Below are 144,179 nucleotides of genomic sequence, written 5' to 3'. Positions count from 1 at the left end.
GATGGAGTGAATCTTGTGAGGGTAGATGTCAGAGGGAGTGCGTTCAGGTTGCTACTACTGAGGTACCCGCAGATCTTTCCTCTCTCCCCAAGCACTATTGGCCCTATGTGAACATGTTCTCCAATAGGGCTGCGAAGACCCTTCCGCCTCACCGCCCCTATGACTGTCCTATTGACCTCTTGCCTGGTGCTGCGCCTCCCCGGGGTCGAGTCTATCCATTATCTCTCCCTGAGATGGAGGCAATGTCTCAGTACATCCAGGAGAATCTGGCAAGAAGATTCATTAGGAAGTCAGTGTCACCCGCAGGGGCTGGGTTCTTCTTCGTGCAGAAGAAGAACGGAGAACTACGTCCATGCATAGACTACAGGGGTCTTAATGGCATCACCGTTAAGAATAAGTACCCACTGCCCCTGATATCTAAGCTCTTTGATAGGCTTTGGAAGTGATGGTATTTACTAAATTAGATCTGCGGGGTGCTTACAACCTGATTCGCATCCGTGAGGGGGACGAATGGAAGACGGCTTTTAACACCAGGGATGGGCACTATGAATACCTGGTGATGCGCTTCGGGCTCTGTATGCCCCAGCCGTTTTCCAAAACTTTGTGAACTTTATCTTCCGGGATATGCTCTCCTCCTCGGTTGTAGTCTATCTGGATGATATTCTCATCTACTCTCCAGATATAGACCACGCAGAGAGATGTTTGCAAAGTCTTTAACCTCCTACGGACAAACTCCCTTTATGCCAAGTTGGAGAAGTGTGCATTTGAACAGGAGTCTTTGCCTTTCCTGGGCTATATCATCTCGGACCAAGGATTGGCTATGGACCCCGCCAAGCTATAGGCTTGGCGGGGTCCATAGCCTGTGATAGGCTATGATAGGCTGTGATAGACTGGCAGGATCTCCATTCTCTCAAAGCGGTGCAGCACTTTATGGGGTTCATCAACTCCAGTTCATTCCCTACTTCTCAACTTTGGTAGCTCCCCTGGTTGCCCTCACCAAGAAGGGAGCTAATCCCAAATTGTGGTCGGAGGAGGTCTCCAAGGCCTTTCTCTCTATCAAGTCACACTTCTCTGGTGCTCCCATTTTACATTGCCCCGATGTTGATAAACCATTAATCATGGAGGTGGATGCCTCTTCCATCACTGCTGGAGCAGTCCTCTTCCAGAAGGATGCTTAAGGTCGGAAGCATCCTTGCTTCTTCTTCTCCAAGACCTTCACACCGGCAGAGAGGAATTATTCCATCGGGGATAGGGAGTTGCTAGCCATGAAGTTGGCCTTTTTGGAGTGGAGACACCTCCTAGAGGGGCTCGCTATCCCTTTGAAGTTTTCACCGACCACCAAAATTTGGTGCATTTGCCAACCGCCCAGCGGCTAAACTCTCGCCAGGCCAGATGGTCCCTGTTCTTCTCCCGTTTCCACTTTACCCTCCATTTTCTCTCCAGGGAGAAGAACACTTGTGCCAAAGCTCTCTCCCGCTCCTTAGCATCATCATCATCATCAGAGGAGGAGCCTCGGCTTATTGTCCCTTCAGAGAGCCTGAGAACTGTGACTCCGGTTTCGCTAGAGTCTGTGCCCCAAGGCAAGACTTTCGTTTCATCTAATTTGCGACTGGAGGTTCTCTCTTGGGCTCACTTGTCCAGGGTGGGTGGACATTTTGGGACCAAGAGGACATCTGAGCTTCTGGCGAGGATGTACTGGTGGCCACATATGGCCCGTGACGTCAGGGACTATATTCGGGCGTGTGTCTCCTGCGCCAAGAATCGGTCTCCTCGGCAATGGCCTGCTGGGCTACCTTACCCCCTGCCGGTGGCAGACAGGGCCTGGGAGATGGTCGGGATGGACTTCGTGGTGGGCTTACCCAAGTCTGTAGCTGCACCATTATCTGGTAGTCACCGACCATTTTTCTAAAATGATGCACTTGGTTCCGCTTCCACGGTTACCTTCTGCACGGGTCTTGGCGGCGTTGTTCATTAAACATGTTTTCCGTCTACATGGCATGCATGACAAAATTGTCAGTGACCGGGGTCCCCAGTTTGCCTCTCGGTTCTGGAGAGAGCTCGGTCATTTACTCAGCATTGAGCTGTATCTCTCTTCTCTGTACAATCCCGAGACAAATGGGTTGTTAGAGAGGGCCAACCAGACTCTGGTCACATACCTGTGACATTTTGTCTCCGCTAGGCAGGATGACTGGGCATCTTTGCTATCATGGGCGGAATTTGCTTTGAACAACGCCATAGCCGACTCCACCGGGCAGACCCCTTTCCTCCTTAATTACGGCCAGCATCCGCGTGTCCCTGTGCCCATGCCCGTGTCATCCACCGATTCTAGGGAGGCAGTCTGGGCGGTGGAGGCACATGACATTTGGGACCGCACACAGGATGCCATCCGGGCCTCCAAGGAGAGAATGAGGGTTTCTGCCGATGCACACCGGTGCCCCGCTCTGACCTTTGCTCCTGGCGACTTAGTGTGGCTCTCCGCCCATAACATCAGGCTGCGAGTTGAGTCCACTAAGTTTGCACCACGCTACACAGGCCCTTTCAAGGTTCTAGAACAGGTTAACCCTGTGGTCTACCGTTTGGCTCTTCCTCCACGCCTAGGTATCACCAACACTTTTCATGTATCCCTCTTAAGCCCGTCTATATGTCCCGGTTTTCCGAGTCATCTGCCGGGACATCGGGTTCCTCCACGGATGAGTACGAGGTGAACTCTATCTTGGGGTGCAAGGTGGTACATGGCAAAAAATATTATCTGGTGGACTGCAAGGGTCATTGCCCAGAGGACAGAACCTGGGAACCTGTGGAGCACATTCGGGCTCTGCTGCTCATTGAAGCCTTTGAACGTAGTGAGGCACAGGGAGGAGGGGGCCATGTTAGGTGTTAAGTTCCTGCCACTGCACAGGGGGAATCCGAACCATGTACGCTGCGGTCTCACATTCTCCTCCAGCTGCCGTGGAACATGCTCAGCGGAGACGTCAGTCCCAGCGTTTGGCTCAAGCTGATACTGTGCGAATGGTTACTGCTGCCTTTCCAGGCTCTGCCTTTGTAGCTAGCACTGATCAGCAGCAAGCAGGCCTTTCTGGGACTAAGTCCTGCTTTTCCCATACTGAGCAAGCCCACGGGACGACCTGCAGTTAGACAGGCTGACTGCAGACTTATTGGTTTTGATTGGACAACCCCTTTAAAGAGTAGGACTCCTAGACTGATAAAGCCTATTCACAAAGTGCAAAACTGCCAAAAATTAGAAGGAAGAGGGACTCTGATACATCCTGTATTAGACATAAAGGAGAGAGCCTCATATATTTAGCAGAAGGGTCTGTATTAGAAATCTAAAATATAACTTTTAATAGATAAATTAATTTTAATCAATCAAAATGCTGAGCTCACAGCATACACCATATATTAACACACACAAATATGTACATAATAAAGTGCTCAATAATACCAGTGCCCTGAAAGAAAGATTTTGTCACGATCCATTTTTGGATCTGTGGTAGATCTGGCCTCTCGGATTAAAACTTTTTTCCTTTCAGACTATCGGGGGTTAATGCAGTTTTTTTCCCAGTGACCATCTGGTGTAATTGCATTGCTGCTGGTTCAGCTGATGTGGGTGGTGACCACTCCCACCACCCTTCAAGAGGTCACCTGATGCATCAGCTGACAGTCGGTGTTAGAAAACATTCTACAGTGACAAAGTTGGAGAAAGGAGATCGCTGGGTCCAGTTGTGCTTTTGCTGAGTTTGCTTTCCTGGTGCCTTAGCTCTGCTGTTCAGTGCTTTGCAGCAGAACAAAGGCCTCTCTGACCTTTCCCAGCGCCTGCGCACTGCAGTACTTTGCTCTGCCCTCAACAGGGCAGAAAAAGTACGCCTGCGCCGTAGCCGCAGCGTGAATACAAGAAGAGGACGTCATCGTAAGAAGATAGGAGGCCTCGAACCAGACCGCGATGCCCATCGGACCGGACCGCAGCGGGACCACCCCTGGGTGAGTATAAGGCTACTTTCACACTTCCGTCGGTACGGGGCCATCGCAAATCGTCGGCCCGACGGACGTTGTGAAAATAACTGCACAACGTGGGCAGCGAATGCAGTTTTTCATCGCATCCGCTGCCCATTCTGCAGTTCGGGGAGGAGGGGGCGGAGTTTCAGCTGCACATGCACAGTAAAAATGGCGGACGCGAAGCACAAAAAAGTTACATGGAACTTTTTTTGTGCCGACAGTCCGCCAAAACACGACGCATCCGTTGCACGACGGATGCGACGTGTGGCCATATGTCGCAATGTGTCGCTAATACAAGTCTATGGAGAAAAAAACGCATCCTGCGGGCAACTTTGCAGGATGCGTTTTTTCTCCAAAACGACGCATTGCGACGTTGCCCAAATGACGGAAGTGTGAAAGTAGCCTAATATAACCTCTTTTTCTCATCTTTCAGGATACATCGGGGGCTTATCTACAGGTCCTAGCCTCCACAAGGTTCACCTAGTGTGCTGTCAGCATTCTGTAATGCTGTAGATAAGCCCCTGATGCTGGTGGGCTTAGCTCATCTTCGATTTTGGGGTGACAGGTTCCCTTTAACCCCTTCCCGACCTGTGACACAGCGTATGCGTCATGAAAGTCGGTGCCAATCCGACCTGTGACGCATATGCTGTGTCACAGAAAGATCGCGTCCCTGCAGGCCGGGTGAAAGGGTTAACTCCAATTTCACCCGGCCTGCAGGGACAGGGGGAGTGGTAGTTTAGCCCAGGGGGGGTGGCTTCACCCCCCCCCGTGGCTACGATCGCTCTGATTGGCTGTTGAAAGTGAAACTGCCAATCAGAGCGATTTGTAATATTTCACCTAAAAAACTGGTGAAATATTACAATCCAGCCATGGCCGATGCTGCAATATCATCGGCCATGGCTGGAAACACTTATGTGCACCCACCCCACCCCACTGATCGCCCCCCAGCCCCCCGATCTGTGGTCCGCTCCCCTCCGTCCTGTGCTCCGCTCCCCCGTCCTCCTGTCCGCTCCCCCCGTGCTCCAATCCCACCCCCCGTGCTCCAATCAAACCCCCCCGCACTCCGATCACCCCCCCCCCCGCACAGCGATCCCCCCCCCCCGTGCTCCGATCCCCCCCGTGCTCCGATCCAACCCCCTGCACAGCGATCCCCCACATATGAGTTATCAGCGTACTCAGGACAAATTGGACAACAACTTTCGTGGTTCAGTTTCTCCTTTTACCATTGGGAAAATAAAAAAATTGTTGCTGAAAAATCATTTTTGTGACTAAAAAGTTAAATGTTCATTTTTTCCTTCCATGTTGCTTCTGCTGCTGTGAAGCACCTGAAGGGTTAATAAACTTCTTGAATGTGGTTTCGTGCACCTTGAGGGGTGCAGTTTTTAGAATGGTGTCACTTTTGGGTATTTTCAGCCATATAGACCCCTCAAACTGACTTCAAATGTGAGGTGGTCCCTAAAAAAAATGGTTTTGTAAATTTCGTTGTAAAAATGAGAAATCGCTGGTCAAATTTTAAGGCCGGCGTCACACACAGCGTAAAACAATACGGTCCGTATATTACGGCCGTAATACGCTGAAAAGTCCCGAAAAAAGTGGTCCGTAGCTCCTCCGTAGGCAGGGTGTGTCAGCGTTTTTTGCGCATGGCATCCTCCGTATGTAATCCGTATGGCATCCGTACTGCGTGGTTTTCTCGCAGGCTAGCAAAACCAACATACCGCTATAGAAGTGATCCATGTGTCCCAAAAAGAAAAGAAAATATATATATACTGTCTATATATATATATATATATATATATATATGTCAGTAGACACATATATGTATATATATTCATATTTATTCCAGCGCTATACAGCTTGAAAGCCGGTAATTCAATTACCGGCTTTTTCTTTCTCCTTCCTAAAACCCGACATGATTTGAGACATGGTTTACATACAGTAAACCATGTCTTCTCTCCATTTTTTTTGCAGATTCCACACTACTAATGTCAGTAGTGTGTATCTGCAAAATTTGGCCGTTCTAGCTCTTAAAATAAAGGGTTAAATGGCGGAAAAAATTGGTGTGGGCTCCCGCGCAATTTTCTCCGCCAGAGTAGTAAAGCCAGTGACTGAGGGCAGATATTAATAGCCTGGAGAGGGTCCACGGTTATTGGCCCCCCCCTGGCTAAAAATATCTGCCCCCAGCCACCCCAGAAAAGGCACATCTGGAAGATGCGCCTGTTCTGGCACTTGGCCACTCTCTTCCCATTCCCGTGTAGCGGTGGGATATGGGGTAATGAAGGGTTAATGCCACCTTGCTATTGTAAGGTGACACTAAGCTTGATTAATAATGGAGAGGCGTCAATTATGACACCTATCCATTATTAATCCAATTGTAGTGAAGGGTTAAATAAAACACAAACACATTATTTAAAATTATTTTAATGAAATAAAAACAATGGTTGTTGGAGTATTTTATTCAACGCCCAATCCAGTCACTGAAGACCCTCGTTCTGTGAGTAAAAAAACATAATAAACCAACAATATACTTACCCTCCGCAGATCTGTAACGTCCAACGATGTAAATCCTTCTGAAGGGGTTAAAACATTTTGCAGAAAGGAGCTGTGCTAATGCAGGCTGCTCCTCGCTGCAAAACCCCAGGGAATGAGGCTAAAAATAGATCAATGATCTATATTTAGCTTCATTTGCGGTGAGGCTCCCTCTGCTGGCTGTTCATAGATCGTGGGAACTTGCCTAGAAAGCTCCCAGGCTTTCTAGGCAAGTTCCCACGATCTATGAACATCCAGCAGAGGGCGCCTCACCGCAAATGAAGCTAAATATAGCTCATTGATCTATTTTTAGCCTCATTCCCTGGGGTTTTGCAGCGAGGAGCAGCCTGCATTAGCACAGCTCCTTTCTGCAAAATGTTTTAACCCCTTCAGAAGGATTTACATCGTTGGACGTTACAGATCTGCGGAGGGTAAGTATATTGTTGGTTTATTATGTTTTTTTACTCACAGAACGAGGGTCTTCAGTGACTGGATTGGGCGTTGAATAAAATACTCCAACAACCATTGTTATTATTTCATTAAAATAATTTTAAATAATGTGTTTGTGTTTTATTTAACCCTTCACTACAATTGGATTAATAATGGATAGGTGTCATAATTGACGCCTCTCCATTATTAATCAGGCTTAATGTCACCTTACAATAGCAAGGTGGCATTAACCCTTCATTACCCCATATCCCACCGCTACACGGGAATGGGAAGAGAGTGGCCAAGTGCCAGAACAGGCGCATCTTCCAGATGTGCCTTTTCTGGGGTGGCTGGGGGCAGATATTTTTAGCCAGGGGGGGGCCAATAACCGTGGACCCTCTCCAGGCTATTAATATCTGCCCTCAGTCACTGGCTTTACTACTCTGGCGGAGAAAATTGCGCGGGAGCCCACGCCAATTTTTTCCGCCATTTAACCCTTTATTTTAAGAGCTAGAACGGCCAAATTTTGCAGATACACACTACTGACATTAGTAGTGTGGAATCTGCAAAAAAAATGGAGAGAAGACATGGTTTACTGTATGTAAACCATGTCTCAAATCATGTCGGGTTTTAGGAAGGAGAAAGAAAAAGCCGGTAATTGAATTACAGGCTTTCAAGCTGTATAGCGCTGGAATAAATATTAATATATATACATATATGTGTCTCACTGACATATATATATATATATATATATATATATATATATATATATATACCTATTCTATGTGTACACATTTATTCTACCTATTCTACTGTAAGCTGTCAGTGTGATTTTACTGTACACCGCACTGAATTACCGGCTTTTCTCTCTAACAGCGCTGCGTATTTCTCGCAAGTCACACTGCTTGTCCGTGTGTAATCCGTATTTTTCACGCTTCCATAGACTTTCATTGGCGTATTTCTTGCGCAGTATGGTGACAAACGCAGCATGCTGCGATTTTGTACGGCCGTAGAAAGCCGTATAATACTGATCAGTAAAATACGGCAAATAGGAGCAGGGGCATAGAGAATAATTGTGCCGTATTTTTTGCGAGTTTTACGGACGTAGATTCTGCGCTCTTACGTCCGTAAAACTCGCATGTGTGACGGCGGCCTAACCCTTATAACTTCCTAGCAAAAAAAAATTTTGTTTCCAAAATTGTGCTGATGTAAAGTAGACATGTGGGAAATGTTATTTATTAACTATTTTGTGTCACATAACTCTGGTTTAACAGAATAAAAATTCAAAATGTGAAAATTGCGAAATCTTCAAAATTTTCGCCAAATTTCCGTTTTTATCACAAATAAACACAGAATTTATTGACCTAAATTTACCACTAACATGAAGCCCAATATGTCATGAAAAAACAGTCTCAGAACCGCTAGGATCCATTGAAGCGTTCCTGAGTTATTACCTCATAAAGGGAAACTGGTCAGAATTGCAAAAAACGGCAAGGTCTTTAAGGTCAAAATAGGCTGGGTCATGAAGGGGTTAAGGGTGATCCCCAATCCTAGGCCTTCTCCCTGCCGACCAGTTCTCCATCTTTATGGTCAGTGGACGAGTTTTTTGCGGCTCTGGTGTATGGTGATCCTGATCCCGACTCCGTAAAATCAAGTTGGGGGGCCGGACGACTGAGGAGTACTGCTTGGAGTTCAGGAGGTGGCCATTGACACTCAGTGGAATGACCCTGCCGTTAGGAGCCATTTTATGCAGGGTCTGTCTCCAAGGTTGTCGTGCCCAACATAGCTCCTACCCTTACAAGGGCAGTACCCAAGTGTATCGGCTATAGCTGAAAAAATATCCCAATAGAAAAATCCCTCTCAATGCTTTTCTGCCTCAGTCTTGAGGTCTCATCAGGGAAGTGTATTTGCAAGAGGCAAAGAAAGGAACTATAAAATGTCACTATAAAGAAATCCGGGTATAAAAGGGCCTGCAGTGTCAGTATAATCCCCAACAAAAAATATGTCTGAAGCAGAAGTGCTGCACTGCTTCTAAGATAAAGGAGGGCCTCATACACATTCTGTTGAAATTGTTAGGTACTGGGACTTAGAGACTAGTAAAGCCTATGCACTAAGTGCAAGAACTGCCAAAGATTAGAAGGAAGAGGGACTCCAATACACCCTGTATTAGACATAAAGGAGGGCCTCATACACATTCTGTTAAAATTGCTAGGTAGTGGGACTCCTAGACTCATAAAGCCTATGCACTAAGTGCAAGGGCTAACAAAAATTAGAGGGACTGCTCGAGGTCCGCCTGACATACCTCTAAACATTTTGAGTGAGAACCGCCTGTTTAACCTCTAAAAATTGAGTGAGTTTTGCCTGATTAACTTCTAAAAATTTTGAAGGAGGGCCACCTGTTTACAGTCTAAAAATTATAAGTAAAGGCTGCTTGATGAACCTCTAAAAATTTGGAGCGAGGCCACATGATGATCCTGTAAAACTTTGGGCCAAGAGCCGCATGATGACCCTTTTGATATGGATGAGGAGGAGGAGGTGGTGCAGGAACCAGTAGGAGGTGGAGAAAACCCTGATGGAACTAGGGCCCGCAATCCTCGGCTTTGGTAGCATGTGTGCCATCCCAGGGACCAACTTTGTCCTAGCCTCCACAACGTTCACCCAGTGTGCTGTCAGGGAAATGTAGCATCCCTGGCAACAAGCACTTGTCCACGTTTGTCGTTAAGTGGACCTTCAAAGTAACTGCATTGGTCAGGGCATGGGTAATGTTATGGAACAAGCGCTCGTGTAAGATGGGGATGATATGTTGGGAAAAATAGCAGTGGCTGGGGACCGAGAACTGAAGGACAGCCGCCTCCATGAGGTTGGGAAAGCCTCAGTGTCATGCCTCATGCCTAAACAGAACCATTCTAGGGCAAGCAGTCTTGAAATGTGTCCGTTTAGTGTTTGGGCCTGTGTCTGACTGGGTACTTTTGTTTGCGTTACAAGGATCCGGGTTCCTCGCATGAAGAAACTGCTCTTTAGAAGAGAAGGAGAAAGACCGCCTATTGTGGGAGTGGATGGCTTCAGAGAGTGCGAATATGTGTTCAGCTCACAGGGATGTCAACCCAAAGGAAGGAGTGACCTATAGCCAGGATCTGGCCCAGAGTGGGAGATGTATATGAGGGCGTGGCGCAGTGTGAGGAGCAGCCCTTAAGGTGGAAGGCAAGAGGCATGGCCAAAAGCAGAGTCACCGGGATTGGCGAGTGACACGGTGACTGTATTAGAAGTACGGCCACCGGGAGGGTGGGGCAAATGGAAAAAAAACGCGCAGCAGCCGGTGCCATTCTGCTGTGAGAAAAAGAGCAGTAAGCAGCAGCGTGAGCACGAGAGTGGCAGAGCAGGTAAGCAAGCATTAGCCAGTGCTGGAGGACGTGATCCCAGTGTTGCGGCGGTGACAAAGACTGGGCTGAGAAGGTAACACGAGGCTGTGGAGAGAGCATGCGGTTTTACTTGTAGTTTGCGAATATCGCGTCTACTGCTAGGGTGACCAGAGTGATCTGGAAGAGGCCTGGATGGCGGTGAAGGTGGACAAACCATGCTGTTTAGAATCTGTAGGTGCCCCATTTCCTGAGACCAAAAAGGATCAAAAGAAAAAAAGTGGAGAACTGGGAGGCCCATGAGGGGGGAAGCTGAGGCCTGTGAGGAGAGAGTGGTGATTTGAGAGTCCCATGAGGGGGAAGCTGATATCCAAGTCCTGGGAGGAGGACCCCTGCCCCTTACAGGCACATCGGTGGTGGTTCGGTGATGAGCCAGAGCTTCCGGCCCACCTAGCCCTGAAACCATCATCATTCAAGGTCACCTACCCCCCCAGCCTCAAGTTGTCCCACACCAGACAGGCACCACTCAAGGCCTGGCTGTAACCGCTTCCTACTCAGGGAGAAGGCAGAGCGAGGTTGCGTATTATAGCGTCACTGGGGCGTATATGAAACCCGATGACATGATGCGGAAGGTTAATCACATTAATGCCAGTAGCCAGCATGGCTACGCCATTACTGTATATATCAGGCAATCTGCATGTTACAGAACCCCCCAGCACCAAGAATGTTATGCAGTATATGTATGTATAATAGTTTCCGGAGACAACGCCAGATTACTGCGGTGGAGTTTAGCCCTACAACCTCTGGACTGCACCATCCACTACCGAACCGGCAAACAAAACGGTAATGCCGATGGACTAAGTCGACAAACGGAACTCGTACCAACCCCATAAACTTCGGTCATCCCCAAACCGATCCGTCGCTGAAAAGGGGAGCCGTGTTACAGAACCCCCCAGCACCAAGAATGTTATGCAGTATATGTATGTATAATAGTTTCCATGTGAAATGCATCAGTCCACAGGCTGCGCCCCTGGACAAGATATTCTCTTTCTGACCTCCCCCCACCTTTGTAATTCCTACAGTAAATATTGGCAGGCTCCGGACCCCTGCGGCTATTGTAATGTAGGTCTGGCCTGCTGTGTTCCTATTGGCCTGCCCTGTGTATCTGTGTTATATATTCTGTGTGCTGTAAACAGTGGCGTAGGAAGGGGGGTGCGGGGGGGCACACTGCGGGGGGCGGGTCACCGGGCCGCGGCCGGCGCTGCAGGAGGAGTGAAAAAAAAAAAAAAGATGTGTGCCCTTTAAATCTTCGGGCGCAACCCCGCCCCCCCCCCGTGCCAGCGCTAATACTCACCTCTTCTGGTTCCTGCGGCTGCGCGGTAGCTCCAGCGCCTTCAGCGCTCTCTGACTCTGCGACGTCTCAGGGCAGAGGGCGCGATGACGTCATCACTGCGCGCTCAGCCTCTCTGTCCTGAGCGTTGCAAGCCGGAGAGACGCTGAGTGCACCGGACCTGCGCTGGGAACGGGAGAGGTGAGCATTTTACTTTTTTTTTTTTCTTTTTCTGACTGTCTGTCTGGGGGCAATGCTGGAAACCCTTGGGCAGATTTCTGGACAGACTGGGGCAGATTTCTGGACAGACTGGGGCAGATTTCTGGACAGACTGGGGCAGATTTCTGGACACTGGGGCAATGCTGGACACTGGGGCAGATCGCTGGACACACTGGGGGCATGTTATGTTTGCTAATGACAGGTGTTATGAAGGCAATCCAGAAACACAGTGTGCTTAGCGATCAGAGCGCACACAGTGATCTGACAAATACCCAAAAATACAAGAACGAGCTCTGAGACGTGGAAACTCTGTAGACTGCACACCTGATCCTATCCTAAACACAACTAAAAGCGGCTGTGGATTGCGCCTAACAACTACCTAGGCAACTCGGCACAGCCTAAGAAACTAGCTAGCCTGAAGATAGAAAAATAGGCCTGACTTGCCCCAGAGAAATTCCCCAAAGGAAAAGGCAGCCCCCCACATATAATGACTGTGAGTAAGATGAAAAGACAAAACGTAGGGATGAAATAGATTCAGCAAAGTGGGGCCCGATATTCTAGGACAGAGCGAGGACAGTAAAGCGAACTTTGCAGTCTACAAAAAACCCTAAAGCAAAACCACGCAAAGGGGGCAAAAAAAACCCACCGTGCCGAACTAACGGCACGGCGGTACACCCTTTGCGTCTCAGAGCTTCCAGCAAAACAAAAGACAAGCTGGACAGAAAAAAAGCAACAAAAAAGCAAAAAGCACTTAGCTATACAGAGCAGCAGGTCACAGGAACAATCAGGAGAAGCTCAGATCCAACACTGAAACATTGACAAGGAGCAAGGATAGCAGCATCAGGCGGAGTTAAGTAATGAAGCAGTTAACGAGCTCACCAGAACACCTGAGGGAGGAAGCTCAGAAGCTGCAGTACCACTTGTGACCACAGGAGTGAATTCAGCCACAGAATTCACAACAGTACCCCCCCTTGAGGAGGGGTCACCGAACCCTCACCAGATCCCCCAGGCCGACCAGGATGAGCCGCATGAAAGGCACGAACAAGATCGGAAGCATGAACATCAGAGGCAAAAACCCAGGAATTATCTTCCTGAGCATAACCCTTCCATTTAACCAGATACTGGAGTTTCCGTCTAGAAACACGAGAATCCAAAATCTTCTCCACAATATACTCCAATTCCCCCTCCACCAAAACCGGGGCAGGAGGCTCAACAGATGGAACCATAGGTGCCACGTATCTCCGCAACAACGACCTATGGAATACATTATGTATGGAAAAGGAGTCTCGGAGGGTCAAACGAAAAGACACAGGATTGAGAACCTCAGAAATCCTATACGGACCAATAAAACGAGGTTTAAATTTAGGAGAGGAAACCTTCATAGGAATATGACGAGAAGATAACCAAACCAGATCCCCAACACGAAGTCGGGGACCCACACGGCGTCTGCGATTAGCGAAAAGTTGAGCTTTCTCCTGGGACAAGATCAAATTGTCCACTACCTGAGTCCAGATCTGCTGCAACCTATCCACCACAGAATCCACACCAGGACAGTCCGAAGACTCAACCTGTCCTGAAGAGAAATGAGGATGGAACCCAGAATTGCAAAAAAATGGAGAAACCAAAGTAGCCGAGCTGGCCCGATTATTAAGGGCGAACTCAGCCAACGGCAAAAAGGACACCCAATCATCCTGGTCTGCAGAAACAAAACATCTCAGATATGTTTCCAAGGTCTGATTGGTTCGTTCGGTCTGGCCATTAGTCTGAGGATGGAAAGCCGAGGAAAAGGATAGGTCAATGCCCATCCTACCACAAAAGGCTCGCCAAAACCTTGAAACAAACTGGGAACCTCTGTCAGAAACAATATTCTCAGGAATGCCATGCAACCGAACCACATGCTGAAAGAACAAAGGTACCAAATCAGAGGAGGAAGGCAATTTAGCCAAGGGCACCAGATGGACCATTTTAGAAAAGCGATCACAGACCACCCAAATGACTGACATCTTTTGAGAAACGGGAAGGTCAGAAATGAAATCCATCGAAATATGTGTCCAAGGCCTCTTTGGGACCGGCAAGGGCAAAAGCAACCCACTGGCACGAGAACAGCAGGGCTTAGCCCTAGCACAAATCCCACAGGACTGCACAAAAGTACGTACATCCCGTGACAGAGATGGCCACCAGAAGGATCTAGCCACTAACTCTCTGGTACCAAAGATTCCAGGATGACCAGCCAACACCGAACAATGAAGTTCAGAGATAAGTTTATTAGTCCACCTATCAGGGACGAACAGTTTCTCTGCTGGACAACGATCAGGTTTATTCGCCTGAAATTTTTGCAGCACCCGCCGCAAATCAGGGGAGATGGCAGACACAATGACTCCTTCCTTGAGGATACCCGCTGGCTCAGATAAACCCGGAGAGTCGGGCACAAAACTCCTAGACAGAGCATCCGCCTTCACATTTTTAGAGCCCGGAAGGTACGAAATCACAAAGTCGAAGCGGGCAAAAAATAACGACCAACGGGCCTGTCTAGGATTCAAGCGCTTGGCAGACTCGAGATAAGTCAAGTTCTTATGATCAGTCAATACCACCACGCGATGCTTAGCTCCTTCAAGCCAATGACGCCACTCCTCGAATGCCCACTTGATGGCCAGCAACTCTCGATTGCCCACATCATAATTACGCTCAGCGGGCGAAAACTTCCTGGAAAAGAAAGCACATGGTTTCATCACTGAGCAATCAGAACCTCTCTGTGACAAAACCGCCCCTGCTCCAATCTCAGAAGCATCAACCTCGACCTGGAACGGAAGAGAAACATCTGGCTGACACAACACAGGGGCAGAACAAAAACGACGCTTCAACTCCTGAAAAGCTTCCACAGCAGCAGAAGACCAATTAACCAAATCAGCACCCTTCTTGGTCAAATCGGTCAATGGTTTGGCAATGCTAGAAAAATTACAGATGAAGCGACGATAAAAATTAGCAAAGCCCAGGAACTTTTGCAGACTTTTCAGAGATGTCGGCTGAATCCAATCCTGGATGGCTTGGACCTTAACTGGATCCATCTCGATAGTAGAAGGGGTAAAGATGAACCCCAAAAATGAAACTTTCTGCACACCGAAGAGACACTTTGATCCCTTCACAAACAAAGAGTTAGCACGCAGGACCTGAAAAACCATTCTGACCTGCTTCACATGAGACTCCCAATCATCTGAGAAGATCAAAATGTCATCCAAGTAAACAATCAGGAATTTATCCAGATACTCACGGAAGATGTCATGCATAAAAGACTGAAACACAAATGGAGCATTGGCAAGTCCGAACGGCATCACTAGATACTCAAAATGACCCTCGGGCGTATTGAATGCAGTTTTCCATTCATCTCCTTGCCTGATTCTCACCAGATTATACGCACCACGAAGATCTATCTTAGTGAACCAACTAGCCCCCTTAATCCGAGCAAACAAGTCAGATAACAATGGCAAGGGATACTGAAATTTAACAGTGATCTTATTAAGAAGGCGGTAATCAATACACGGTCTCAGCGAACCATCCTTCTTGGCTACAAAGAAGAACCCTGCTCCCAGTGGTGATGACGATGGGCGAATATGTCCCTTCTCCAGGGATTCCTTCACATAACTGCGCATAGCGGCGTGTTCGGGCACGGATAAATTAAATAATCGACCTTTAGGGAATTTACTACCAGGAATCAAATTGATAGCACAATCACAATCCCTATGCGGAGGTAGAGTATCGGACTTGGGCTCTTCAAATACATCCTGATAATCAGACAAGAACTCTGGGACCTCAGAAGGGGTGGATGACGAAATCGACAAAAATGGAACATCACCATGTACCCCCTGACAACCCCAGCTGGATACCGACATGGAATTCCAATCCAATACTGGATTATGGGTTTGTAGCCATGGCAACCCCAACACGACCACATCATGCAGATTATGCAACACCAGAAAGCGAATAACTTCCTGATGTGCAGGAGCCATGCACATGGTCAACTGGGCCCAGTATTGAGGTTTATTCTTGGCCAAAGGTGTAGCATCAATTCCTCTCAATGGAATAGGACACCGCAAAGGCTCCAAGAAAAACCCACAACGTTTAGCATAATCCAAATCCATCAGATTCAGGGCAGCGCCCGAATCCACAAACGCCATGACAGAAAACGACGACAAAGAGCATATCAAGGTAATGGACAGAAGGAATTTGGACTGTACAGTACCAATGACGGCAGACCTAGCGGACCGCTTAGTGCGCTTAGGACAATCAGAAATAGCATGAGTGGAATCACCACAGTAGAAACACAGACCATTCAGACGTCTGTATTCCTGCCGTTCAACTCTAGTCATAGTCCTATCGCACTGCATAGGCTCAGGTTTAACCTCAGGCAGTACCGCCAAATGGTGCACAGATTTACGCTCGCGCAAGCGTCGACCGATCTGAATGGCCAAAGACAAAGACTCATTCAAACCAGCAGGCATAGGAAATCCCACCATGACATCCTTAAGAGCCTCAGAGAGACCCTTTCTGAACAAAGCTGCCAGCGCAGATTCATTCCACTGAGTGAGTACTGACCATTTCCTAAATTTCTGACAATATACTTCTATATCATCTTGACCCTGGCACAAAGCCAGCAAATTTTTCTCAGCCTGATCCACTGAATTAGGCTCATCGTACAGCAATCCGAGCGCCAGGAAAAACGCATCGACACTACTCAATGCAGGGTCTCCTGGCGCAAGAGAAAATGCCCAGTCTTGAGGGTCGCCGCGCAAAAAAGAAATAATAATCAAAACCTGTTGAATAGGATTACCAGAAGAATGAGGTTTCAAGGCCAGAAATAGCTTACAATTATTTTTGAAACTTAGAAACTTAGTTCTATCTCCAAAAAACAAATCAGGAATAGGAATTCTTGGTTCTAACATAGATTTCTGATCAATAGTATCTTGAATTTTTTGTACATTTATAACGAGATTATCCATTGAAGAGCACAGACCCTGAATATCCATGTCCACACCTGTGTCCAGAATCACCCAAATGTCTAGGGGAAAAAAAAAAAGTGAACACAGAGCAGAAAAAAAAAATGATGTCAGAACTTTTTCTTTCCCTCTATTGAGAATCATTAGTGGGCTCCTTGTACTGTTATGTTTGCTAATGACAGGTGTTATGAAGGCAATCCAGAAACACAGTGTGCTTAGCGATCAGAGCGCACACAGTGATCTGACAAATACCCAAAAATACAAGAACGAGCTCTGAGACGTGGAAACTCTGTAGACTGCACACCTGATCCTATCCTAAACACAACTAAAAGCGGCTGTGGATTGCGCCTAACAACTACCTAGGCAACTCGGCACAGCCTAAGAAACTAGCTAGCCTGAAGATAGAAAAATAGGCCTGACTTGCCCCAGAGAAATTCCCCAAAGGAAAAGGCAGCCCCCCACATATAATGACTGTGAGTAAGATGAAAAGACAAAACGTAGGGATGAAATAGATTCAGCAAAGTGGGGCCCGATATTCTAGGACAGAGCGAGGACAGTAAAGCGAACTTTGCAGTCTACAAAAAACCCTAAAGCAAAACCACGCAAAGGGGGCAAAAAAAACCCACCGTGCCGAACTAACGGCACGGCGGTACACCCTTTGCGTCTCAGAGCTTCCAGCAAAACAAAAGACAAGCTGGACAGAAAAAAAGCAACAAAAAAGCAAAAAGCACTTAGCTATACAGAGCAGCAGGTCACAGGAACAATCAGGAGAAGCTCAGATCCAACACTGAAACATTGACAAGGAGCAAGGATAGCAGCATCAGGCGGAGTTAAGTAATGAAGCAGTTAACGAGCTCACCAGAACACCTGAGGGAGGAAGCTCAGAAGCTGCAGTACCACTTGTGACCACAGGAGTGAATTCAGCCACAGAATTCACAACAGGGGCAATGCTGGACGCACTGGGGCAATGCTGGAGACCCTGGGGCAGATTTCTGGACACACTGGGGGCAATGCTGGACACACTGGGGGCAATGCAGGACACACTGGGGCAGATTGCTGGACATACTGGGGCAGATTGCTGGACACACTGGGGGTAATATGCTGGACGCACTGGGGCAATGCTGGAGACCCTGGGACAGATTTCTGGACACACTGGGGGCAATGCTGGACACACTGGGGGCAATGCAGGACACACTGGGGCAGATTGCTGGACACACTGGGGGTAATATGCTGGACACACTGGGGCAATGCTTGAGACCCTGGGGCAGATTTCTGGACACACTGGGGGCAATGCTGGACACACTGGGGGCAATGCAGGACATATTGGGGCAGATTGCTGGACACACTGGGGGTAATATGCTGGACACACTGGGGCAGATTGCTGGACACACTGGGGGTAATATGCTGGACACACTGGGGCAGATTGCTGGACACACTGGGGGCAGGACTGGAGGCATGGGCAGCACCACTGATACTCGATCGAGTAACAAACGTACAAGCACCCTCGCTCATCACTAGTATTTACCCAATACACTTTTTCATAATCACAAATTACATCCTTTTAATATATTTCAGTCATCATATTAATTAGCAAAGTGTACTTACAATTGCTCATTTTGCCTTTCTACCCAGATAATTCTACCCAATTGTAAGTACACAGTGCCATGTACAGCAATATAATGATTTTGTTATATTAAGAGGATAAAAGCTTTGATGGTAGGAGGAGTACTTTTTTAACCAGATATATACCTTTACCATGTAACTTATTTGGAGTTCTCAGCGCACCACTAGTACAAGCTACAGTATATACAAGCAATCTTTATTAATGATATGTAGTCCAAATTTCCAACTATGTGCTTACCCACTCCTTCTTTCTTTACCAATTTCCTTCCTTTGGCATCAATAAAATAAAAAAAATATGATTTTCTTGAAATAATTTATTTTTTCCTCCTGTAAATTTTTAGACGTATAACACAAAACTATAAATAAGCTGTATGAGCATACTGTAAGACAGTCGCTGTCATATCCATATTTCAGCACAAAGTTGGGTGAAACTCTGCGGTGGGAGAAAGATGTTGTTTGCAATTTGATAGATTTCTCCTATTTCACCGACATCAATATATTGGGCTGTACTGCAGACATATGCTATATAGTAAGGTTTCTACCGGAATATAGAGAAAATGTGTCAGAAACTTATGAATAAAGGGTAGTGCAAAACCTATTGAGGTGGTGGGCAGTCAATGTTAGCGTCTCCTACTAAAACAAGGAAAAAGTAAAATGTATCAACTAAAAGGACAAAAAGTAGATGTTTATTATCAGATAAGTACAGACATCACAGATGTAGATGATGCTTTTCATAGTTGGGGGTCACAGCCACTAGTGACAATATATAGCCTATATTTTATTATATTTATTCTGACCTGATAAGTGTAAGGCCATGTTCACACGATCCTTTTTTTCATGCGGAATTGCCGCGATTTTCCCGCTGCGGGTCCGCAGCTGTTTTCCATGCAGGGTACATTACATTGTACCCTATGGAAAACAGGAACTGCTGTGCCCACAATGCGGAAAATAAAAAAAAAAGTCGCGCTGAATAGCTGCGGGAAAAAAGAAGTACCATGTCACTTCTTTTTTCGGAGCCGCAGCGGTTCTGCACCCATTGACCTCCATTGTGAGGTCAAACCCGCAGTAAAACCCGCAGATGAAAAAAATATCTGCGGGTTTTACTGCGGTTTGTGGTGCAGAACCGCTGCAGCAGGAAGTGCGGGGAAGCGGGCGGAAGTGCGTGGGCGGAGTGTGGCTGCCCCCCGTGCTCCGATCCCGCCACCCCGTGCTCCAATCCCACCGCCCCGTGCTCCGATGCCCCCCCCCAGTGCTCCGATGCCCCCCCGTGCCCTAATCTCCCCCCCTTATACTTACCCGGCGTCCCGGTGTCCGTCCGGCCGTCTTCTCCCTGGGCGCCGCCATCTTGCAAAATGGCGGGCGCATGCGCAGTGCGCCCGCCGAATCTGCCGGCCGGCAGATTCGTTCCAAAGTGCATTTTGATCACTGAGATATAACCTATCTCAGTGATCAAAATTAAAAAAAATAGTAAATGACACCCCTCCCCTTTGTCACCCCCATAGGTAGGGACAATAAAAAAAAATTAAGAATTTTTTTTTTTCCACTAAGGTTAGAATAGGGTTAGGGGTAGGGTTAGGGGTAGGGTTAGGGGTAGGGTTAGAGTTAGGGGTAGGGTTAGGGTTAGGGGTAGGGTTAGGGTTAGGGGTAGGGTTAGGGTTAGGGTTAGGGTATTTTCAGCCATTTTAACCCTAAAAAACTTCCTAGAAAACACACAGACTCTGCATAGAAAACTGCATAAAAAAAAGGATCAAAAAAAGGATCAAAAAACGCATCAAAAAAGGACAAAAAAAGGACCAAAAAAAGGACCTGCGTTTTCTGCCAAGAGCTGCAGTTTTTTAAAAAACAGTCCTGAAAAAAAAAGGATGGAAATCAGGAACGTGTGAACATACCCTAAGAGTATGTTCACAGTTTTTTTTTTTTTTTTTTGCAGCACTCTTTTCGGCATGATAAACGCAGTGTTGTCAGGAAAAAGCATTGCAAACATTTACTTGTGCTTTTGGTGCATTTTTCAACCTGTTTTTTATTTCTTTTTTTATACATTTATTCAAATAAATGGGTAAAAACTCTGAACTGACATGCTGTGGTTTTAAAAATATGCACTGCAACACATGAACAGAAGGGAAAAAAACGTGAATGAGATTTTAGAAATTATTTATTTTGTTAAGGCTGATGGACAGGTCTAGTCACAGGCTTCCATTTTGTGGACAGGAGAGCAGTGCAAACTTTAAAAGAGTATTCTCATGTTATCAAATGGCTTTAGTTAGGGTACTGTCACACTAAAATGACGCTGCAGCGATACGACAACGATGTCGATCGCTGCAGCGTCGCTGTGTGGTCGCTGGAGAGCTGTCACACAGACAGCTCTCCAGCGACCAACGATCCCGAAGTCCCCTGGTAACCAGGGTAAACATCGGGTTACTAAGCGCAGGGCCGCGCTTAGTAACCCGATGTTTACCCTGGTTACCAGCGTAAACGTAAAAAAAACCAAACACTACATACTTACATTCCTGTCGCGTCCCTCGGCGCTGTGCTTCTCTGCACTGACTGTTAGCGCCGGACAGCCGGAAAGCACAGCGGTGACATCACCGCTGTACTTTACGGCTGGCCGGCGCTCACCAGTCAGTGCGGGAAGCTGAAGGCGAGGGACATGGCCAGACACCGGGAATGTAAGTATGTAGTGGTTTGTTTTTTTTCACATTTACACTGGTAACCAGGGTAAATATCGGGTTACTAAGCGCGACCCTGCGCTTAGTAACCCGATGTTTACCCTGGTTACCAGTGAAGACATCGCTGAATTGGCGTCACACACGCCGATTCAGCGATGTAAGTGGGAGATCCAGCGACGAAATAAAGTTTCAAACGATCTGCTACGACGTACGATTCTCAGCGGGGTCCCTGATCGCAGTAGCGTGTCAGACACAGCGAGATCGTAAGGATATCGCTGGAACGTCACGGATCGTGCCGTCCTAGCGATCAAAGTGCCACTGTGTGACGGTACCCTTAGACAAGCATATAGATAAGCAAGTTTGCAGTTGATTTGCTTTTTTCTATCTGCTGTCATTCTCCTACAATGAGAGCTTTTATCTTGCATAGGGTACAGCTTTCTGCCAAGGAGATTGACCACCAGAGCCTGGTGAGCATGTGCAGCAGCTACAATCCAGGCTGATGAGTTAACGCCTGAGATGCCAGACACTTATCTCCAGCTTATTGATTTCTATAGAGCACTTAGTTGCTCACCTTCGCCCCCTTTAAGCTCCTGGCATATTATTACTCTTGCATAATATCTTGCTGCCCCCAATCCACCAACATCATCATTTTCCAGACCCTTAATGTGACACAGTAGCATAAGCTCAGCAAAACGAAACTGACCAGAACTGTCAATCAAGGAGGAGTGCCTGCATTCTCAGCAACAAGGAGGGAATGAGACTGCAGAGCTGTGCGCTGCTTAAGACCCAACTTGAGAATACCCCTGTAAAAGAAGTTTGGAATAACAAGCACAAAAGGAGAATCTGTAATACTTATATATTAGTAAGGGCCACAAAATCGTAATCCTGACACATTTGTTAAAACAAAGTGGCCGATCCCTTTAGGAATTAATGCGAAACTTGATTTTTTGGCAATGCATTTCCATTAATCAGTAACTGTCACTGCTTTGAGCTAACACAAGGAAACTTCACACATATCAGACAATAGTAACATAGTAACATAGTTAGTAAGGCCGAAAAAAGACATTTGTCCATCCAGTTCAGCCTATATTCCATCATAATAAATACCCAGATCTACGTCCTTCTACAGAACCTAATAATTGTATGATACAATATTGTTCTGCTCCAGGAAGACATCCAGGCCTCTCTTGAACCCCTCGACTGAGTTCGCCATCACCACCTCCTCAGGCAAGCAATTCCAGATTCTCACTGCCCTAACAGTAAAGAATCCTCTTCTATGTTGGTGGAAAAACCTTCTCTCCTCCAGACGCAAAGAATGCCCCCTTGTGCCCGTCACCTTCCTTGGTATAAACAGATCCTCAGCGAGATATTTGTATTGTCCCCTTATATACTTATACATGGTTATTAGATCGCCCCTCAGTCGTCTTTTTTCTAGACTAAATAATCCTAATTTCGCTAATCTATCTGGGTATTGTAGTTCTCCCATCCCCTTTATTAATTTTGTTGCTCTCCTTTGTACTCTCTCTAGTTCCATTATATCCTTCCTGAGCACCGGTGCCCAAAACTGGACACAGTACTCCATGTGCGGTCTAACTAGGGATTTGTACAGAGGCAGTATAATGCTCTCATCATGTGTATCCAGACCTCTTTTAATGCACCCCATGATCCTGTTTGCCTTGGCAGCTGCTGCCTGGCACTGGCTGCTCCAGGTAAGTTTATCATTAACTAGGATCCCCAAGTCCTTCTCCCTGTCAGATTTACCCAGTGGTTTCCCGTTCAGTGTGTAATGGTGATATTGATTCCCTCTTCCCATGTGTATAACCTTACATTTATCATTGTTAAACCTCATCTGCCACCTTTCAGCCCAAGTTTCCAACTTATCCAGATCCATCTGTAGCAGAATACTATCTTCTCTTGTATTAACTGCTTTACATAGTTTTGTATCATCTGCAAATATCGATATTTTACTGTGTAAACCTTCTACCAGATCATTAATGAATATGTTGAAGAGAACAGGTCCCAATACTGACCCCTGCGGTACCCCACTGGTCACAGCGACCCAGTTAGAGACTATACCATTTATAACCACCCTCTGCTTTCTATCACTAAGCCAGTTACTAACCCATTTACACACTGAAGATCTATATCCATTCAACTATGTTTAATGCTTTTCATGGACAGTTCATCAAGCATTTCATGATGGCTTTTCTATGAAAAACCTTCTCCTCTGTAAAACTCTGAGAAAGCTGCACAGTTTTTCTTCAAAATACAATATGCAGCATAGATTTACAATTTACAGTGACCACAAGCTGCCATCTACCTGTGCATTAAACATTGATCATGAAATTACAGATAATATCACATCTGTACAAGCGATCGTGTCTCTGCCCCTTATATCATCTGTATCTGGATATGATTCTGGTTCTCAGAGTTTTTTAAGGTAAGATCCAGGCACAAGACCAGTCTGTCCATTTCTCTCCACAGTCCACCAGCCATCTTCTCCTTCTTCTATCACCAGTACCACGTCTCCAGCACTAATCTCCAGCTCCTCAGTGTTCTGAAAGAATCAGACATTGTCAGGCCAACATCATATAATTGTATTTTTGTTCCGAGTGTTGTCTGTGAAAAAAAATGACATCACACGGAAAGCACTAGTTATTCATTTGAACTGTTCAGATAACAGTTTTTTTCACACGAATCTGCAGGTGAAAAAAATTGCAGCATGCAGTAGTTTCTTCCATGTTTTAGATAAGATTTAAGTATATGGGCTTGCAAAAAAATCAGATCCCATACTGATGAACCCTATAGAATCTGATTTGTATGGAAACATTGCAATTTTTTTTACCATGAAAGACTGTATTTCGTGTTATAAATTATAACAGATGGAAATGTACAGTGGTGTGAAATAGTGTCCGACCCCTTCCTGATCTCCTTTTCTTTTGAATGTTTGTCACGCTTAAAATGTTTCATATCATAAAACAAATTTAAATATTAGACAAAGATAACAGAAGTAATCACAAAATGCAGCTTTTAACCCCTTATTGACAGCCAATTTTGTCTTTAATGACCAAGCCAATTTTTACAATTCTGACCACTGTCACTTTATGAGGTTATAGCTCTGAAATGCTTCAACGGATCCCACTGATTCTGAGATTGTTTTTTCGTGACATATTGTACTTCGTGATAGTGGTAAAATTTCTTTGATATTACTTGCGTTTTTAAATGAAAAAGACAGAAATTTGGCAAAAATGTTAAAAATTTTACAATTTTCAAAATTTTTATTTTTGTGCCCTTAAAACAGAGAGCCATATCGCACAAAATAGTTAATAAATAACATTTCCCACATGTCTACTTTACATCAGCACAATTTTGGAAGCATGATTTTTTATCGGTCGTCCATGACAGCACTACGGAGAGAGGGGATCCGCCCTTCAGGAACAGGAAACCTACAGATACATAAGGGGGGCACCTCTCCCACGCATCAGTTGGTTTCCTGTTCCTGGAGGACAAGATTCCCTTCAGATACGATGACTTCGTTCACCTATCAACACCCAGGCCGGCTGTCCGACCCAGGTAGCGAGGGGGTCTCCTACCTCGGGCAGTGCGGGTCCCTGGAAGCGCCACGGTGGGTCCGGGTAGGACTCCATGACAGTGAGCGGTGCAGGCTGGAGCGGCGTCCGGCGGCGATGGTATAGTGGCGGGCGGCTGGGGGGTCCGGCGATGCCGTCCCCGGCTTCCGGACTTGTCCCTGAGCGCACTGCCCGATACCGGAACTGACGCGCAGGGGGGCGGGGCCGGGACCGGAAATCAAATGCCGGCTGGCTTTTTGCTAAGAATGCCGCTGTCCTGCATGTGGCGGTGGCGGGGGCAGGGGGGGGGGCGATTGGAGGCGGAGGGGGGTGGAGCAGTGTCCTGCACGTGGGGGGGTGGATTGGCCACGCACCTGCACATGTTCCAGATCCGGGGGAAGGGCTATTTATAGCCGAACAGAACGCTGCAGGGCTGCTTGTGTGCCCATCTGCAGCTATGGATGACCCGGAAGCTGCCGTCGGTCTGCTGGAGCAGGAGCAGGACAGAGCCTCAGAGAGGTCCCATGCGAACCCCCAGCCGAAGACCCGCGGATGCAGTGATCAGCCCAGTCGCAGATCTAAACACAAGGATCTGGACTGACCCCCCAGTAATCCGGTACCTACCGCTACTGCCTAGGTAAGAGATCTTCGTGAACGTACCCTGATGCAGTCTTTTCCTATGTTTATTTCCTTAGGGGAAAAAATGCGCTGGTAAGGTAAAAAACAAGGAGTGCGCACTATGCGCTTGCCCTTTGCCAGACGCCTACCCTAAAAGACTTTGTCAGTCGTGTGTGCGGCAGACGGTAGCGAATAGATTGATGGGAACACTGTATAGCGGTAGCACCGGATGAATTACATAGCCTTTTTCTCCGCTCCCATAGGTGGCGAAAGTCTCCTGATTTTACGTCAAACCTTAGGGAGATTATCAGGAAGGAGGTGAAAGATTCCCTGAAATCTCTGTCCCGGGGGGAGCCTTCCAAGAGAAGAAGGGAGCCTAGCGCCTCAGATTCGGATTCGTCCGCTGGCCCTAGAAGGGAGAATGATTCAGACACCTCTGTCTCCTCGGCGTCCTCTTCAGAAGAGGATTCTAATTGTTTCTGTTTCCCGCTGGACCAGATGGACAAGCTGATCAAATCAGTTAGATCCACCTGGGGGGTGGCTGACGAAAGGCCAGAACTTTCAGCGCATGACCTAATATTTGGCGGTCTAGACCCAAAAAAGCATAGCTCATTTCCACTTAATGACACGGTTCAGAACCTTATCAAAAGGGAATGGAAAAAGTCAGAGAAAAAAGGTTCCTTTCCACCGGCCTTTAAACGTAGATATCCCTTTGAGGACCCCCTGGTGAACACATGGGATAAGGCACCAAAATTGGATGCAGCGGTGGCTAAGGCGTCTGAAAAATCATCTATTCCCTTTGACGACATGGCTTCCCTAAAGGATCCTCTCGATAAGAAGGCTGACTAATTTCTTAAAGGGACATGGGAGATGTCGGCAGGTGCCCTAAGGCCTGCAGTAGGTGCGACATGTGCAGCCAGATCAATGATGGTCTGGCTGGATCAACTAGGGTCCAAATTGGAAGAGGGAGTCTCCAGAGAATCCATGTTAAAATTCCTGCCAACAATTCAGAATGCCGCTGCCTTTCTCGCGGACGCATCTGCAGATTCTGCAAGAATGGCGGCTAGAGCGGCAGGATTATCAAATGCAGCACGCAGGGCACTATGGCTGAAATATTGGCCGGGTGACCTTCAATCCAGATCACGTCTATGCTCTATCCCATGCGAAGGGGAATACCTGTTCGGTCCAGTCCTAGACGAACTGCTGGAGAAAGCCGGAGACGAGAAGAAGAAATTTCCCAGTCTACGACCACTTCTTACAGGCGTCCCTTCGCAGGGAAAAGGTTCTTTCGAAGGAGACCAGCTAGAGACCAGAGCAGATGGGACGATAAAAAGAAGAAAGGTACTGGATTTATGTTTGGAGGTGGGGGACGTCAGGAGCCTTTCCGTGAGGTCAAAAAACCACCCCAATGACTGGTCGCCCCGGTGGGAGGTAGACTTTCTGCCTTCTACCCGGCCTGGTCCAAAATCTCCAGTAGCGATTGGATTTTGGGAATAATAGCTACGGGCCTGCGGCTAGAGTTCTCCTCTATCCCTCAGAATTTTTTCAGAATTACGCCACTCAGGTCCTCTCCAGCGGAACAGGCGGCCCTAGAAACGGAAGTTCACGACCTGCTCGATAAGAATGTCCTTTCGGAGATTCCAGAAGGAGAACAGGGTAGAGGATTCTACTCTCCTCTATTCCTGATACGTAAACATGACGGCTCCTTCAGAACAATTATTAACCTTAGTTACATAGTTATTATTATTAAGGTTGAAGGAAGACTTTAAGTCCATCTAGTTCAACCCATAGCCTAACCTAACATGCCTTAGGGCGCTTAACAATTTCCTGACCGTACAGTCATTTAAAATGGAGACTATTAACACCGCAATAAAGCTACTGTTTAAAAACTGCTTTATGGTAGTATTGGATTTAAAGGACGCCTATTACCATATCCTCATTTATGCAGGACACCAACGATTCCTGAGGGTGGCGGTGCGATTGGATGGGGTAGTCAGACACTTCCAGTATAGGGCCTTCCCATTTTGGTATATCGGTCGCCCCTCGGGTGTTTACCAAGGTAATGGCTGAAGTTATGGCCCACCTACACGAGTCTGACATTCTAATAAACCCCTACCTGGACGATCTCCTTATCGTAGGTAAAACGGCGTATCACTGTCTGGAACAGTTACATAAAGTAATGTCGGCCCTGGAGCGTCTGGGGTGGATGCTAAACGTTAAAAAATCACGGTTACAGCCCATGACGGTGCAGTGATTTTTAGGCCTGACCCTGGATTCCTAGGTTCAGGAATGCCGTTTGCCTCACGAGAAAATCGATCGCCTGCAACTTCAGGTGCTGAATGCCTCAAAAAACCCCACCATGTCCCTTAGAAGAGCCATGTCTCTGTTAGGCTCTCTCTCGTCCTGTATTCCAGCGGTCCGATGGGCCCAGTATTATACGAGGATACTTCAGGACGAGGTGCTGTTACAACAAAAAAGGTTGGGGGATGTCTGGAGAGCCTGCTGACCCTATCCCAAGACGCTATTGTATCCCTTGAGTGGTGGCTAGACCGAGAGAACCTGTCCACGGGGGTCCCCTGGGAATATAATGTAACTCGTATAGTCACCTCAGACGCTAGCCCTTCTGGGTGGGGGGCTCACATGGGGGATATATTGGTCCAGGGGCTTTGGGATCAGTGTCAGATGGAAATGTCCTCCAACCGGAAGGAGTTAACGGCAGTGGAACAGGCAGTTAAAACACTCCTTGTCTATCTACAGGGCCACCACGTGCGGGTATTCTCGGATAATCGGGTCACCATGGCATATATAAACCACCAAGGCGGGACCCGTTCCAAACCCCTAATGTGCGTAGCAGATCGTCTGTTCCAGCTAGCAGAGCAACATCTTCTCTCATTGACGGCTCTTCACATAAGAGGAGCAGAAAACACTATGGTGGATTTCTTAAGCCGCAACACATTGAGGCAGGGAGAGTGGTCCCTGAACGGCTCCATCTTCGACTTCATCGTGCAAAGGTGGGGTCAACCGGAGGTAGATCTGTTTGCCACAAAAGAAAACAGAAAAGTGACACAATTCTGCTCTCTGAACCCCAGAGAAAATCCTCTGTCAGTAGACGCCCTCCTCATAGACTGGAACTTCAGGCTAGCTTACGCCTTTCCTCCCCTGTCTCTACTTCCTCCGGTGGTGAGGAAAATCAGGAAGGACAAGGCCACAGTGATAGTAATTACCCCCTTCTGGCCCAGAAGGACGTGGTTTCCATGCCTAAGGGCTATGTCAATGTCCGACCCACGGGTCTTGCCAGACATCCCGGATCTCCTATCCCAGGGCCCAGTCTACCATCCTCGGGCGGTTGGCCTTTATCTGACGGCTTGGATTTTGAGTGGGCACTGTTAAAGGATAGGGGGTTCTCTCCAGGCCTCATTAACACTCTGCTGAAGAGCAGAAAAATAATCACCACAAAAATTTATGTCAGGATCTGGAAGAGATTTCTTCAGAACTCGGGGGTAATAGCTGGTCAGTCAATACCAATAGACCAGATTTTGGAATTCTTACAGAAGGGGTTAGATATGGGGTTATCCCCAAATACTCTTAAAGTGCAGGTATCAGCCTTAGGGGCCCTCTTTGGCTGCAACATTGCTGAGAATTACTGGGTCAGCAGATTCATCAGGGCGACAAAACGGTCTAGGCCAATGGTAAAGAATAGGGTCATGCCATGGGACCTGAACCTAGTCCTCTCAGCCATGACAGAGGCCCCATTTGAGCCAATTTCTTCAGCCTCTATTAAAAATCTATCTCTTAAAGTAGCCTTCCTGGTGGTTCTAACATCGGCACGTAGGATAGGCGACATCCAGGCATTATCCAGGGTTCCCCCTTACATGCAGCTTAGGGATGATAGAGTAATACTGTCCCCTGATCCAGCATATCTTCCTAAAGTAGTGTCCAGATTCCACAGAACACAGGAAATAGTTCTTCCAGCTTTTCTCCACAATCCTACTAACGATAAGGAAAGGAAGCTACACACTTTAGATGTAAAAAGATGTATCCTGGAATATCTAGCAGTAACCGATCCCTGGAAGATAGATAACCCCCTATTCGTGTCCTATCAGGGTAGTAGGAAAGGTCATAGAGCATCAAAATCTACTTTAGCTAGATGGATCAGGGAGGCTACCTCGCTGGCATACATCTCAAAGGGCAAGCCGGCGCCTGAAGGGCTAAAAGCGCATTCCACTAGAGCTATGGCGGCCTCGTGGGCGGAAAGGTTGGAGGTGTCGATCGACCAACCAAATGTGTAAGGCTGCTACTTGGTCTTCTCCAAACACATTCTATAACCACTATAGATTGAACCTGGGTGCCTCTTCTGACCTCTCTTTTGGTGTAAGGGTGCTGCAAGCTGTAGTCCCTCCCTAGTTAGTTACTCTCTGTAATTTTCTCCGTAGTGCTGTCATGGACTACTGATAAAGTCTTAGTTACTCACCGGTTAACGGTGTTTCTCGGAGTCCATGACAGCACCTGTACATACCCTCCCACCTTCTTAAGTTCTGGGTGTACACCTCTTCCTTTATTTATATTATTCACGGGTAGTGAATAGTTTATTATTGTATCATGGTTTATTATGTATGCTATTAACCTTCGTGGTCCTCTTGTGCTCTGTAAACCAACTGATGCGTGGGAGAGGTGCCGCCCTTATGTATCTGTAGGTTTCCTGTTACTGAAGGGCGGATCCCCTCTCTCCGTAGTGCTGTCATGGACTCCGAGAAACACCGTTAACCAGTGAGTAACTAAGACTTTTTTGTTAGGAAGTTATAAGGGTTAAAATTTGACCAGCAATTTCTCATTTTTCCAACAAAATTTACAAAACCATTTTTTTAGGGACTAGCTCACATTTGAAGTGAGTTTGAGGGGTCAATATGACAGAAAATATTCCAAAATGACACCATTCTAAAAACTGCACCCCTCAAGGTGCTCAAAACCACATTTAAGAAGTTTATTAACCCTTCAGGTGCTTCACGAGAACTAAAGCAATGTGGAAGGAAAAAAATGAACATTTTACTTTTTTCACAAAAAATTTATTTTAGACCCAAACGTTTTTATTTTTACGAGGGAATCAGGATTAAATGGACCACAAAATTTGTTGTGCAATTCCTCCAGAGTAGGCCAATACCCCATATGTGGGGGACAGCAACTGTTTGGGCGCATAGCAGGACTCTGAAGAGAGGGAGCACCGTTTGACTTTTTGAACGCAAAATTGGCTGCAATCAAAGGCCCACACCATGTCACGTTTGGAGACTCCCTAATGTACGTAAACAGTGAAACCCCCCAATTCTAACCCCTGACCCTAAACCCAACCTTAACCACAACTCTAACCCCAACACCACCCTAACCCCAACACCCCAACTGAACCCCAACACAACCGTATCCCCAACACAACCGTATCCCCAACACCACAACTGCAACCCCAACACCACAACCGTAACTCCAACACAACCCCAACCCTAGCTCTAGCCCCAACCCTAACCCTAGCTGCAAAGAATGGAAAAAAAATTTTTTCAAACTTTATTATAATTAAAGGGGGGTCTGATTTACTATTTTTTTTATTTTGATCACAGTGATAGGGTCTATCAAAATGAACCAATAGGAAAAATCTCCTATTGTTGCCGGCCGGCAGATCTGCCATTTTCTTCCAGGAAGAAGTCGCCATTTTCTTCCAGGAAGAAGTCGCCGAAGGCTGGGGGACAGAGCCGGAGGGTCCAGGGATACTGGAGGTACCGGGGGTGGGTGCTCAGAGGACCCCATTTCTCTCTCCTCTGGTATGCTAGATCTATCAGAAGAGAGAGAAATGAATGAGAAATCTGACTTTTTTTTGTGATCGCCATTATTCCGTGAATAACGGTGATCATGAGACTGGGGATGGTAAAAACCAAACCGAATCATGTTCTCCGGGGTCTCAGTTACCCCTGGTAGATGAGACTGGGAGATTTTCCGACGCTGTGCGTGCTATAACCTTATTTCTCCATTAAAAAGCGGTGCTGAGGAATAAGTACCCTTTACTGCCGCCATAAAAAGGCATATTGACAGTAATTAAGGGGTTAAAATGTAGGTCTTTATTATTAAGGAAAAAATAAAGCCAAACCTACAGGGCTTTGTGTGAAAAAGTGAAACCCACCCGCTTATCTCTTAAAACATAAATAAATTAATTGTGGTTTATCACATCTTTGGGAAGCTAAGTTCAAATTCCCCAAGCCACACCCAGCGCTGATTACTGCCACACCTGTTCGCAAACAAGAAATCACTTAAATAGAACCTGCCTAAGTGAATTAGACCAAAAGTTCCTCAAAAGCTAGACATCATGCAGTGATCCAAAGAAATTCTGGAGCAAATGAGAAACAAAGTAATTGAGAAGTATCAGCATGGAAAAGGTTATAAAGCCATTTCTAAAGCTTTGGGACTCCAGTGAACCACAGTTAGAGCCATTATCCACAAAAGGCAAAAAAATAGAACAGTGGTGAATCTTCCCAGGAGTTGCCGACCGACCAAAATTACCCCATGAGTGATGACTCATCCAATGGGTCACAAAAGACCCCACAACAACATCCAAAGAACTGCAGGCCGAACATGCCTCAGGTAAGGTCAGTGTTCATGACTCCACCATAAGAAAGAGACTGGGCAAAAATGGCCTGCATGGCAGAGTTCCAAGACAAAAGCCACTGCTGAGCAATAACAGCATAAAGGCTCTTCTCAGTTTTGCCAGAAAACATGTTGATGATCCCCAAGACTTTTGGGGAGAATACTCTGTGGATTGACGAGACAAAAGTTGAACTTTTTGGAAGGTGTATATTTCATTACATCTGGTGTAGAAGTAATACAGCATTTCAGAAAAGGAACATCATACCAACAGTAAGGCTGCTTTCACATATCATTTTTTTGCCAGCAGTCGCAATCCGTTGGATTTAAAAAAAAAGCGGATCCAGAGTCTGATGCTGCTGGACCCGTTTTTTTAATCAAACACTTGTATCTTGTATTAGTGACGGATTGTGATGGATGGTGTCACAGGGTCCTACTCCGGTATCACATAATCAACAGAGCTAGAGTATAGTAAACAATCCCAAGACCTTTATTTAGGCAAAAATACGAAGGTCCATATACGATCCACCACACAAAGGATAAAATAATTCAGAACATGAATGCAGTTCAGTAACAGGATAAAAGTCCAACAATCCAGCAGACAGAGGATAGCATAGTCCATATACTCTTCTTTCTCTCTGAGATGCTGTGAACACATCATCATTCTACACAGGACTGATCTGTGTCTCACCTCCTCATTCACAGATCAGGAGGGGGCTGATATCAGATGGCAGCAACAGCCATTCATCAATTAGCAAATAACTCCTACAAGAGAACACCATGAAAATAAGTAAAACAGAAATCTACACAAAAATGATACCCACATAGCTTATCACACCATCACAACCTCTCCCCCCTCATAATAAGTGAGCATGCTATGAGGTCTACACAGACCTCTGGCCTGCTCACTTTAGTCCACATTGCTCAATAGTTTATAGTTCCTTGTACAGTGGCAGGGGTTGCAATAATCATGACCACTTGTCCATAAATTCCCGGGTCCTGGCTTTATGGTCATACCAGGCTTTTTGACTGGACTGGGCCGTTCACTGATGTTCATTAGCCAAGGTAGCTAGCTGGGCGAGACAGTCTCTGAACTCTAGAACGTAGGGAATGATGGGCGTTCCGGTATCTGCGATATCTCCCTCCAATTGTTCTTTCAGAAGAGTGAGAGGCCCACGGACCTTCTGCTCCCACAAAATGACTTTGTTACTCCCCAATGTCATTTCCAAGGAGGATATCTGCAGGAAGTCCTCCCATAACTCCAATCCAACACAGTTTTTCTCCAAAACCATAATCCAAATGTACCAAAGCTCGCTGTATATATTTGCGGACACCCCCCGACAGGACAATGGGAATTCCCGGGCCCTGGTGAACTGCCTCAGGTCGAACCACACGGGGGTCAGCGATAGTCAGGAATGCCCTCATGTCTCTAAATCCCAACACTTTGTATCCATCAATTAAGACATCCTGCAGGTGGCAATACCGTTGCTCTGTATTTCTGATGGACAATGGCCGAAGTCCGTATACTCCAGGAGGGGTATCTATGGTGCCGAGGTCGGTGGTCCACTCTGATGGGGTGGTGGTAGCTCTTCCTCAGGCTGGATGGAGTGCACAAGATGTACTGGACGACGTGGGGCTGCGTGGGGCTCCCTCTGAATCCTTGAGGGACAGCCAGACTGCAAATGTCTAGGTTGCCCACTGTTATGATTAGGTGGCCTTGGAGCAGCATGAAAACCTTCACTGGAGTAGGTGGTAACTATACTGACCGCAAACCCTGATCTTATCACCGCATTTAGAAGTAGCCGTGGGGTGTGCCTAACAAAACCTAGACACCTCGACACAGCCGGAGGACTAAATACCCCTAAAGATGGAAATAGGAAAACTATCTTGCCTCAGAGTAGACCCCCAAAGGATAGGCAGCCCCCCACAAATAATGACTGTGAGTTGGAGAGGAAAAGACACACGCAGGCAGAAAACAGGCTTAGCAAAGGAGGCCACTTCTAGCTAAATAGGAAAGGATAGGACAGGACACTAAGCGGTCAGCATTAAAATCCTTCCAAAAAATCCATAGCAGAAAATACAAAAATAAACTCCACCACCTAACTAAAGGTGTGGAGCGTATATCTGCAACTCCAGAGAATCCAACCAGACTGAGAAAACACAGACACAGTCTAAGCTGGACAAAAGAAAAACAAACGAGCAGCACTGAAAATAAGCACACTGCATGTGTGCCACAGGAAAAGAAACAGACACTTATCTTTGCTGAACTGGCAGATAAGCAGGAGAGGCCAGGCAGAGATCCAACACTTCCAAAGAAACATTGACAACTGGCCAGGACTAATGAGGCCTGCAAAGCTAAATAGCCCAGTCAGAATTGCAATTAGCGGATACACCTGTCCAAGACTGCAGCCCAGAGACAACTGCATTACCATCTACAAACACCGGAGGGAGCCCAAAAGCAGAATTCACAACAGTACCCCCCCCTTGAGGAGGGCTCACCGAACCCTCACCAGAGCCCCCAGGCCGATCAGGATGAGCCAGATGAAAGGCACGAACCAAATCAGCGGCATGGACATCAGAGGCAAAAACCCAAGAATTATCCTCCTGGCCATAACCCTTCCATTTGACAAGATACTGAAGCTTCCGCCTCGAAAAACGGAAATCCAAAATCTTCTCAACAACATATTCCAACTCCCCATCAACCAACACAGGGGCCGGATGATCAACAGAGGGAACAACGGGCTCCACATATTTCCGCAATAAAGATCTATGGAAGACATTATGGATAGCAAAAGAGGCCGGAAGCGCCAAACGAAAAGACACCGGATTAATAATCTCAGAAATCCTATAAGGACCAATAAACCGAGGCTTAAACTTAGGAGAAGAAACCTTCATAGGAACATGACGGGAAGACAACCAGACCAGATCCCCAACCCGAAGCCGGGAACCAACACACCGACGACGGTTAGCAAAACGTTGAGCCTCCTCCTGAGACAACACCAAATTGTCCACCACATGAGCCCAAATCTGCTGCAACCTGTCAACCACAGAATCCACACCAGAACAGTCAGAAGGTTCAACCTGCCCAGAAGAAAAACGAGGATGAAAACCAAAATTACAAAAGAAAGGCGAAACCAAAGTAGCCGAACTAGCCCGATTATTAAGGGCAAACTCGGCCAATGGCAAAAAATCTACCCAATCATCCTGATCAGCAGACACAAAGCATCTCAAATAAGTCTCCAAAGTCTGATTAGTTCGCTCAGCGTGGCCGTTTGTCTGAGGATGAAATGCAGAAGAAAAAGACAAATCAATGCCCAGCTTGGCACAAAAGGCCCGCCAAAACCTAGAAACAAACTGGGAACCTCTGTCGGACACAATATTCTCCGGAATACCATGCAAACGGACCACATGCTGAAAAAACAACGGAACCAAATCAGAAGAAGAAGGCAATTTAGGCAAAGGCACCAAATGAACCATCTTAGAGAATAGGTCACAAACAACCCAGATAACAGACATCCTCTGGGAAACAGGAAGATCGGAAATAAAATCCATAGAAATATGCGTCCAGGGCCTCTCAGGGATCGGCAAAGGCAAAAGCAACCCACTAGCACGGGAGCAACAAGGCTTGGCCCGCGCACAAGTCCCACAGGACTGCACAAAAGAACGCACATCACGCGACAAAGAAGGCCACCAAAAGGACCTACCAACCAAGTCTCTGGTACCAAAAATGCCAGGATGACCAGCCAACACGGAACAGTGAACCTCAGAAATCACTCTACTAGTCCATCTGTCAGGAACAAACAGTTTCCCCTTCTTTCAGAATACCGACCGGTTCCAAGACCTCAGGAGAATCAGGCAAAAAACTCCTAGAGAGGGCATCAGCCTTAATATTCTTAGAACCCGGAAGGTACGAGACCACGAAATCAAAACGAGAAAAAAACAAGGACCATCGAGCCTGTCTAGGATTCAACCGTTTGGCAGACTCGAGGTAAATCAGATTCTTATGATCGGTCAAGACCACAATACGGCGCTTAGCACCCTCAAGACAATGTCGCCACTCCTCAAACGCCCACTTCATAGCTAACAACTCCCGATTGCCGACATCATAATTGCGTTCAGCAGGCGAAAACTTACGGGAAAAGAAGGCACACGGTTTCATTAAGGAACCAACAGGAACCCTCTGAGACAAAACAGCCCCTGCCCCAATCTCAGAAACGTCAACCTTAACCTGAAACGGAAGAGAAACATCCGGTTGATGCAACACTGGAGCAGAAGTAAAACGACGTTTAAGTTCCTGAAAGGCAGAGACAGCTGCAGGGGACCAATTCGCCACATCAGCCCCCTTCTTCGTCAAATCAGTCAAGGGTTTAACCACGCTGGAAAAATTAGCAATGAAACGGCGATAAAAATTAGCAAAACCCAAAAATTTTTGAAGGCTCTTCCCGGATGTGGGCTGAATCCAGTCATGAATGGCCTGAACCATAACCGGATCCATCTCTATAGACGAGGGAGAAAAAATAAAGCCCAAAAAGGAGACCTTCTGCACCCCAAAAAGACACTTAGACCCTTTCACAAACAAGGCATTGTCACAAAGGATCTGAAATACCATCCTGACCTGCTGCACATGAGACTCCCAATCATCGGAAAAAATCAAAATATCGTCCAAATATACAATCAAGAATTTATCAAGATAATTCCGGAAGATATCATGCATGAAGGACTGAAAAACAGATGGAGCATTAGAGAGTCCGAATGGCATCACAAGGTATTCAAAATGGCCTTCGGGCGTGTTAAACGCAGTTTTCCATTCATCACCCTGCTTAATACGAACAAGATTATAAGCCCCCCGAAGGTCAATCTTAGTAAACCAACTAGCTCCCTTAATCCCAGCAAACAAATCGGAAAGCAAAGGTAACGGGTATTGAAACTTGACCGTAATCTTATTCAAGAGGCGATAATCAATACAGGGTCTTAAGGAACCATCTTTTTTAGCAACAAAAAAGAACCCCGCTCCCAACGGTGAAGAAGATGCCCTTTCTCCAAAGACTCCTTAATATAGCTCCGCATGGCGGCATGTTCAGGTACAGACAGGTTGAAAAGTCGGCCCTTAGGAAACTTACAGCCTGGAATCAAGTCAATAGCACAATCGCAGTCCCTGTGCGGTGGAAGGAAACTGGACTTGGGCTCATCGAATACATCCTGAAAATCAGACAAAAACTCCGGAATTTCAGAAGAGGAAGAAGGGGTGATAGACATCAGAGGAACATCATTATGAACCCCCTGACAACCCGAACTAGTCACAGACATGGACTTACAATCCAAAACAGGATTATGTACCTGTAACCACGGAAAACCCAGCCCGATAGCATCATGCAAATTATGCAACACCAGAAATCGACAATCTTCCTGATGGGCTGGCGCCATGCGCATGGTCACCTGTGTCCAAAACTGGGGCTTATTTTTAGCCAAGGGTGTAGCATCAATGCCCCTTAAAGGAATAGGGTTCTGCAAAGGCTGCAAGGGAAAACCACAACGCCTAGCAAAGTCAAAGTCCATTAAGTTCAAGGCGGCGCCTGAATCCACAAACGCCATGACAGAAAATGATGACAATGAACAGATTAAGGACACAGATAACAGAAATTTAGGTTGTACAGTACTGATGGTAAATGAACTGGCGATCCTCTTTGTCCGCTTAGGGCAGACAGAAATGACATGGGAAGCGTCGCCACAATAATAACACAACCTATTGAGACGTCTGAAACCTTGTCGTTCTGTTTTAGACAGAATCCTATCACACTGCATAGGCTCAGGAATTTGGTCTGAGGATAACGCCATAGCGCGCAAAGTTCTGCGCTCCCGCAGGCGTCGGTCAATCTGAATGCCCAGAGACATAGAATCACTCAGATTGGAGGGTGTGGGAAACCCCACCATAACATCTTTAATGGATTCAGAAAGACCCTTTCTGAAAATTGCCGCCAAAGCATCATTATTCCATTTAGTCAACACAGACCATTTTCTGAATTTCTGACAATACAATTCAGCCGCCTCTTGCCCCTGAGACAGGGCCAACAAGGTCTTCTCAGCTTGATCCACTGAATTAGGTTCATCATACAGTAATCCTAACGCCTGAAATAAGGAGTCTACATTAAGCAAAGCAGGATCCCCAGATTCCAGGAAAAATGCCCAATCCTGTGGATCACCATGCAGCAGGGAGATGATGATTTTAACCCATTGAATGGAATCACCGGAGGATTGAGGTTTCAATGCAAAAAACAGTTTACAGTTGTTTTTAAAACTCAAAAATTTGGACCTGTCACCAAAAAACAAATCAGGAGTAGGAATCTTCGGTTCTTAAGCCGGAGTCTGAACAATGTAATCAGAAATACCCTGTACCCTAGCAGCAAGCTGGTCTACACGAGAAACTAATTCCTGAACATTCATGCTAGCACAAGGCTCTTCAGCCACCCAGAGATTAAGAGGGAGGAGAAGACAAAGTAGACTGAAGAAAAAAAATGGCTCAAGACCTTTCCTCCCTTATTCTGAGATGCATTTAACTCATTGTTGGCCAGTTGTACTGTTATGATTAGGTGGCCTTGGAGCAGCATGAAAACCTTCACTGGAGTAGGTGGTAACTATACTTACCGCAAACCCTGATCTTATCACCGCATTTAGAAGTAGCCGTGGGGTGTGCCTAACAAACCCTAGACACCTCGACACAGCCGGAGGACTAAATACCCCTAAAGATGGAAATAGGAAAACTATCTTGCCTCAGAGTAGACCCCCAAAGGATAGGCAGCCCCCCACAAATAATGACTGTGAGTTGGAGAGGAAAAGACACACGCAGGCAGAAAACAGGCTTAGCAAAGGATGCCACTTCTAGCTAAATAGGAAAGGATAGGACAGGACATTAAGCGGTCAGCATTAAAATCCTTCCAAAAAATCCACAGCAGAAAATACAAAAATAAACTCCACCACCTAACTAAAGGTGTGGAGCGTATATCTGCAACTCCAGAGAATCCAACCAGACTGAGAAAACACAGACACAGTCTAAGCTGGACAAAAGAAAAACAAACGAACAGCACTGAAAATAAGCACACTGCATGTGTGCCACAGGAAAAGAAACAGACACTTATCTTTGCTGAACTGGCAGGAGAGGCCAGGCAAAGATCCAACACTTCCAAAGAAACATTGACAACTGGCCAGGACTAATGAGTCCTGCAAAGCTAAATAGCCCAGTCAGAATTGCAATTAGCGGATACACCTGTCCAAGACTGCAGCCCAGAGACAACTGCATTACCATCTACAACCACCGGAGGGAGCCCAAAAGCAGAATTCACAACAGCCCACACCTATAACATCTCCTCTCTGTGATACCCCCAAGTCGTGGTCAGAACTGTTGGGGCCCAGGATTGTGAGGTTTGATTGTCATCGGCTTGCGACTAGGTGGAAGGGCAGATATAATCGGAGGGGGACGGGGTGCAGGAGAAGGCCGTGGTTCATTGTCCAGAAGCCTCCTCCATTGCGGTCGGATAGTAAGGGCTTCATTGGCCAGGGCTGCAGCTCTATCCACCGTGCACGGCGTGCACTCCCGGACCCATTCCCGTACCTCTGCAGGGCACTTGGCAAGAAATTGTTCTATAAGGAACGCCTGTATAACATCTTCCACAGTAAAGGGGTTTTCTGCTTCCAGCCATCTCCGACATATCTGATACATCTTATGTGCATACATCCTAAACAATCCCCCCATAGTGCATGGGAGGTCTCGAAACTTGGCCCTATATGAGTATGAGGTGATAGCATGGTAATCCAGGATAGTCTGCTTTACGATGTGAGTCAATGGTTCGGTAAGCCTCCGCCAGGCTACTGTTCAGGAGTCCCACTAACAAACGCATCCAGCCAGAGTGAGGCACCTCCATCACAGCACACTGCTGCTCAAAGTCCTTGAAGAACCCCTCCACATCTCCGGAAGCCTCATCAAATGGCTTAAACTCTGTCCGGGTGATCCGTACAGGCTTCCGCATCATTGGGTTTACATTCCACATTGCGTTACTCCCTCTTTCAAGCTCCATTGCTTCTTGTCTCCGCTGTGCCCGGTGGGCAGCCTCCTTCTTGTACTCCTGAGAGACGCCTGGGCCCAGAACCACCATCTCTTCAACGTACCACACCACCCGCTGGCTTTTTGGGGTGGGGGTCCTCATCTCCAGTGCTCGTCCTTCAGACATATGGGAGGAGGTGGCCGGGCTGGCACCCACCAGTAGGTCAATTAAGGCCTCTTTAGTCAGTCCCTGGTAGTTCAGGCCAAGGTCCATATACGATCCACCACACAAAGGATAAAATAGTCCAGAACACGAAGGCAGTTCAGTAACAGGATAAAAGTCCAACAATCCAGCAGACAGAGGATAGCATAGTCCATATACTCTTCTTTCTCTCTGAGATGCTGTGAACACATCATCATTCCACACAGGACTGATCTGTGTCTCACCTCCTCATTCACAGGTCAGGAGGGGCTGATATCAGATGGCAGCAACAGCCATTCATCAATTAGCTAATAACTCCTTCTACAAGAGAACACCATGAAAATAGGTAAAACAGAAATATATACAAAAATGATACCCACATAGCATATCATACCATCACAGATGGCCTCACGTTTCATCCGTCGAAAATTGTCTGTCTGGCGGCCGGAGACAACGGACAGAGTAACGTTTTTTGTCTCCGTCGAAAAAACGTAAAGTGACGGATCCGTCATTTGTTAGTATGGAAGCCCATGGGCGTTGGATCCATCAAATGACGGAATCCGGCAATGGATCCCATTCTTTTTTAACTGAGCATGTTCAGATTTCTTTAGGATCCTTTAGCCAGCCCCCCTAGTCAGATCCGTCGAAAAAACGGATCCGTTGCATTAGTTTTTCACAATCTGCGATGGATAACATTTTTTTCAAAATATGACGGATTGCGACTGATGGCACAAAAACTGATGTGTGAAAGCAGCCTGAAATATGATGGTAGTAATGTGATGTCTGGGGCTGTTTTGCTGCCTCAGGACCTGGAAGACTTGCTGTGATAAATGGAACCATGAATTCTGCTCTACCAAAAAATCATAAAGGAGATTGTCCGGCCATCTGTTCGTGACCTTAAGCTGAAGCGTACTTGGGTTATGCAGCAGGACAATGATCCAAAACACACCAGCAAGTCCACGTCTGAATAGATTAAGAAAAACAACAATAAAGGGAACCTGTCACCCCGTTTTTTCAAGAAGAGCTAACAATAGCGTTAAATAGGGGCAGAGCTGGGCTTTACATTAGTGTATTTTGGAGCCTTTATTCCCCACCTATGCTGCCGAAATACCTTTGTAAAGTCGCCGTTTTGGGCTGTCACGCTGGTCAGGTCATATGGGCGTGGTGACAGCGATCTCGACGGCCATTTTCCTGAAGCCGAGTTCGCCTCTCGGCTGCAGGAAAATGGCCGCCGCGATCTCCATCTGCGCATGTGCGGCATCCCGCGGCCATTTTCCCGAAGCCCCGGGAAACCGAGAAGAACCATCTGCGCACGCGCGGCCTCACAAAGATGGCCGCGCCCACGATAAATGGCTGAATAGCGCAGATCCCGCTATTTTCCTTGAAGCTGCGCAGTGGATTCGCCACTTGGACATGCGCACACCACTACGCCACCAACGGAGATCTGGGGGAGAAACAGCGCTGTCACCACGCCCATATGACCTGACCAGCGTGAGTGACAGCCCAAAACGGCGACTTTACAAAGGTATTTCGGCAGCATAGGTGGGGAATAAAGGCTCCAAAATACACTAATGTAAAGCCCAGCTCTGCCCCTATTTAACGCTATTTTTAGCTCTTGAAAAAATGGGGTGACAGGTTCCCTTCAAGACTTTAAAGGGGCGTAGTCAAAGTCCTGACCTTAATCTGATTGAGATGCTGTGGCATGACCTTAAAAAAGCTGTTCATGCTTATGCTTGGAAACCTTCCAATATTAATGTATATAACCTTGAATAGATTGCCAGTCTGCTGATGTTTTTTAGTCCGACTAGAGGCATCCTGTCACAATCCATTTTTGGATTTGTGGCAGCTCTGGTTCCACTATAAGTGTAGCTTTTTTTCTTTACAGTCCAGCAGGGGTTAATGTCAGTTTCCCTTGCTGGCAGCATGCTGCAGTTGCTGAGTTTCTAGGTCAGCTGATATGGGTGGTGACCACCCCCACCATACTTTAAATAGTCACCTGATGCATCAGCTGACTAGTTATTCTATGGAGACCAGCCGTGCAGTTGCAGCTCTCTGGTGTCAGCTACTTCTGGAGTTTGGAGTCCTTTTTCTGTGTCCTCTGCGGTGTGGATCTTGGCAGCGGGGTCAGGAAGCTAAGTGTGTTTTTTTTACCTTGTCTATCTCATGCTTGTCACCACCCCCTGTGTTGTACTATCTGCAGTGGTGAGGCTAGCGCCCTTGCCGGCCAGTGCACTAGCCAGGGCAGTGCAAGGTGACAGCGAGGGACGAGGTTTGTGACGGTGGAGGGGGAAAGGACCAGCTTAGGGCATTAGGAGAGTCCAGGGACAGGCTCAGGTTGGAGCTCAGGAGGTGTCCCGTCCATCATTCCCTATATCGGTAGGGCCTTCCTCTCATTATTTCCATCCTGTTGTGTGTGTGTTGTGCTGTCCTTTGACCAACACCCTGGTGGGATCATGACATTATTACCAACCCGTATTTTTTTCCGGTGAACCTATGGCTCAAGCACAGGCTTTTGCTCACCTGATCCAGACCCTCACGGATGAGGTTAAGGAGCTGCAGTGCCAGGTGGTACAGCAGCTTCAGCAGGTGTCGAGGTTCTTGTTCTCGGCTCATGTCCAGGCTCAACCAGAACCCAAGATATCTCTCCCTAACAGGTTCTCTGGAGGGAGAGATACATTTTTGTTTTTTAAGGAGGATTGTAAGCTATATTTCAGGCTTCGCCCTCGTTCTTCAGGAAGTGAGGAACAGCATGTGGGGATTATAGTCTCCCTTCTCAATGGTGATCCCCAATCTCCTGGGCCTTTTCCCTGCCGACCGTTTCACCATCTTTGCGGTCGGTGGACAAGTTTTTGTCAGCATTGGTGCTTCTGTATAGGATCCTGATGGCATCTTCCTGGCTGAGTCTAGACTCCGTAAAATCAAGCAGGGGGGCTGGCCGGCTGGGGAGTACTGAGGAGATGGGCCACTGACATGCAGTGGAATGATCCTACTATCCAGGTGGATAGACACCTCAGGGAGAGACATACACCAAATCTATCCCTTGCTGTTCCTTCTATGGAGGAGGACACACTGGTGCAGATGGATACACCTATGCAGGTGGGAGGAGTCTCTTCACAAACTGGGTTGCCTGCAGTTTGCTGTGGGATGGGGGCATGTTTCTACTGTGGTCTTATGGGTCATTACATTAATGTCTGCCCCGCTGGCACCAAAGTTGTTACTTCATCTCTTTCCCTGGTGATGTGGAGGGAGGCGACCAGGGTGTGTCTATTTCCTCCACCTTTATGTCTCAGTTTTCCATTTCTGCTGAAGTGGAGGTTGGTGGGGAGACTAAGATGGTACCGGTTCTTGTGGATAGTGGAGCTGGGGTCAATCTTGTGGATTTTCGCTTTGTTCAGACCCACGGTCTGATCAGTTGGACACTGGAGAGACCCATTTTCATCCAAGCAATTGACTCTGTTCCTCTCAGCCAGTGGAGTGTGACCCAAGACATACATAATGTTAACCTGCGTATAGGGACTCTTCACAAAGAGTCCCTGTCATGCTACGTCTTGGAGGGTTTGGCAACTCCCATTGTCTTAGGCCTTCCCTGGCTGAAAAGACACAAATCGGTCATACATTGGTGGTCTAGGGAAGTGGTGAGTTGGGACCAGTCTTGTAAGGATTGTTACCTGAGAGCTACTGTCTCTGCCGTCCTTCTTAAACCTACCCCTTCTTCTCCATTGGAGGCAGCTAAGGAGCTCCCTGGGAGTAGGGGCAGGTTTTAACCCTCACCACAAGTAAACCCTGAGTCTCGATGTCCTCCCAGGAGGAGAGATCAGGGGAGGGTGGTGGTTCCCTCTGTATGTAGTGAGGGTATGAGTTTGGTGACACAGGGGGACACCTCTGTTGTCAGTTCCTCAAAGAGTTCACCATCCTTTGGCAAACGCATGCGAGGAAATAAGTGTGCAGGTCCGGACCTTTTTTGTGAATGAGTACGTGTGGGTGTCCACAAAAAAACATCATGTAGAAGTACGCATCTGGGACCTGGAGTTCTACGGTGATTGGGCCATATGGGGTGTCAGCCATTCTCAGCCCGGGGACTTTCCAGCTGGAGTTACCCCCAGTAATGCACGTACACAACGTATTCCACAGGTCAGCACTCTAGAGATTTGTTGCGCCTCCTGAGCCTATGTTATTGCCATTTCCATTGGGTTGCGTTTGTCGTAAACATGATTAGGTGACTGCGGAGGTGAATCTTAGTTGGTCGATGCGTCCTCACTGTACGTCGTTTCTGGGGAGGCCCCCCGTTGAAAGGGGGTACTGTTACAATCCATTTTTGGATTTGTGGCATCTCTGTTTCCACTATAATTTAAATGTAGCTTTTTTTCCTTTCAGTCCAGCAGGGGTTAATGTCAGTTTCCCTTGCAGGTAGAGTGCTGCAGTTGCTGAGTTTCTAGGTCAGCTGATGTGTGTGGTGTCCACTCCCACCAACCTTTAAATATTCACCTGATGCATCAGCTGACTGTTGATGATAGAGTTATTCTATGGAGACCAACCGTGCAGTTGCAGCTCTCTGGTGTCAGCTATTTCTGGAGTTTGAAGTCCTGTTTCTGTGTCCTTTGTGGTGTGGATCTTGACAGCGGAGTGTGGTGTTTTTACCTTGTCTGTCTCATGCTTGTCACCACCTTCTGTGTTCTACCATCTGCAGTGGTGAGGATAGCGCCCTTGCCGGCCAGTGCACTAGCCAGGGCAGTGTGAGGTGTCAACGAGGGATGAGGTTCGTGACAAAGGCAGGAGGAAGGACCCGCTTAGGGTGTTAGAGGAGTGCAAGGACAGGCTCAGGTTGGAGCTCAGGAGGTGTCTTCCCCCTCCCCATTTCCATCCCGTTGTGTGTGTTTTGTGCTGTCTGCTGACCCACCCCCTAGTGGGTTTGTGACACATCCCGTTGTATACTTTGAAATATTTTTTTATGTGGATACATTAATAAAAAATGTTGCTATTTTTTCTATACATTTCTTGTTTCCTGTGTTTTGGGTTCTGGTCAATGAATACAAATATTATGTAGACCAGTGGCCCATGGTCCCTTAGCAGTCTAATAGCTAATCGTAATGAACTATTCAACCAACTTTAAAGGTGAAAGGGGGCTCCATTACCTCCTAGGCCCTTACGCGCAGGTTGCACCGATGGCATATCCACCCCTAATGTAGACATATATTCCTCTATTCTGGATCTATGCCATAGGTTAAAAAGAAGGGGGTATCCACCAACAGTGCTGCAGGATGCTATGAAAAGAACTCTTATGGATAGTGGAGTACGAGAAGTCAGTAATTCCAGCGAAAAACGGTTTACGTTTTGTTTTCAGTATAGCCCCATGGATCAGCAAATACGGTCCGCAATTAGGAAAAATTGGCATCTCCTAGAGAAGGATAGAGATTTAGGAGAAATAGTAACTAGAGGTCCGTTAATATCTAATAAACGTAGCACAAGACTGAGAGATATATTGGTTCGTAACCGGGAATCCACAGATAAGAATAACTAGCTGGAACAAAGCGCCCCTAAGGGTAATCACCGATGTGGACATTGTTCATATTGTGGATACCATATTACAGGACAAAGTTTGAATATAGGCCCTATCAAGCACACGGTCAATTAATTTATATCTTGTAAGACGAAATACGTAGTGTATGTAGTATACTGTCCATGCGGGATGTTCTACATAGGCAAAACCATACGGTGCCTATATGTGCGGTTTCGTGTACATTTTAAATCAGTTGCTACAGGTAAGGGAGTACCCAGACTGATTAGCCACATTCGAAATACCCATGGAGGAGACCCTAAGGTTATGAGATTTGCAGGGATTGAGAAAGTGACCTTGCTGAGTCAGGGGGGTGACCTGCACAACACGTTGTTAAAAAAGGAGGCAAGATGGATCATGCAGACAAGAGCTATGGGCCCGTTGGGGTTCAACGATCGGGTCGACATGTCCATTTTTCTTTGAGGCAGTTGTTGTACTGTCGGTAAGTTTGCCTGAAATATCGTTATTCCAAGTTCGTCAGGTTTTGGTTTCATCATACGTGCGCTCCGTAGTGGGAAGATATCGGATGGAGAGTTGACCCCGCCTTCTCCCTATCAGATGCACTTAAGGGGAGAGGTTTCCAAATAATAGGATTTGGCCCGTTGGCTTTAAGACCTGTTTGTATAAGAAAGATTCGAGTTTGGGGAATGTTTAGTAGCATAAGTCGGATTATTATGGTTTAGTGCACTAGTTGTTATAGCGATTTGTGTATGTTGTTGTTTTTAACTTGATTTTATGCATTTTGACTATGAGTGGGGCGTTCTGCAGGACGTGAGAGGTGGGTGAGAGGAGGGGCTTCACCTCCGTGCATCTACTTCCCCCGTCACTTTGAGCGCTCACTCACTGACCCGTAGAAGCGCCAGTCAGGCGCGAAACGGCTGTCGTCAGGCTTGCCACACTCTGTACGTCTGCACCCCTGGCCGTGAAGATTTTATTGTGAGAAAATAAAGATACCTGTCTCGGAAGGATCGGTGAGTGCTGCCTCTTCTTTTCTTCGTTGTTGGATTCATAGACATATATCCCTGCCTATATTTGATCGCCCATGTATCAGGGACAGCCTCTTAGAACCTAGTCACTGTCAGTACCTTTTTGCTGTATTCAATGAATAGGCATCTGAGTACTGTATGTAATATGTAGTTATCTGGACAATATGCCAATGAACATCTAAATATAATACAGTACATACAAAACCATTACTGTGTATATAGCAGTTTTTTCATCTTCCATACCTGGGGTGTATAATCATACATGACAGTGTAGTCTGGCGATTCTGCGTCCGTCTCAATGGCGTTAGTTTCTCTAGGAACTATGGGTATGCTGGCATATTCCGAGTCCCCAGTCACTAGAAATGACAGTTACATAGATAAATGTCTTGTACAATAAATGTCTATCTACAATGAGCTCTCTATTATTCTCTTACCTTTGGGCTGATTATTCTCTTCTGAGAGGTTCTTGATACTTCCACCACATCCATGCAAGAGGTTAGAAATTCTACACATAATAACAGTGAGTTTTGTTCTATGAGTTTGCATTGCTAAAAAAGATGTGCAGAATTCACACAATTGTTTCATGCAAAAATGGTCATTTTAGGGTATATGCACACAACACCTTTTTCAGGTGGGTGGTCCAGCTGGATTTTTCAAGAAGACACTTGAGAAAAATTGAAAGTGTTTTTTTTCCCTGAAACATATGTTTTAGTAGCTTTTAGTAGTTTTCCAAGAGCTTTTTTGACATTTTTGATCAGCAGCGGTTTCATTGAACACTTTTTTTGTGCTTTAATGGAGTCTGTATTTACGTTCGTTGTTCTTTGAATCTACATGCAGCTTGTATCAGACATTGGTTGCATGATTTCAGCCACATATGCATATTTAACTCTGAAACACTGTGGTTGTCAGAGAAAAGTATAGTTTAGTAGTCACTGGCGACTGAGATACATAGGAAACTAATATGAGAGCAAGGTCCCTGGCAGCTTCTCCACACCTGATCTTGAGTGATAAGTCTCTGTCTACACACATGTAAAGTGACCAAGAGAGTGGTAGCCATGGTCAAACTGCTTTTTCATAACGCCCTGGCACTTTACAGGAAAAGATAGGTTTTGCTGTGTTGGTTTAGCCGATGGTATTGACTGGCAAGGACCACAAATTGCACAGATTAATAAAGTAGACTTCAGTTCAAACATGTAGACATTACTGAAATTGATAAGGGTTATGTACAAGGGATAGCACGTTTCCTTCACAATGTAATGCATTTTCACATATATCGTTTCCTTCCACCGCAGTCTACTCCAGGGCCGGTGCAACACACTTTTTCACCCTACTTCTTCACAACTCAGTTTCCTGGTCACAGTCCTGATCAGTGAGTTTCTCTCTACTCGCTCAGAGGTTCCGCGTCCTAATACTATGGTCACCTTGCATCTACATCTCGGGACCCCTACTAGTCCCAGGCTCTCAGTCCCCTTTAGGTCCATTACCTTCAGCCCTAGCAAGCTCTCGGGTTTTTCATGGCACGTTGTCCTATCCAAGGACCCCATTAAGGTGGAAGGCCACTCTGTCTTGTCAGTAATTCTCTTCAGGATCTTACTATCCCTGTCCATATGTCACCTTAAGCTGTTGATCACCCCTTATTACTTCTTCAGACTCAAACTCCTATCTGGCTCTAACCAGGAAACATAGTCCTTTCCTTATCACTAAGCACTCCCCCTGTGGGTTAGTGCCAACATTAACTCTCTCTCTGACCCTGCAGTCTTTGCTGGTCAGACGTAACCTTTCACCTACATTTTATGCAAGCACTATCTCTATCATGCATTACATCACTATACATTATTATAATACCTTACATCATCACATCCTACGTTATACAATACCAACATTACCTATAACAATGCTATGGATTATATTATATAATCAATACTTTTCACACTGTATATACCGTATTTTTTGTATTATAAGACACACTTTTCCCCCCAAATTTGGGGGTAAAATGGGATCTTATAATATAATCTTATAATCAGAATGTAGCTTACCAGGGGGTGGCTGCAGTAGAGCAGGGTCCAAAGAGACAGGGTCTATGCTGCAGGAAGCTGGATGTGGAGGAGGCAGGAGTGGGGCGATGCTGCGGGCCTTGGGCTTGGAAGAGGGAGTATTCGACAGTGCAAGGCTGCAGCGTGACCTGGACTTTTACAAAATGTCGGGAGTCCCCACATTTCCCATCCTTTTCACAGCTGTGTACTTCTGGAAAATGGGTCACCAGAGGCATTTGCCACCTCTGGCAGCCATTTTCAAAAAGTCCACTGCAGTGAAAAGGATGGGAAGTGTGGGGGCTCACAACATTTCATAAAAGCCTGGGTCCCGGCGCAGCCTTGCACCGCCAAACAACACCCTCACCCCAGCCCCCGCAACATCGGCCCACTCCTACCACCACTGCCAGCGATTCATGTCTTCAGGGATAGGAACTCGACACCTCTTACACACACACACACACGCAGGGTGAGACCTGTCACTCCAGGACAGCGGGCAGGGAGAAGCCATTAGGGAACCATCTGTCCAACTTACCTCCCGTGCGGATTGATCCCCGTGAGCATTAAACGATCTTTTTTCCTGAAACACTTATCAGAGTTAAAAATATATGACTGATATCATGCTGACACTGTCTTGTCTGACACATACTGCAGTGGATTGGGCTACATGTATCAGCCATCAGATTCCCTCTAAACATCTATGTGCGGTTTGTATGGAAAACAGCATAATAAACATACTGAAAAAAAAATTGCATTTTTTATCCCAAAAAGTAAACACTGTAGAAAATTAGAAAACCCAAAGACAAAAAACACAAAATAGTTGTTTTTTTTTTGTTAATTCCCTCTGTAAAAAATACTGTATAAGAAAGTTATTGATTAGTCACCAATGAGAACAACAAGATATTTGGCAAAAAAACTAGTGTCCACCCACAAAATTTGAATGAAACGAAGCAAAAAATTAATTATTCTCAAATAAAATAGTTTTAAAATGGTGCAAAACAATAAAATCATTTAAAAATATGTAAATTTGATATTTAATTATATCGATAGGTAGTAAAAAATTTGTTTTGTCCTTTGTACTATGCAGTGAAAAATATACAAAAAAGTTATGGATTTTGAAAATAAAAAATAAATGCTAAATGAATACATTCCCTTTAAAGGGTTAAGGCATTCTATAACTTAGCGCTATAAACTTAAAGTGTAATAATAATATAATAAAAGTAATATTACCTTTTTATCATTTTACTGCTGTTGCCATGTGGGTTAAGTCCATTGCCAGTTCCTGAAATAATCTCACTACTATAACTCTCATATAACACAGGGCCTGAAGATAGATAATACAGGAAAGATGTGTTTTGCGAAAATACAATTTTGTATTTTAAATATAAAAGAGGACCTGTCACCAGTACAAAGCACAGCTGCTCTTATTTTATTCCCGCTGCTTGCTTGAGTAAGCCGTTTTTTTAAATCCGTCAAACGGTTCAAGAGATATTAGCCTTTTTTTTTATTTAGTGTGGCCAATAATTTTTAGGTTCAGGATAGAAGCATGAATAAAATAAGAACAAAAACTAGCAACCCTTTGACCTGGTGATAAATTTAAAAAAAAAGCACTTGGCAAGCATTACTTAACCCATTACCTGCCAAATTAAAATTTTTACAAGTACGGATTTTTCAGAAAAGGGCTTCCCAATATTCGTTTAAAAATGACAGTGACATGATTTCCTATTTTGAAAACATTCATTTTACAAACACAACACAAAAAATTGGACCTAATTATAAAAATGATAAAATCTTAGTTGCTAGAAGCTAAACATTAGGCGTCCCAAAAAAAAGACCTTGGTAGATAATGGGTTAACAAACGTACCCCTACCATCTCTAAACACACCCAAATTCTAATCTTATTTTTATACCTAGCGGCCAAGCAAACTATAGTGTTGGCCTGGAAAAAAATCAGGTCTAGATTTGTCAGAAGTCAAGAGACGCCTTTCTTGGTATATGATCAATGAAAAATTATCTGCCATACTTATGAATAAAATCTGTAAATTTGAGAAAATTTTGCTTCCTTGGGCAGAATATGCCAACCACACTCCCTTCACCGCACCTTCACTTTGTTTACGTGCTCCTGACTCCCAAGATTCATCGTAATTTCTATATATTAAATTTAGACTCGACTAACCCCCCTCGGGCTCCTGTTCCCCCTCCTTTACCCTCTACTCTTTCCCATCAGTTACGTTACCCCCTCACTTGTACTCCACCAAACAAAATGTTTCTTTTCTTTTGATCACTGCAATGTACCTGTTTGTTATTTGAATAATTCTTTAATAAAAATGTATTGTTGAAATAGTTAAAGTATCTGTATGCTTCAGTATGTGAGTGACTTTTGCCTGATAAGCTTCTTTTTATCACTGGAGGTTTATAGACAGAGGCCAATCTGAGGACACATAGGAAAAGCCACAAAAACCTTCATAAGAAATAGCGAGGTCTTACTATTGTTATACACCAAAAAAAAAAACATAGACCTCTAAAAATGAACCTTTATTTGAAATATTTAAAACGGCTCTGTGCATAGAGACTGGAGACTGTAACCACGCCCCCCCGACACTGACTGACAGCAGCTCAGCATTAGGACCAGCTGTCAGTCAGTGCTGAGGGCATGGTTACAGTGGTGACTAAACCTGTGCCGGCGTCGTCCCTATGACTGAAACCCACGTGCTACCAGAAGGAATAAACTTCTTTTTCTGGAACAATTTCAAAATTGCAGGTTGCAGTATTTCTGTTCTGTGGCAGGCCGTGTCCAACTCTACTGCTAATTTTGTATGGTTACTATGCTATGGAATATGTTGGCGCCATACCAGTAAAGGTTAATATAATTACCAGGTGGGATCCGCCCTGTGGTTTTGTCTTGAATGAAGGAATTGAGTTCGGCTTCCACATCACATTGTTCCAGGCTCTGTCTGACAACTTCCAGCATCTACAATGACAGCAGTCAATGGACTGTAAAGATCAGGATGTTGGTTAAATGCACCGTAACCCCACTCTTCTTGGAGGGAATGTAAGGGATAGAAGGTAGAGGCATCTAATTGAAATAGAGGAATGTATAGGCTGGTCATCACTTTATTCCTGCCCTTATGCAGGGTACAGATGGTTCCTATGGAGTTTTTTTTTGATCATTTATTGTGTTTCTGCCATGATTTCATTTATCTGTATACATTGCGATAAGTCGTCTAAGGATCTAGTGCTGTCCCCAGGCATGTCACCAAACCTGTAGAACTCACTTAACCAAATGATATAAGCCCTATGGTCAGATGACCATAAATCAGACAGTTATAGTATATCAAATTAACATGCTGTAAATATTATTCAGCAAAAGCACTTAAAGGGGGCAGCATGTATCAGACATTGGCTGTATCACCTCAGCCATGTGTATTTGACTGTGAAACTCTGCACTGTTTCAGATTGTAACATAGTTTCATAACCTCCGGAGACAGTGCTATAGGCTAGTCGGACAGGTGGGTCAAAAATCAACGGCTCAGATCATACAGGTGGATTGGGCAGCATGCATCAACTGACAGGTTCCTTTTAAAGGGAATCTGTCAAAAGGTTTTTGCTATGTAATCTGAGATCACTATGATGTAGTGGAAGAGCGCCTGTTCACAGCCATGTGTCACTTACTAGGCTGTGTTTTGCTGTTTCAATACAAACAGTGTTTTATCACTGTAGGACAACTGGCCTCATGCCTCCTAGTCCAAACACCACCCAGCACTGATTAGCAGCTCTCTGTCACTATATAATGTACGCAGAAAGCTGATGTGTAGATGGGATTATACACAGATCAACAACTGCTAGATCTGCAGAAAAGAAAACTGTGATTATATCATAACTGCTGCTCCCAGTAAACTAAAGGTACCTTCACACTGAGCAACTTTACAACAAGAATGATAGCGATCCGTGACGTTGCAGCATCCTGGATAGCGATCTCGTTGTGTTTGACACGCAGCAGCGATCAGGATCCTGCTGTGACATCACTGGTCGGAGCAGAAAGGCCAGAACTTTATTTCGTCGCTGGATCACCCGCTGTCATCGCTGGATCGGCGTGTGTGATGCCGATCCAGCGATGTGTTCACTGGTAACCAGGGTAAATATCGGGTTACTAAGCGCAGGGCCGCGCTTAGTAACCCGATATTTACCCTGGTTACCTAAAAAAAAAAAAACACTACATACTCACATTCTGGTGTTTGTCACGTCCCTCGCCGTCAGCTTCCCGCACTGACTGTGAGCGCCGGCCGTAAAGCACAGCGGTGACGTCACCGCTGTGCTCTGCTTTACGGCCGGCCCTCACAGTCAGTGCGGGAAGCTGACGGCGAGGGACGTGACAAACACCGGAATGTGAGTATGTGGAATGCGGCCCTGCGCTTAGTAACCCGATGTTTACCCTGGTTACCCGGGGACTTCGGCATCGTTGGTCGCTGGAGAGCTGTCTGTGTGACAGCTCTCTAGCGACCTCACAACAACTTACCAGTGATCACGGCCAGGTCGTATCGCTGGTCGTGATCGTTGGTAAATCGTTAAGAGTAACGGTACCTTAACTGATACATCACTGGAATCAACCTCTCAGTCCCTACATCATGCTGCTGACAGATTGCATAGCAAAAATCTGCTGGCAGGTTCTCTTTAAATTAGAAAATCCTGGCTGCTTTCTTTCAGAAACATCACTGTCCCTCACCTTGGATTGTGCCTGGTCTTCTAACACTTGTCCTATCGATGTGAATAAAGCTGAGATGCAATACCAAACAAATTCCATGATCAGGGGTGGTGTTGTTTCAGAATGATGTTTTTCTAATTCAGGACAAACCCTTTAAATATCTGGTTTTATCACCTTTATTAATCAAGAAGCAATCCTAGAATATTCTATCAGCTCACAACCTTCTCTAACTGAATGAATGACATTCCTTAGAAAGACATAAGCCTCTCAGTAAATCCACCAGACAGTTGGATTGGAGCTGCTCCCCGGAGAACAGTTGCTGCTTGTATATGAGCCTGTGGGCTGGAAGAACATTGTGCCACTGTTACCTCGTCATCCTTCACACATTGCACGGAAAACTGGTTGGAATGAACCCAGAGGGAGCTGCGCATGATACTGATCCGGTCTTTCTCCTGTTGTTCAAATGCCTGAAATCCACAATACATAATTGTTGTATGACACATCCATGGTAATCCAGGCACAATAGCAGTGTACAAAGGAGAGCACGTACCTCACAGGTGTTAACATGCTCGGTCTCCCATTCTAGTCGAGCTTTTTCCAGTAAAGTAATATTTTGCTTGTATAATTGGTCTAGGAAATATCATGTAAAGTTTGTAAAAAAAAAATACATTGAATTTCACTGTATTTATCAGGCTTTCCAAATGTCTGGGAAACTGATTCACCGCAATATCACATTTCACAACTGAGTAATACTATTAAGGCCACGTTCCCACCTTCAGTATTTGGTCAGTATTTTACATCAGTATTTATAAAAATCAGGAGAGGAAAAATCAGAGGAAAAGTATAATAGAAACACGTCACCATCTCTGTATTTATCACCCACTCCTGGTTTTGGCTTACACATACTGATGAGAAATACTGACCAAGTACTGATAGTGTGATGGCAGCCTTAATAGCACAAAAGGTGATAGATAAAACATCAGAAATCTAGAAGAAGCCACGAAAAGGAGTTAAAGGGCGCCTGTGTGGCCGCCCTGCTTGTGAATCCCAGCCCCTCAGTGTCTTATGATTTATTCACACTGAGGGGCTGGGATTCATAGGCAGGGCGTCTGCACAGGCGCAGTCTGCAAGACTGCATATGAGGACAGAGGACGGGCAGCGCTCACTGCGCCTGCCCCAGGCATGAAAAAAGAGCGCAGGCGTCAGCAGATTTCAAAACAGCACTGAGGAGGTGGCGCCCGGCGCAAAGAAGACTCGAGTGACGGCTGTGAGGCGTCTGCAGCGGGGGGGGGGAAGACCTGCCTCCAGGACTGAAGACAGGTATTTCGGACAAATTACAAAATGGATTATTTCTGCAGTTACAGCACCAATAACTAAAAGAGCCACCTTGTCAGAATGCAGCATTACTACTGCACAAGGTGGCTCTTTTAGTTTCAAACGCCTGGGGGGGTGACAGGTTCCCTTTAATTCCACTTCATTACAAAAGTTCAGTATTAGAAAAGTGTTATGATGCCACCTGGTGGAAAAGTTAATGAATAGGTTATCAAATTATTTTTGCAGATCTTTTATAACTAAAAATGCTCCCAAATTATTAGGTAATAGTATAATTTTAAAAATTAGCGATCCTTCTATTAATTCTAGGGTCCCTATGTAAATGTCTCACGTGTTTAGCAATTTTACATTACATATTACATGGCACTAAGATCAGTGTTATATGAGCCCCAGACAGCCACTTATATACATACAAATATCCCATACACATAAAAAAAACAGTAACAAATACCTCACTCCCATCCCCCGATGCTCTAAGGCTACGTTCACATTTGCGTTGTTGTGTGTTGCATTGGCGACGCAACGCACAACGCATGCAAAAACATTGTTTTGTGACGCATGCGTTCATTTTTGGCCGATTTTGGACGCAAAAAAAATGCAACTTGCTGCGTCCTCTGCACCCTGACACTTGTGCCAAAAAAGACGCATGCGTCACAAAACGCAAGACAACACATGTCCATGCCCCCCATGTTAAATATAGGGGCGCATGACGCATGCGTCGCCGCGGTTGCGCCCGACGCACCACAAATGTGAACGTAGCCTTACTCTGCTCTTTCTGGTGCGCTGACTCTCTGTAGTGCACAGCTGATGTGATAAAATGATGGAATTGTGACTGCTGGCTCACACGCTGATGGTGGAAGATGGACCCGTCCTCCATCAACGTATTCACTGCTGTCTGCATTCCGAGGATGTGGAGAGCGGTGACAGTGAGCGGTGGGGGCGGATGGACGGCGGGCAGGGAGGGCACAGTGCGGCCCCTGAGCCACCGGTTCAGCCCTTCAGCTGTCACGTTCCATTGGCTGGACTCGAACAGCCAGAGGGCCGGATGTGGTCCGCGGGCCGCACTTTGCCCAGGTCTCCTCTAGAGTAATGAGCTCTGATGGTTGCTGTAGGAACCAAGGCCCATTGACTTCTGCAGAAATTCTGAAGTTTTACATTCACAGGATGTGACAGTAAAATAACCACAGCTTGTCGGCAGGCTGCCAGCATTGTACGTACCTGCAACCATAGCTGCATCTTTACAGTGTTTCACTTTGGTCTGGATCTGAAAATAAAAACATTCAATGTTCCTTGTTGTTTGCCTGGAAAAAATAATCCTTTGGAAATTTTGAGTAATCTTATTTAGGGAGATGATACATAAGGTATATGGATGGCTTTGTCTTTGTCTAATAATAACAGGACTTGGCTATTGTGGATCCAGAGCGACATCTATGGAACCAATGTACTCTACCATGCATTAGCGATGTCACCAGCACCGCCTGTCTATTTGCAGGACTTCAATATCCCAAGTGAACAAAATAAAAGGACCCTTGTGAAGGCGCTGCAGGTGTAGATACTTTCTGTGCTCAGGGAAAGTAAGGGGCTAAGCTCACCTCAATGGCTCAACAGCTTTCTATTGGCTAAAAAAATGAGATGCATGAAACTAATAAAAGTAAAAAACCACCTAGTGTTAATTTACTCTTCCAAAAAAATCTGTGTAATTTTGGAACATTTGTGTGACAACAAGAAATGACACATTTTTTTGGGAACTGTAAAGAGGAACCAGAGTCTGAATGACTAAAACCCTGAGGTATCGCATGCATACAGAACTGACGTTACCTTACTATATTCATACTGTATATATCATACATGGATTGAGTCTAACCTGGGAGCTTTATGTGTCATTATAAGTGTTATAGACCACATCTCTGCAGTTTTGCGCACAATGTTCTGTATCAGTCTATTTTTATGATTGTTTCATTACTTATTTACATTATGGGTTTTTTTTGTAACCACATGCTATATTTGTGAACCTATTTTGTTTCCTTTTCACTTTTTACTCTTAGGCCTCATTCACACGTTCAGTATTTGGTCAGTATTTTACATCAGTATTTGTAAGCCAAAACCAGGAATGTAACAATCAGGGGAAAAAGTATAATAGAAATACGTCACCCACTCCTGGTTTTGACTTACTGAGGCCGGCGTCACACTAGAGAGAAATACGGACGAGCGAGAGGCGCAAAAACAATGCATTGCACAAGGACCAATGTTTATCTATGGGGCAGCTTCCATCAGCCGTATATTTCTCGGCCGTATTTTACGGGCTGAGAAAATCGCAGCATGCTGCGATTGCCAGCGTATTCCTCCAAAAATCCGCCAATTAAAGTCTATGGGGGCGAGAAAAATACGGATTTCACACAGACCATCAATGTGACTTGTGAGAAATATGCACCGGTATTCTATAGAAAAGCGCGGTGTACAGTAAAATCACACTGACAGGTTAGAATAGAACATATATCTATATATATGTCATTGACACACACATATATATATATATATATATATATTTATATTTAATACAGAGCTAGATAGCATAAAAGCCGGTAATTCAATTGCAGGCTTTTGCTATCTCCTTATTAAACCCGACAGGATATGAGACATGGTTTACATACAGTAAAATTTGGGAGCTCTAGGTGTTAAAATAAAGGGTTAAATCACGGAAAAAACTGGCATGGGCTCCTGCGCAAATTTTCCCCGCCAGAGTGGAAAAGCCAGTGACTGAGGGCAGATATTGATAGCCTAGAGAGGGACCATGGTTATTGGCCCCCCTGGCTAAAAACATCTGCCTCCAGCCACCCCAGAAAAGTCGCATCTGTAAGATGCGCCTATTCTGGCACTTAGTCACTCTCTTCCCACTCCCCTGTAGTGGTGGCAGGGCCGGCGTCAGCACCCGGCGTACCCGGGCAAGTGCCGGGGCCCTGGCGAGACGGGGGGGCCCATTTATGGTAGTAACGTAAAAGTACTGAGTCTGTACACACTCATGCGCAGCGCTCCTGGGGGCCCCGCAGCCGGAATACATCCATGCTCTGTGTGACTCCCTCCATGGCGGAGCACATCCATCCTCCCCGCCGCGCCGGCGTCCCAGCAGCAGGCGGCACAGAGCTCTCTGAGAGTTTCGCAGGCACTGCACAGCTGCAATACTCACCTCCGCCGTCACCATGGATACGAAGTGTCACTTCCGGGCCGGCGCCGGTCAACTGTCCTGTGTCACTTCCGGTCGGTGAGAGTGTCTAGAGCTCAGAGAAGAATTCCACTTCCACCGTCCAGGATAGGTCCAGCGCCAAGCAGATGAGCTGCAGTCAGGTGCGGACGGTGCACGGTCGGTGCATGCACCCTGTGTCCACAACGGGGGCAGCAGCGCCGCGTGAAGCAGTGAGTGAGTCTTCGGTCCCAACACATTGCAGCGGCAGGAGGGATGCAGCCTGCTATCTATGGTATTGGTGTGTTAGCAATGCTGGGAGTGGGACTTGTAGTTATAGTCATAGACTACTCACTACTGTATATATATGGCTGGCTGTTATATACAACGTCACGGGGCTGTGCTATACTACGTGCGCTGTGCTGTATACTACATGGGCTGTGTTATATACTACTGGGCTGTGCTGTATACTGCATGGGGCCATGGGCTGTGTTATATACTAAGTGGCTGTGCTATATACTATGTGGCTGTGGTATATACTGCGCGTGCTGTGTTATATAGTGTGCGTGCTGTGTTATATAGTGCGCGTGCTGTGTTATATAGTGCGCGTGCTGTGCTATATACTGCGCTGTGTTAAAGGGGGGGCCCACTGAAACTCTTTCGCCCGGGGCCCTCAAAAACCTGGAGCCGGCCCTGAGTGGTGGCATATGGGGTAATAAGGGGTTAATGTCACCTTGCTATTGTAAGGTGACATTAAGCCTGGTTAATAATGGAGAGATGCCAATAAGACACCTATCCATTATTAATCCATTATTAAGTTACAACCAGGAGCGGTGCTAATGCAGCCACTCCGGGCTGTAAAAGACTGGGGAATGAATGAAATGAAGATAACGTAGCTTCGGGGACTTGCGGTGCCGTCACCGAAGCTGCGCCACCTGGTGGCATAAACTCATATGAACTGTAGCGTGGGAATTTTTCTGAATATTTTCTCACGCTACAGTTCAAATGAGTTTACGCCACCAGGTGGCGCAGCTTCGGTGACAGCACCGCAAGTCCCCGAAGCTACGTTATCTTCATTTCATTCATTCCCCGGTCTTTTACAGCCAAGAGCAGTCGCATTAGCACCGCTCCTGGTTGTAACTGTTTAACCCCTTCAGATGGATTTACATCGTGGGACATGACTATGATAGACAGGTATGGGATATTGTTCCTTTTTTTACAGGAGAACGAAGGTTGTCAGTTGGATTGAGAGTACAATAAAGATAATAAAACTCCATCTGTTTATTTATTTCATTAAAATACTTTATTCAAAATGTGTGTGTGTGTATTATTAACCCTTTCCTACTATTGGATTAATAATGGGTAGGTGTCTTATTGACATCTCTCCATTATTAACCAGGCTTACAATAGCAAGGTGACATTAACCCCTTATTATCCCATATCCCACCACTACAGGGGAGTGGGAAGAGAGTGGCTAAGTGCCAGAATAGGTGCATCTTACAGATGTGCCTTTTCTGGGGTGGCTGGGGGCAGATGTTTTTAGCCGGGGGGGCAATAACCATGGTCCCTCTCTAGGCTATTAATATCTGCCTTCAGTCACTGGCTTTCCCTCTCTGGTGGAGAAAATTGTGCGAGAGCCCACGCCAGTTTTTTCCGTGATTTAACCCTTTATTTTATCACTTAGAGCTCCCAAATTTTGCACACACACACTACTTACATTATTAGTGAGGAATATGTAAAATATAACGGATATGAATTGGTTTTCTGAATGTAAACCATGTCTCATGTCCTGTCAGGTTTGATAAGGAGTTAGCAAAAGCCAACAATTGAATTACCGGCTTTTATGTTATCTAGCTCTGTATTAAATATATATATACCGTATATATATATATATGTGTGTCTCACTGATATATAACCTTCTTTCCTCCAGACATAGAGGATGCCCCCTTGTCCCTGTCTCAGGTCTATGATTAAAAAGATCATCAGAAAGGTCTTTGTACTGTCCCTTCATATATTTATACATTAAAATAAGATCACCCCTTAGTCTTCGTTTTTCCAAACTAAATAGCCCCAAGTGTAATAACCTATCTTGGTATTGCAGACCCCCCAGTCCTCTAATAACCTTGGTCACTCTTCTCTGCACCCCCTCTAGTTCAGCTATGTCTTTCTTATACACTGGAGACCAGAACTGTACACAGTATTCTAAGTGTGGTAGAACTAGTGACTTGTATAGAGGTAAAATTATGTTCTCCTCATGAGCATCAATGCCTCTTTTAATGCATCCCATTATTTTATTTGCCTTAGTAGCAGCTGCCTGACACTGACCACTGAATATGAGTTTGTCATCAACCCATACACCCAGGTCTTTTTCATTGTCGGTTTTGCCCAGAGTTTTAGAATTAAGCACATAGTTATACATCTTATTACTTCTACACAAGTGCATGACTTTACATTTATCCCCATTAAAGCTCATTTGCCATTTATCAGCCCAAGCTTCTAGTTTACATAAATCACCCTGTAATATAAAATTGTCCTCCCCTGTATTGATTACCCTGCAGAGTTTAGTGTCATCTGCAAATATTGAAATTCTACTCTGAATGCCCCCTACAAGATCATTAATAAATATGTTAAAAAGAAGAGGGCCCAATACTGACCCCTGTGGTATCCCACTGCTAACCGCGACCAAGTCCGAGTGTGTTCCATTAATAACCACCCTTTGATTCCTATCCCTGAGCCAGCTCTCAACCCACTTCCACATATTTTCCCCTATCCCCATTAATCTCATTTTATGTATCAACCTTTTGTGTGGCACCGTATCAAAAGCTTTTGAAAAGTCCATATACACTACATCTAATGGGTTCCCTTGGTCCAGTCCGGAACTTACCTCTTCATAGAAGCTGATCAGATTAGTCTGACATGAACGGTCCCTAGTAAACCCGTGCTGATACTGGGTCAGTAGTTATTCCTCTTCAGATACTCCAGTATAGCATCCCTTAGAATGCCCTCCAGGATTTTACCCACAGTAAAGGTTAAGCTTACTGGCCTATAATTTCCGAGTTCAGTTTTTGTTCCCTTTTTGAATATTGGCACCACATTTGCTGTACGCCAGTCCTGTGGTACAGACCCTGTTATTATGGACTCTTTAAAGATTAAAAATAATGGTCTATCAATGACTGTACTTAATTCCTGCAGTAATCGGGGGTGTATCCCATCCGGGCCCAGAGATTTGTCAATTTTAGTAATTTTTAGACGCCGCCGCACTTCCTGCTGGGTTAAGCAGGTGACATTTAATGGGGAATTTTTGTTATCACTGATCATATTGTCTGCCATGGGATTTTCTTTTGTAAATACTGATGAAAAAAAGTCATTTAGCACATTGGCTTTTTCCTCATCCTCATCCACCATTTCACCCAGACTATTTTTAAGGGGGCCAACACTATCGTTTTTTAGTTTACTATTTACAGTATGTAGTTAAAGAATATTTTGGGATTATTTTTACTCTCTTTGGCAATGAGTCTCTCTGTCTCAATTTTTGCTGCCTTGATTTGTTTTTTACAGAATTTATTAAATTTTTTGTATTTATTTAATGCCTCATCACTACCTACTTCCTTTAATTCTCTAAATGCTGTTTTTTGTCACTTATTATGCCCCTGACAGCTCTATTTAGCCATATTGGTTTCCTCCTATTTCTAGTATGTTTATTCCCATACGGTATATACTGTGCACAGGTCCTATCCAGGATGCTAATAAACGTCTCCCATTTTCTTCGTGTATTTTCATGTCTCAGGATATCGTCCAAGTTAATTGCACCTAGATCCTCTCTCATCCGTTGGAAATTTGCCCTCCTGAAGTTTAGTGTCCGTGTAACCCCTCTACTACACATCTTATTAAAGGATACATGAAAACGTATTATTTTGTGATCACTATTCCCCAAGTGACCCCCAACCCTTATATTTGATATGTGGTCTGGCCTGTTGGTTAATATTAGGTCTAGCAGTGCCCCCCTTCTTGTTGGGTCCTGAACTAGTTGTAAAAGGTAATTGTCTCTCATAGTTGTCAAAAACTGATTACCTTTGCTGGAATTGCAGGTTTCTGTTCCCCAATCAATTTCAGGGTAGTTGAAGTCCCCCATAATAACGACTTCTCCTTGAGTCGAAGCTTCATCTATTTGCTTTACGAGGATATTCTCCATTGCTTCCATTATTTTTGGAGATTTATAACAAACCCCTATCAGTAATTTATAATTTTTTCCCCCTCCCTTTATCTCCACCCACAGGGACTCTACATTTCCATTAACTTCACCTATATTATCACGCCGGATGGGTTTTAAGGACGATTTTACATACAGACACACCCCTCCCCCTCGCTTATCTGTACGGTCATTTCTGAAAAGGCTATATGCTGCCTTCCAGGTGCGATGATCAAGGATGTGACCGATAGGATACCAAAGCTCTTCAGCTCCAAGGACGTCCACCCATTTCTTCTGATACATGTTGGCACCAATGACACGGCAAGGAAGGACCTACCGACAATCTACAAGGACTTTGAAGAGTTGGGGAAGAAAGTAAAGGAACTGGATGCACAGGTAGTTTTTTCTTCTATCCTTCCAGTAGATGGGCATGGCACCAGGAGATGGAACAGGATCCTTGATGCAAACAACTGGCTAAGACGATGGTGCAGACAACAAGGATTTGGATTCCTGGACCACGGTGTGAATTACTGGTATGATGGACTCCTCGCCAGAGACGGACTACACCTCAACAAACCTGGGAAACACACATTCGCCAGAAGACTCGCTACACTCATCAGGAGGGCGTTAAACTAGAAGAAGAGGGGACGGGAAGAAAAACATTAGACTCGAACAAAGACAACCCAGGAAAACATACTCAGAAGGGAGGTAAGAACATTTCTAAAACAATCCACAGTGAGGAGATTGGAACAAAAAAAAATCCTCTAAACTGCATGCTCGCAAACGCCAGAAGCCTGACAAACAAGATGGAAGAACTAGAAGCAGAAATATCTACAGGTAACTTTGACATAGTGGGAATAACCGAGACATGGTTAGATGAAAGCTATGACTGGGCAGTTAACTTACAGGGTTACAGTCTGTTTAGAAAGGATCGTAAAAATCGGAGAGGAGGAGGGGTTTGTCTCTATGTAAAGTCTTGTCTAAAGTCCACTTTAAGGGAGGATATTAGCGAAGGGAATGAGGATGTCGAGTCCATATGGGTTGAAATTCATGGAGGGAAAAATGGTAACAAAATTCTCATTGGGGTCTGTTACAAACCCCCAAATATAACAGAAAGCATGGAAAGTCTACTTCTAAAGCAGATAGATGAAGCTGCAACCCATAATGAGGTCCTGGTTATGGGGGACTTTAACTACCCGGATATTAACTGGGAAACAGAAACCTGTGAAACCCATAAAGGCAACAGGTTTCTGCTAATAACCAAGAAAAATTATCTTTCACAATTGGTGCAGAATCCAACCAGAGGAGCAGCACTTTTAGACCTAATACTATCTAATAGACCTGACAGAATAACAAATCTGCAGGTGGTTGGGCATTTAGGAAATAGCGACCACAATATTGTGCAGTTTCACCTGTCTTTCACTAGGGGGACTTGTCAGGGAGTCACAAAAACATTGAACTTTAGGAAGGCAAAGTTTGAACAGCTTAGAGATGCCCTTAATCTGGTAGACTGGGACAATATCCTCAGAAATGAGAATACAGATAATAAATGGGAAATGTTTAAGAACATCCTAAATAGGCAGTGTAAGCGGTTTATACCTTGTGGGAATAAAAGGACTAGAAATAGGAAAAACCCAATGTGGCTAAACGAAGAAGTAAGACAGGCAATTAACAGTAAAAAGAAAGCATTTGCACTACTAAAGCAGGATGGCACCATTGAAGCTCTAAAAAACTATAGGGAGAAAAATACTTTATCTAAAAAACTAATTAAAGCTGCCAAAAAGGAAACAGAGAAGCACATTGCTAAGGAGAGTAAAACTAATCCCAAACTGTTCTTCAACTATATCAATAGTAAAAGAATAAAAACTGAAAATGTAGGCCCGTTAAAAAATAGTGAGGAAAGAATGGTTGTAGATGACGAGGAAAAAGCTAACATATTAAACACCTTCTTCTCCACGGTATTCACGGTGGAAAATGAAATGCTAGGTGAAATCCCAAGAAACAATGAAAACCCTATATTAAGGGTCACCAATCTAACCCAAGAAGAGGTGCGAAACCGGCTAAATAAGATTAAAATAGATAAATCTCCGGGTCCGGATGGCATACACCCACGAGTACTAAGAGAACTAAGTAATGTAATAGATAAACCATTATTTCTTATTTTTAGGGACTCTATAGCGACAGGGTCTGTTCCGCAGGACTGGCGCATAGCAAATGTGGTGCCAATATTCAAAAAGGGCTCTAAAAGTGAACCTGGAAATTATAGGCCAGTAAGTCTAACCTCTATTGTTGGTAAAATATTTGAAGGGTTTCTGAGGGATGTTATTCTGGATTATCTCAATGAGAATAACTGTTTAACTCCATATCAGCATGGGTTTATGAGAAATCGCTCCTGTCAAACCAATCTAATCAGTTTTTATGAAGAGGTAAGCTATAGACTGGACCACGGTGAGTCATTGGACGTGGTATATCTCGATTTTTCCAAAGCGTTTGATACCGTGCCGCACAAGAGGTTGGTACACAAAATGAGAATGCTTGGTCTGGGGGAAAATGTGTGTAAATGGGTTAGTAACTGGCTTAGTGATAGAAAGCAGAGGGTGGTTATAAATGGTATAGTCTCTAACTGGGTCGCTGTGACCAGTGGGGTACCGCAGGGGTCAGTATTGGGACCTGTTCTCTTCAACATATTCATTAATGATCTGGTAGAAGGTTTACACAGTAAAATATCGATATTTGCAGATGATACAAAACTATGTAAAGCAGTTAATACAAGAGAAGATAGTATTCTGCTACAGATGGATCTGGATAAGTTGGAAACTTGGGCTGAAAGGTGGCAGATGAGGTTTAACAATGATAAATGTAAGGTTATACACATGGGAAGAGGGAATCAATATCACCATTACACACTGAACGGGAAACCACTGGGTAAATCTGACAGGGAGAAGGACTTGGGGATCCTAGTTAATGATAAACTTACCTGGAGCAGCCAGTGCCAGGCAGCAGCTGCCAAGGCAAACAGGATCATGGGGTGCATTAAAAGAGGTCTGGATACACATGATGAGAGCATTATACTGCCTCTGTACAAATCCCTAGTTAGACCGCACATGGAGTACTGTGTCCAGTTTTGGGCACCGGTGCTCAGGAAGGATATAATGGAACTAGAGAGAGTACAAAGGAGGGCAACAAAATTAATAAAGGGGATGGGAGAACTACAATACCCAGATAGATTAGCGAAATTAGGATTATTTAGTCTAGAAAAAAGACGACTGAGGGGCGATCTAATAACCATGTATAAGTATATAAGGGGACAATACAAATATCTCGCTGAGGATCTGTTTATACCAAGGAAGGTGACGGGCACAAGGGGGCATTCTTTGCGTCTGGAGGAGAGAAGGTTTTTCCACCAACATAGAAGAGGATTCTTTACTGTTAGGGCAGTGAGAATCTGGAATTGCTTGCCTGAGGAGGTGGTGATGGCGAACTCAGTCGAGGGGTTCAAGAGAGGCCTGGATGTCTTCCTGGAGCAGAACAATATTGTATCACACAATTATTAGGTTCTGTAGAAGGACGTAGATCTGGGGATTTATTATGATGGAATATAGGCTGAACTGGATGGACAAATGTCTTTTTTCGGCCTTACTAACTATGTTACTATGTTACTATAGCCCTGCAAGTTAACAGCCCAGTCATGGCTCTCATCCAGCCACGTTTCAGTTATCCCCACCATGTCATAATAATGCTCCAACAACATTAATTCTAATTCGTCCATTTTGTTGGCGAGGCTTCTGGCATTAGTATACATGCACTTGATGTTCCTCTCTGTACCTCTATTCTTTCTTAAATTATTAACTGTTCTAACCCCATCCCCCATGCCACCACCACTTCCAACTTCCTTATTTGTGCCCAGGTCTCTATCTGCACTATCTTCCCCTCCTATAAATTGAATACCCTCCCCCCAATGCCTAGTTTAACTACTCCTCCAACCTACTAGCCATTTTCTCCCCCAGCACAGCTGCACCTTCCCCATTGAGATGCAGCCCATCCCTAGCGTAGAGCCTGTAGCCAACTGAGAAGTCGGCTCAGTTCTGCAGGAACCCAAACCCCTCCTTCCTACACCAATTCTTGAGCCACTTATTAACCTCTCTAATCTCCCGTTGCCTCTCTGGCGTGGCATGTGGTACAGGCAGTATTTTGGAAAATACCACGTTGGAGGTCCTTGCTTTCAGCTTGCAGCCTAATTCCCTGAAATTATCTTTAAGGACCTTCCACCTACCTCTAACTTTGTCATTTGTGCCAATGTGCACCATGACCACTGAGTCCTCACCAGCCCCTCCCAGTAATCTGTCCACCTGATCAGCGATGTGTCGGACTCGAGCGCCAGGTAGGCAGCACACCGTTCGACGATCCCTGTCTTTGTGACAGATTGCCCTATCTGTTCCCCTAATAATTGAGTCGCCCACTACCAGTACCTGTCTGGCCTGCCCTGCTCTCCTGTTTCCCTCCTTACTGGAGCAGTCACTCCTCCTGCTTTCAGAGGACATGCCTGGCTGCAGCAGTGCTACACCTGTACTGGCACCCCCCTCATCTGCCAACTTAGCAAGCTTAGTGGGGTGTGCCAGATCAGGACTAGCCTCCCTGGCACTCTTCCCTCTATCTGGCCTTCTAACTGTCACCCAGCTTGCTACTTCACTGTCCTGCGGCTCCATCCTACCATCCCCCCCTCATCTGTCCCATTGAGCATCTGCTCAGTAAGCAGAAGACTCCTCTCCATATTGTCTATGGATCTCAGTGTTGCCAGCTGCACATTTAGATCCAGAATCTGGGCTTCCAAATGCTCAACGTGCTCACATCTCGCACAGCAGTATGCACCCTCGACCGGCTGATCAAGGACTGCATACATGTGGCAAGATGTGCACTGGATGGCATTAACAATAGTGGAGCACATTTCCTAATGGGGATTGCACCAGACAAAAGCGTTAGATAAAAATAAATACAAAGTATTAATAAAATACAGACAGCAATTTCTCCCTTGGAAACTCCCTGAATCCAAAGTCACTGAATCACAAGTCACACACTTACCACCGTTCACACTTACGCTCAGGTCACACTCAGCTCGTTCACACTCGCTAAGCTGAAGATTTAAAGATTTTTTTTTTCTTTTTCCCCTCTGCAGCAATCCGCCATGCTGTTCAATGCACCTTGAATTTTATAAGCCGGCGAGAAAATCTGTACGGATGCCATACGGATGACACACGGATACTTTTTGGAGAAAAAATTGCATTCTCGCATTGATACGGATCACTGTTCAGGAACTTTTATGCGTATCTCGGCCGTAAAAAAACGGATTGTATTTTTATACGTTAGGTCTGACCCTGGCCTAATACTGATGTAAAATATTGACCAAATGGTGAATGTGTGAACAGCCTTAACCTTCGGCTGAGTAGGTACAATTGTAACTATTCCATTTTAAAATTGCATTAACTTTTTTTTTTGAAAAGCCGTAGAGGGCTGAAATTTTGTCACATCTCTGCAGTTTTGGTCCAGAATATATTGGCCAAATTTCAATAAAATATATATGAAGGTACAATTGTACCTCTGCAGCCTGTTAACGTAAAATTATGCAGCCTGACGAAGGTTAAGTAAACTGGGTTACTTGGGGTTTTCATTGTGTTTTTCACATGCGGTTTTATAACGTTTTTTATTCTGCTTTTTTGTCTCTTCTTGGCGTGTCATGTTTTATATAAAGCTGCTTTGTTTTTGATACTTCCTGGTATTTGGCTTTAATAAAACTTTATTGGCATAGTCATGTGCGGATCCCCATATGTTTTTGATGACTTTCCGCCATGAAAACACACTAAAAACATAGTGTGTTTTTTTACCTGGAAATTTTCCGCAGTGCTTCAGGAAAATCTGTACTTATATGGATGAAATCGACATGTTACGGATTTGAAACTCATACCGCAGGTCAGTTTACACTGAGTAAAAAAACAAACAAACAAAACAGTGTCCTGAGATTTCTATAAGCCCCATCCACTTTGCAGGAACTGTAAGACGCTGTGTGTTTGATGTAGTGAAAATATGCAGCGTCAAAAACTCACCAAAAACTCATCGTGGGCACACGGCCTTACTGGTTAGAGCACTCCTATTTTACATGCTAATACATTACAGTTTTACTAAATTAACCAAAGAGATATTTTTGTAGGTGTCCTGCATATGTTCTTATGTGGCTTATGTGCTGTTCAGTACATGCTGCCTCTGAGATAACTAGAGAGGAAGCACTGGGAACATCTGCCTTTTTCAAGTCATTGGTTCCTTTTAAAATACCTTCCTCATTACCAAAGTACATGATGCCAAACACAAACTAACCAGATTTGGTTTGTACTAATACAATTGCAGACACAATGAGCCTTTGAGATGAACACCAAAATGTAATTAAAATAATCATCTCAAAGTGGGGATTGATATACTGTACACAGAATATTGAAAATTCAATAGGAATTGAAAATCTGACCCAGAAAAATATAGTCTAGATGGTCTAGTCATGGACGTAATCTCTTGGAGAGAGTTTACTGTATTTGCAAAAATTTCTACATTTCTGTTTTTTTCAATCAAGATAGGGTGCAGAGTGTACATTAATGTGAAAAAATGAACTTCTTTGAATTTACCAAATGGCTGCAATGAAACAAAGAGTGAAACATTTAAAGGGGTCTGAATACTTTCGGTACCCACTGTGTACATATGTATATATAGTACATAGATAAATAGAAGAAAAGCTGGTAATTCATCTGCCATGTTCTGAAAAATAACTGCAGGAGTTGACAGGATAGAAGAGATGGATTAAAGCAGGAGAAAGTTCGCCTGCTCGCAGTGCCATCTGACAGGGAATAGGAGTTCACAGCCAATGAACTCACTTCACCTATGTGACGTTGGCGCAAATGCCGTGGGAAATTTTCCCACGGCGCTCGCACTGACGTCAAACTCAATTTTTATGTTTTTACTTTCCGTACCCACTGTTCCTAAACAATACCTGACTAATGTGACACGCCATGGATTAGTATTACACGGGTATAAGTAGGCACAACTGAACCAAACAGGGAGTGTAAGAGGCACATGGCCAGCTTTACAATAACATTGAAACAACCAGCGTCACACAGCTGCTGCCGAGCCAAGTAAAATAAGGGATTCATAAAAAGAGGCCTTGATGAACATAGTTTTATTTTTATCCCCTTCATGACCTTGGGATTTTCCGTTTTTCAGTGTTCGTTTTTCGCTCCCCTCCTTCTCAGAGCCATAACTTTTTATTTTTCCATCAATATGGCCATGTGAGGGCTTATTTTTTGCAAAACAAGTTGTACTTTTGAATGACATCATTGGTTTTAGCATGTCGTGTACTAGAAGACGGGAAAAAAATTCCAAGTGCGGTGAAATTGCAAAAAAAGTGCAATCCCACACTTGTTTTTTGTTTGGCTTTTTTACTAGATTCACTAAATGCTAAATCTGACCGGCCATTATGATTCTCCATTACTCTCGACTATTCCTGATAAAGAAACCATCAGGGGAAGGGTGAGTCATAATAAACTTGAAAGATCTCAATCGTCATATTTTATATTGCAGATTCAAGATGGAATCGGTGAAATCTGCTATTCCCCTGATCGGTCCAGACTCTTTTATGGTGACTATCGACCTAAAGGACGCATACTTTCACGTGCCAATTCACTCCCGACACAGGAAATATCTCAGATTTGCAATTTAGTACAACCAGCAGATAAAACATTTCCAATTCAACGTGCTCCCTTTCGGCATTTCTTCAGCGCCGAGCGTTTTCTCCAGGATAATAGCGGAAGCAATATCACATATCCGTAGACAGGGAATCTGTATTGTCCCTTACCTGGACGATCTTCTACGGATAGCTCCCTCAGCTCAGATTCTGACCAGTCATGTGGCGAAGACTCTCAATATCCTCAGAACACTGGGATGTCTCCCAAACCTGAAAAAGTCCCAGCTCCAACCTTCCAAATTAAGAAGGTTTCTGGGAGGTCTGTTAGACTCAGTAAAACAGAAATCTTTTCTCTCGGAGGATCATCGCCTGGCTTTAATGGAAAAGGTAATAGATTTCAGAGAAGACAGATCTCCAACTATACGGAAAAGCATGTCGGTTGTGGGATCCATGACGGCCTGTATCCAGTCAGTGTCCTGGGCTCAAGCTCATTCCAGAGTCCTTCAAGTCCACATCCTCACAAACTGGGATGGAAATCCGGGCTCTCTAAACAAAAGAGTATACACTCCGGGGCATGTGAAAGCTTCCCTAGCTTGGTGGTTGAACCCCAGAAACATCCGCAGGGATGTGAACTGGTCACAATCCCCCCTTGTGACAGTTACAACCGATGCCAGCAAACGAGGCTGAGGAGCGGTAATATTGCATACTCCTTTTCAGGGACACTGGAGTCAGACAACGAGTGCCAGGTCCTCCAATTTCAGGGAGTTGAAAGCAGTAGAGGAAGCCCTCCTAGCTGCAAACAGCTTAATATCAGGCAGTCACGTAAATGTTTATTCAGACAACACGATTACTGTTGCTCACCTCAAGCATCAGGGGAGCTCAAAATTCAACAGCCTGGCAGGCATCTCAAACCTAATATTCTGCTGGGCCGAAAAGCACCTTCTCTCCCTCACAGCTGTCCACTTGAAAGGGTCTTCCAACCTTCAGGCAGATTTCCTGAGTCACCAAGACATTCAGCCAGGAGAGTGGAGCCTGAATAAAAGAGTCATTTGGGATATTGGTGGACAGGTGGGGCCTACCAGAGGTCGATTTATTTGCCTCAAGCCAAAATACTCAGGTCAAAACCTTTTTTTTCTCTGAATCTCACAGACAATTCCAGAGGGGTAGACGTGTTGGCACAACCATGGAACTTCCGCTTAACCTATGCCTTCCCGCCAGGCTCGGACTGGCCCACCGGAGAACCGGAGGATTCTCCGGTGGGCCCAGGCACTGACACAGGGCCCCCACTGCTCCAGGGCCCCCACTGCTCCAGGGCCCCCCCCCCCCCGCGCTTGCCCACCTCCCTCCCACCCACCCTCCTTGAAGACGATACTCACCTGACCCTGCTCCAGCGATGCCTGGTCTTGGCATCTGCAGCTCCTCCTGAATGAGCGGTCACGTGGTACCGCTCATTAAGGTCATGAATATGCGCATATTCATGACCTTAATGAGCGGTATCACATGACCGCTCACGCAGGAAGAAGGTGCTGCAGCGGGAGTCGGGACAGAGGCAGAGGGATGTCGGCGCGGCCGCGCGGTGTGTAGGACAGGTGACGCCGGTCTGGTGAGTATGAGGGACGGGGGGGATGAATGAGGACATAAGCCGGCGCGCCATGCAGGAGCGGGAGCGGGCGGGGGGGTGTGGTGGAGAGAAGCCATGCATACAGGAGGGGGAATATGAGCCATGCATTCAGTGGGGGGGATATGAGCCAGAGCCATGCATACAGGAGGGGGGAATATGAGCCATGCATTCGGGGGGGGGATATGAGCCAGAGCCATACATTCAGGAAGGGGGAATATGAGCCATGCATTGGGGGGGCGAATATGAGCCAGAGCCATGCACACAGGAGGGGGAATATGAGCCATGCATTCAGGGGGGGGGATATGAGCCAGAGCCATGCATTCAGGAGGGGGGAATATGAGCCATGCATTGGGGGGGGAATATGAGCCAGAGCCATGCATACAGGAGGGGATATGAGCCAGAGCCATGTGTTATGACCTGGTGGTCAGGACAATAATGGACCTGGTGGTTAAGAGCACACGGAATGACCTGATAGTTACTGATAATATGGACGAGCTCTGGGACGTGGGAACTCTGCTGACCGCAATCCCTAAACCTATCAAACACACTAGAAATAGCCGTGGATTGCGCCTAACGCTCCCTATGCAACTCGGCACAGCCTAAGAAACTAGCTAGCCCTGAAGATAGAAAAATAAAGCCTACCTTGCCTCAGAGAAATTCCCCAAAGGAAAAGGCAGCCCCCCACATATAATGACTGTGAGTAAAGATGAAAATACAAACACAGAGATGAAATAGATTTAGCAAAGTGAGGCCCGACTTACTGAACAGACCGAGGATAGGAAAGGTTACTTTGCGGTCAGCACAAAAACCTACAAAAAGACCACGCAGAGGGCGCAAAAAGACCCTCCGCACCGACTCACGGTGCGGAGGCGCTCCCTCTGCGTCCCAGAGCTTCCAGCAAGCAAGACAACAAATTAAATAGCAAGCTGGACAGAAAAATAGCAAACCAAAGAAATACAAGCTGGAACTTAGCTTCTGATGGGAAGACAGATCTAAGTGGAGTTAAATAGAGCAGCCTGCTAACGAATTAACCTCGTCACCTGTGAAACTCAGAAACACCCACCAGAGGAAGTCCATGGACAGAACCAGCCGAAGTACCATTCATGACCACAGGAGGGAGCCCGACAACAGAATTCACAACAGCCATGCATACATGAGGGGGGAATATGAGCCATGAATTCAGGGGGGGGGGGGGGAATATGAGCCATGAATTCAGGGGGGGGGGATATGAGCCAGAGCCATGCATTCAGGAGGGGGGAATATGAGCCATGCATTCGGGGGGGGGGGGGAATATGAGCCAGAGCCATGCATACAGGAGGGGGAATATGAGCCATGCATACAGGAGGGGGGATATGAGCCACCATGCATACAGGAGGGGGGGTCATTATACAGTATTGAGCATCATGTGGGATCATTATACAGTATTGAGCATCATGTGTGGCCGTCATACAGTATGGAACATCATGTGTGGCCGTTATACAGTATTGAGCATCATGTGTGACCAGTATACAGTGTGGAACATCATGTGTGGCCATTATACAGTATGGAGCATCATGTATGGCCGTTATACAGTATGGAGCATCATGTGTGGCCGTTATACAGTATGGAGCATCATTTGTGGCCATTATACAGTACTGAGCATCATGTGGGATCGTTATACAGTATGGAGCACTGTGTGGCCATTATACAGTATGGAGCACTGTGTGGCCATTATACATTATGGAGCATCATGTGTGGCCATTATACACTATGGAGCATCATGTGTGGCCATTATACAGTATTGAGCGTGTGGCCATTATACAGTATGGAGAACTGTGTGTGGCCATTACACAGTATGGAGCATCATGTGTGGCTATTATGTGTGGCCATATTTCTTTTTGTTTATAATTATTGTATATAAAACAGTGTGATCAGCAGTGCTAAATGGCTGTGGTTGGGACATGGATATGGGTATGACTAGTTGTGAAATGGGTGTGGTCAGAGGCGTGGCCTGAAATTTGCCGCGGAGCACTACGCGCGCCGCAAACTTTATACCTCCTTCCCTTCTTCAAAAGTTGGGAGGTATGGTACCACATTTGTCATCTCACGGCAAGTGCCACAAATCCCATAGGGAATGAATGAGGCCGAATGCAGTGTTGCTCTAAGTGATCTGTTACACGGCAGATGCAGAAAAACTGCCCGACCTGCTGCAAAAGGCGACTTTCACATCAGCGATTCTTGCCAAAGTCACTGCCGATAGTGTCATTCTCACCAAAGGGGGAGGCAGCACTAAAAGTGCCTGGGGCAGCAGAAAATCTAAATACAGCCCTGGGGGGCTACATTATATTCAGTGGGGGGACTGCATTATACTCAGGGTACTACATTATATTATGGGGGGCTACAGTATACTCTATGGGGGGGCTGCATTATATTCTGTGGTGGAACTGCATTCTCTCAGGGGACTACATTATATTCTATGAGGGGGCTACCCCAACCCTTGCTACATTATTAAGACGTGAACTACCTTATATTATACCCTGATATTAGCGCTTTTTACCGCACAATTGGTGGTCTTGTATCTATTTCTATGTAGCTACATAGTGGGCACCAAAAAAGAATGATTTTCTCTGGTGGGCCCAAAGTGCTCCAGTCCGACGTTGCTTCCCGCCAATCTCAATATTGGCGAAAACCATTCGGAAGGTCCGAGAGGAGCGGGTGCCGACCATCTTGGTGGCCCCGGTATGGCTGAAAAGAAGCTGGTTCAATCTCATCATCGAACTACAAACAGACGGGCCAGTCCACCTGCCGTTAGATGCTAATCTTCTTCTCCAGGGGCCCTTCCAACATCAGAACCCCCAAAAATTGAACCTGGCAGCCTGGTTGCTGAAGCCCAAGTTCTAAAGGCTGGAGGACTGTCAGACGCTGTAATTTCTATGTTGCAAAGGTCTAGGAAACCGGTTACTTATGCAATCTACAGTAAGGTGTGGAAAACATTTTCATCCTTCTTTCTACCTAATAATCCAGATTCAACCGAATATATCACAAATATTAGATTTCCTTCAGTGTGGGTTAGAGTTAGGCCTTAGACCCAGCACACTTTGGCTATGTGCACACGTCAGGATTTCTGGCAGAAATTTTCCTGACAAAAACCTGACATTTCTGCCAGAAATCCACATGCGTTTTTTTTCGCGTTTTTTTGCGCGTTTTTGATGCGTTTTTTCCAAATGCATAGAATAGTGGGAAAAACGTGAAAAAAACCCACAAAATTAATGAACATGCTGCTTTTTTTACCGCGATGCGTTTTTTTTGCAGAACATTTCAAGCTGTGCCATATATGATGCTCTATAGCGTTCATCATTGCCCCATAAGATGCTCCATTTCAAGCTGTGCCATATATGATGCTCTATAGCGTTCATCATTGCCCATAAAATGCTCCATTTCAAGCTGTGCCATATATGATGCTCTATAGCGTTCATCATTGCCCCATAAAATGCTCCATTTCAAGCTGTGCCATATATAATGCTCTATAGCGTTCATTATTGCCCCATAAGATGCTCCATTTCAAGCTGAGCCATATATGATGCTCTATAGCGTTCATCATTGCCCCATAAGATGCTCCATTTCAAGCTGTGCCATATATGATGCTCTATAGCGTTCATCATTGCCCCATAAGATGCTCCATTTCAAGCTGTGCAACATATAATGCTGCTGCAGTAATAAAAAAAAACACATACTCACCTCTCTTGCTGACCGCTGCTCCTCAGCATCCCGTCGCAGCTCTTCCTGTATGAGCGGTCACGTGGTGCAGCTTATTACAGTGATGAATATGCGGCTCCACCCTTATGGGAGGTGGAGCCGCATATTCATCACTGTAATGTGCGGCACCATGTGACCGCTCATACAGGAAGAGCTGCGACGCTGAGAGGATGGAAGCGCCGACGGAGCTGGGTAAGTATTTTAATGCCAGCGGGCGGGCGCACAGGGGGTGGGAGGGGGGAGATTACCGGGAACTTTATTTAAAAAAAAAAAAAAAAAAATTTAAAATGATTTTTCATTCCTTTTCTCCAGCGAATGCTGCTGGAGAGAAGAAATGAATGGGGATTCAGCACCACAAGCTGGGGGGACAGCGCTTACAGTAGTGCTCTTCTCCTGCACGGCACACAGACTGCACACAGACAGCATCCGTGTGCGGTACATGTTTTACACGGACCCATTGACTTTAATGGGTCCGTGTGATCCGTGCGTTCCCACAAACACTGACATGTCTCCATGTTTTTCAAACGGACACATGGTCCGTGAAAACACGCTGACGTGCAGAGACACATTGATTTTAATGTGTCTACGTGAGCCACTGACGTGTGAAACTGGCCTTAAACTGCTTGGCGTTTTTGGAACCTGAATCAGTTAAAAGAAGCTCAAAAGACTGAACATATGAACCGAAAGTAGTTTTTAAATCCAAATGCATGTGTTCCTTCTCTACAATGTTTATTTAGCACTTTTTCAGGTGGGTTAAGTACTGTATCCTTCAATAAAAAGATGTGGTGTGCACATAACCTTAGGGATCGCTTACAATAGATCAACCATGTAAATAATTAAAAAGCCAATATAGAAATCCATCGGACAGACGTTTATACCCTGGCCTGTAAATATAAGGCTGTTGTAACTCTCTACCTCTATATAAGGCTGTTAAATAAATGTGTATTTGCACATTTAAATAGAAACTTTTTTGTTCTGCCCACTTACTATTCCATAGAGTAGTGTGGACTACAAGAGACAAAGTCAGGTATTCTTTACCTTCTCTACTTGCTTAGCGTTTCCGGCTATGGTCACACGCTCAAAGTTTAGTTGCGCTTCCTCTGCCTCCTTGCACTTTTGCTCATAATTTTTCTTTGACTAAATAGGAAATGAAAGAGAAAGTAAGCATGGAAATACATTGGCAAAAAGCATAAAATCACTGTTTAAGCAGATTATCACCCACAGATTACATCTTTTGGCCAATTTTTCTATTCAAAGTTAAAACTATATTTGGACCAATTGAACAGAACCTTTCAGTAACTTTATAGATGTGCAAGCATGGGTACTGGGGGATAGGGCAGTGTGAAACATTATGGAAGTTGCCTATTACGGCCCTACCAGCTGCGCTGAAATTTGGCTGGTGTTGATATGCAAATTAGGTTCTTAAATGCGATTCTCCTTGCCAGTACCAACCCCACTTCTTAATTCTCAGTGGAGAGAGAGGGTCTGCGGCATAAAGTCACCTCAGCTCTTCACTAGTAGTCAAGAGGCAGGTGCAGTACCAGTGAGGAGAAGCGAAGAGGAGCTAGAAACTGTAAGAGCACAAATATAAAACATGACTGCTGCAGCCAATCACTGGCGTCAATCACTGCTAAGACCAGTGATTGTCTGCAGTGGTCAGATGTAGGTAAGTTATTCCTATTTTGTTTTTTGTATAAGCAACATTGCATTTATTTTTTTATGAAACAAGATAACACCTCTAAAGTTGCTCATCTTTTTATGTATATTCAAATATGGAATATTCTAAAATATGACAAGGAAAGTTTCCTCTTTGGTGATATTGTCCAGAAACATAACAAAGCTATTGTGATGTTGTATATGTTGGTATAAGATACAAATACTTGAAGAGAACCTGACATCTGATGCCTGCTGCCTGATCCACGGGCATCATGCATCAGACACTGACTGTATGACCTCAGTCAGTTATGTCTGACTCTGGAAATCTGTGGAAATTCAGAGAAAAACATACTTTAAAAGCAGCAGGGAACCCTCTTTTCCCCACACCTGCTCCCCAGGAGTGACAGATTTCTATGTGAACATGTACAGTGGGGCAAAAAAGTATTTAGTCAGTCAGCAATAGTGCAAGTTCCACCACTTAAAAAGATGAGAGGCGTCTGTAATTTACATCATAGGTAGACCTCAACTATGGGAGACAAACTGAGAAAAAAAATCCAGAAAATCACATTGTCTGTTGTTTTAACAATTTATTTGCATATTATGGTGGAAAATAAGTATTTGGTCAGAAACAAAATTTCATCTCAATACTTTGTAATACATCCTTTGTTGGCAATGACAGAGGTCAAACGTTTTCTGTAAGTCTTCACAAGGTTGCCACACACTGTTGTTGGTATGTTGGCCCATTCCTCCATGCAGATCTCCTCTAGAGCAGTGATGTTTTTGGCTTTTCGCTTGGCAACACGGACTTTCAACTCCCTCCAAAGGTTTTGTATAGGGTTGAGATCTGGAGACTGGCTAGGCCACTCCAGGACCTTGAAATGCTTCTTACGAAGCCACTCCTTCGTTGCCCTGGCGGTGTGCTTTGGATCATTGTCATGTTGAAAGACCCAGCCACGTTTCATCTTCAATGCCCTTGCTGATGGAAGGAGGTTTGCACTCAAAATCTCACGATACATGGCCCCATTCATTCTTTCATGTACCCGGATCAGTCGTCCTGGCCCCTTTGCAGAGAAACAGCCCCAAAGCATGATGTTTCCACCACCATGCTTTACAGTAGGTATGGTGTTTGATGCATGCAACTCAGTATTCTTTTTCCTCCAAACACGACAAGTTGTGTTTCTACCAAACAGTTCCAGTTTGGTTTCATCAGACCATAGGACATTCTCCCAAAACTCCTCTGGATCATCCAAATGCTCTCTAGCAAACTTCAGACGGGCCCGGACATGTACTGGCTTAAGCAGTGGGACACGTCTGGCACTGCAGGATCTGAGTCCATGGTGGCGTAGTGTGTTACTTATGGTAGGCCTTGTTACATTGGTCCCAGCTCTCTGCAGTTCATTCACTAGGTCCCCCCGCGTGGTTCTGGGATTTTTGCTCACCGTTCTTGTGATCATTCTGACCCCACGGGGTGGGATTTTGCGTGGAGCCCCAGATCGAGGGAGATTATCAGTGGTCTTGTATGTCTTCCATTTTCTAATTATTGCTCCCACTGTTGATTTCTTCACTCCAAGCTGGTTGGCTATTGCAGATTCAGTCTTCCCAGCCTGGTGCAGGGCTACAATTTTGTTTCTGGTGTCCTTTGACAGCTCTTTGGTCTTCACCATAGTGGAGTTTGGAGTCAGACTGTTTGAGGGTGTGCACAGGTGTCTTTTTATACTGATAACAAGTTTAAACAGGTGCCATTTCTACAGGTAATGAGTGGAGGAAAGAGGAGACTCTTAAAGAAGAAGTTACAGGTCTGTGAGAGCCAGAAATCTTGATTGTTTGTTTCTGACCAAATACTTTTTTTTCCACCATAATATGCAAATAAATTGTTAAAAAAACAGACAATGTGATTTTCTGGATTTTTTTTTCTCAGTTTGTCTCCCATAGTTGAGGTCTACCTATGATGTAAATTACAGACGCCTCTCATCTTTTTAAGTGGTGGAACTTGCACTATTGCTGACTGACTAAATACTTTTTTGCCCCACTGTATATGGGGAAACAGTGAGTGGGGAGAAGCTGCTGGTTGCGGTCCGGTCCGGGGCCTCCCATCTTCTTACGATGACGTCCTCTTCTTGTATTCACGCAGAGCAAATTACTGCAGAGCGCAGGCGCCGGGAAAGGTCAGAGAGGCCCGGCCTCAACAGGGCAGACAAAGTACGCCTGCGCCGGAGTCACAGCGTGAAGACAAGAAGAGGACGTCATCCTATGAAGATAGGAGGCGCCGGACCGGACCGCCACGCCCATTGGATCAGACTGCCCACCCTGGTGAGTATAATCTAACCTCTTTTTCTCATCTTTCAGGATACATCGGGGGCTTATCTACAGCATTCAAGAATGCTGTAGATAAGTTCCTGATGCTGGTGGGCTTAGCTCATCCTCAATTTTGGGGGTGACAGGTTCCCTTTAAGTAATTATGTATTTTTACTGGATATATGATGTCTGTGTGCTTCCTTATTACTGTTATGTATATACAGTATGTGTATATATATATTATATATATTGTAGCATGGCTAAAGGGTGTGTAGTCGATGGGAGGTATGTGCCACATAAGTGCCTTGTTGCTGTAATGTAGCCCGGAATATTGCGTTGTTTTATATAACCATATGTTTGTGTTTCAGGACCTGTGGTGATGTCAGACCACATGGCTAATCATGTGATAGATTACTGGGTGTGGTTAGTCCTATATAAGACTGGCTAATCCTTTACACAGGAGATATGTGTGGAGGTGAAACCCTCCTGGGTGTGTTCGGCTTCAGGACTGAGCCGGATGAACTGGACACTTGTTTTCCTTTGCCTGAACCAAAGGCTATTTTGCTTTCTGTTGTTTTGCCACATGGTTTATGAAGCAATAAACCCAATGAACTTTAAAGGAACACGTCTCCTGAGTGTCAGCCGTCGCAGCTGAGTGAGTGAAATCGCTACAATTGGTGGAGACCTGCGAGCAGCGTTCCCAGCGGAGACGTGAGTTTATTTTTGAATGGCCTGGGTCAAGGCTGTTGCAAGCCAGCAAGCATTGCCGGAGAAAATGGAGGACCTGCTGAAACACTTGGTCCAGCAGGAGCAAAGGCAGCAAGAGACCAACAGGCTGTTGATGCAGCAGATACAACAGAGCCAGCAGGAGCAACGGCAGCAGTTACAACAGAGCCAGCAGCAGATGCAGCAAAGCCAGCAGGAGCAACGGCAGCAGTTACAACAGAGCCAGCAGGAGCATCAGCAGCAGATGCAGCTTCTGGCAACCGCCATCCAGGGCAAGGCGAGCGCCCCAACCCCAGGTTTGGCTGATGACACCCACGTCCGGAAGACGGTAAGACGTGCATTGCAGAAAATGACTCCCGGGGATGATGTTGAGGCCTTCCTGACGGTGTTTGAGAGGGTCGCTGAGAGGGAAAAACTTCCGCCAGAGCAGTGGGCAGAGGTACTTGCGCCATACCTGACGGGAGAACCCCAGAAGGCGTACTATGATTTGACCTTGCAGGATGCCAAAGAGTATCACAAATTGAAAGCCGAGATTCTCGCACGTCTGGGGGTGACACTGACTGTCAGGGCACAGCGAGTTCACTCCTGGGGCTATCACCGGGACAAACCACCTCGTTCCCAAATGTTTGATCTGTTGCACCTGGTCCAGAAATGGCTGCAGCCAGAATCCTCTGCGCCTGCACAGATGGTAGAACGGGTGATGATGGATCGGTTTGTCCATTCCCTCCCGAGGCCTATACAGTCTTGGGTTGCCCAGGGTGATCCCCAGAATGCCGACGAGCTGATCGGGCTGGTTGAGAGATACCAAGGGTTGGAAGGCTCCTTCGGGAGGCAGCCCATGCCGTACTGGGGGTCCCAGAGGGCAGCTGAGTCCCAAAAAGGGGTGGTGCGTCCAAGGTCACAAAGGGCGGGGGAGGTGGTGCCCAAGGTCCCCACGGGTGATGTTATTTGTTGGAGGTGCCACAAGCCAGGACATATAGCTGCCCGTTGTTCCCAAGCCACTGAGCAGATGGACTGCAGCATGGGACGCCGTTGTTCATACTATGCGTATCCAGTCTGTAGTGTGAACTCTCCATCCAACGAGGGACCTCAAGCGTGTCCCGTAAAGGTGAACGGTCGAGCAGTAACGGCACTGTTAGACTCGGGGAGCCTAGTGACCCTGGTGAGGGCCACTTTTCCTCTTCATCTGCTCCCAGGAAAGAAGGTCGGAGTGCGGTGCATACATGGTGATGCAAAGGACTACCCTATGGCCAGGGTGGACATTGAAACGGCATGTGGCACTGAATCCCACATAGTCGGCGTAGTTCAGGACTTGTTGCACCCTATAATTATTGGCCGGGATTTCTGTTTGTTTTGGGATTTGTGGGGAAAGGGTTCTGAGCTCCCTGGCAGGGAACCAGTGAACCCTGGAACGGTATCGCCACACCCAGAGGCAGACAGCTTTCCTTTTTGTGTTCTGGTTGGGGATGAGGAGGAAGTATCCCCTACATCTGACATTCTGGAGTTAGAGGTTACCGGTGAAAATTTTGGGACTGCCCAACATAGGGACCCCACTCTGAGGGAAGCCTTTAATAATGTCACAGTTATTGACGGGGTGGTACAGGAGCCGGGGGCAGACACAAGATTTCCCCATTTTCTGTTGAGGGGGGAATTGTTGTACCGGGTCACGAAAATAAGGGAGGAGTTGGTAGAGCAGTTGATAGTGCCGGGTCCGTATAGACGGAAAGTGTTGGACATGGCCCATTCACACATCTTGGGTGGACACCTAGGGGTGGAAAAAACGCAGGAACGGGTTGTGCAGAGGTTCTATTGGCCTGGGTGTCACCGGGAAATAGTGAACTATTGCAGGTCCTGCCCTACATGTCAGCTAACTGCTCCTACTCCTCATTTCCGGAACCCCCTTGTGCCACTGCCCATTATTGAGGTACCGTTCGAGAGAATTGCCATGGACTTGGTCGGTCCCTTAGTTAAATCAGCTCGGGGCCATCAGTATATATTAGTCATCCTGGACTATGCCACACGCTATCCTGAGGCAATTCCCTTGAGGAATTCTTCCTCAAAGAGCATAGCCCGCGAGTTGGTCCATGTCTTTTCCCGGACAGGTCTGCCAAAGGAGATCCTGACTGACCAGGGTACACCTTTCATGAGCAAGGTGATGAGGGAGTTATGCAAAGCCCTGAAGATCTCCCAGTTGAGGACCTCGGTGTACCATCCCCAGTCAGATGGTCTTGTTGAGAGGTTTAACAAGACTCTAAAGAGCATGCTGAGAAAAGCTATAGAGAAAGACGGTAGAGACTGGGATTGTCTCTTACCCTATCTGATGTTTTCCATTCGTGAAGTTCCACAGGCCTCCACAGGGTTCTCACCGTTTGAGCTTCTATATGGCCGACATCCACGAGGACTCCTGGATATAGCCAAGGAAACCTGGGAAGCCGAAGTCACGCCCCACAGAAGCGTCATTGAGCATGTGGCCCTGATGTAGCAGAGGATTGCAAAGGTGATGCCTATCGTGAAAGAACACCTTCTCCAAGCACAAGAAGCTCAAGCCAGGGTCTACAACCGGTCTGCAAGAGTGAGGCAGTTCAATTCGGGAGACCGAGTTCTGGTGTTAGTTCCAACGGTGGAAAGCAAGTTCTTGGCCAAATGGCAAGAGCCATATGAGGTTGTCGAGAAACTTGGTGAGGTAAATTATAAAATTCACCAACCAGGAAGACGGAAACCATTCCAAGTTTACCATGTCAACCTCATCAAGCCATGGCAAGATAGAGAGCCGACAGTTACTCCGTCATTGTTAAGCAACCCAGAAGGTGAGGTTGGAGCGGTTACTATAGCAGAGACGCTATCGAAAACCCAGAAACAGCAGTGCCGGGAGTTACTCCAGAAAAACAGAGACCTGTTTTCAGAATTGCCAGGATACACGAAGGTCATAGAGCACGAGGTCCTAACAGAGCCCCATGTGCGGGTGAATGTGAAACCTTATCGTATTCCTGAGGCTCGTCGAGAAGTTATCTCCAAGGAAGTGGAGCGTATGTTGAGGCTTGGAGTCATTGAGGAATCCAAGAGCGGTTGGTCAAGCCCAATTGTCCTGGTCCCAAAACCTGATGGAGAGTGGAGGTTTTGCAACGACTATCGGAAGTTGAATGAGGTCTCCAAGTTCGACGCTTATCCCATGCCCCGTATTGATGAGCTCATCGAAAGGCTTGGGCACGCCAGATATATATCCACCTTGGATCTGACAAAGGGGTATTGGCAGATCCCCATGGCGCAGGAAGCCAAGGAGAAGACAGCCTTTTCGACACCTGATGGATGCTTCCAGTATGCCCGGATGCCGTTTGGCCTACAGGGAGCTCCGGCGACCTTCCAGAGGGCTATGGATAGAGTTCTTGCACCCCATAAGGCCTACGCTGCTGCGTACCTAGATGATATCGTCATCTTTAGCCCGGACTGGGAGAGTCATCTGGAGAAAGTCCAAGCGGTGTTGGATGCTATAAGAGAGGCCGGATTTACTATAAACCCAAAGAAGTGTGCCTTGGGTAAAGAAGAAGCTAAGTACCTTGGATACATAGTGGGTCACGGAGAAATAAAACCCCAAATCAGTAAAGTGGAGGCAATTCAAACGTGGCCAAAACCAGTTTCCAAGAAGCAAGTTAAAGCCTTCCTGGGAATCGTGGGATATTACAGGAGGTTCATCCCAAACTTCGCCACGATGGCTGCGCCTCTGACTGACCTGCTAAAAGGGACAAAACCAGTAATGGTTAAGTGGTCCGAAGAAACAGAGTCAGCCTTCCAAGAAATGAAAAACGCTTTGTGTAAGCAACCCGTTCTGATGGCCCCAAACTTCAAGAAAGAGTTTATTCTTCAGACAGATGCCTCAGATGTTGGGGTGGGAGCAGTCCTTTCCCAAGAACTACATGGGGAGGAGCATCCTGTTCTCTATCTGAGTAGGAAGCTGTCCTCATCTGAAAAGAACTACTCAGTCGTTGAGAAGGAGTGCTTGGCCATAAAATGGGCAGTGGACACATTACGGTACTATCTGCTGGGACGTAAATTTAGACTGATATCCGACCATGCCCCACTTAGGTGGATGAGGGAAACGAAGGGTAGAAATGCTAGGGTCACCCGTTGGTTCTTATCCCTGCAGGACTTCAGTTTCCATGTGGAACATCGGGCCGGAAAGCTGCACGGTAATGCGGATGCCCTATCAAGAATCCCTTGTTTAGTGGGAGAAAGTGCCAAGCCCCACGGCTTTAGGCAGAGGGGGGAGGTATGTAGCATGGCTAAAGGGTGTGTAGTCGATGGGAGGTATGTGCCACATAAGTGCCTTGTTGCTGTAATGTAGCCCGGAATATTGCGTTGTTTTATATAACCATATGTTTGTGTTTCAGGACCTGTGGTGATGTCAGACCACATGGCTAATCATGTGATAGATTACTGGGTGTGGTTAGTCCTATATAAGACTGGCTAATCCTTTACACAGGAGATATGTGTGGAGGTGAAACCCTCCTGGGTGTGTTCGGCTTCAGGACTGAGCCGGATGAACTGGACACTTGTTTTCCTTTGCCTGAACCAAAGGCTATTTTGCTTTCTGTTGTTTTGCCACATGGTTTATGAAGCAATAAACCCAGTGAACTTTAAAGGAACACGTCTCCTGTGTGTCAGCCGTCGCAGCTGAGTGAGTGAAATCGCTACAATATATATAACCTACTATATAATTGTCTAAGGGTCACTTCCGTCTTTCTGTCTGTCTGTCTGTCTATCTGTCTGTCTTTCTGTCTGTCTGTAACGGAAATCCCAAGTTGCTGATTGGTCGCAGCAAAACGGCCACAACGAATCAGCGACGGGCACAGTCCGGCGGCAAAATGGCCGCTCCATACTCCCCGCAGTCAGTGCCCACTCCATAATCCCCTCCAGTCAGCGCTCACAAAGGGTTAATGGCAGCGTTAACGGACCGCGTTATGCCGCGGTGTAACGCACTCCGTTAACGCTGCTATTAACCCTGTGTGACCAACTTTTTACTATTGATGCTGCCTATGTCCTGAAGCAGTTCCTATTGGACCACTAGGAACGTCCTGGAGAGCTTCCTCTATAAAAGGTTCTCATGGTCGCACGGCCATGTGCTAGTATCAATTTAAGTTCATGTGTGTATGAGCTTAGCTACTTTTGTGGTCGCTGTTAGCATGTGCTCAGGGTCGGCTGTATAGCCACTAGAATTCCAGCACCTCAGGAGAGGATTTGTTTGAGTGCTGTTGCTGACTGTGTGACCATTATATGCTACTTGTTCTGTTACAGAGCTGTGACTCTCTGTGAGGTTAACAGGGCACAGCGTTATCTTTTATTCCGGCTACTCTGTGAAGCAACAGAGTTCACTCCTATACACAGGGGGAATTTCAAACCTCCTTCGCTGCGGTCTCCCATTCTTCTCTGGCCGCAGTGAAGCCTGCTCAGCGGAGACGTCGGTCCCAGCGTCTGGCTCAGGCAGAGACTGTGCGCTTGGTTACTGCTGATCTTCCTGACTGCTATTGTAATCAGCACTGTTCTGCGGTGAGCAGATGCTCCTGGGACTAAGTCCTGCTATTCCTCTAATGGGCATGCCCAAGGGACGATCTTTCATTGGAGGTCGGGGGTCACATGCTCAGGTCCTGAAGCAGTTCCTATTGGACCACTAGGAAGGTCCTGGAGAGCTTCCTCTATAAAAGGTTTGCAGAATTCCAGCACCTCCAGAGAGGAGTTGTTTGAGTGCTGTTGCTGACTGTGTGACCACTATATGCTACTTGCTCCATTAGAGAACTGTGACCCTCTGTGAGGTTAACAGGGCACAGCATTATCCTTTAGTGTTATCACTCCTATACAGACTGGGTGACTGAACCTGTGTCTGTTCAAGCGTAATACCGCCATATAGTGCCGCCATTTACGTATTTCTTTGTCTATGAAACTACCAGAAATAATCACAGGGCTGGGCTATTTCCAATAGTCCAATAACAGCGAATGGAGTCTAATTCAGGCATGTGTGGTGCCCCAGGGTCCTGGTCGTCTCAGTGGCATTGCTTTCCTCACGGGCAGAGTGATGTCGCGCTTGGAGGCAAGGAAGGATAACTTTCACCAGGTAAACACAAACATGCAACATGTTCACACTCCAGGCCACAAGGGGGAGCTTTTGATCCTATTCCTAGGTGACTCCACTATATATATTGTGGTTTGGAGGGAGAGTTAGTCAGTTCCTGTCAGAGAGACAGAGGGGAAGGAAGCAGAGGGGCCGTGCAGCCATGAGAAAGCGCTGCAGCCCTTGGACAGGGATAACACCGGAAGCAGAACAGATTGTAGTGAGCGTGTAGGAGAGAGAAGCACAGGCGAGGACACCAGGGGGAGGACGGCAGCGAACAGACTGTCTCCCTGGCAAAGCGCAGATAACCGGTAGCCGTAATACCGAGGTTGTAAGGGACTCTACGACTTACAGCAGAGACTGGCAGGACAGCTGAACTGCAAGTTACCTGTCCGCCTCAATACCCAGGAGGCACAGTGATGCATAGAGCCCGGGGCATGATAGAGTCCCTGTAAAAAGGCTTGAGTCACCTGTCATACGCGTTTATTTCCTATCCTATATGGGGGACAGAGAGAAGAACTGTAAGGACCTTATCAGAAGCCGTAGGCAGTAAGGGACTACAACACCACTGCGCTAGAGGAAGGCTTTCATCTCCACCTGGAAAAGGGGACTCCCAACTTGCCTCCAAGCCGGCCGGACTCTGCCTATCCTGTGATCTGGTACCCTGGACTGTAGCTGCCTGAAGTCTTCAGTAAACAAGGTAAAGAGACTGCAAACCTGTGTCCTCATTTTTTACTGTACCATTCACCATCTTCCATCTACACACCAGGAGCCCTCGGCATATACTTCACCCTTGGGAAGTTATACCATCTAGCTGCCATAACATCACCCCAGAGGACCCCTTAAAGCAGTGTCGGTCCCTTCTGACCGAATACCACAGGTGGCGTCACGAACATAAACTGTAATCAATACCCCTTTTACATGGGTGCCCAGGGCCACAGACTGGATAGCCACCGTGACATCCCCGATCTGTGAACACCGGACCCGGTTCCGGGTACCCCACGGCCCTGGCGGGCGACTCACATGCGCATCTCTGTTATACTCAAGATGGGGCTCTACAGAACTTCTCGGTTCCAGAGCCCCGTTCTTGGGATTGCTAAGGATCCCAGCTGTTGGAAATTCAGAGATCAGTAAAATATCTGTTGTTCTATGGATAGAAGATAACCCGGTATTTTGGTAAATGACCTGGTAGGTTTATTTTCATATTATAATACTAGAGGTCATCCACACAGACCACCGCTGGTGTCCTGTTATGCATTAAGCCCATAATGAAAAAAAGAAGTGGAGATCTGACTGTGGATTACACAGATCTCTATATTATAGTCTGTGGGAGCTCTAGTAATAGCTGAGAAGAATCTGTACTAAACCATGCCGAAAATCCACACTGCTTCCATGGCAAGTTTTCCAAGAAACCCTCCCTAGGAGAACGTACATCCACTGTCTTCTTGTACAGAGTCACTTTATTCTTCTGGAGTCGCTCCATAGCATTTTCATACTGTGTGAAAAAACATTGCAATATTGTTAGCAAAAGAGTTAAGGTCTTTTAGTAGTAATAGTACCATAGAATGCAATGAGAAACTGAGTGCCATAGCCAATGTAGATAATGGACACTTCCAATTCAAAGCTGAGTAACTGAGCAGAAAATGTATCTGACAGGCAAGTCATGTTCTCACAAATAACATTAATAGCATATCCATAGTAGGAGCCAGTCTACCGGAAGTATCTCTCTGTGCGTCATTGTGAAGAGCGCGACATGGTTTCTTTTTTGCTTCTTAGCCAATATGAACCATACAACCCTTGTTGTTTTGATTGGTAAAGGTCAGGTCCTGACAGTAGGACCCCTTATGACCAAATATTTTTGTCTCCTCAACAACTGTGGGGAATAGCAGTTGGCCACCTTGTGATCATATTATCTTGGGACTAGTGATGAGTGAGTGAGCTCGTTACTCGAGATTTCCAAGCATGTTCTCCTAGTATCTTGGGCGAGCTCGTAGATTATGTTTGTGTCTCCGCATGATTTGTGGCTGCTAGACAGCCTGAATGCATATGGGGATTCCCTAACAAACAGGCAATCCCTGCATGTGCTCAGGCTGTCTAACAGCCACAAGTCATGCAGCTGCAGGGACACAAACTTAATCTCCGAGCACGCCCAAGATACTCGGAGAACATCCAAGCATGGTCGGAAATCTCAAGTAACGAGCACACTCGCTCATCACTACTAGGGACCCTTTTAACAAAAAAAGGACTGTACAATGCTGAGAACTCTTTTAATGTAAAAAAAAAAAAAAGGGGAAAAAAAGATAAAATCATTAAGAAGTAAAAATTATAATATATTGCACAGAAGTAATGTAACTGTTTCATAGGTGCCTAACATAGGATTGTTAGTGGTAAGAATAGAACAAAACCACAGGTGGAAACATACTGGTAATTAATTATAATTCCAGTGGAATAATAGGGAAATGGTAAGACTGAGTCACATTAAAAGCTACAGAGAATATGCAGTAGATATATCATTGTAACATTAACCCCTTATGGATACAGCCATTTTTCATTTTTGCCATTTCATTTTTTCCTCCTCTTCTTTGAAGGGCCATAACTTTCATATTTTTGCACTTTCATAGATGTATAAGAGCTTGTTTATTTTCTGGAACAAGTAGCAGATCAGAATGGCATCATTCATTTTACCAAACAATGTACTAAAAATGGGGAAAAAAAATTGCAGTGAAATGCTGAAAAAATTAAATTGCGCCATTCTTTTTTAGATTTGTTTATAGAGCATTCCATTTCTGGGCAAAATGATTCTTCGGGCAAGTACAATTATAGTGATACTAAACTTGTATACTGAATTGATTTTTATTTATTAAGTGTTGAAAATCAAATCTGAAAAAAAAGATTAGTTTGTTTTTTGAAACCCATAACTTTATTATTCCATGCTAAGTGAGGGCTTGTTTTCTGAGTGGTGAGCTGACTTTTTTAATGGAAGCATTTTGGGTAAATCGGCATTTTGATTATGATGGCATGCTTATGTCACCCAAATGCCACTTTCAGAGATTGACAGCAGCATTTAAGGGGCTAACAGCAGCGATAAGAGTTAGCTCTGGTCACTGCTGTAAGAGGCATGTGCGCCATCCTGGGTGCAGAGGGCTCGGTTCCTGAGCCCAATCCACACGGGTGGCTTTATGATGTAATAATGTGCTCACTTTATCTGCTGTGACTTTGATGTGGGATTTCTAGAAGTAATATATCTATTTTAACTTTTCTATTTAAAGTTTTTTCCTTACGAATCTGAATTTCATGTCATATTTTAGGGAAAACTATTTGACGTTTACCTTTTTCCTCAACTCCTTCTGCCTCTCTCTGAAGTCTTCTAAGCTGCGAATCTCTTCTTTTAATGTTGTAGCAAGTTGAATATGGGAATTTCCAATATTCTCGATTTCTAGAACAAAATCAAGGAAATGTTGTAGTAATAGGAGTAAAAGCAAGATTTATAGATGTGAAATTTCGCAATCACTGTGATTCTAATATTAGAATCCATTATGATCTGATTTTTAATTGATCCTCAAGCTATTTTCACAGCATGCTACACTATTCCAACCATCAAAGCCAACCAGAAAAGAACAAATGGACCTATGAACAGGTCCACACATGCTTGTGTAAGTTATTACTCAGCAATATTCTACAGTATACCAATGTAGAACCTCCAAGTCTTATAACAATCAAATAATTTCAAGCAAATTTGAAAAGTAAACTTACGTTGTTTTAAAGTATCAAAGGATTCACGTAGTTTGCTGGAATAGATATACATACACGCCATTAAAAATAGAAACACATTTTGGTTCACAGCAGATGTAATAGAATGCAGATACAGTGACTTCTATCTTCTGCTACGTTCACACTAGCGTTGCGCCGCCCTGCGTTGGCGACGCAATGCACGAAAAAACGCGCGCAAACGCGCGCAAAAACGCGCGCGTTTTGCGACGCATGCGTCGTTTTTTGACCAAAATCGGACGCACAGAAAATGCAACTTGTTGCATTTTCTTGCGTCCGACGCTAGCGTCGGAAACGATGCAAGTGTCGAAAAACGCCACCCTAAAAACGCACGCGTCCCCTATGTTAAACATAGGGGCGCGTCGCCGCTGCGACGCCGCTGCGTCGCCGGCGCAACAGCGACGCACATTGGCGGAACGCCAATGTGAACGTAGCCTTTTTATTCATTACACATTATACTGATTTTGTTATAGCAGCATTGAGTTACACTCTAAACAGTTGTTGGGTTGAAGCTCCTTGGACTCACCACAGGACAGGATTCTAGAATACACTTTTATTTGCATCTCTAACTTCGCTGATATTATTGTACATGCAGGAACAATGATATCTAATAGGTTCTTTTCTAATGAGTCCATGAAGAATAAACTCTGGTCTAGTGATTATCTTCATTGAAGTCTCAAAAGGGACATTACTTTTGCTTTTGAGTCCTTTATTATATCAAATGCTAGGTCCCAGGAGCTAGTAAAACAATGTATTAGGCTAGTCCTACTTAAATCCTTAGGGGTCACTTGCAAACATTCAGCATTACCGCAACTCATTGATGACCCCAATGTTGTTGTCCCAAAGCTACGGGATCAGAATTAACACCAGTGCAGAGCTTGCTCAGGAATGGCATCAGGCAGGTGTCAGTACATCTACATGCACAGTGAGGTGAAGGCTTCTGAAGGCTGGCCTGGTGTTTAGGGCAGCAAAAAAAAACACTTTTATCTAAGAAAAACATCAAGGACAGATTGACATTCTGCAGAAAGTATAGGGACTGGAGAGGACTGGGGCAAATATATTTTTTTCTGACTAGGCCACCTTCAGACTGTTTTGGACATCTGGAGGAATGATTGCCAGGAGAAGAAAAATTGAGTGCTACCATGAACCCTGTGTCATGCCAACAGTAGAGTATCCTGAGACCATTCATGTGTGCAGTTTCTTTTCTTCCAAAAGATTGGGCTCACTTACAAATTTGCCTAAGATCACCACCATGAATAAAGGTTGGTATCTAAGTATTGTCCAATAGCAACTTCTAATGATCAGGAGTGATTTTGTGATGAACAATGCTTTTTCCAGAATGATGGAGCACCATGTTACAAGGCAAAAGTGATAACTAAGTGGCTCGATGAATAGAGCATTGATATTTTTAGTTTATGTCTAGTAAATTTCCCTGATCTCAGTCTCATTTATAACGTGTGGTCAAATCTCAAAAAGTGAGCATAACCAGCATGAGAGGGCAAATTGCAGAAGTCTTGAAAAATGAGGTCAACACTGTAAATATTGAGCCTTTACATAAACTTGATGTATTTGTCAATAAAAGCTTAAAAACTTCTGAAATGCTGATCATTGTACTTCAGTAACCGATGATTGTTGTGCTTCAGTCTCAAAACTTTTGTCCATGATAGTATTTTTAGAAGGGGACCTGTCACCACAGAAAACACCAGTTATCTGCAGATACAGCAGGAAACTGGCAGGCAAATGGCATTACAATACTCCCTGACTGCCTTATTGAAAGTGCAGCTATCGGGAGAAATGTACTTATTTTCTCCTGGGAGCCGCTGGCTTTCAGTCATGGGAGCATGCATGGAGCGGCTATAGTCACTGCACACAACACCGCTTCTTACACTGTGAGTGGGTGCTGAAAGCATGCCCTGCGTCTTTGACAGCTGCTCTGCACAGATGTGAGCGGTGACTGAAGCCGCTCTGTACATGCTTCTATTACTGAAAGCCGGCAGTTCATGGGAGGAAATAAGCCAATTTTCTCCTGGAAGCCAAGAATTACTGTAATGACATTTACCTGCAGAATAACCCCACATGGAACATGCCCATTAACACTACAAGCTCTAGATAGTGAAAAGCTATTAGCGAAACAACCAATTGTTTATGCAGAGAGTTGGTGCTCTCTTACCCAATCAATAAGAAAACTCATTCCCAACAACCTAGATTGTGGGGTAACGATAGGTATCTAGCCATCCCATTGCCCACTGGTCTGTGATCTTAGTACACCTTTCAGACCCTTTTAGGAGGACCATAAAAGGATGCCTATCAGATTTAAGCTCATAGGAATAGAACTCTAAGGGTATGTGCAGATGATCAGTAAACACTGCAGGTTGGACACTGCGTACTTATGCAGCGTCAAATCCGCAGCATACAGCTGTTACAGCATATTGATGGGATTTCTAGAAATCCCATGTCCACTATGTGTGCACGGATGCCTGCGGCTTACTTGCGGAGACTGACATGCGGCGCGTATTTCCAGACTGCAGCATGTCTATTTTTCTTGTGGAGATGTGAGTCTCCGCAAGATAAATTTCACCAGTACAATGTATTGAGCATGGTGATTCCGCACAGTTCAGTGATCACATGCGGATTCACCTCGGTTCAATAGCCATCAGCACTTTGGACGCAGTGGACAGCGTACTCTGAAACAGTACCTAAAGTGACAGATCTGCTTTAAAACAGCTATTTGCAGTCTTTCAGTACATAAATTATAAAAAAGATTCATGAATATCCCAGTAAATTACAATAATTGCAAAAAATGTGTGAGTCTGAAAATCAGTTTTATTCATCTGACTGAGGTTGTTTCTGCAGCACACACATGGATTTTTGTAAACCCTAGTTAGATGAATGGGACAGTCACAAACATACCAACGATAAAGCTGCGTTGTCTGAACATACCCTAAACGTTTTTTGTAACATTTCACGTTGTTCATAAGTTGCAGAAGGAAATCTATTATTTTTTAATCATCCAATGAACTGAGTTTTCTCTTAAGTTTTAGATTAGCTGTGGTTTATCTAAACCTGAGACATCCGGCCACCGAGGTGTCCTGCTTCTCCTTTTCCCAGTCATGAGAGCTATTGAGATTGAACCAAATTTCTTGTACTTCATAAATGACCATAAATGATCATCTTGTTGAAAACGTCAGTGCTTACTTGATTTCTGTTAGTCCTGCAGCCTTTTTCGCAATTTGAACCAGTTCTTTTCCATATTTTTCTTCTGCCATAGCCCTGGTCAAAAGGATGAAAACATTATTATTATTTTTTTATTAGAATAAAGCAAATTAGTTGAAAGTAAAGGTCCGTTTACATGGATTGACGGGGACAAGATAGGCGGTCATTTAAATGACAGTTGAAAGTAAAGGATGCGCACTCAGCGATTTATACTAGATCGCTCAGTGCGTGTAGTCTGGCATGGGTCTCGGCAGTGCAAGTCCTGATCACAAAGGGCGATACTTTGCTGAGAATGATGATCTTTTGCGCTGCACAAAAGATCATTTCACCCTACGAACAACCGTTTTTGCTCAGGTGATCGTCACCCTGTTTCCACGGAAAGATAACTGTGAATCGAGAGTTTTTAACAATGCACTGGAGTACAATAGTGTTATTCTATACCCGTTATTATCTTATCTACACAAAAATAAAGTGGTCCTCTGAATGGTTTCTATAGACACTAACTGTATTTAGTTTTATTTATTATATATGTGACCTCAGACTTTTATGAGCTAAATATTTGTATTCCGTTCTCTGTTTCCTTTGGTTGTTGCTAAGTGAACACATTAGTGGTTTTGCAATATGCAGCTGACACGGGCAGGCATGTGACTGTCACTGCCATTATTTATGGTAAGATGTGGTTTTAGGCTGCAGTGTGTTTGGGAAGCTGACCAAAGCACTTCTTATATAAACTTATAGGAATCTTTCAGCTGTTCTAAGACTTTAGATCTGTGGTTAAAAAGTAGAAGTGGCCACAGAATCTCATCTCCCTACGGATGTTACTTCTTACTAGTCATGTCTGTTATATGTCCTTTATAATGAGTGCGTTACTTATGAAATTACATACGCCTTGCTGGCTGGTGTATAACAATGTACATCTATAGTTTTGCAGGATTATGTCAAGGGTCTCATTCACACATATACACATATGTGAACCGTATCAGTGTTTTAGATCAGTGTGTCATGGATGTACGGTCCGTGTGTCCGTTTTTACCATCAGTGTCATCAGGGTTTTTCATGGATGGATAAATAAATAAATTAAAAAGCTTCTCCTATACTTTGCAGTGTTAAATACGTACAGCACAGATGACTGTGCCATAGATGTGTATTGGCCCTTTGCATCCGTGCTGCAAAAAATAGACATGTTTCCATCTGTTTTACATGGAAATAGGATCCATGACAAAATATGGACATGTGAACAGTCCCACAGACAACAATGGGTACGTGTTGTATCTGTGAAAAAAAAAAAAGGATATGTGCAACACGGACGTCTGCATGAGGCCTTAAAAGGGGAGTACTAGCGCACAGAGCCATGTTTGACCAAAATACTATAAGTCCGTGGGGTGTCAAAACACACTCTACTACCACTAAGTTCATGCACTCCTATGCAATAACTAAGAGTAGATACATTTTTGATGAAATATCGGGCAGCAGTTTATTCCCCTTTCTCTATCGAGAACACATGCACACTGAGCCAGGTCAAGAGTAATGGTGGAGTCAGGAGGAATACATGTCAGTTGAAGAGCTCTCTAGGCTATGTTCCCACATAATGTAAATGTGTACCTTTTTTCCAATACTTTTTTGAACAGAAAATGTGAAACATTTCACACTTCAAGGAAAGAGGATGTGATTTCATGAAATTCCTTCCCACTGTGTGATTAAACAATGAAGCGGAACTGTGCATTTTCACTACAGGTTTAAAAGTAGGAGCCTAAGTAAACGAATGAAAAATTGCAATTGTGTTTTAAGTGTGTAATCCCAGCATTTCTGAATTAAAAAAAGCACTAAAGGGAATCTACAGCTCTGGCAAAAATTCAGAGACCACCGCAAAATGTTCAGTTTGCTTGATTTTTCTCTTTATAGGTATATTTTTGAGTAAAATGTAAATTGTTAATTTAGTCTATAGACTTCTGACAATATGTCTCCGAAGTTCCAAGCAATAAATTTTGTATTTTTTTTCTGACAATGAAAAATGGTCAAAATGAAAAACAAACAAACAGTGCTTTCAGACCTCAAATAATGCAAATAAAACAAGTTCATCATAACCATTTAGAAACAACAATAGAGTTCAGAAATCAATATTTTGTGGAATAACCATGATTTTTAATCACAGCTTTCATGCGTCTTTCCACCAGTCTTTCACGCTGCTTCTGGCGCAAACATGTAAGCAGTTCTTCTTTGTTTGATGGCTTGTGACTATCCATCATCCTCCTGATTACATTCTAGAGGTTTTCAATGGGGTTCAGGTCTGGAGATTGGGCTGCCCATGACAGGGATTTGATGTGGTGGTCTCATAATTTTTGCCAGAGCTGTATATGCATGATTTAATACCTCACACTATTTGACAAGACAAGTCCGGTATTATCTTTACCTGGCCAGTCTTTTCCTCCGTTACTGAGAAATCAGCATTTGAATTAATATGCAAATGAGACTGTCAATCTGAAGTCTCTGTCACTCCAGCTCTATTCCCCACCATCTCTGCTCTCATCCTGCCTGCCTGGCAGCCTTTATGTTGTATAACTTCAGGCAAAGGAGTTGTTAGTCATGCAGGAGGAGGTGGCGCCAGGTGATGACTTATTCTTCTCTAGTTTTGTATTTCGCTAATTTTTTTTATTATTGGTAGTATAAGGCTGTACCTGAAGGCTATTCCGCGTACACAGGTAGTCCTGCTCCTCCAAGATGGTACATCAATACACACCATGGCATTAAGGTTTGCTGTGTCTCCCAGCACAGTCTCAAGACTATGGAGCAGATACCAGGACTTGAGCAGTTACATGAGGAGAATCATACAGGGCAAAATAATGGCATCAACCCTTTGTGTGAGGAAAAACTGAAAGAGCACTATCAAAGCCCTACAAAATGACCTCCAGTTGGCTACTGGTCAGAAACAGACTATGAGGATGTGACATCCTGTGGGACCTTTGCTCAAAACCCAGCACTGTGGAGATTGATTGACAGGTACACTTTTGGCATCTCTAAGGCCTCTTTCACATTTCCATCGGTACTCGGCCGTCGCCAAGCGTCGGCGCGATGTACCGACGGAAGTTTGTGAATTTGTGAGTGAAGTGAGCAGCGGACGCAGTGTTTCAACGCATCTGCTGCCCACTGTAAAGTCCCAGGGAGGAGGGGGTGGAGTTCCAGCCGGGCATGCGCAGTAAAAAATGCAGGACACAACATACGAAAAAACGTTCCCGTGAACGTTTTTTCAATACGACAGCCCGCCAAATACCGACGCATCCAGTGCACGACGTATGGAACGTGTGTCCATACGTCGCGATGCGTCAGTAATACAAGTCTATGTGAAAATCCGCATGCAGCGGGCAGCTTTGCAGGATGCATTTTTTCCACAGAACCACGCATTGTGACGGTCTGCAAAAGACGGAAATGTGAAAGTAGTCTTAGTCTTCACAACCGTCGTGCGTCGTTAAATGTAACGTTTTTTGCTGCGTTGTGTCCGCCATTTCCGACCGCGCATGCGCGGCCGGAACTCCGCCCCCACCTCCCCGCAACTCACAATGGGGCAGCGGATGCGCTGGAAAAATGCATCCGCTGCCCCGTTATGCGGCGCTTGAACGCAGCGCGACGGCCCCGTACCGACGCTAGTGTGAAAGTAGCCTTAAATATGTTACAATGTGGCGGCAACTTCACTTATCATGACTTGTTTAGTGTAGAGTCAATAATGGTCTGGGGACCCAAACTTATCGTTGAAGGGCCCAACAAACCTCCATTTAACTATCAACAATGGCCAGACTGCTGTTAGGTACTGGATTGAAATCCTAAGAGCTGCTGTCAGACCTTATGCTGATGCTGTAAACCCTGGATTCTTCCTGGTGAAGGACGACGTCCTGCCTCACCTGGTCAGAGTGTTTAGGCAGTTCCTAAATGATGAAGGCATTGATGCCATGAACTGGACCTCATGTTCCCCAGATTTCAATCAAATTGAGAACTTTTGAGATATTGTGTATCAGCCTGTCTGACACTACAAGGTATACAGACTGTCCAGAAGCTCCCTGATAATCTCTTCCAGAAGAAGAGATCTCCAAAGACACTATCCACATGTCCACTGTGACCATACTCATTAGAAACTTAGATTATGAGTCGCTATGATGAAGTTCACGTAAATTGTGTTCACCTGTGATTTCTATTTACTTTAATGTGCAGTGTGATTTAGAAAGTATCCCTCCATTGCTGGATGATTTGGGTTACTGTTGATCTTTGATGCATCATTTTGTTCCCCGACAAATTAGACAATTTATATCAGAAATTATTTTTCACTCGAGTCTCTCATTTGTTGAGATTCGATGTGTGAATTATGTCTTTCCTTTCATTTTTTGGAGCAGTGTATTTACAGACATAAGAAGCATGACTCCACATAATAAAACAGCACTTTTCAACTCACATATAAATACATTTATTAATAAAAAAACAGATAACTGTAGTGATACCACTGGTAATGTACTTTAAAACTAAAAGTCAACAGTAGCCACCTTCTTAAAACATGTGATAAACTAATAATTCTTACCTTTGCTTCAGTAGGTCCTCTACATCCTTACAAAACTTCCTCCCATCCAGTAATCTCTGAATTATAACTTCATATCCTGTATTCAGGATCAAATCTGTACACTAGAAGGGAAAAAAGGAGATACTTTAGGCTATGTCCAAATATGCATTTCCACTGATGCATTTAGAGGAAAAACAGAATTGATGTCGAAACTGCATCAGTTGCATTACAAAGGGACCCCAATGATTATTATAGGGGGTGTCTGAGCTCCATTATGTGTCCATTTTTAGAACAGAAGAACGTTTTCTTCCATTCTAAAAACTGGTACAAAACAACCCAGACGGACCCCATAATAATTAATGGGACCCTCTGCTTCCATTTGCGTTATCCATTTTGCACATGAATTCCGTTTGTCTGCTCCTCTACACGGAACAAACGGAATGTTACCGTTACTAATGTAACAGAAACTTCTAGATTCCTGTGGGATTGTATTGTTCAAACGTATCCAAACGCGAACAATCTGGGGTGCAGAAGGATGATTTTTTTGTTTTAAGAAATTATATAAAATGTGTATATAAATGCCGCCTGCGTGTGCAGCCCTCACTGACACCTTCGCATGTCTGTTGAATAAGGGTAGTGTGTGGTTTACCATCCGGAGTGAGTGCCAATTATTCTTCTTCTGAACAAAAAAAGTTTCTGCACGTCGTCCTTTTCAAGTGAAGCACCACAAACAAGGCTGTGATTCTGGTCAGCCGCATTATGTGAATAGTATTTACTGCCCTACACAGAAGGTCTTTGGATACTGGTGCCAGCTTTTTCTTTCTTGATATGAAATTTGTAATAGGTGATGGATTACAGTTAGAATAATGTAGATACAGGATATTGCACACCGACATTGATAATAGGGTCTACAACCATCGCTGTAAATGTCAGCACAGTCTGTCCTACTGAGCGGATTGTCACAGAATGGTAAACTACATTACAAAGTCTTGGTCAGGGGCGGACATGACATTGGTACAACCTGTGCAACCACACAGATGAACTATTGGACAGCAAAGGGTCTGTATATTGGTTTTGCACAGGGGCCCTGTTCTGTCTGAGTCCACTCCTGTTTATATAGAGGAAGGTTTACGCTTTTATAAATATATATATATATATGTATATAAACACATTTTACTGTAATAACCATTAGCATACATTTTATCTTTTTAGGGGCAAAAATACAGTCGAAGCACTGGACAGTACCTTCATTAATAATGGGATCTGTAGGATTTCTAAACAATCCTTAACCTTCAATGGCAAACTGAAGACTATGGCTGCGTTCACACTTTGCACAGCCACTTTGCTTTTGTTTTTTATTTTGCAAAAAACTGCAAATATGTCTGCAGCCTAAGGACATGATTAAATATATTCGCCTAGTGTTAGCGTGTAGTGAGAAGAGGGCTGCTCCTACTTTCCCTAGTTCCTTTAGTGTCTGTCTTCTCTCGTTTCTTCTGTAGATAAAGATACTTTGTGACAAACCCAGAAGAAAACAATGTGCTGTTACAGTGACCTTGGGGCCATTCAAGTGTTTCCTCTTCCCATTCATTACTACTTATGCTATCCTCATTTTTAAATGTCAGCTCATCAAAAGTGAGCCCATACTGGAAATGCTCGGAGTATATAACGGAAACTGAACTTGTACATGTATTTCACAAGCTGTGAAAATATTTCACCATAACATTTCCTTCCTGTGCTCATTTAAATAATTAGTTTTTCTTGTTTTTTTCCTTGTGCTGTTCTGCATCCTAACATCATTACATGAGTCATATAATTACTATAATGCAATTTGTACTTTAAAAAGTGACACCATAAATGCCTGATAGCGTTGGCACAGAACACGATAAAAGGTAATGAGTTCATCCAACACCTCTCCTCCAGCACAGCGCTGTCTTTCTAGGTGTATGACGGGTAGCCTAGGCCAAGGCTTCTCAATGTTTTTCTCCTGTGGCCTCACCATTTAGAACATGATAATGCCTATATTTTTTATTTTTCCCTGAAACCTGTGTAACTTTGAGCAAGCAAAAAAACATAGATGCAGAACATTGTGGGGCAAAGGGCAATTGGCTCGAAACTTGTGCTTACCGCCATGGAGCCAGAGCATTTTCCTGCTGCCACCACTCTGGGAAGTTCAGTTTTTAGAGATTTTACAGGTTTCCATTCTGTTCAATCTTAGCTGAGTAGACTCCTATGCACTAAGCTCTCCCTACAATTTGAAGGGAAAAAGGACTGAAAACTGTATGGGACAATTTATGGGGTAGCTATACCAGTTGACTTACTTATGTATTCAGAGAGGCCTCAGTGAGGTATATCATACAGCAGAAGGTGTTTGGTAAAAAATTTCTCCATTAAAAAGAGCACTAAAGAAGGTCTGACTGGGATGATTTAACTTATAGAATATGTGCACAAGGCATCCTTCTGCCTGGAATCCACCTGAAAAAGTGCTTAATAAATGTTAAAAATATTAAACATATGCAAAAAGGTCTTGAAGCGGTTTAAAAAAAGATCTGTCCATTCTTCAGGCAGCTTTACTATTATTATTATTATTATTATTATTATTATTTATTTCTATGGCACCGAAATATTTTACAGAACCTTGCATTACAGGGGGACTTGTACAGACAATAAAGATACTACAGAGTAACACATAATTCAACAGATACCAAGAGGAATGAGAGCCCTGCTCGCAAGTGTACAATCTATGAGGAAATAAGGGTAACACAAAAGGTTAAATGCACCACAGCAGGTGCATTGGATAACCCAAATGGCATGACAAGATTTTCACATAGACCCTCAGACATTAAAAATGCAATTTTCCACTCATCACTCTTCCAGAAGTATATCAAATTGTAAGCCACTCTGAGATCAAGTTTAGATAACATCCTAGAACCCAGAAGTTGAATATATAGGTACGTATTTTTAATCGTGATTTTGTTTAGTTCTCGGAACTCAAGGCAAAGATGGAGACCTCCATATTTCTTTTTTACAAAGAAAAATCTGGCAGCTACAGGGAAGGAGGAAGGACGGGCATGACCCTTCCGTAAACTTTCATTAACATGTTCTTTCATGGTGGTCCATTCAGGGCCAGACAACTGTGTAGAGGCGAGCTTTAGGCAATTTGGCAATAGGGACAAAATTATAGCATTCTCATAAGGACGATGAGGGGTAGTATCTCCTTCTGACTCCAGTCAATAACAGGGTTGTGAATCTGTAACCATAGAAACCCCAGTACCAACCCATCAGGTAAATTGTTCAAAAGATAACAGGACATGGATTTAGAGTGGAGTGCTCCCACTTGGAGCGTCAAATCCACCGCTACCCTCTTGACCAAATTCTGGGCTAATGGTGTCTTGTTATGGCAAATATTTGAATGGGTCTTTCTAAACTAACTGTCCCTAACCCTAACTTCAAAACCAGTCCAAACTCAATAAAATCAGCAGCAGACCTATAGTCAATGAACACCAATGTTGAAAACATCTGGTTCTTGAAGGGTGACACCGTATTTATCAGTACTTTATCTGAAGAAGAAAAAGGTACCTGGGAGTCTAGGTTTCCTAGACTACGGACAATTCTTGAGAAACTGCTAAAAAAGGTCACAGAACAGAGCCCAAGATCTTGTCTATGTCTTTTCTCTACAACACGAAGACTGGCAACTCGAACCTCCAATGGCTCCACCTCTAGTAAATGGACCTGCTCCTCAGACGTATAACGGGCAGCCTGCTGTTCACCACGTCTCTCACAGATTCTTCGGTCCATTTGTATGGCCTCTGCCAGAGAACAAAGGGTGCCACGAAGGACCAGAGCATCCTTAAGAGTTTCGGAAAGGCCTTTGTGGAACTGGTACCTGAGAGCTGCATCATTCCTCAGAACTTCAGTGTACCACTGCTGGAACTTAGTAGTCCTCAGCTGTGTGACCTGACCACCCTTCCCCCCCCCCATAAAAGGTTCATAATCTTAGCCTTAGCCACCAGGATCCTGTTGGGTTCATCATAGATAAGACCTAAACTGTCAAAAAAAATGTCAACAGAAGATGGTTCTGGGATTTGTGGGGACGAAGAAAATGCCCAGGTCTGAGGACGCCCTTGCAGTAGGGACATGATTATTCCCACGCACTGGAACTCATTCCCCGACAATCAGGAGCCCAGGGCAAAAAATAACCTACAGCTCTCCTGAATACTCTAAACTGGTCTTTCTTTCCCGAAAATTTATTCAGAAGGGCCATTACAGGTTTGGAAGAGACCAACTGCACATCAGATGGTACTGACATCACAGCCACTGCCAACAATGGAGAGGTATATGATGCATTCATAAAATGAATTATCTGACCCTGCCACTGATATTGGGATGACTCCTTAGCCAGATTCTGAGTCATCTGCGTCAAATTTGCCACTTGGTCACTAAGAGTGTGAACAGAATCCATACTGGCGAAAAAGAAAAATGTATAGGCCAGATGTAATGTGATGCTGAGTCACTTCTCATGGACAAGCGGTGAGTTGGTATAGTCAAAGAGTCCATGGTTAAAAGCCAAGAGGGTCATAAACTGAAGGAAGAGACAAAGGTGTCAGCTAAAGGTCCGAGGTCAAAATACCAAGAGGATAGCGGATCAGAGCAAAGGGGTTAAACAGACGGATGGTCAGAACTAGGTCCAAGGTCAGGCAATGAAAGATCAACAAGGCACAGAGATACAACCCACACAAAAGCTGACAGGGGTCTGGGACTAACAGCCCAGTTAAGTACCCTGGCAAATACTTGGACAATGAACAGTGGAGACAGTCAGCACCTCCCAGTCTCAGACTGGAAGACTGAGCTGTAAGGGTAATGAGTTTCAACATGCCCCTGTACGAGATTAGACAACTGAGCTGTCAGTAACTGCATCTCAGACACCATGAAGGGTGATATCGTGACACTGGATAACTGGATAAAGCGTTTAATGAGAGCATCATCCCTAAAAAATGTATGGACACCATTCAGGAATTCCATCCACATAACTCAACTTTCTACCTTATCTCTAAAACTCACAAAAAACAGCTGGATCCTTCAGAGAGACTGATTGTGGCAGGTAATGGAAGTTTTTGCAAAATCATATGTGAGGTCATTGACTTCTTTTTAAAACCTTTGATGTCTACATTGCCCTCCTATATTAATACCACTGAAGCTCTTCAGAGACTTGGTCATTTGCATTTCAATGATGATAGGATCTTGCTTCGTGCCGATGTTGAATTGTTATATACATGTTTTATTAAATCCAGTTAAATTGATTCACAGATGGCCAAACTACTTGTCTTTCTCGATTTTGTATTGACTCACAATTTTTTAAAGGGAAGAGAGGGAAATCCACTGTTTGGGGAAATGGCGGGACTCGGAATGGAAGGAGCACCGTTTGACATTTTGAACGCAAAATTGGCTGGAATCGAGAGCAGATGCCATGTTGTGTTTGGAGGGCCCTTGATATGTCTAAACAATGGAATCCCTCCACAAGTGACCCTATTTTGGAAACAGCACCCCTCAGGGATTTTATCCAGGGGTATAGTGTGTATTTTGAACCCACAGGTACGACACAGAATTTGATAACATTAGGTCGTCATATTCAATAGTGCTGAGCACAAGTGCTCAGTACTCCAGTTTACATCTGGAGCTCCGGTATGCACCAAATATCATGGATGCTCGAGTGACATTCTCGAGTGCCTACCCCCCGCAAATTTTGTGGCTGTTAAACACCCAAAAAAATGTTGGAATTTGCGCTCAAAACTAGCAGTCATATTGTCATCATTTTTTTTCTTTTGAAAAAACCCAATTCTAACTACAACCCTAACCACAACTCTAACCTTAACACAAACCTAACGCCAACCCTTGCCCCAACCTTAACCCTAACCTCAACAACAACCCTAGCTGCAAAGGATGGAATAAATTACTTTTTTTTTCTTAGGGGGTGACAAAGGGGGATTTGATTTACTATTTTTTTTATTTTGACCACTGTGATAGGGTCAATCACAGTGATCAAAATTAACCAATAGGAAAAATTCCCCACTTTTGCTGGGAGCCAGCTGGCAGATCTCGGCGGGCGTACTGCGCATGCGCCCGCCATTTTATCTAGGAAGATGACGTGGAGGGTCCGGTTGACTTATCAGGAGGGCCTGGGGATGGCATAGGTACTAGATGCTAGATCATATCAGAGAAGAATGAAATTAATTTTAAATCAGATTTTTTTGTGATCCCCGTTATTCAGTGAATAACGGCGATCACGTGACAATTGACCGTCAAAACAAGCCCTGATCATGTTCTCCAGGGTCTCAGCTACTCCCAGTTGCCAAGACCCCGGAGATTTTTTATGACTCTGGGGGGCACTATATCCTTATTTCTCAGTGCCGTTAAAAATCGGCCCAGAGAAAAAAGTACCCTTAACTGCCACCATTAAAAGACTTATGACGGTCGTTAAGGGTTAAATGAGAGATTTGTACAAAAGTAAACATTGGCCTACAAAGGTGTGAGATTGAGCAATGCCTGAGCAACTCAATGGCAGAACAAAGTGTGAAAGCAAACAGTGTCCTACATACTCAATGCACTGCCAGTGTAAATTACTCCAGACCAATTCACCTTCCCCAGCTGTTACATTTGTATGTGTAATTTTTCATGAACATATGTCTTACATTGGTGACCCGTGTTCATGCTTCCGTGGTGGAAGCAAAACTGAACTTCGGGATCCTGAAAAATGCACCAAAACCTGTGTTTTTGAAGCTGCTTCATTTAAGTCAAAAGTGCAGGTTTTCCTGCAGAAAAAAATGCCTAGTGTGAACATAGCCTTAATCTTATTTTTATAGTACATTTATTTTTTACAATTTTTGGAAACATTTTTTCATATTGTGGTCTGTCCCACATACTGCAATTTGCACTGACACTGTAGGACATAAATTGCATATTTTTTTTTTTATCAGAAAACACTCTCCAGAGACAGTTGATGTAAATTATTTTTTGCCTAACTTTATCCATTTACAACTCTTACATTTCAAATTGCCACATTTAAAAGTTCCACTATTGGTCAATAAATTACTGTACCTCCTTGTCCACATTCTTCTCCATGATCATTATTTTTTTTCCTATTCTGACTAGGCGCTATCATGTTTTTCAGATTCTTATTACGTCTGTAGACTGCCACTGGATCAGTAGGTAATTTTTTTTTATAGAAAGGGATAGCCTTAAAATAAACCAATGTTTCTGAGGACATCTTCCACTTTTTATAGGATTTATTAAGTTGTCACAAAACAAAGTTGGAACCTGTTATTTACAGGGACAGTTTTATCTTCTCTTGAAGCAACCTTAGTTAAACAACCAGTAAGTCTTGTCTAAAAATCTTCCCCTTCAAATTCTTGACTCTTTATAAAAATCATATAAATCATATAAAAATCAGTTTTGGACATATAATTCTTACGGCTCTGCCAAAATGGGAATATTTTGCACTCAGCTAGGTAGATGTCCGCTATGATGATCCAAATAGCTATTGACATCTACCTGCATAAAATGAGTGCAGGATTGAATGGTGCCATTATTCACAGAAATAACCAAATCTAAAAACTCCATGGACCCAGCTGAAAAAGTACTGTAGAGGTAAACTTTAAAGCCCATTTTATTCAGTTCTTGAACAAAGCTATTTGCCTCGTCTAGAGAGTGAATCCAAATAAAAAAACAAACAGGTAGTCTATGAACTGTTTATAATATAGAATACGACCCATCGTCAGGAGGGACCGGGCAATGTGCACCGACTCAAACATACCCATGACCAAATTAGCATTACTTGGTGCAAATCTAGTGCCCATCGCACAGCCCCTCAACTGTCGATAGGTTGTACCATCAAATGTAAATACATTATGACAAAGCATAAATTTATTACCATCTAAAATAAATGACTTCTGATAATATGGGATGGAAGTATTGCTGCTCAAGTAGTGGTCAACCAGCATTAACCCTACTTGATGTTCAATATTGGAATAAAGTGACTCCACCTTTAAAGTAAAAAATATAGCTTCCGCTGGGATGTGGGGTTCACTGAGTTCCATAATTAATTGAGATGAATCTTTGGTAAACGATGGAGGTGCTATAGTGAACTTCTGAAGAAAAAGGTCTATATAGTGTGATAAATTAGCTGTAATGGACTGAATCTCCAATATTATTAGGCATTCTGGGGGATTTAATAGACTCTTGTAGATCTTTGGATTATGATAAAAATAAGGGACTTGATAACATTTAATCAGCAAAAAATCTCCCCCCTATTAAGGAAGGATCGACCAATAGCTTCTTTAATGAGCAAACACTACTACTTAATGTTACAGTACATGCCCAAGGGATCAACAAACATCTTAATATAGTATTCCACATCAACTAGAATCCTTTTTTACTTCCTGTATATAAGCACGCTATTCAATAACACAACCCTTCCCTCCTTATGTGCACTCCGAAAAACTAAATTGGGATTTTTCTGTAGAGATTTAATTACAATTTTCTGTTTCCCTTACCCTTATTGTTTGGTAATGTTCTCATTTCTTTTAGAACAAATTGGTAGAACGTATCTAAGTGACATCCTCTTTGATGGATATGGTGGAAATTAGATGTCCCTTTAACCTCTACATGTTTAAAACTGGTTATGTCTACTGGTTCTTCTTTGTTACCCCCGTTTGTACTTTTTATTTTTTTCATTCTTTGTTATTTAAAAGAAAGTGTATTTTAATGGTCAATTTTCTTATAAAGGCATAAATATCCATGAATAATTGAAAATTGTCCATGACACGCGGATGGACAAAATGATAATTCCTTATTCAATATTGATTTTATTCCAGCAGGACAAAGCGCCATGCCACACAGCTAGGTCAATTAAGGACCACCACATCAAATCCCTGTCATTGCCAGCCCAATCTCCAAAACTGGACCCCATTGAAAACCTCTTGAATGTAATCAAGAGGAGGATGGATAGTCACAAGCCATCAAACAAAAAACTGCTTACATTTTTGTACCAGGAGTGGCATAAGGTCATCCAAAAGCAATGTGAAAGACTGGTGGAAAGCATGCCAAGACGCATGAACGCAGTGATCAGTGATTAAAAATCATGGTTATTTCATAAAATATTGATTTCTGAACTCTTCCTGAGTTAAAACATTAGTCTTGTTTCTAAATGATTAGGAACTTGTTTATTTGCATTATTTGAGGTCTGTAAGCAATGCATTTTTTTGTTATTTTGACCATTTCTCATTTTCAGAAAATAAATATAAAATGTATTGCTTGGAACTTTGGAGACATGTTGTCAGTAGTTTATAGAATAAAAGAACAATTTACATTTTACTCAAAAATATACCTATAAAGAGAAAAATTAGACAAACTGAAAACTTTGCAGTGGCCTCTTAACTTTTGCCAGAGCTGTAAGTATCTGCTCTAGTTGTGTGTATATATGAAAATAAGAAGCTCTCCGATTAATTGTGGAAAATAGAGCACTCTTTATTAGCCCGCGTGGCCACGTTTCGGATCCATAAGGGTAGTTGCACTCGGTCAGTAAACACTGCGAGTTGGATGCTGCGTACTTCTGCAGCATCAAACCCGCAGCATCCAGATGTTACAGTATAGTGGATGGGATTTCAAGAAATCCCATGCCCACTATGCATGCACAAATGCCGGCAGATCACCCGCGGAGACATGCTACGTGTCTTTCCAGACCGCAGCATGTCTATTTATCTTGTGAAGGAGCGAGACTCTGTAAGATAAATTTCACCCGTACAATCTATTGGACGCGATGAATCTGCATGGTTCAATGAACACATGCGGAATCACCTGCGTTCAATAGCCGGCAGTGCTTTGGATGCAGCGGACATGTGCTGTGTCCAAAGCGCTGCCAATTCCTGAACGTGTGCACGTACCCTAGCAGAACATTTCTCTCCTATGGAATTGAAATGTTACCACATGGGCTAATAAAGAGTCCTCCCCTGTTCTCTTATTTAATCGGTGTGCTGATTATTTTCTTTTTATAAATCCCTTTTGATTTAAGAGTGTGTGTCCTAAAAGCATTTCACTTGGTGGTGCTCAGTTATGACACATATATCAAGGCCGACATCACCACTCGGCACAAGCGGGTAAGTGCCAGGGTGCACAAGACATCAGGGACATGGCATGCTATGGGGCTCGTAAGTAGTGGGGCCCCAGTGCCAGCTCCAACACAGTTGAAAACAATGATGAGTGAAGGAGCCATCCGCTGACACTCCATCTCCCATCATTCCCCCTCTGTATCTGAGCTCTGTGACGTCTTAGCGCAGAGGGTACAAATATGTCAGTACAGCGCATCCTCTGTGCCGAGCAGTGCAAATGCTCAGAATACGTTGAGACTAGAGCAGCAAGGAACAGGGAGAAGTATTATATAGGGCCCATTATACTGTATGAAGTAATATATGGGACTCATTATACTGTATGAAGTAATATATGAGGCCCATTATACTGTATGGAGCAATAAATGGGGCCATTATACTGTTTAGAGCAATATATGGGGCCATTATACTGTATGGTGCAATATCTGGGGCCATTAATACTGTATTTTGAATTTGTGGGCTCATTATACTGTATGGAGAAATATGTGAGGCTCATTATACTGTATGGAGCAATATAGGGCCATTATACTGTATGTAGCATTATGTGGTGCCCATAACACTGTATGGAGGACTATGTGGTGCCCATAATACTGTATGGAGGACTATATAATGTCCACAACACTGTATGGAGGACTATGTGGTGCCCATAACACTGTATGAATGACTAGTGCCCATATCACTGTATGGAGGACTATGTGGTGCCCATAACACTGTATGGAAGACTATGTAGTGTCCATAACACTGTATGGAGGAGTATGAGGTGCTCATAACACTGTATGAATGAATTGTGCACATAATACTGTATGAAGATCCGATGAAAAATGTAGGCAAGAACACAATATAAAAGATACAAATTTTATTGAAGAAAAAACACAAAAAAACACAATACCATAAAAAACAACAAAATACTAAACCTGGTAGGTGTCAAAGAGTGGGAGACCAAAAAACGGCGCAGGAACCCACCATACTAAATGAAGAGGCACTACACAAAAATCTAAGTAGACCAATATGGTGCACATGGTAGGTCTATAAATATGATAAACAGGAAAACAAAAAACTAATCATAAAGGACCTCCAAGAGCAGTTACCTGTATCAAGTAAGTAGATACCTCCGGTGGGGGCAGGCGGCGGCACCCACCGGAGGTATCTACTTACTTGATATAGGTAACTGCTCTTGGAGGTCCTTTATGATTAGTTTTTTGTTTCCTGTTTATCATATTTATAGACCTACCATGTGCACCATATTGGTCTACTTAGATTTTTGTGTAGTGCCTCTTCATTTAGTATGGTTGGTTCCTGCGCCGTTTTTTGGTCTCCCACTCTTTGACACCTACCAGGTTTAGTATTTTGTTGTTTTTTATGGTATTGTGTTTTTTTGTGTTTTTTCTTCAATAAAATTTGTATCTTTTATATTGTGTTCTTGCGTACATTTTTCATCGGATCTTCATGTTTTTCTGTACTGAACAGTTATTGTGTCCATCTAATGGGTAAAATAGGGTTAGAATCTGGCTATTATTGTGGTTTAATTAGATTCTTATTTGGTATGTGCATACCCCTATTTTTATTGACCCGATTCTTTCTGTTCACATAATACTGTATGGAGAGTTATTCCAAATTTCAAAGTTCTCCCCTATCTTCTGTAGTATGTAGCACAGCGATGTAGTATATAGCACAGACATGTAGTATATAGCACAGACACGTAGTATATAGCACAGACACGTAGTATATTGCCCAGCCACGTAATATTTTGCACAGCCACATAGCATATTGCACAGCCACGTAGCATATTGCACAGCCACGTAGTATATTGCACAGCCACGTAGTATAGTGCACAGCCACGTAGTATATAGCACAGCCATGTAGTATATAGCACAGAGAAGTAGTATATAACACTGCCCATGCAGTATATAACCCAGGCCACGTAGTATATAGCACAGCCACGTAGTATATAGCACATATATGTAGTATATAACACTGCCCATGCAGTATATAACCCAGGCCACATAGTATAGAGCACAGCAATGTAGTATATTGCCCAGCCACGTAATATATACCACAGCCACGTAGTATATAGCACAACCACGTAATATATTGCACAGCCACGTAGTATATAGCACAGCCACGTAGTATATAACACAGCCTATGCAGTATATAACACAGGCCACGTAGTATATAGCACAGCAATGTAGTATATTGCCCAGCCACGTAATATATACCACAGACACATAGTATATAGCACAGCCACGTAATATATTGCACAGCCGCATAGTATATAGCACAGCCACGTAGTATATAACACAGCCCATGCAGTATATAACACAGGCCACATAGTATATAGCACAGCGATGTAGTATATAGCACAAACACGTAGTATATAGCACAGACACGTAGTATATGGCACAGACACGTTTTATATTGCCCAGCTACGTAATATATTGCACAGCCACATAGCATATTACACAGCCACGTAATATATTGCACAGCCACGTAGTATATTGCACAGCCATGTAGTATATAGCACAGCCACGTAGTATATAGCACAGAGATGTAGTATATAACACTGCCCATGCAGTATATAACCCAGGCCACGTAGTATAGAGCACAGCAATGTAGTATATTGCCCAGCCACGTAATATATACCACAGCCACATAGTATATAGCACAGCCCACATAGTATATAGCACAGAGATGTAGTATATACCACAGCCCATGCAGTATCTAACACAGCCCACGTAGTATATAGCAATGTGGGCACCATATCCCTGTTAAAAAAAGAATTAAAATAAAAAATAGTTATATTGGCATTATATCGGCATTTACCGATGCTCCTCGCGACACTCCGGTCCCAAGAGTGCATTGCGGTCTCGCGAGATGATGATATAGCGGTGCTGCGAGACCGTTACGTCATCATCTCGCGAGACCGCAATGCATGGACCGGTCACCGGAGCTTCGGGAGGAGGGGGAAAGGCCTCCGCTGGATGCGGGGGGGCCAACGGAGGGTGAGTATATAATGATTTTTTATTTTTTTTATTATTTTTAACATTAGATCTTTTCACTATTGATGCTGCATAGGCAGCATCAATAGTAAAAAGTTGGTCACACAGGGTTAATAGCAGCGTTAACGGAGTGCGTTACACCGCGGCATAACGCAGTCCGTTAATGCTGCCATTAACCCTTTGTGAGCGCTGACTGGAGGGGATTATGGAGCGGGCACTGACTGCGGGGAGTAAGGAGCGGCCATTTTGATGCCGCACTGTGCCCATCGCTGATTGGTCGTGGCCGTTTTGCCGCGACCAATCAGCGACTTGGATTTCCGTGACAGACAGAAAGACAGACAGAAGGACAGACAGAAAGATGGAAGTGACCCTTAGACAATTATATAGTAGATAACAGATCCTAATGATTCTGACAATGTTTTCTCGTGACATATTGTACTTCATGATAGCGGTAAAATTTCTTTGATATTACCTGTGTTTATGAAAAAAACGGAAATGTGGCGAAAATTTTGAAAATTTCGCAATTTTCCAACTTTGTATTTTTATGCCCTTAAATCACAGAGATATGTCACACAAAATACTTAATAAGTAACATTTCTGACATGTTTACTTTACATCAGCACAATTTTGGAACCAAAATTGTTTTTTGTTAGGGAGTTATAAGGGTTAAAAGTTGACCAGCAATTTCTCATTTTTACAACACCAATTTTTTTTAGGGACCACGTCACATTTGATGCTCCTACATATACAAATCCCTATAATGCCCTAACGGACCCTAATACACCCTTCCTTACAGCGGAGGTTGGCACCCTAGCTTGAACGCAAATTGGCGCCCCCGCCATCGCCCCCAGTTTTGTATTTTCCCAAAGGTAACAGGAGAAATTGGACCCCAAAAGTTGTTGTCCAATTTGTCCTGAGTACGCTGATACCCCATATATGGGGGGGAACCACCGTTTGGGCGCATGGCAGAGCTCGGAAGGGAAGGAGCGCTGTTTGGAATGCAGACTTAGATGGAATGGTCTGCAGGCGTCACATTGCATCTGCAGAGCCCCTAATGTACCTAAACAGTAGAAACCCCCCACAAGTGACCCCATATTGGAAACTAGACCCCCAAGGAACTTATCTAGATGTGTTGTGAGAACTTTGAACCCCCAAGTGTTTCACTACAGTTTATAACGCAGAGCCATGAAAATAAAAAATCATTTTTTTCCCACAAAAATAGTTTTTTAGCCTCCTAAATTTTTATTTTCCAAGGATAACAAATGAAATGAGAACCCAAAAGTTGTTGTCCAATTAGTCCTGAGTACGCTGATACCCCATATATTGGAGTAAACCCCTGTTTGGGCGAATGGGAGAGCTCGGAAGGGAAGGATCACAGTTTTACTTTTTCAACGCAGAATTGGCTGGAATTGAGATCGGACGCCATGTCGCGTTTGGAGAGCCCTTGATGTGCCTAAACAGTGAAAACCCCCAATTCTAACTGAAACCCTAACCCAAACACCCCCCTAACCCTAATCCCAACTCTAACCATAACCCTAACCACACCCCTAACCCAAACATGCCCCTAACCCTAATCCCAACCACAACCCTAATCCCAACCACACCCCTAACCCCAACACACCCCTAACCCCAACACACCCCTAACCCTGATCCCAACCCTAACCACACCCCTAACTCCAACACACCCCTAACCCTAATCCCAACCGTAACCCTAACCACACCCCTAACTCTGACACACCCCTAACCCTAAACCCAACCGTAAATGTAAACCCTAACTCTAACTTTAGCCCCAACCCTAACTCTAACCCTAGCCCCAACTCTAACCCTAGCCCCAACCCTAACCATATCCCCAACCCTAACTCTAACCCTAACCCTAGCTCCAACCCTAACCCTAATGGGAAAATGGAAATAAATACAGTTTTTTAATTTTGTTATTTTTCCCTAACTAAAGGGGTGATGAAGGGGGGTTTGATTTACTTTTATAGCGGGTTTTTTAGCGGATTTTTATGATTGGCAGCACACACTAAAAGACGTATTTTATTGCAAAAAAATAGTTTTTGTGTCTCCACATTTTGAGAGCTATAATTTTTCCATATTTTGGTCCACAGAGTCATGTGATGTCTTGTTTTTTTGCGGGACGAGTTGACGTTTTTATTGGTACCATTTTCGGGCATGTGACATTTTTTGATCGCTTTTTATTCCAATTTTTGTGAGGCAGAATGACCAAAAACCAGCTATTCATGAATTTCTTTTGGGGGGGGGGAGGGTGTTTATACCGTTCCATGTTTGGTAAAATTGATAAAGCAGTTTTATTCTTCAGGTTAGAACGATTACAGCGATACCTCATTTATATCTTTTTTTATGTTTTGGCGCTTTTATACGATAAAAAATATTTTATAGAAAAAATAATTATTTTTGCATCGCTTTATTCTGAGGACTATAACTTTTTTATTTTTTCGCTGATGACGCTGTATGGTGGCTCATTTTTTGTGGGACAAGATGACATTTTCAGCGTTATTTATATCCGTATTTTTGGTCGCGTGTTATTCCACTTTTTGTTCGGCGGTATGATAATAAAGCGTTTTTTGCCTCGTTTTTTTTTTTTTACGGTGTTCGCTGAAGGGGTTAACTAGCGGGTCAGTTTTATAAGTCGGGTGGTTATGGACGCGGCGATGCTAAATATGTGTACTTTTATTTTTTATTTTTTTAGATAAAGAAATGTATTTATGGGAACAATATATATATTTTTTCTTTATTTAGGATTTTTTTTTTTTTTTACGTATGTGAATATTTTTTTTTTACTTTACAACATTGCCCTGGGGGGGGGCATCATGTCATAGGGTCAGATTGCTGATATGACACTTTGCAAAGCAGTGTGTCAGATCAGCAATCTGACATGCACTGCTGGAGGCTTGCAGGCGCCTGCTTTGAGCAGGTGCTTGCAAGCCATCTCCCTGCAGGACCCGGAAGCAGCCCCATGGCCATATTGGATCCGGGGCCTGCAGGGAGGAGTGTTGGCATATGCAACAGATTGGGACTTATTATAAGTGAAAGGAGGACTTTATACTAACCAGACAGCAGATGGCGATAGTGTGTAAAGTCATATACTTGCTGTAATGTGGGGAGGGAAGCTCTCAGTGGTTGGTTGCTTTCTTACTTTCGGTTTTGCTTTTCTTCATGAATGTGTTGTCTTCAGTGCACGGACTGTGTGACACTGAATTGTATCTCATGTTTATCCAGTATGAAGTAAATACTGTTTACTCAAGATATCTTGCTGATTGAAGCTCTCCTAAGTACAGTGGTGACTGCAAGAAGACGCACTCTGCAACAGGTTATGGGCCCAGGCATCCCAGATCACCCCAGACATCCCAGGCACCCCAGATAACCCCAGATCACTCCAGGCACCCCAGACACTACAGGTCTGCACTACAAGCTCAGGCAGAAGGATCCTGGTTTATAGCCCAGATAACGGAGCACACAGATAAGCTCTGTAAACAGAAGGAACTAAATCCAGATACAGAGTGACAGAGGAATTCAGCATCCCAGGAGCTGGATATAATTGCAGAGAATTCACAGGACATACAGGAGAATATCTTCAGTACAACTCTCTAAACAAGTAAGACTATATAAAGATGATGAGTAACAGAACTGAAATTTACAGTAGCTAAACTGAATAGTGAAAATTATCAGTTATGGAAATTCAAAGTAGAGATGTTGTTATCTAAGGATGATCTATGGGAAGTAATTGTTACAGCAAGACCAGATCAAGATAATCAGACATGGGATAAGAAGGATATACAAGCGAGAGCCACCATTAGCTTATTAGTGGATGATGCTCAATTAATACATATAAGAAATGAAGAAACAGCTAAGGGAATGTGGGAAGCATTAAGAAAACTGTATGAAAGACCTAGCTTGAATCACAAGTTATTTTTATTAAGAAAGCTGTACAGTATGAGATTGAGTGCAAATGACGATATGCAGAAGCACATATTCTCAATGATGGAAGTGATATCACAGCTAAGATCTATTGGTGAAGATATTAAAGAAAGTCATGTAGCAGCTATATTGTTGTGCAGTTTACCAGATTCGTATACAGCCTTGATAAATGCCCTTGAGACGAGACCAGAAACTGACATTACATTAGATTTTGTGAAAACAAGACTAATAGATGAATATCAGAGAAGAAAAGGACTGTGAAAACGCTCTTAAAGCTACAGAATTCCAAAAACCCTATAATAAAGAGACAAGAGAATGCTTCAGATGTAAGAAAAAAGGTCATTTAAAGAAAGACTGTACCATATGGAAAGCAGAACAACAAAAATTACAACATAAAAAGCATACAGAGAAAGTAAAAAAACACAATTTCCGATTCATGTGAGAATAATTGGAATGGCACATTTAAAGTAACAGACAAGAAATTGGTTGGTTGGTTTATTGATTCAGGAGCAACGAGTCATATGACAAGTGACAAGAATTTCTTTACTGATCTTGATTTAGATAAGAAAGAAGCCATTTATCTTGCAGATGGAAGCAAAATAACCGCAGAAGGTATCGAACAAGGTATGCTAAATTGTTCAAACAAGTTCGGACAAGATTCAAAGATACTTGTACAAGATGTGTTGTATGTTCCAAAATTGGAAGGCAATTATCTGTGAAACTTTTAACAGCAAAAGGACTTACAGTGAAATTCAAAGACAATGAGTGTGCAATTATTGCAGGAAACAAGGGGATAACCAAAGTCAAGGCAGATGAACAATTATATCATTTTGACACACCAAAGGAACAGATGAAGGTATGTACACATGATCACAAAAACTGTATTCACATGTGGCATAGACGTCTAGGACATAGGCACCCTGACAGTATAAGGGAACTACAGAGAAAAGAATTGACAAAAGATTTAAAGATATCAGATTGCTCAATTACCATAAGATGTGATTGTTGTATAAAATCCAAAGCCACAAGGATATCTATTCCAAAAGAAAGTGAGATGAAAAGCGAAAGACCACTTGATTTGGTGCATACTGACGTATGTGGACCCATGAAAGTGACTACATCAGGAGGCAATAGATACATGTTGACTTTTATAGACGATTACGGTACTCAAGATACACAGTCACATTGTAATAAACTTAGTGCTAAGTGCAGTGGAGATCAGTATCATGGGTCAGAAAAGAGGCCGAGAGTCAATAGGTTAAGAGTTCAAGAATATTTATAATGATATGCAGGTAAACAGCTATGACACAGCAGGTTAGTAGCAGACAGAGCTGGATAGGCAGTAAGCACGTGTACAGACCGTGGAAGTCCAAGTATGTGAGATCCAGAGACCTGGAGACCAGGCTAGGCCTCCTAGCAGGGAGCAGTCCAGCAGCAGAGACGGGTGCAGAGCAGATCCAGGGAAACAAGTCTTTGCAATGAAGAGATGTAGAACCGGAGACAGATGGGGTATCCCAAAGTAACGAAGAAACCAGCAAGATAGCAGTTCTTCCAGCTTGATCACAAGTCAGGAACAAGATACTCAAGCAATGAGTATATATTCAGAGCTCCCTTAAATACACCACAGACAGGAACATGGAAAATCTGACAGGAAACAAGATGGCCCCCGTGAGGCCAATGACTCCATCTTATGTAAGGGCAAAAGTAACTGAACTGAGGGCAAACAGCAACTAGAAACAGATATACAGTCCAAGTCCTTACATTACTCCCTTCTTGAAAAACGTCCTCTGGACGATCTCAAGTCTGGCTTATTGGGGTATCTGCTGTGAAACATTCTGATCAGATGGGGAGCATGGATGTTCTCCAGAGGTTCCCAGGAATTTTCTTCAGTCGAGTATCCCTGCCATTTCACCAGATACTGAAGACGTCTCCTATGAATCCGTGAATCCAAGATTTTCTCCACGACGAATTCCTCTTGCCCGTCAATGAGGACTGGATCAGGAGGAGCAGAGGTGCGTCCGGGAAAAGAATTAGGCACTGCTGGTTTAAGCAGGGAAACATGGAAAACAGGATGAATTCTTAGAGAGTTAGGCAACTTGAGTCGACAGGCTACAGGACTCACAATACCGCTGATCTTATATGGGCCAACATATTTTTGCCCCAACTTGGAAGTCGGAATTCTGAGTTTCAAGTTTTTTGTTGAGAGCCAGACCATGTCTCCTACCTTGTATGTTGGTGCTGGCTTACGGAATCTGTCTGCTGCCTTTTTAAATCTTTCCTGTGCTGAAACTAAAGTATTCTTTAGAACGTCCAAATTTTGCTGTAAAGATGCAATGCGGTCAGCAACCGCAGGCACAGACATGTCTATGGGGAGTCGAGGGAGAATACTGGGATGATATCCCTTGTTAGCAAAGAACGGAGATAATTTGGTTGAAGCATTCTGAGAGTTGTTATACGTGAACTCAGCCAATGGCAGTAGACTCACCCAATCGTCTTGAAGATGACACACGTAGCAACGCAGATACTGCTCCAAAGTTTGGTTGGTTCGCTCTGTTTGGCCGTTAGACTGTGGATGAAAAGCAGATGATAATTTTACTTTGATGTCCAGAGCAGCACAGAAGCTTTGCCAGAACCGTGAGGTGAATTGAACCCCACGATCAGATATTACTTCATCCGGAGCTCCGTGTAAACGAAAAACATTTTGCACAACAAGATCCGCTGTTTGCTTAGCTGTTGGGACACCAGCACAGGGAATAAAATGAGCAGCTTTAGTCAACCGGTCAACTACTACAAGAATCGTGGTTTTTCCCTGTGACAAAGGCAACTCCACAATAAAATCCATTGAAATAGAGCCCCAGGGACGGGATGGAACAGGCAGAGGTTGCAACAGTCCAGTAGGTGAAGAACGAGGAACTTTTGACTTGGCACATACCTCACATGATGAGACATACCGAAGAACATCTTTCCGAAAAGTCGGCCACCAGAAAAAACGAGACAGAAATTCCTGAGTCTTCTGAACTCCCCTATGACCGGCAACCTTAGAGTCATGCATTAATTTCAACACACTCAGTTTTACTGTTTCTGGGATATACAAACGCTGTCCTTGAAACCAAAGTCCATTCTTGAAAGTCAGATTTACCTGAGTGGGTGGCTGACTCAAAAGCGAATCTGCAGCATAAGCTTCCTTAATCTCAGTTAGAAGATCCTGATTATGCAAGACGCTTACAAAGTTTTTCTCAGATAGAATGGTCCTTGAAGATGAAGCTGAAATTGCTTCATCTGAATGAATCCTGGATAGTGCATCAGCCTTCTTATTACGCGAGCCCGGCCTATAGGAAATGACAAAATCAAATTGATTAAGAAAGAGATTCCACCGAGCCTGTCTAGGTTTCAGACATCTTGCCGACCTCATGAATTCAAGATTCCGATGATCCGTGAGTATAACAATCTGTTGGGATGCTCCTTGTAACAGATGTCTCCATTCCTTAAATGCGGTTATGATGGCTAACAGTTCCTTATTGCCAACGTCATAATTCCTTTCTGCGGGTGACAATTTTTGCGAGAGAAAGGCACACGGATGCAAGAGATCTTTCTCACCTGTTCTTTGCGAAAGTATGGCCCCTACAGCACAGTCCGAGGCATCCACTTCCACTATGAAGGCCTTGTCTGGATCAGGGTGGACAAGAATGGGAGCTGTCGTAAATCTAGATTTCAACGTAGAAAATGCTGTTTGAGCTTGAGGAGACCAGACGAATGGCGTCTTCTTCTGGGTTAACTGAGTTATGGGCGCAACAATCGCTGAAAAATTTTTAATAAAGCGTCTGTAAAAATTGGCGAATCCGATGAATCGCTGTACTTCCTTCACCGACTTAGGAGTTGGCCACTCCTGAATGGCTTGGGTCTTGCTTGCATCCATACTGAGACCCTGGGGAGAAATAACATATCCCAAGAATTGAATTTCTGTTTTGTGAAACTCACATTTCTCCAGTTTGATGTATAAGTGATTCTGCCGTAGACGATCCAAAACCATTTTCACGTGTCGCTGGTGGTCCTCGATATTGCTGGAAAAAATCAAAATGTCATCCAAATAAATCACAACAAAAATATCGAGTATATCCCTGAAAACATCATTCGCCAAATGCTGGAATGTAGCCGGTGCGTTACGAAGGCCGAAAGACATAACGAGATACTCGAAATGCCCATAACGTGACCGAAAAGCTGTTTTCCACTCATCGCCAGGACGAATCCGTACTAGATTGTACGCTCCACGAAGATCCAATTTTGTGAAGATTTTGGCATGTCGCACTCTCTCAAGTAATTCGGGAATTAGTGGAAGTGGATAAGAGTTTCTGATTGTGATTTTGTTGAGCTCCCGGTAATCAATGCATGGTCGGAGTGAGCCATCTTTCTTTTTGACAAAGAAGATTGGAGCACCTGCTGGGGAGGAAGATGGTCGTATAAACCCCTTAGCTAGGTTTTCATCTATGTATTCCTTGAGAGCTTTTAATTCTGGCCCAGACAATGGATAAATACTCCCGAAAGGAATCGCGGCACCAGGCAATAATTCCACGGGACAGTCATAAGGCCGATGTGGCGGTAATTTATCCGCATTTTTTTTGTCACACACATCACTAAAATCCCGATACTCTACCGGCAATGTCGAGTCGACCGTGACTGCAGTCTTCACTGGAGCCAGCTCTCCAGACAATGCTGATTCATTTGGAAACTGTAATTCTTTTGTTGTCCAATTGATAGTCGGATTTCGCAGCCGCAACCAAGGCAAACCTAAAATAATAGGAAAATTGGGAGAAGAAATCAACAAAAAGGACATATTTTCTGAATGATCCGCGCCCATACGGATCTTTAATGGGACTGTTTCAAGTTTCACAGGCCCAGAAATTAGTGGAGACCCGTCCACGGTTTCCATAAACACCGGAGAGTCTCTTTTTCGTGAGCGAATGCCATGTTTTTCAGCAAAAGAGATGTCCATAAGATTGCTGCAAGCTCCAGAATCTATCATGGCGGAGCAGGTGATCCAGCAGGAACACACCTGAATTTTGATGGAAATGCAACAGAGCGAATCCCTCCTCGCTGTGGTAGAACTAACGGAAAGTAAAGCTATGTCCACAGGTGATGATGTTACTGATGAGTCATCAGGAAAATCAAAGTTTTCAGCAGATATTTCCTGTCTGTGCGGAAGAGAACACACTGAAGATAAATCCGAAAAATCAAGTCCAGTAACCGCAGCTGCGGACTTGCGATTTTTCCCGGGGCACTCTGAAATATAATGACCCGATTTACCGCAGTAAAAACATAAATTCTCTTTAAAGCGATATTCTTTACGTGCATCGATGGGTTTCCTCCGTACTGCGTCAATCTGCATAGGTTCCAGCTCTGTCTGAGATAAAGTCTTAGTCAGCGTTTCCTTGGTGGATGGAAAAGGCATAAAGTTATTACGATTAGCATCGGCCCATTTTTCTTGGCGACGTTCGGTAAGACGAATATCAATCCGAATGCAATGATGTATAAAGTCAGCCAAGTTAGTAGGTGATTCACCTCGAGCTAGTTCATCTTTGATGGAAGCAGATAAACCTCTCCTGAACACTGCATATTTCGCTGAATCGCACCATGTTGTATCCAGCACCCATTTCCGAAACTCCATTGCGTATTCCACAACAGGACGCTTCCCCTGACGTAGTGTCAGTAATGCGGTTTCAGCTGTGATACTCCGATTAGGGTCATCAAACATCTGACACATTGCTGCAGTAAAGTCTTTCAGGGAATTCAAGCACACATCATTAGTCTCAATCAGTGGATTAGCCCAGGCTAATGCTTTGTTTGTTAGCAACATAATTATAGTCAATACTTTATCCCGATCAGTTGCAAACTGGGCTGCACGTGCAGAGAAATACAGTTGACATTGATTCAAAAACCCCCGAAATTTCTCTCTTTCACCACCAAACCTGAATGGTGGGAGTTTAGGAAAAGCTGGACCAGGAGCCGGGATTGGAGCAGATACCATGTTTGCAGCTGTAATCTCCACATTTGAAAGTCGAGACGCTAAGGCCTGAATAGACGTATCAGCTACATTCGCATTGTGATTAGTTTGCGATTCTAATGTCCCAAGTTTAGTTTTTATAGCCTGCAGCTCCACATGAAGTCCAGAGACAAATGAGCAAAGTTTTTTCATTCGCACCTCCATAGAATCTGACCCAGAGATCTCCATTTTTTGGGGGGGCTTGAGTATTATGTAATAAACTTAGTGCTAAGTGCAGTGGAGATCAGTATCATGGGTCAGAAAAGAGGCCGAGAGTCAATAGGTTAAGAGTTCAAGAATATTTATAATGATATGCAGGTAAACAGCTATGACACAGCAGGTTAGTAGCAGACAGAGCTGGATAGGCAGTAAGCACGTGTACAGACCGTGGAAGTCCAAGTATGTGAGATCCAGAGACCTGGAGACCAGGCTAGGCCTCCTAGCAGGGAGCAGTCCAGCAGCAGAGACGGGTGCAGAGCAGATCCAGGGAAACAAGTCTTTGCAATGAAGAGATGTAGAACCGGAGACAGATGGGGTATCCCAAAGTAACGAAGAAACCAGCAAGATAGCAGTTCTTCCAGCTTGATCACAAGTCAGGAACAAGATACTCAAGCAATGAGTATATATTCAGAGCTCCCTTAAATACACCACAGACAGGAACATGGAAAATCTGACAGGAAACAAGATGGCCCCCGTGAGGCCAATGACTCCATCTTATGTAAGGGCAAAAGTAACTGAACTGAGGGCAAACAGCAACTAGAAACAGATATACAGTCCAAGTCCTTACACACATACTTAATTAAAAACAAAAGTGAAGTTTTTGATAAACTTGTAGACTATGTAACAAGATCAAGTAACAAATTTCAAAGGAAGCCAATTGTCATCAGAAGTGATAATGGAGGTGAATTTACAGGTCACAGAATAGAAGACTACTTAAGACAAAATGGGATAGAACACCAGAAAACGGTTCCATACACACCTGAACAAAATGGAGTAGTAGAAAGGAAAAACAGAACTCTAACAGAGATGATAAGATGTATGCTGACGGATTCCAAACTACCAGAGAAATATTGGGGTGAGGCAGCAATGCCAGCTACTTATCTACAGAACAGACTTTTTTCTAGAAAACTGACGAAAACTCCATATGAACTGTGGCAAGGTATGAAACCAAGTGTCAATCATTTAAAAGTTTTTGGATGTAAAGTTTTCATATTCATTCCAACAGAAAAACGTTCCAAACTTCAAAACAGATCCATGGAAGGAATATTTGTTGGATATAGTCAAAATTGCAAAGGATACAGAATCCTAGATCCCAAAACAGACAGAGTTACGGTGAGTAACAGTGTGACATTCATTGAAGATTTAAATGAAGATATTATGATTTCAGTTGAAACAAAAAATGAGAAAACCAATAATGACACAACTGAAGAAATATCTGATGAGAAAGAAGCAGAAGTTAATGAAGAAGAAAATACTGAAAGTGAAGAATCACAACTACAGACACAGAACCAAGACGTTCAATGAGAGAGAACAAAGGAAAACCACCAAAACGTCTCTCATACAAGACAAGCACAAGAAAAATCTATGAGCCTACTTCTTGGGAAGAAATATCTAAACTGCCTGTAGAAGAAGCTAATAAATGGATAGAAGCAACAGAAACAGAAATTAAATCCATGCAAGATTCAAATACATGGACACTAACAGATTTACCAGAAGGAAGAAAAACCATAGGATGTAAATGGATTTTTAAAGTTAAATACCAAACAGATGGCACAGCTGAAAGATACCGAGCAAGACTTGTAGCTAAAGGGTATTCTCAAAAATATGGAGAAGACTATGATGAGACATTTGCTCCAGTTGTCAAACACAGTACAATAAGAACTTTACTTACAGTTGCAGCAATGAAACAGATGCAACTAAGACATCTGGATGTAAAGACAGCTTTTCTGAATGGAGATTTAACAGAAGACATTTATATGGAACAACCTCCAGGATTCAAAGATGAAAGAAATCCAAACAAAGTTTGTAAACTACAGAAAAGCATATATGGTTTAAAGCAAGCCGCTAAAGCGTGGAATGACAAAATCACGGAAGTACTTACAAATGAAAAATTTCAAAGAAGCAAAGCTGATCCATGCTTATACACAAAAAGGCTGATTAATAGATGGATTTACATACTCATATATGTAGACGACATTTTGATTTGTTTTGAACAAGAAAGGGATAACGAAAACATTCTAAAAATCCTGAAGCAACATTTCAAAATCAAAGACTTGGGAAATGTAAAACAATATCTAGGAATACAAGTAGAAAGAGAAGAAGATGGAAGTTTCCTACTGAATCAAAATCACATGATTCAAGACATAACAGAAAAATTTGGATTAAAGGATGCAAAAACAGTAAAGTCTCCAATGGAAACTAATTATCTCAAAGAGATGAACAGTGAACAAAATATGCTACCAAATAATGAAGAATACAGAACAGCAATAGGAAAACTACTGTATCTAGCAACCGTTACAAGACCAGACATCGCAGCAGCAGTAGGAATCCTGAGTAGAAAGGTATCAAAACCAAATAAAGCTGATTGGAATGCCGTGAAGAGAGTAATGCGTTATTTGAAAGGAACTAGCAATGTTAAGCTGAAATTACCCACAAGCGATGATTGCATTTTAACAGGATATGTTGATGCAGATTGGGCTGGAGATCCAACTGACAGAAGATCTACCAGTGGACATATTTTTTTCCTCTTAGGTGGACCAATAAGTTGGACAAGTAAGAAACAGTCAATTGTGACACTATCTTCAACAGAAGCAGAATATGTTGCCGCAGCACACGAGAGTCAAGAAGTACTGTGGTTAAGACAATTGTTGACAGAATTAGGACAACCACAGTTGGCACCAACAAAACTGAAAGAGGACAATCAAGGATGTCTTGTTCTTGCTCAGATGGAAAGAGTCAATCCAAGAACCAAGCATATTGATGTGAAATATCATTTCTTGAGAGATCATCAGGAACAAGGAGTCTTGAAGTTAGAGTACTGTCCTACTGAAGAAATGACAGCAGACATTTTCACGAAGGCGTTGAATGCTGATAAACATCAGAGACTAATAAAAAAGTTGGGTTTGATTGAATAAGTCCTTACTGTTGAGAAAGGGTGTTGGCATATGCAACAGATTGGGACTTATTATAAGTGAAAGGAGGACTTTATACTAACCAGACAGCAGATGGCGATAGTGTGTAAAGTCATATACTTGCTGTAATGTGGGGAGGGAAGCTCTCAGTGGTTGGTTGCTTTCTTACTTTCGGTTTTGCTTTTCTTCATGAATGTGTTGTCTTCAGTGCACGGACTGTGTGACACTGAATTGTATCTCATGTTTATCCAGTATGAAGTAAATACTGTTTACTCAAGATATCTTGCTGATTGAAGCTCTCCTAAGTACAGTGGTGACTGCAAGAAGACGCACTCTGCAACAAGGAGGAGGTAGGAGACCCTCGAAGCAATGCGATCACATCGCGTTGCTCCGAGGGTCTCAGGGAAGCACACAGGGACCCCCCCCCCCCTGCACGATGCTTCCCTGTACCGCCGGAACACTGCAATCATCTTTGATCGCAGTGTGCCGCGGGTTAATGTGCCAGGAACGGTCTGTGACCGCTCCTGGCACATAGTGCCGGATGTCAGCTAACACCCGGCCGCGATCAGCCGCGGTCCCCCCGAGAGCACGGCCGATCCACTATGACCTACTATCCCGTCACTGGGAATTAAGTCCCAGGTCAGCTCGACGGGATAGTACGTCATATGGGATTAAGGGGTTAAAAGATGATTTCTCAACAACACATCTGATAGGAGACACACAGGTAGGACTGTTTTCAGCATTCTATAACCTGTATGCCCATACTAATAGTTTAGGTAGGTCAAATGTGGTGACAGATTCTCTTTAACTTGTCATCCACTATGAAAGATCAGCTCAAGTCCCTATTGCTCAGAGGAGATGCCTGTAGGTGCCATGTGACACTGCCCATTATCCTCTATGGAGAGGACTGAATGGAGGACGTAATGAAGAGCAGGGAAGAGAACAGACAGCGGCAGACAGAAAAACATTATGCAGAACTCTACTAAGCGGTTTACCTCAAATCTGAGCTAAATTCAGATAAAGACAGCTCAGCTCTGCTGCATTATGTCCTCCGTATTTCTGCAGCTTGTCTCTGTGAGTTAAAGGGACACTGTCACCTGGTTTTGGAGGGAACAATCTTCAGCCATGGAGGCGGGGTTTTATGTTTTTGATTCACCCTTTCCTTACCCGCTGGCAGCATGCTGGCTGCAATATTGGATTGAAGTTCATTCTCTGTCCTCCATAGTACACGCCTGCGCAAGGCAAGATTGCCTTGCGCAGGCGTGTACTACGGAGGACAGAGAATTAATTTTAATCCAATATTGCAGCCAGCATGAAGCCAGCGGGTAAGGAAAGGGTGAATCAAAAACCCCGCCACCATGGCTGAAGATTGTTCCCTCCAAATTCAGGTGACAGTGTCCCTTTAAAAAGTGAATAAAGAGCAGGCATTCCTGTTATGACCTGGTGGTTAGGAGCACCCGGCACGACCTGATAGTTAAACTCACACAGGACAAGCTCTGGGATGTGGGAGCTCTGCTGACCGCAGGCCCTAATCCTATCACAACAACTTGAAATAGCCGTGGAGCGTTCCTGACTCTCCCTAGACGCCTCTTCACAGCCTAAGAGCTAGCTAGCCCTAGAGATAGAAAATAAAGCCTACCTTGCCTCAGAGAAATTCCCCAAAGAAAAGGCAGCCCCCCACATATATTGACTGTGAGTAAAGATGAAAGTCACAAACGCAGAAAAGAAACAGGTTTCAGCAAAGGGAGGCCAGACTTACTAAACAGACAGAGGATAGGAAAGGTATCTTTGCGGTCAGCACAAAAAACTGCAAAAGACCACGCAGAGTGTGCAAAAAGACCTCCGCACTGACTCACGGTGCGGAGATGCCACTCTGCATCCCAGAGCTTCCAGCTAGCAACATAAAATCATGATAACCAGCTGGACAAGGAAACAATGAACAAATAATAACTATCAGGAACTTAGCTTCTGCTGGAGAAGACAGGTCACCAGAAAGATCCAAGAGCGAACTGAACCAATGCAGGAACATTGACAGCTGGCATGGAGTAACGATCTGAGTGGAGTTAAATAGAGCAGCCAACCAAAGGATAAACCACGTCACCTGTGTAAGGAACCTCAGAAGCAGCAGCTTCACTCACAGCCACCAGAGGGAGTCCATGGACAGAACTCGCCGAAGTACCATTCACGACCACAGGAGGGAGTTCGACAACAGAATTCACAACACATTCCCCTCTCTGTGGTGTGCTGTATATGAGATCACAGTAGCCCAACTCCTCCCCAAGCTCCTAGTGGATTGCAAATTACAGATAGAGCGTGCAGGGGAGAAAACTGGTGAGAATGCAGGATATAAGTCATATAATTGCAACCAGAAATTGTGTTATTCCTCATGCATGCATACAGTAGAGCTTATTCTGAAAAGTAACTTGAGCACAGTTACCCTTTAAATAATAGAAAAGGTCCCACAGTATAAATATATGTCCAATACTATTGCTCTTAACGTAGTAGGGCTATTCTTCTACTCACACATCTCCTACATGCGGTTATAGGTTATATGCTTGGCTAAATTGGTTAAGAGACTCACTGTAAAGACAGCAGTTTTAGCTTGACTGACTTTCATAAAAAGAAACCTCAGAAAACTAAGCCATTACTAATATATATATGCAGGGTGTAAAAGCTGTAATAAAATAACCTGAGGTTGTTCTTTGGTTTCAGTGGATGAAGTGTGAGTTTAAAAATATAAATGGCTATGTGAAGACTAGATATAAACTAATTTCATATACTGTAAATTACACTTCATTTCATGGCTCAGTACCATATATACATTCCTCAACATTTAAAATGCAACACTAAGAATGCTGAACTGTTAGTATAATAGTGCCAATGCCATCCCCAGGCGGAGACCGGAGGCCGAACTGGAGCAATAGAAGCTGCAGGAGGTCTATCCTCTTCAGATATGAGTTCTGCTTTTGAAACAACTCAAAAAAGTGTCCAAATAATAGGTGTATGGCACTTCAATAACCATAGAACAACAAACAGCCTATCAAAGGTAAACAACTAGGCTGAAACGAAGAGATCCATGAATAAAACATAACAGTTTATTGAAATACTAGATGGTGGCCCGATTCTAATGCATCGGGTATTCTAGAATATGTATGTAGTTTATTTATGAAGTTTTCAGAATAATGCAATTTACACACAGGATTCGGCCGGCCATGACCAATTAGCGAAGCGTGGTTCAAATTGCCACGTAGCATATTGCCCAGCCACGTAGCATATAGCACAGACATGTAGTATATAGCACAGAGACGTAGTATATTGCCCGGCCACATAATATATTGCACAGCCACTTAATATATTGCACAGCCAAATAGTATATAGCACAGAAAAGTAGTATATAACACTGCCCATGCAGTATATAACACGGCCACGTAGTATATAGCACAGCGATGTAGTATATTGCCCAGCCACGTAATATATACCACAGCCACGCAGTATATAGCACAGCCACGTAATATATTGCACAGCCACATAGTATATAGCACAGCCACGTAGTATATAACACAGCCCATGCAGTATATAACACAGGCCACGTAGTATATAGCACAGCGATGTAGTATATAGCACAGACACGTAGTATATTGCCCAGCCACGTAATATATTGCACAGCCACGTAGCATATTGCACAGCCACGTAATATATTGTACAGCCACGTAGTATATAGCACAGCCATGTAGTATATAGCACAGAGATGTAGTATATAAAACTCCCCATGCAGTATATAACCTAGGCCTCGTAGTATAGAGCACAGCAATGTAGTATATTGCCCAGCCATATAATATATACCACAGCCACGTAGTATATAGCACAGCCCACATAGTATATAGCACAGAGATGTAGTATATAGCACAGTCCATGCAGTATCTAACACAGCCCACGTAGTATATAGTAATGTGGGCATCATATCCCTGTTAAAAAAGAATTAAAATAAAAAATAGTTATATAGTCGCCCTCCGTCAGCTCCCCGGATCCAGCCAAGGCGTTTACCGATGCTGCTCGCGACGCTCCGGTCCCAAGAGTGCATTGCGGTCTCGCGAGATGATGACGTAGCGGTGTCATGAGACCGCTACGTCATCATCTCGCGAGACCGCAATGCATGGACCGGTCACTGGAGCGTCACGAGGAGCGGGAAAAGCAGCATCAATAGTAAAAAGTTGGTCACACAGGGTTAATAGCAGCGTTAACGGAGTGCGTTACACCGTGGCATAACGAGGTCCGTTAACGCTGCCACTTTGTGAGCGCTGACTGGAGGGGATTATGGAGCGTGTTGTGAATTCTGTGGCAGAGCTCCCTCCTGTGGTCACAAGTGGTACTTCGGCTGATTCTCTCTGTGAGCTTCTGTTGGTGGAGGGAAGTGGTACTGCGGCTTCTGAGTTTCCTCCCTCAGGTGATCTGGTGAGGTCGTTAGGTGCTTCTCTACTTAACTCCACCTAATGCTTTGATCCTGGCTTCCTGTCAATGTTCCAGTGTTGGACTTGCTTTTCCCTGGATCATTCATGTGGCCTGCTGCTCTGCATAGCTAAGTTCTTCTTTGCTATTTGTTTGCTATTTTTTCTGTCCAGCTTGTCTAATTTGTTGCTGGAAGCTCTGGGACGCAAAGGGTGTACCTCCGTGCCATTAGTTCGGTACGGAGGGTCTTTTTGCCCCCTTTGCGTGGTTTTCTTTAGGGTTTTGTGTAGACCGCAAAGTTACCTTTTCTATCCTCGCTCTGTTAAGAAAGTCGGGCCTCACTTTGCTGAATCTATTTCATCTCTACGTTTGTCTTTTCATCTTAACTCACAGTCATTATATGTGGGGGGCTGCCTTTTCCTTTGGGGTATTACTCTGAGGCAAGGTAGGCTTATTTTCTATCTTCAGGCTAGTTAGTTTCTTAGGCTGTGCCGAGTTGCATAGGCAGAGTTAGGCGCAATCCACGGCTGCCTCTAGTGTTGTTTGGAGAGGATTAGGGATTGCGGTCTGCAGAGTTCCCACGTCTCAGAGCTCGTTCTATGATTTTGGGTTATTGTCAGATCACTGTATGTGCTCTGACCGCTATGTCCATTGTGGTACTGAATTGCCTTTCATAACAGTACAGGAAGCCAAAAGTACTAATGATTCTCAATACAGGGAAAAAAGAAGTTCTGAGACCATTTTTTTTTTTTGCACTGTGTTTTGCCTTTTTTTTCTCCTAGACATTTGGGTGGTTCAGTACACAGGTGTAGCGATGGACATTAGAAGTCTGTCTTCATTTGTGGATCAGCTCTCGGCAAGAGTACAAAAGATTCAAGACACTATTGATCAGAAATCTATGTTAGAACCAAGAATTCCTATTCCTGATTTGTTTTTTGGAGATAGAACTAAGTTTCTGAGTTTCAAAAATAATTGTAAATTATTTCTGGCCTTGAAACCTCGCTCCTCTGGTGATCCAGTTCAACAGGTTTTGATTGTTATGTCTTTTTTGCGCGGCGACCCTCAGGACTGGGCATTTTCTCTTGCGCCAGGAGATCCTGCATTGAGTAATATCGATGCGTTTTTCCTGGCGCTCGGATTGCTGTACGATGAACCTAATTCAGTGGATCAGGCAGAGAAAAATTTGCTGGCTCTTTGTCAGGGTCAGGATGAGATAGAGGTATATTGTCAGAAATTTAGAAAGTGGTCCGTGCTCACTCAATGGAATGAATCTGCGCTGGCAGCTATGTTCAGAAAGGGTCTCTCTGAAGCCCTTAAGGATGTCATGGTGGGATTTCCTATGCCTGCTGGTTTGAATGAGTCTATGTCTTTGGCCATTCAGATCGGTCGACGCTTGCGTGAGTGTAAATCTGTGCACCATTTGGCGGTATTACCTGAGCTTAAACCTGAGCCTATGCAGTGCGATAGGACTTTGACCAGAGTTGAACGGCAAGAACACAGACGTCTGAATGGGCTGTGTTTCTACTGTGGTGATTCCACTCATGCTATCTCTGATTGTCCTAAGCGCACTAAGCGGTTCGCTAGGTCTGCCACCATTGGTACGGTACAGTCAAAATTTCTTCTGTCCGTTACCTTGATCTGTTCTTTGTCATCGTATTCTGTCATGGCATTTGTGGATTCAGGCGCTGCCCTGAATTTGATGGACTTGGAGTATGCTAAGCGTTGTGGGTTTCTCTTAGAGCCCTTGCAGTGTCCTATTCCATTGAGAGGAATTGATGCCATGCCTTTGGCCAAGAATAAGCCTCAATACTGGACCCAGCTGACCATGTGCATGGCTCCTGCACATCAGGAGGTTATTCGCTTTCTGGTGTTGCATAATCTGCATGATGTGGTCGTGTTGGGGTTGCCATGGCTACAAGCCCATAATCCAGTATTAGATTGGAAATCTATGTCGGTGTCCAGCTGGGGTTGTCAGGGGGTACATGGTGATGTTCCATTTCTGTCAATTTCGTCATCCACCCCTTCTGAGGTTCCAGAGTTCTTGTCTGATTACCGGGATGTATTTGATGAGCCCAAGTCCGATGCCCTACCTCCGCATAGGGATTGTGATTGTGCTATCAATTTGATTCCTGGTAGTAAATTCCCAAAAGGTCGACTGTTTAATTTATCCGTGCCTGAGCACGCCGCTATGCGCAGTTATGTGAAGGAATCCCTGGAGAAGGGTCATATTCGCCCGTCATCGTCACCATTAGGAGCAGGGTTCTTTTTTGTAGCCAAGAAGGATGGTTCGCTGAGACCTTGTATAGATTACCGCCTTCTAAATAAGATCACGGCTAAATTTCAGTACCCCTTGCCATTGTTATCTGATTTGTTTGCTCGGATTAAGGGGGCTAGTTGGTTCACCAAGATAGATCTTCGTGGTGCGTATAATCTGGTGCGAATCAGGCGAGGAGATGAATGGAAAACTGCATTTAATACGCCCGAGGGTCATTTTGAGTATCTAGTGATGCCATTCGGACTTGCCAATGCTCCATCAGTGTTTCAGTCCTTTAATCATGACATCTTCCGAGAGTACCTGGATAAATTCCTGATTGTGTACTTGGATGACATTTTGATCTTCTCGGATGATTGGGAGTCTCATGTGAAGCAGGTCAGAACAGTTTTTCAGGTCCTGCGTGCTAATTCTTTGTTTGTGAAGGGATCAAAGTGTCTCTTTGGTGTGCAGAAGGTTTCATTTTTGGGGTTTATCTTTCCCCTTCTACTATCGAGATGGATCCTGTTAAGGTCCAAGCCATCCATGATTGGACTCAGCCGACATCTCTGAAAAGTCTGCAAAAGTTCCTGGGCTTTGCTAATTTTTATCGTCGCTTCATCTGCAATTTTTCTAGTATTGCCAAACCATTGACCGATTTGACCAAGAAGGGTGCTGATTTGGTCAATTGGTCTTCTGCTGCTGTGGAAGCTTTTCAGGAGTTGAAGCGTCGTTTTTCTTCTGCCCCTGTGTTGTGTCAACCAGATGTTTCTCTTCCGTTCCAGGTCGAGGTTGATGCTTCTGAGATTGGAGCAGGGGCTGTTTTGTCGCAGAGAGGTTCTGATTGCTCAGTGATGAAACCATGCGCTTTTTTTTCCAGGAAGTTTTCGCCTGCTGAGCGAAATTATGATGTGGGCAACCGAGAGTTGCTGGCCATGAAGTGGGCATTCGAGGAGTGGCGTCATTGGCTTGAAGGAGCTAAGCATCGCGTGGTGGTATTGACTGATCATAAGAACTTGACTTATCTTGAGTCTGCTAAGCGGTTGAATCCTAGACAGGCTCGTTGGTCGCTGTTTTTTGCCCGTTTTGACTTTGTGATTTCGTACCTTCCGGGATCTAAAAATGTGAAGGCGGATGCTCTGTCTAGGAGTTTTGTGCCCGACTCTCCAGGTTTGTCTGAGCCGGCGGGTATCCTCAAGGAAGGAGTAATTGTGTCTGCCATCTCCCCTGATTTGCGGCGGGTGCTGCAATAATTTCAGGCTAATAAACCTGATCGTTGTCCAGCGGAGAAACTGTTTGTCCCTGATAGGTGGACCAATAAAGTTATCTCTGAGGTTCATTGTTCGGTGTTGGCTGGTCATCCTGGAATCTTTGGTAGCAGAGAGTTAGTGGCTAGATCCTTTTGGTGGCCGTCTCTGTCGCGGGATGTGCGTGCTTTTGTGCAATCCTGTGGGATTTGTGCTCGGGCTAAGCCCTGCTGTTCTCGTGCCAGTGGGTTGCTTTTGCCCTTGCCGGTCCCGAAGAGGCCTTGGACACATATCTCTATGGATTTTATTTCTGATCTTCCCGTTTCTCAAAAGATGTCAGTCATTTGGGTGGTCTGTGATCGCTTTTCTAAGATGGTCCATCTGGTACCCTTGTCTAAATTGCCTTCCTCCTCTGATTTGGTGCCATTGTTCTTCCAGCATGTGGTTCGTTTACATGGCATTCCAGAGAATATCGTTTCTGACAGAGGTTCCCAGTTTGTTTCAAGGTTTTGGCGAGCCTTTTGTGGTAGGATGGGCATTGACTTGTCTTTTTCCTCGGCTTTCCATCCTCAGACTAATGGCCAGACCGAACGAACTAATCAGACCTTGGAAACATATCTGAGATGCTTTGTTTCTGCCGATCAGGATGACTGGGTGTCCTTTTTGCCTTTGGCTGAGTTCGCCCTTAATAATCGGGCCAGCTCGGCTACCTTGGTTTCGCCATTTTTCTGCAATCCTGGGTTCCATCCTCGTTTCTCTTCAGGACAGGTTGAGTCTTCGGACTGTCCTGGTGTGGATACTGTGGTGGACAGGTTGCAGCAGATTTGGACTCATGTAGTGGACAATTTGACCTTGTCCCAGGAGAAGGCTCAACGTTTCGCTAATCGCAGACGCCGTGTGGGTCCCCGACTTCGTGTTGGGGATCTGGTTTGGTTATCTTCTCGTCATATTCCTATGAAGGTTTCCTCTCCTAAGTTTAAACCTCGTTTCATTGGTCCGTTGTTGTGAATTCTGTGGCAGAGTTCACTCCTGTGGTCACAAGTCGTACTTCGGCTGATTCTCTCTGGGAGCTTCCGTTTGTGGAGGAAAGTGGTACTGCAGCTTCTGAGTTTCCTCCCTCAGGTGATCTGGTGAGGTCGTTAGCTGCTTCTCTACTTAACTCCACCTGATGCTTTGATCCATGCTTCCTGTCTATGTTCCAGTGTTGGACTTGTGTTTCTCTGGATCATTCCTGTGGCCTGCTGCTCTGCATAGCTAAGTGCTTCTTTGCTATTTGTTGCTATTTTTTCTGTCCAGCTTGTCTATTTGTTTTGCTGGAAGCTCTGGGACGCAAAGGGTGTACCTCCGTGCCGTTAGTTCGGTACGGAGGGTCTTTTTGCCTCCTTTGCGTGGTTTTCTTTAGGGTTTTGTGTAGACCGCAAAGTTATCTTTCCTATCCTCGTTCTGTCTAGAATATGGGGCCTCACTTTGCTGAATCTATTTCATCCCTACGTTTGTCTTTTCATCTTACTCACAGTCATTATATGTGGGGGACTGCCTTTTCCTTTGGGGTATTTCTCTGAGGCAAGGTAGGCTTATTTTTCTATCTTCAGGCTAGTTAGTTTCTCAGGCTGTGCCGAGTTGCATAGGGAGCGTTAGGCGCAATCCACAGCTGCCTCTAGTTGTGTTTGGAGAGGATCAGGAATTGCGGTCTACAGAGTTTCCACGTCTCAGAGCTCGTTCTATTATTTTGGGTTATTGTCAGATCACTGTATGTGCTCTGATCGCTATGTACATTGTGTTACTGAATTGCCTATCATAACAGTACAGGAAGCCAAAAGTACTAATGATTCTCAATAGAGGGAAAAAAGAAGTTCTGAGACCATTTTTTTTCCTTTGCACTGTGATTTGTCTTTTTTTTCCCCTAGACATTTGGGTGGTTCAGGACACAGGTGTTACAATGGACATTAAAGGTCTGTCTTCATGTGTAGATCAGCTCATGGCAAGAGTTCAAGATATTCAAAATTTTGTGGTTCAGAATTCTTTGTTAGAACCGAGAATTCCTATTCCAGATTTGTTTTTTGGAGATAGATCTAAATTTCTGAGTTTCAAGAATAATTGTAAACTGTTTCTGGCTTTGAAACCTCGCTCCTCTGGTGACCCAGCGCAACAGGTTAGGATCGTCATTTCTTTTTTTGCGTGGTGACCCTCAGGACTGGGCATTTTCTCTTGCGTCAGGAGATCCTGCATTGAGTGATATCGATGCGTTTTTCCTGGCGCTTGGATTGCTGTACGATGAGCCTAATTCAGTAGATCAGGCAGAAAAAAATTTGCTGGCTCTTTGTCAGGCTCAGGATGAGATAGAGCTATATTGCCAGAAATTTAGAAAATGGTCCGTGCTCACTCAATGGAATGAATCTGCACTTGCAGCCATTTTCAGAAAGGGTCTCTCTGAAGCCATTAAGGATGTCATGGTGGGATTTCCTATGCCCGCTGGTTTGAATGAGTCTATGTCTTTGGCCATTCAGATCGGTCGACGCTTGCGTGAGTGTAAATCTGTGTACCATTTGGCGGTATTACCTGAGATTAAACCTGAGCCTATGCAGTGCGATAGGACTATGACCAGAGTTGAACGGCAAGAACACAGACGTCTGAATGGGCTGTGTTTCTACTGTGGTGATTCCACTCATGCTATCTCTGATTGTCCTAAGCGCACTAAGCGGTTCGCTAGGTCTGCCGCCATTGGTACTGTACAGTCAAAATTTCTTCTGTCCGTTACCTTGATATGCTCCTTGTCGTCGTATTCTGTCATGGCATTTGTGGATTCAGGCGCTGCCCTGAATTTGATGGACTTGGATTATGCTAAACGTTGTGGGTTTTTATTGGAGCCCTTGCAGTGTCCTATTCCATTGAGAGGAATTGATGCTACACCTTTGGCCAAGAATAAGCCTCAATACTGGACCCAGCTGACCATGTGCATGGCTCATGCACATCAGGAGGTTATTCGCTTTCTGGTGTTGCATAATCTGCATGATGTGGTCGTGTTGGGGTTGCCATGGCTACAAGCCCATAATCCAGTATTGGATTGGAATTCCATGTTGGTGTCCAGCTGGGGTTGTCAGGGGGTACATGGTGATGTTCCATTTCTGTCAATTTCGTCATCCACCCCTTCTGAGGTTCCAGAGTTCTTGTCTGATTACCGGGATGTATTTGATGAGCCCAAGTCCGATGCCCTGCCTCCGCATAGGGATTATGATTGTGCTATCAATTTGATTCCTGGTAGTAAATTCCCAAAAGGTCGACTGTTTAATTTATCCGTGCCTGAGCACACCGCTATGCGCAGTTATGTGAAGGAATCCCTGGAGAAGGGGCATATTCGCCCGTCATCGTCGCCATTAGGAGCAGGGTTCTTTTTTGTAGCCAAGAAGGATGGTTCGCTGAGACCGTGTATAGATTACCGCCTTCTTAATAAGATCACGGTTAAATTTCAGTACCCCTTGCCATTGTTATCTGATTTGTTTGCTCGGATTAAGGGGGCTAGTTGGTTCACTAAGATAGATCTTCGTGGTGCGTATAATCTGGTGAGAATCAGGCAAGGCGATGAATGGAAAACTGCATTTAATACGCCCGAGGGTCATTTTGAGTATCTAGTGATGCCGTTCGGACTTGCCAATGCTCCATCAGTGTTTTAATCCTTTATGCATGACATCTTCCGTGAGTACCTGGATAAATTCCTGATTGTGTACTTGGATGACATTTTGATCTTCTCGGATGATTGGGAGTCTCATGTGAAGCAGGTCAGAACGGTTTTTCAGGTCCTGCGTGCTAATTCTTTGTTTGTGAAGGGATCAAAGTGTCTCTTTGGTGTGCAGAAGGTTTCATTTTTGGGGTTCATCTTTTCCCCTTCTACTATCGAGATGGATCCGGTTAAGGTCCAAGCCATCCATGATTGGACTCAGCCGACATCTCTGAAAAGTCTGCAAAAGTTCCTGGGCTTTGCTAATTTTTATCGTCGCTTCATCTGCAATTTTTCTAGTGTTGCCAAACCATTGACCGATTTGACCAAGAAGGGTGCTGATTTGGTCAATTGGTCTTCTGCTGCTGTGGAAGCTTTTCAAGAGTTGAAGCGTCGTTTTTCTTCTGCCCCTGTGTTGTGTCAACCAGATGTTTCTCTTCCGTTCCAGGTCGAGGTTGATGCTTCTGAGATTGGAGCAGGGGCTGTTTTGTCACAGAGAGGTTCTGGTTGCTCAGTAATGAAACCATGCGCTTTCTTTTCCAGGAAGTTTTCGCCTGCTGAGCGAAATTATGATGTGGGCAACCGAGAGTTGCTGGCCATGAAGTGGGCATTCGAGGAGTGGCGTCATTGGCTTGAAGGAGCTAAGCATCGCGTGGTGGTATTGACTGATCATAAGAACTTGACTTATCTCGAGTCTGCCAAGCGCTTGAATCCTAGACAAGCTCGTTGGTCGTTGTTTTTTGCCCGTTTTGACTTTGTGATTTCGTACCTTCCGGGCTCTAAAAATGTGAAGGCGGATGCTCTGTCTAGGAGTTTTGTGCCCAACTCTCCGGGTTTATCTGAGCCGGCGGGTATCCTCAAGGAAGGAGTAATTGTGTCTGCCATCTCCCCTGATTTGCGGCGGGTGCTGCAAAAATTTCAGGCTAATAAACCTGATCGTTGCCCAGCGGAGAAACTGTTTGTCCCTGATAGGTGGACGAATAGAGTTATCTCTGAACTTCATTGTTCGGTGTTGGCTGGTCATCCTGGAATCTTTGGTACCAGAGAGTTAGTGGCTAGATCCTTTTGGTGGCCCTCTCTGTCGCGGGATGTGCGTACTTTTGTGCAGTCCTGTGGGATTTGTGCTCGGGCTAAGCCCTGCTGTTCTCGTGCCAGTGGGTTGCTTTTGCCCTTGCCGGTCCCGAAGAGGCCTTGGACACATATCTCTATGGATTTTATTTCTGATCTTCCCGTTTCTCAAAAGATGTCAGTCATTTGGGTGGTCTGTGATCGCTTTTCTAAGATGGTCCATCTGGTACCCTTGTCTAAATTGCCTTCCTCCTCTGATTTGGTGCCTTTGTTCTTCCAGCATGTGGTTCGTTTGCATGGCATTCCAGAGAATATTGTTTCTGACAGAGGTTCCCAGTTTGTTTCGAGGTTTTGGCGAGCCTTTTGTGGTAGGATGGGCATTGACTTGTCTTTTTCCTCGGCTTTCCATCCTCAGACTAATGGCCAGACCGAACGAACCAATCAGACCTTGGAAACATATCTGAGATGCTTTGTTTCTGCTGATCAGGATGACTGGGTGTCCTTTTTGCCTTTGGCGGAGTTCGCCCTTAATAATCGGGCCAGCTCGGCTACCTTGGTTTCGCCGTTTTTCTGCAATTCTGGGTTCCATCCTCGCTTCTCTTCAGGACAGGTTGAGTCTTCGGACTGTCCTGGTGTGGATACTGTGGTGGACAGGTTGCAGCAGATTTGGACTCAGGTCGTGGACAATTTGACCTTGTCCCAGGAGAAGGCTCAACTTTTCGCTAATCGCAGACGCCGTGTGGGTCCCCGACTTCGTGTTGGGGATCTGGTTTGGTTATCTTCTCGTCATATTCCTATGAAGGTTTCCTCTCCTAAGTTTAAACCTCGTTTTATTGGTCCGTATAGGATTTCTGAGGTTCTTAATCCTGTGTCTTTTCGTCTGACCCTTCCAGATTCTTTTTCCATACATAACGTATTCCATAGGTCATTGTTGCGGAGATACGTGGCACCTATGGTCCCATCTGTTGAGCCTCCTGCCCCGGTTTTGGTGGAGGGGGAATTGGAGTATATTGTGGAGAAGATTTTGGATTCTCGTGTTTCAAGACGGAAACTCCAGTATCTGGTTAAATGGAAGGGTTATGCTCAGGAAGATAATTCCTGGGTTTTTGCCTCTGATGTCCATGCTCCCGATCTTGTTCGTGCCTTTCATGTGGCTCATCCTGGTCGGCCTGGGGGCTCTGGTGAGGGTTCGGTGACCCCTCCTCAAGGGGGGGGTACTGTTGTGAATTCTGTGGCAGAGTTCACTCCTGTGGTCACAAGTGGTACTTCGGCTGATTCTCTCTGGGAGCTTCCGTTTGTGGAGGAAAGTGGTACTGCAGCTTCTGAGTTTCCTCCCTCAGGTGATCTGGTGAGGTCGTTAGCTGCTTCTCTACTTAACTCCACCTGATGCTTTGATCCATGCTTCCTGTCTATGTTCCAGTGTTGGACTTGTGTTTCTCTGGATCATTCCTGTGGCCTGCTGCTCTGCATAGCTAAGTGCTTCTTTGCTATTTGTTGCTATTTTTTCTGTCCAGCTTGTCTATTTGTTTTGCTGGAAGCTCTGGGACGCAAAGGGTGTACCTCCGTGCCGTTAGTTCGGTACGGAGGGTCTTTTTGCCTCCTTTGCGTGGTTTTCTTTAGGGTTTTGTGTAGACCGCAAAGTTATCTTTCCTATCCTCGTTCTGTCTAGAATATCGGGCCTCACTTTGCTGAATCTATTTCATCCCTACGTTTGTCTTTTCATCTTACTCACAGTCATTATATGTGGGGGGCTGCCTTTTCCTTTGGGGTATTTCTCTGAGGCAAGGTAGGCTTATTTTTCTATCTTCAGGCTAGTTAGTTTCTCAGGCTGTGCCGAGTTGCATAGGGAGCGTTAGGCGCAATCCACAGCTGCCTCTAGTTGTGTTTGGAGAGGATCAGGAATTGCGGTCTACATAGTTTCCACGTCTCAGAGCTCGTTCTATTATTTTGGGTTATTGTCAGATCACTGTATGTGCTCTGATCGCTATGTACATTGTGTTACTGAATTGCCTATCATAACAGTCCGTATAGGATTTCTGAGGTTCTTAATCCTGTGTCTTTTCGTCTGACCCTTCCAGATTCTTTTTCCATACATAACGTATTCCATAGGTCATTGTTGCGGAGATACGTGGCACCTATGGTTCCATCTGTTGATCCTCCTGCCCCGGTTTTGGTGGAGGGGGAATTGGAGTATATTGTGGAGAAGATTTTGGATTCTCGTATTTCTAGATGGAAACTCCAGTATCTGGTTAAATGGAAGGGTTATGCTCAGGAAGATAATTCCTGGGTTTTTGCCTCTGATGTCCATGCTCCCGATCTTGTTCGTGCCTTTCATGTGGCTCATCCTGGTCGGCCTGGGGGCTCTGGTGAGGGTTCGGTGACCCCTCCTCAATGGGGGGTACTGTTGTGAATTCTGTGGCAGAGCTCCCTCCTGTGGTCACAAGTGGTACTTCGGCTGATTCTCTCTGTGAGCTTCTGTTGGTGGAGGGAAGTGGTACTGCGGCTTCTGAGTTTCCTCCCTCAGGTGATCCTGTGAGGTCGTTAGGTGCTTCTCTACTTAACTCCACCTAATGCTTTGATCCTGGCTTCCTGTCAATGTTCCAGTGTTGGACTTGCTTTTCCCTGGATCATTCCTGTGGCCTGCTGCTCTGCATAGCTAAGTTCTTCTTTGCTATTTGTTTGCTATTTTTTCTGTCCAGATTGTCTAATTTGTTGCTGGAAGCTCTGGGACGCAAAGGGTGTACCTCCGTGCCGTTAGTTCGGTATGGAGGGTCTTTTTGCCCCCTTTGCGTGGTTTTCTTTAGGGTTTTGTGTAGACCGCAAAGTTACCTTTTCTATCCTCCCTCTGTTAAGAAAGTCGGGCCTCACTTTGCTGAATCTATTTCATCTCTACGTTTGTCTTTTCATCTTAACTCACAGTCATTATATGTGGGGGGCTGCCTTTTCCTTTGGGGTATTTCTCTGAGGCAAGGTAGGCTTATTTTCTATCTTCAGGCTAGTTAGTTTCTCAGGCTGTGCCGAGTTGCATAGGCAGAGTTAGGCGCAATCCTCAGCTGCCTCTAGTGTTGTTTGGAGAGGATTAGGGATTGCGGTCTGCAGAGTTCCCACGTCTCAGAGCTCGTTCTATGATTTTGGGTTATTGTCAGATCACTGTATGTGCTCTGACCGCTATGTCCATTGTGGTACTGAATTGCCTTTCATAACAGGAGCGGGTACTGACTGTGGGGAGTAAGGAGCGGCCATTTTACCGCCGGACTGTACCCGTCGCTGATTGGTCGCGGCAAAACGGCCACGACCAATCAGCGACTTGGGATTTCCGTGACAGACAGAAAGACAGACAGACAGACAGACGGAAAAACCCTTAGGCAATTATATAGTAGATTACATAAAATAGAAACTTTAAGAAAGGCTAGGTCCACAATACAAAAAACACCCAGTAGGGGGAACTCCAACACCTACCCTACCAATAAGATAAATAGATTCACAGAGCAGGCATCAAATAAAACAAAAATCTTAGTGAGCCCGGGGTAGCAATGAGGTAAATTATATCTGTTCCAGTAGCATCATAGATGCTGAAACTAAACTAAGCACACTATAAATACGGTGATTGGGTGCTAGTAGCATCCCTAAATAGATTTTACTCTGTACATACATACAGCCTCATTGATATCAAAGGTACAAATGCAATGGCACAGTAAAAGATAGTGAAGGATTATAATACCTGAACTCTGGAGAAACAGTACAAGGAGAGTGGTGGTGGGTAGATGAGCCCGTTCCCCTTCACGCCGATGTGCGTTTCACCCTGAGCTTCTTCCAGGGTTGTTAATGGCTCTCACTGTGGTTCACTGGAGTCCCAAAGATGTAGAAATTGCTTTATAACCTGTTCCAGACTGATAGATCTCAATTACTTTGTTTCTCATTTGTTCCTGAATTTCTTTGGATCGCGGCATGATGTCTAGCTTTTAAGGACCTTTTGGTCTACTTTGCTTTGTCAGGCAGGTCCTATTTAAGTGATTTCAAGATTGAGAACAGGTTTGGCAGTAATCAGGCTTGTGTGTGGATAGGGAATTTGAACTCAGCTTCCCAAAGATATGATAAACCACAGTTAATTTATGTTTTAAGGGGAAGGGGCAATCACTTTTTCACACAGGGTCCTGTAGGTTTGATTTTTTTTGTCCCTAAATAATAAAAACCTTCATTTAAAAACTCCATTTTGTGTTTACAAGTGCTATCTTTGTCTAATATTTAAATTTGTTTGGTGATCTGAAACATTTAATTGTGACGAACATGCAAAAGAATAGGAAATCAGGAAGGTGACAAACTTCCTCAAACAACTGTGTATATATATATATATATACATATATATATATATATACATATACTAGATGGTAGCCCGATTCTAACGCATCGGGTATTCCAGAATATGTATGACAGAACTTGTTCAGTAAATGTTAAACGTAGCATATAACAGCCTATGTAGCATATAGCACAGCCCATGTAGCATATAGAACAGCCACGTAGCATATAGCACAGCCCGCATAGCATATAGCACAGCCCACATAGCATATAGCACAGCCACTTAGTATATAACACAGCCACATAGCATATAGCACAGCCATGTAGCATATAACAGCCCACGTAGCATATAGCACAGCCAAGTAGTATATAACACAGCCACGTACCATATAACACAGCTCACATAGCATATAGCACAGCCACTCAGTATATAACACAGCCACATAGTATATAGCACAGCCACATAGCATATAACACAGCTCACATAGCATATAGCACAGCCACGTAGTATATAGCACAGCCACATAGCATATAGCACAACTACGTAGTATATAACACAGCCCACGTAGCATATAACAGCCCACGTAGTATATAGCACAGCCACGTAGCATATAGCACAGCCACATAGCATATAACAGCCCACGTAGTATATAGCACAGCCACGTAGCATATAACACAGCCCACGTAGCATATAGCACAGCCATGTAGCATATAGCACAGCCATGTAGTATCTAACACAGCCCAAATAGCATATAACACCGCCCACGTAGTATATAGTACAGTCCACGTAGTATATAGCACAATCCACGTACTATATAGTTCAGTTGACGTAGTATATAGCACAGTCCACGTAGTATATAACACAGCTACGTAGTATATAGCACAGTCCAAGTAGTATATAGCACAATCCACATAGTATATAGCACAATCCACATAGTATATAGTACAGTCCACGTAGTATATAACACAGCCCACGCAGTATATAGTACAGTCCATGTAGTATATAACACAGCCCACGTAGTATATAGCACAGTGCACGTAGTATATAGCACAATACACGTAGTATATATACAGTCCATATAGTATATAGCACAGCCACGTAGTATATAGCACAGGCACAGCCCACGTAGTGTATAGCACAGCCACGTGGTATATAGCAGCCACATAGTATATAACACAGACCACGTAGTATATAGCACAGTCCACGTAGTATATAGCACAGTCCACGTAGTCAATATATAGGCATATAGGCATAAAGCATGAATACATATAGGCATGCATCCTGCTATAGCGCAGGCACCGCCGCCATTTTGATGAAGTTACATTTTTTCTAACCATACAATAGTATATTTATTATGTAAACTAGGGGCAGGTCAGTGAGGAATCAGTGACCTTTCCGAACCCATACAGATGAATACCTGATCAGAGCACATCATGAAGACCCCCCACAGGTCGCCCTGGAGCACGAGCATATCATTAACCGAAAATAAAGATTAGCAAAGGTAAAATTTTGTTTCCTCTTATCAGTTGAATCAGGGTCAGTTTTCTTGTGTTTCAATTGATTGTAGCGGATGTCAGAGCTGAAGTAGAGATATGTACATCAGTCGTAATCCGACTTTTCTTAACCAATTGTTTTTGCAAAAACATGCTGCGTTTTTGGATCTTGCTCCTTGAAGGGTCTGGTGAAACCAATGCACATGGTGATTGCAAACTCTGGGATTGTTTTTTTTCATCAGTTTCCCCCCCCAGTTTGCGCCTATACTGTGTCTGAGGAAAAATATAAGGGCAGCCACATAGGTGAACACAAGCCCTAAGAGAGTGTCGTCCCTGCTACTATGTTGTGCCAAGCTTGCATGGCTATCGGACCTTCCTACCAATTCAGTTCAACATAATTAGTGCAACTCAAGGACAACTCTTGTATGTTTAATATTAAGGGGGCATTCCGCTTACCACACGGGTTACTAAAAAGGGTTACCACTTGTTTCACTTTAGACACTCCTTTTCATGTTGTGATTCCCCCTGGGGACCAGAAGTCCCACTGCTGCACGCTCTAGTGATCAGCTCTCATTGCAGGGTGACCTCTGTGCAGATTCTTGTGGTACCAATGCTTAATGTCTTGCATCGCACCCAGGGCAAGGTTCTCCTCAGCTCTAATTAATGGAGCAGGACCTCCTCTGTTACCTTAACAAGCCCTTGTGTAAATATCTGAGTTTTATATTTTTTTAACATATCTATGAAATCATTTTGCGGAGTTGTAAAAATATAAAATATCAACTACTTACCCAGAAAGCATCTTTAAACTGTAACAGCGCCATCCTTGTACTTCCAGACTTCTATAGCTCCTTCCAATGTAGACACTTAATTTCAGCTCAAAGCCATGCTACCAGAAGTTATGGTTTCTGAAAGTATATTTTCTATAGGTCCTCTAGGTCCAACTAAAAATATTTACAGCTCTGAAACCACGGAGAAGACAAACTTGGTATACTGTATTACATAAAAAGGAGAAGTTTGAGAAATATGCAATATCTGTCAGGAAGAGCAGAGAACATATGCCTTGATGTTTACTATTGTGCCAGTCGATGAAATGAGAGCCTAGATAGTGGAGGTTGGGTAAGAGCATGTACACCGTGGTGTCTTCCAGTCCTCTAAAATGTGACAGCCGTGCAACACCGGAACTTAGACCTGTTTGAAGCTGAGAAAGATCTGTGCAGTTCTCGGAAACTAGACACCAAGGAGACTATTGTCAAACTTCCTGAATTTTAATGCTCAGTGTGGCAGTATCTTGGACCCCATATTAATGAAGAACAAGGTCTCCACTAGCATGCTTACAGGAAACCAGTCACGTGAAAAAACGCTATTACACTATTATCCTGCAGAGATGCGATTAATCTATAGGTTCTTAGCGTTCATACGGTGCCCGCACTTAGATCCCACTGCTGGAAGGAAATTATCTTTATTCCTCCCAACAGCGTTCTTCGTTCAATCACGAGGTGGATTCAGTTACCGCCCTCTGTATAGAGAGAGGTGGCATTAACCGTACCGCCGGCACTTACTGACAGCCGGCCTTAATGATGAGTGAGCTGTCAGTCAGTGCCAGGGGTGCAGTTACAATAGCCGCTCACTATACACATATTGTAATCACAGAAAAAAAGATAACCTTTGGGGTCCAATTTATGACAAAAAATTAACAGAAAACACCCCAGTGAAAATATGAAATATTAAAAATATATTTTATTTAATAAATTCTAAAAAATCTGCAATAACCAAAACCATCACCATTATAAAATACATTCAATAGAAAAGACCAAGGAGGTGCCTGGCCCTATACTGCACTATATGCACCCTACCTACCAGTGGAGGTTGGCACCCTATACCTGCG

General features: G+C 44.4%; 1 protein-coding gene across 1 annotated transcript; it reads right to left on the bottom strand.

Moving 5' to 3' along the window:
* Positions 1–23,280: 23,280 nt before the first annotated feature.
* On the bottom strand, positions 23,281–143,536 carry PSTPIP1 (proline-serine-threonine phosphatase interacting protein 1). Its single transcript, XM_069765540.1, has 15 exons — positions 143,083–143,536; positions 97,539–97,639; positions 92,960–93,034; positions 89,750–89,784; positions 89,326–89,432; positions 87,429–87,491; positions 76,258–76,356; positions 55,998–56,043; positions 53,998–54,077; positions 53,816–53,914; positions 51,620–51,716; positions 49,976–50,069; positions 47,150–47,220; positions 46,959–47,071; positions 23,281–23,690 (listed from the first exon to the last, which is right to left on the bottom strand). The coding sequence occupies exons 1-15, from the start codon at positions 143,113–143,115 to the stop codon at positions 23,559–23,561; spliced, it is 1,245 nt and encodes a 414-aa protein (XP_069621641.1). The 5' UTR covers positions 143,116–143,536; the 3' UTR covers positions 23,281–23,558.
* Positions 143,537–144,179: the final 643 nt, after the last annotated feature.

This window comes from Ranitomeya imitator, chromosome 4, assembly GCF_032444005.1.
Source record: "Ranitomeya imitator isolate aRanImi1 chromosome 4, aRanImi1.pri, whole genome shotgun sequence".
Taxonomy (NCBI): domain Eukaryota; kingdom Metazoa; phylum Chordata; class Amphibia; order Anura; family Dendrobatidae; genus Ranitomeya; species Ranitomeya imitator.
This window is presented reverse-complemented; position numbering and strand designations above follow the sequence as displayed.

Bases quoted from the DNA above. Each gene is read 5' to 3' on its own strand.
- PSTPIP1 (XM_069765540.1), bottom strand. From the start codon at position 143,115: ATGGCGCTGTTACAGTTTAAAGATGCTTTCTGG. The intron at 54,078-55,997 runs GTACGTACAATG...GATATTTCCTAG, and splicing joins AGATGCAGCTATGGTTGCAG to ACCAATTATACAAGCAAAAT. The intron at 53,915-53,997 runs GTACGTGCTCTC...TGTGGATTTCAG, and splicing joins AGCATGTTAACACCTGTGAG to GCATTTGAACAACAGGAGAA.